Raw genomic sequence first — 144,179 nt, 5'->3', positions numbered from 1 at the left:
CCTCTCCCGTTCCCAGCGCAGGTCCGGTGCAGTCAGCGTCTCTCCGGCTCTGCGACGCTCAGGACAGAGAGGCAGAGCGGCGCGCACAGTAGTGACGTCATCGCGCCCTCTGCTCTGAGACGTCGCAGAGTCAGAGGACGCTGCAGCTGCCGGCGCCGCAGGAACCAGGAGAGGTGAGTATAGAGCGGGGGGCGGGGGCGGGGGCGGGACCCGGGGGTGGGGGGAGCTGGCCCTGGTCGTGGCGGCGGACGGCGCCGCCCGAAGATTTAAAGGGGCGTCTTTTTTTTTTTTTTTTTTTTTTTTTTTATCTTCTTCTCCTGCAGCGCCGGCCGCCCCCAGCATTGTGCCGCCCGGGGCGGACCGCCCCCCCGCACTCCCCTTCCTACGCCACTGGCTATATCATCTCCGCCCAGGGATTGGCTATGGATCCTGCCAAACTACAGGCTGTGATGGACTGGCAAGAGCCCCATTCTCTTAAAGCGGTGCAGCGCTTTATGGGGTTCATTAACTATTACCGCCAGTTCAATCCCCACTTCTCAACTCTGGTAGCTCCCTTGGTAGCCCTCACCAAGAAGGGAGCGAATCCCAAATTGTGGTCGGAAGAGGTCTCCAAGGCCTTCACTTCTATTAAGTCCCACTTTGCTAGCGCTCCCATCTTACATCGTCCCGATGTGGATAAGCCATTCCTAATGGAGGTGGATGCCTCATCCGTTGGTGCTGGAGCAGTCCTCTATCAAAAGGATGCTCAAGGTCGGAAGCATCCATGCTTCTTCTTCTCTAAGACCTTCTCGCCAGCGGAGAGAAACTACTCCATCGGGGATAGGGAGTTGCTAGCAATGAAGTTGGCCTTTTCAGAGTGGAGACACCTTCTGGAAGGTGCGCAGTTTCCCTTCCAAGTTTACACGGACCACAAATATTTGGTCTACTTGCAAACAGCCCAGCGGCTAAATTCTCGCCAAGCCAGATGGTCCTTGTTCTTTTCCCGGTTCCACTTTTCTCTTCATTTTCTCGCCGGGGAGAAAAATATTCGTGCTGACGCTCTCTCTCGCTCCCTTATGTCAACTGAAGAGGAGGAAGAGGAGCCTCGGCTTATTGTCCCTTCTGAGAGCCTGAGAACCGTAGCGCCGGTTTCGCTGGAGTCTGTGCCACCGGGCAAGACTTTTGTGCCCATTAATTTGCGACCGGAGGTTCTCTCTTGGGCTCATTCGTCCAGGGTGGGTGGACACTTTGGGACAAAGAGGACATCTGAGCTACTGGCGAGGACGTACTGGTGGCCGCCTATGGTCCGGGATGTCAGGGATTATATTCTGGCGTGTGTCTCCTGCGCCAAAAATAAATCTCCGCGTCAAAGGCCAGCTGGGTTGCTCTATCCCTTGCCGGTGGCAGATAGGCCCTGGGAGATGGTCGGGATGGACTTTGTCGTGGGTTTACCCAAATCTCGCGGCTGTACCATCATTTGGGTCATCACCGATCATTTCTCAAAAATGGTGCATTTGGTGCCGCTACCACGGTTACCTTCTGCACGGGCCTTGGCAGCGTTGTTCATTAAACACATCTTCCGCCTACATGGTATGCCTGACAAAATTGTCAGTGACCGGGGTCCCCAGTTTGCGTCTCTTTTCTGGAGAGAGCTTTGTCGTCTTCTCAGTATTGAGTTGAATCTCTCTTCCGCTTATCATCCCGAGACGAATGGGTTGGTAGAGAGGGCCAACCAGACCTTGGTCACATACCTGCGACATTTTGTTTCAGCCAGGCAGGATGACTGGGCATCCTTGCTATCATGGGCAGAGTTTGCGCTGAACAACGCCGTAGCCGACTCCACTGGACAAACCCCATTCCTCCTCAACTATGGTCAGCATCCACGGGTACCTGTGCCTATGCCCATGTCTTCCGCAGACTCCAGGGTGGCAGACTGGGCTGTGGAGGCACGGGATATTTGGGACCGCACTCAGGATGCCATTCGGGCCTCTAAGGAGAGAATGAGGTCCTCCGCTGATGCTCATCGGCACCCCGCTCCGACCTTTGCTCCTGGCGACTTAATGTGGCTCTCTGCCCGTAACATCAGGCTGCGTGTTGAGTCCACTAAGTTTGCTCCTCGCTACTTGGGTCCCTTCAAGGTCCTCGAACAGGTTAATCCTGTGGTCTACCGTCTGGCCCTTCCTCCACGCCTTGGTATCACCGACACCTTTCATGTGTCCCTTCTTAAGCCCGTATACATGTCCCGGTTTTCTGAGTCATCTTCCGAGACATCGGGTTCGTCTACAGACGATTTCGAGGTGAACGCTATCTTGGGGTACAAGGTGGTACGTGGCAAAAAAATTTTTTGGTGGACTGGAAGGGTTACGGTCCTGAGGATAGGTCCTGGGAGCCTGCTGAGCACATTCGGGCTCCGCAGCTTATTGCTGCCTTCGAACGTAGCGAGGCCCTAGGAGGGGGGGTAATGTTAGGAGTCGAGTTTCCTCTGCTGCACAGGGGGAATCTCGATCCGTGTCTGCTGCGGTCTCCCATTCTGCTTCGGCCGCAGTGGGCTCTGCTCAGCGGAGGCGTCGCTCCCAGCGTCTTGCTGGGACTGATTCTGTGCAAAGGGTTACTGCTGCCTTTTCTGGCTCTCCTGTTGTACCCTGCACTGATCTGCGGCGAGCGGGCTTCTCTGGGACTAAGTCCTTATTTGCACACACTGAGCATGCCCAGGGCAAGATCTCCCGTTGGAGATCGAGGGTCACATGCTCAGGTACTGCAGCACATCCCATTGGTCCTCTTGGCAGGTCCTGAAAGGGCAAAACTTCTGTAGCTGCTTCCTGTGCTGCAACTATATAAACTGCGCATGACCGCATGGCCATGCGCTAGTATTGCCTTGATATAATGTGTGTGTGTAGATGGATGTATGTCGATGGATGAAAGCTCCTAAGTATCCCTCCCTAGTGTTGTTGACTGCTCGCGGATGATGGTAGCTATCTAGCGCCCAACTAGCCATCTGCACGTAACACACATCACAGCGTCCAGTTGCTGTGTCCACCAGTACGGCGACCTTGCGCTTCCTCTGCGCTTTCCTTACCCAAGCCTGGGTGGTTAGTGGCGTCCGTCAGTGCGGCACCGCATGCACTCTCGTGCCTTTATACACTATTTTTATAGTTTCCTTACACACCCAGTTGCGGTGTTGTGCCAGCAAGTGGTCTAATCGGACTTCAATCCTGTGTTGGGGTTGTGTTCGCTGACTTCTTGCTCGCGCTCTATGTGCGGTACCGCGGTCCTGTGACGCAACAGGATCGCTTCCTTCACGCAGGGTGAAGTTAACCCGTGCGTGTATACTTATAGTACCGCCATATAGTCCGTCTTACTAGCAGCAGGGTTTTTACCTGCACGGTGGACCTCGGACTGCGAACGCACTTTGTTTCATATCATCTATACTTGGTGCGTTCCGCCAGTCCTTAACAACCAATAATACCACAAACAAGGAACTAATATCATCATACCATGACCAGATCACATAATACCACCACCAGATCACATAATACCACCACATAGTAACCAAATAATACCACGTACAAGAAACAACTACCACCACACCATGACCAGATCACATATTACCACCTTGTAGTGGCCAAATACTACAATACTGATCATTAATTTAAAAAAACCCACAATACTAATATTACCATAAAAGCCATTATACCCAGTAGCTTTGTATATAGTATACAGTGTCAGCGTACAGGTAATACAGTGATCACCAGTGACATTAAACATTGGAGCTCTGTATATAGTATCAGTGTACAGATAATACAGTGATCACCAGTGACATTATCCACAGGAGCTCGGTATACAGTGTCAGTGTATAGGTAACACAGTAATCACCAGTGACATTATACACAGGGGCTCTTTATATAGTGTCAGTGTACAAGTAATACAGGGATCATTGGTGACTTTATACACAGGAGCTCTGTATATAATATACAGTGTATAGTGTTAGTGTACATGTAATACACTGACTCACCGGTGACATCTCTAGTTGAAGTCATACAACTCTGCCCTTCACCTCTCCAAACAAACCTATTTTAACACCCCTATCACCTCCCTGTCCAATAACCCTAAACGTCTCTTTCCACTTTCCAGTCCCTACTCAACCCAAGAGTGCAACCCCAACCACACGCGCTGATGATCTGGCCAATTACTTCAAAGAAAAAATTGACCACATCAGACAGGAAATTATCTCCCAATCCCTTCATACCATGCACTATCCTCCCTCCCCCACCGTATCTAGTTCACTCTCTGACTTTGAACCAGTTACAGAAGAAAAAGTAATCAGGCTCCTTGCATCTTCTCGCCCGACCACTTGCACCAATGACCCCATTCCGTCACATCTCCTACAGTCCCTTTCCCCGGCTGTCACCTCTCATATAACAAAAATATTCAACCTTTCTCTCTCTTCCGGTATCTTTCCCTCCTCATTTAAGAATACCATCATACATCCACTACTTAAAAAACCATCCCTCGATCACATCTGTGCCGCTAATTATAGACCTGTCTCTAATCTTCCCTCCTGGTCCACTCCCGTCTTACCCACTGTCTCTCAGATAACTCTCTTCTCGACCCTCTTCAATCTAATTTCCGCTGTTTACACTCTACTAAAACTGCCCTCACTAAAGTCTCTAATGATCTACTAACAGCTAAATCTATTGGTCGCTACTCCATGCTAATTCTCTTGGATCTCTCCGCAGCATTCGATACTGTGGATCATCAGCTCCTCCTCACTATGCTCCACTCCATCGGCCTCAAGGACACCATTCTCTCCTGTTTCTCCTCCTATCTCTCTGATCGCTCCTTCGCCGTATCTTTTGGTTTCCAGTACCATCTCTATGCTGATGACACCCAATTATACACTTCTTCTCCTGATCTCACGCCTGCCTTTTTAGAAAACACCAGTGATTGTCTTACCACTGTCTCCAACATCATGTCCTCCCTCTATCTGAAACTGAACCTGTCAAAGACTGAACACCTTGTGTTTGCTCCCTCTACTAACCTATCTTTGCCTGACATTACCATCTCCGTGTGTAGTTCCACCATTACTCCCAAGCGTCATGCCTGCTGCCTTGGGGTCATACTTGATCCCGAGCTTTCCTTCACCCCCCACATCCGATCATTGGCTCGCTCTTCTTATCTGCATCTCAAAAACATTTCTAGAATTCGCCCTTTTTTTACTTTCAACTCTGCAAAAACTCTTACTGTTTCACTCATTCATTCTCGTCTGGACTATTGTAACTCTCTTCTAATCGGCCTCCCTCTTACCAAACTCTCCCCCTCCAATCTGTCCTGAATGCTGCTGCCAGGATTATATTCCTCACCAACTGTTACACCAATGCCTCTACCCTGTGCCAGTCATTACACTGGTTACCTATCTGTAATGACCAGAGGTCCGAATAAGATCCAGTGAGTCACAAACCAAGACCAAGGCAGAAATCTCCAACGGTATTTACTCAAAGGCAAAATAATCAAGGTAATATGGAGAATATTAAGACAGATGCACCCCAAAGATACACTAATTCAGCAGCAGCTGAAATCACTGTGCCACTCCAAGGTCTCCTGAGAACTGTGTACTACAACAGACTAGTAAGAAATTTACCTAACAGGCAACTAAAAGCAGGAACAAGTGTAAATTGAATGTAGTGTTATTAAGGGAGCCCCTGGAATGGCACACTGAGTATAACTTACACAACTCTAATATAAGATACACCTCTAAAGTAACAATTTAACACTCTGAGCAGAGATACCCGGGTATCTATAACTATGGTACCGTATCCTGAGATGGATTTCCTCTCAGGCAGGAATCCGCACAGGCTGCAGCCATTTCATATCTTCAGCGCCAATAAGTTACAGCAAGCTCCTCTTGTCTTGTCGGCCGATGCCGAGCCCAAACGCCGGGGACTTAGTTAGTGGTCTCACGATGTAGTCTCTGCTTCTGTAGCTCCTAGGAATGCTTCCACGACAATCCGTCCGTCTCTGTATCAGCCGTCTGTCCAGACTTGGTTCTCCACTCAATGCACAGGGAATCCACAGACTTCCAAATACGTACTGGGTTCTTAGTAAAGTCTCAGTCTTTTGTTAAATAAAGGGTTAACTCCTCTCCAGGAAACGTTAGCCACACAAGTCTCTCACAGAGTTAAACAAAAGGTTAATTCTTCTCCAGGGGAACGTTAGCAACAAAAAGTCTCTCAAAAGCTTCTTTTCCTCCAAAAACACTTGCAGTAAATCCACACAGTCTCTCTTTAAGATATCACAGCAGCTTCTGCCTTTGCTTCCCGCCTTTTTCTCTCTCAGCTCTCACTTCCAAGTTTCACTTTACACCCGAGACACTAGACCCCACCCAGCAGCACACATTGTCTCTGGGAGTTTTGCACGGTCTGTTCTCTTCTGCAATAGGCAAAAACCACAGGGTCCTAGTGCCCTCTCAGTGGGACTACAGTTCACCCTCTTACATATCCACTAGAGAATCCAGTACAAAACTATTACCCTCATTCACAAAGCGCTCCATGGCTCAGCACCATCCTAGATCTCCTCCCTGGTCTCAGCCTACCACCCTACCCGTGCTCTCCGTTCTGCTAATAACCTGAGGTTAGCATCCTCAATAATCAGAACTTCCCACTCCCGTCTCCAAGACTTTTCACGTGCTTCGCCAATTCTTTGGAATGCACTACCCAGGTTAATACGATTAATCCCCAATCCCCACAGTTTTAAGCGTGCCCTAAAAACGCATTTGTTCAGACTAGCCTACCGCCTCAACGCATTAACCTAATTATCCCTATGTGGCCCATTCATATAAGTTAAACCAAAATCATGTTCTCATTCAATTTATGCAGTTAATAGCCCTCTGTGTCTGTTCTGCTACATATTTAGGCTGTTAACTGATTCATGCAGCTTTACATGAACACTCAATCCTTACACTATAGCTGGTCCAAACAACGAAAGCAATTGTTACCTTACACCTCTCGTGTCTCCCCTTTTTCCTCATAGTTTGTAAGCTTTCCAGCAGGGCCCTCACTCCTCTTGGTATGTATTTTGAACTGTGATTTTTGTTATGCTGTAATGTCTATTGTCTGTACAAAGCCCCTCTATAATTGTAAAGAGCTGCGGAATATGTTGGCGCTATATAAAGAAAATTATTATTATTATTATTATTATTATTATTAAAGGGACTCTGTCACCTGAATTTGGCGGGACTGGTTTTGGGTCATATGGGCGGAGTTTTCGGGTGTTTGATTCACCCTTTCCTTACCCGCTGGCTGCATGCTGGCTGCAATATTGGATTGAAGTTCATTCTCTGTCCTCCATAGTACACACCTGCACAAAGCAATCTTGCCTTGTGCAGGCGTGTACTATGGAGGACAGAGAATGAACTTCAATCCAATATTGCAGCCAGCATGCAGCCAGCGGGTAAGGAAAGGGTGAATCAAACACCCGAAAACTCCGCCCATATGACCCAAAACCAGTCCCGCCAAATTCAGGTGACAGGTTCCCTTTAAGTCCTACATCTTCGCTTTTCTTCTTCATCCAGCACACACCGCCATTACTTCTTCCAGCCATGACTCGTCTCTGCAGAAATTAACACAGTTATCTAGAGCATCGCTTGCAGAGCACACTACTTCATTTTTTACAAACTTCTACACTACACCAGATGAAGAAAAAAAGGCAATAATACCAGCACCCCACATTGAAAACAGTATCATCAAAAATAAAATACATCACTGCAGTAATAATATCCCTTAATTATACCCTACAGGGCCCATCATGGCCCTCTTGTGCTTCATTCCTGGCTCCAGCAATATGTTCTCCCAATCCTGGACCCATATGTTCTCCCATCCTGCCCTCATCTGTCTCCATTCTGCCCCCATGTGATGTCCAATCCTGCCCTATATGATCTCCCATCCTGCCCCTATGATCTCCCCATCCTGCCCCATCTGTCTCCTTCCTGCCCTATCTGCTCCATGATCCTGCCCCATCTGTCCCATGATCCTACCTCATCTGTCTCCATGAACCTGCCTCATGTGTCTCCATGATCCTGCCCCATGCGTCCCTTCATCCTGCTCCATGTGTCCCATGATCCTGCCCTATGTGTCTCCATCCTGCCCCATGCTCCTACACCATCTGTCTCCATCCTCCCTCATGATCCTGCACCATGTGTCTCCATCCTGCCCCATGGTCCTGCCCCATCTGTCTCCATGCAGTGCCATGTGCCTTCATCCTGCCCCATGTTCTTGCCCCATGATCCTGCACCATGTGTCTCCATCTTGCTCTATGTTCCTGCCCCATCTGTCTCCATCCTGCACCATGTGTCTCCATCCTGACACATGTTCCTGCCCCATCTGTCTCCATCCTGCCCCCTGTGTCCCCATCATTCCCCATGTTCCTGTAATGTTTATACCACAGCCCCATGTCTCCTGTGATGTCTATACCAGAGCCCAATGTCTCCAGTGATGTCTATACCGCAGCCCCATGTCTCCAGTGATGTCTATACCACAGCCCAATGTCTCCAGTGATGTCTATACCGCAGCCACATGTCTCCTGTGATGTCTATACCACAGCCCAATGTCTCCAGTGATGTCTATACCGCAGCCCATTGTCTCCAGTGATGTCTGTACCACAGCCCAATGTCTCCAGTGATGTCTATACCGCAGCCCCATGTCTCCTGTGATGTCTATACCAGAGCTCAATGTCTCCAGTGATGTCTATACCGCAGCCCCATGTCTCCAGTGATGTCTATACCACAGCCCAATGTCTCCAGTGATGTCTATACCGCAGCCCCATGTCTCCTGTGATGTCTATACCACAGCCCAATGTCTCCAGTGATGTCTATACCGCAGCCCATTGTCTCCAGTGATGTCTGTACCACAGCCCAATGTCTCCAGTGATGTCTATACCACAGCCCCATGTCTCCTGTGATGTCTATACCGCAGCCCAATGTCTCCAGTGATGTCTATACCACAGCCCAATGTCTCCAGTGATGTCTATACCACAGCCCAATGTCTCCAGTGATGTCTATACCGCAGCCCCATGTCTCCTGTGATGTCTATACCACAGCCCAATGTCTCCAGTGATGTCTATACCGCAGCCCCATGTCTCCTGTGATGTCTATACCGCAGCCCATTGTCTCCAGTGATGTCTGTACCACAGCCCAATGTCTCCAGTGATGTCTATACCGCAGCCCAATGTCTCCAGTGATGTCTATACCGCAGCCCATTGTCTCCAGTGATGTCTGTACCACAGCTCAATGTCTCCAGTGATGTCTATACCACAGCCCAATGTCTCCTGTGATGTCTATACCGCAGCCCAATGTCTCCAGTGATGTCTATACCACAGCCCAATGTCTCCAGTGATGTCTATACCACAGCCCAATGTCTCCAGTGATGTCTATACCGCAGCCCCATGTCTCCTGTGATGTCTATACCACAGCCCAATGTCTCCAGTGATGTCTATACCGCAGCCCCATGTCTCCTGTGATGTCTATACCACAGCCTAATGTCTCCAGTGATGTCTATACCGCAGCCCCATGTCTCCAGTGATGTCTATACCACAGCCCAATGTCTCCAGTGATGTCTATACCACAGCCCCATGTCTCCTGTGATGTCTATACCACAGCCCAATGTCTCCAGTGATGTCTATACCGCAGCCCCATGTCTCCAGTGATGTCTATACCGCAGCCCCATGTCTCCTGTGATGTCTATACCACAGCCCAATGTCTCCAGTGATGTCTATACCGCAGCCCCATGTCTCCTGTGATGTCTATACCACAGCCTAATGTCTCCAGTGATGTCTATACCGCAGCCCCATGTCTCCAGTGATGTCTATACCGCAGCCCCATGTCTCCAGTGATGTCTATACCGCAGCCCCATGTCTCCAGTGATGTCTATACCACAGCCCAATGTCTCCAGTGATGTCTATACCGCACCCCCATGTCTCCTGTGATGTCTGTACCACAGCCCAATGTCTCCAGTGATGTCTGTACCACAGCCCAATGTCTCCTGTGATGTCTATACCACAGCCCAATGTCTCCAGTGATGTCTATACCACAGCCCAATGTCTCCAGTGATGTCTATACCGCAGCCCCATGTCTCCTGTGATGTCTAGAATAGTTAATTTTGTAATGAGTCTGACACAGTCTCTTTTAACCCCTTTCTGCCATTAGACGTACTATTCCGTCCATGTGGGGTGGGCTTTACTTCCCAAGGACGGAATAGTACGTCATAGGCGATCGGCCGCGCTCACGGGGGGAGTGCGGCCGATCGCGGCCGGGTGTCAGCTGCTTATCGCAGCTGACATCCGGCACTATGTGCCAGGAGCGGTCACGGACCGTCCCCGGCACATTAACCCCCGGCACACCGCGATCAAACATGATCGCGATGTGCCGGCGGTGCAGGGAAGCATCGCGCAGGGAGAGGGCTCCCTGCGGGCTTCCCTGAGACCCCCGCAGCAACGCGATGTGATCGCGTTGCTCCGGGGGTCTCTCACCTCCTCCCTGCAGCAAGTCCCGGATCCAAGATGGCCGCGGATCCGGGTCCTGCAGGGAGGGAGATGGCTTACCAAGTGCCTGCTCAGAGCAGGCACTTGGTAACGCTGCAGCGCTGTTTGACAGATCGGTGATCTGTCAGAGTGCTGTGCAAACTGGCAGATCATCGATCTGTATTGTCCCCCCCTGGGACAAAGTAAAAAAGTAAAAAAAATTTTTTTACAAGTGTGTAAAAAAAAAAAAAAATCCTAAATAACGAAAAAAAAAATATATATATTATTCCCATAAATACATTTCTTTATCTAAATAAAAAAAACAAAACAATAAAAGTACACATATTTAGTATCGCCGCGTCCGTAATGACCCGACCTATAAAACTGGCCCACTAGTTAACCCCTTCAGTAAACACCGTAAGAAAAAAAAAAAAAAAACGAGGCAAAAAACAACGCTTTATTATCATACCGCCAAACAAAAAGTGGAATAACACGTGATCAAGAAGACAGATATAAATAACCATGGTACCGCTGAAAGCGTCATCTTGTCCCGCAAAAAACGAGCCGCCATACAGCAACATCAGCAAAAAAATAAAAAAGTTATAGTCTTCAGAATAAAGCGATGCAAAAATAATTATTTTTTCTATAAAATAGTTTTTATCGTATAAAAGCGCCAAAACATAAAAAAATGATATAAATGAGGTATCGCTGTAATCGTACTGACCCGAAGAATAAAACTGCTTTATCAATTTTACCAAATGCGGAACGGTATAAACGCCTCCCCCAAAAGAAATTCATGATTCATGAATAGCTGGTTTTTGCTAATTCTGCCTCACAAAAATCGGAATAAAAAGCGATCAAAAAATGTCACGTGCCCGAAAGTGTTACCAATAAAAATGTCAACTTGTCCCGCAAAAAACAAGACCTCACATGACTCTGTGGATTCAAATATGGAAAAATTATAGCTCTCAAAATGTGGTAACGCAAAAAATATTTTTTGCAATAAAAAGCGTCTTTCAGTGAGTGACGGCTGCCAATCATAAAAATCCGCTAAAAAACCCACTATAAAAGTAAATCAAACCCCCCTTCATTACCCCCTTAGTTAGGGAAAAATAAAAAAAAATTAAAAAATGTATTTATTTCCATTTTCCCATTAGGGTTAGGGCTAGGGTTAGGGTTAGGGCTAGGGTTAGGGTTAGGGCTAGGGTTAGGGCTAGGGTTAGGGTTAGGACTAGGGCTAGGGTTAGGGCTAGGGTTAGGGCTAGGGTTAGGGCTAGGGTTAGGACTAGGGTTATGGTGAGGGCTAGGGTTAGGGCTAGGGTTAAGGCTACAGTTAGGGTAAAGGCTACAGTTAGGGTTAAGGCTACAGTTAGGGTTAAGGCTACAGTTAGGGTTAAGGCTACAGTTAGGGTTAAGGCTACAGTTAGGGATGGGGCTAAAGTTAGGGTTAGGGTTTGGATTACATTTGCGGTTGGGAATAGGGTTGGGATTAGGGTTAGGGGTGTGTCTGGGTTAGAGGTGTGGTTAGGGTTACCGTTGGAATTAGGGTTAGGGGTGTGTTTGGATTAGGGTTTCAGTTATAATTGGGGGGTTTCCACTGTTTAGACACATCAGGGGCTCTCCAAACGCGACATGGCGTCCGATCTCAATTCCAGCCAATTCTGCGTTGAAAAAGTAAAACAGTGCTCCTTCCCTTCCGAGCTCTCCCGTGTGCCCAAACAGGAGTTTACCCCAACATATGGGGTATCAGCGTACTCAGGACAAATTGGAAAACAACGTTTGGGGTCCAATTTCTCCTGCTATTCTTGGGAAAATACAAAACTGGGGGCTAAAAAATAAGTTTTGTGGGAAAAAAAAGATTTTTTAATTTTCACGGCTCTGCGTTATAAACTGTAGTGAAACACTTGGGGGCTCAAAGTTCTCACAACACATCTAGATAAGTTCCTTTGGGGGTCTAGTTTCCAATATGGGGTCACTTGTGGGGGGTTTCTACTGTTTAGGTACATTAGGGGCTCTGCAAACGCAATGTGACGCCTGCAGACCATTCCATCTAAGTCTGTATTTCAAATGGCGCTCCTTCCCTTCCGAGCCTTCCCATGCGCCCAAACGGTGGTTCCCCCCCACATATGGGGCATCAGCGCACTCAGGACAAATTGGACAACAAATTTTGGGGTCCAATTTCTCCTGTTACCCTCGAGAAAATACAAAACTGGGGGCTAAAAAATAATTTTGGGGGGAATTTTTTTTTTTTTCACGGCTCTGCGTTAGAAACTGTAGTGAAACACTTGGGGGCTCAAAGTTCTAACAACACATCTAGATAAGTTCCTTTGGTGATCTAGTTTCCAATATGGGGTCACTTGTGGGGGGTTTCTACTGTTTAGGTACATTAGGGGCTCTGCAAACGCAATGTGACGCCTGCAGACCATTCCATCTAAGTCTGTATTTCAAATGGCGCTCCTTCCCTTCCGAGCCTTCCCATGCGCCCAAACGGTGGTTCCCCCCACATAAGGGGTATCAGCGCACTCAGGACAAATTGCACAACAAATTTTGGGGTCCAATTTCTCCTGTTACCCTTGGGAAAATACAAAACTGGGGGCTAAAAAATAATATTTGTGGGAAAAATAATTTGTTTTATTTTTACGGCTCTGCATTATAAACTTCTGTGAAGCTCTTGGTGGGTCAAAGTGCTCACCACACATCTAGATAAGTTCCTTAGGGGGTCTACTTTCCAAAATGGTGTCACTTGTGGGGGATTTCAATATTTAGGCACATCAGTGGCTCTCCAAACGCAACATGGCGTCTCATCTCAATTTCTGTGAATTTTGCATTGTAAAGTCAAACGGCGCTCCTTCCCTTCCGAACTCTCCCATGAGCCCAAACAGTGGTTTATCCTCACATATGGGGTATCAGCGTACTCAGGACAAATTGTACAACAACTTTTTGGTTCCAATTTCTTCTCTTACCATTGGGAAAATAAAAATTTGGGGGCGAAAAGATCATTTTTTTTCACAAAAATTATTTTTTATTTTTACGGTTCTGCATTATAATCTTCTCTTAAGCACTTGGTGGGTCAAAGTGCTCACCACAACTCTAGATAAGTTCCTTAGGGGGTCTACTTTCCAAAATGGTGTCACTTGTGGGGGGTTTCAATGTTTAGGCACATCAGAGGCTCTTCAAACGCAACATGGCGTCCCATCTCAATTCCTATCAATTTTGCATTGAAAGGTCAAACGGCGCTCCTTCCCTTCCGAGGTCTCCCATGCGCCCAAACAGTGGTTTACCCCCACATATGGGGTATCAGAGTACTCAGGACAAATTATGCAACAACTTTTTGGTTCCAATTTCTTCTCTTACCATTGGGAAAATAAACAATTGGGAGCGAAAAGATAATTTTTGTGAAAAAAAAAATATTTTTTATTTTTACGGTTCTGCATTATAAACTTCTGTGAAGCACTTGGTGGGTCAAAGTGCTCACCACACCTCTAGATAAGTTCCTTAGGGGGTCTACTTTCCAAAATGGTGTCACTTGTGGGGGGTTTCAATGTTTAGGCACATCAGTGGCTCTCCAAACGCAACATGGCGTCCCATCTCAATTCCAGTCAATTTTGCATTAAAAAGTCAAATGGCGCTCCTTCGCTTCCAAGCTCTGTCATGCGCCCAAACAGTGGTTTACCTCCACTTATGGGGTATCGGCGTATGCAGGACAAATTGTACAACAAGGTTTGGGGTCCATTTTCTCCTGTAACTCTTGGCAAAATAAAACAAATTGGAGCTGAAGTAAATTTTTTGTGAAAAAAAGTTAAATGTTAATTTTTATTTAAACATTCCAAAAAATCCTGTGAAACACCTGAAGGGTTAATAAACTTCTTGAATGTGGTTTTGAGCACCTTGAGGGGTGTAGTTTTTAGAATGGTGTCACACTTGGGTATTTTCTATCATATAGACCCCTCAAAATGACTTCAAATGAGATGTGGTCCCTAAAATAAAATGGTGTTGTAAAAATGAGAAATTGCTGGTCAACTTTTAACCCTTATAACTCCCTAACAAAAAAAAATTTTGGTTCCAAAATTGTGCTGATGTAAAGTAGACATGTGGGTAATGTTACTTATTAAGTATTTTGTGTGACATATCTCTGTGATTTAATTGCATAAAAATTCAAAGTTGGAAAATTGCGAAATTTTCAAAATTTTCGCCATGTTTCCGTTTTTTTCACAAATAAACGCAGGTAATATCAAAGAAATTTTACCACTATCATGAAGTACAATATGTCACGAGAAAACAATGTCAGAATCACCGGGATCCGTTGAAGCGTTCCAGAGTTATAACCTCATAAAGGGACAGTGGTCAGAATTGTAAAAATTGGCCCGGTCATTAACGTGCAAACCACCCTTGGGGATAAAGGGGTTAAAGGAGGTGATCACTAAGTATAGGAGTGGGGACAATCTAGGGAATGCTTGCTTTGTTTTTTATAATCAAATTGCACTATACTACTACACACATATGAGTATGAGAAAAAAATGAAGAATTGTGTTCTGTATTTAATATGGATCTGTATAAAAAATATTTCTATGTGACCGAACATTCATCTATTGTATCACAAAGGCATTCTGCCCTAGATCTGTGGCTTCTTTAGAAACATAATTCTGCAAAACGTCTGCACATGGAATGTCAATGGCTCCATAGTATGGCTCTGTAAGGACGACCATGCGTTCCTTTGTTGCGTTGTGTGCCGGTATTGTCCTGACTGTTGACAGCTTCCAAGTAATGGTGAACCTAAACCTACATTAGGAATTTCATAGTCAATGTTAAAGATGAAGTCTAATTTTAACCATTAATATACTGTATATAATAATATTACAGATCACAGCTCTTGCCAGCCCATGAAGAAGACTTATGGCCAGGGGGGTTGTTGTGATGAAAGCATGTAATGTAATGCTCCATTTTCTACTGATAGAGATTTAGAAGCCATTTTCTGATTTATTTCCCTCCCTGCATCATATTACATTACAATAGTTAGGAAAATATGGATTCCTGTCCTCCTTCCCTCATAAAGGGGTCGGTTAAAAGTTTCCATCCGTGGAGCGATCACTACTCCTATGTGAAATTGTTTGCGCAGTTTTAATGTAACTTTATAATATTTCTTAGTATTACCGTCCCGGCGATTTACATAGAACATTTTTTAATTGCAGTCATTAATCATTAATCACGTTTTGCCATGTTGCATTTATTAATTGATTGTTACATATCACCATGGGTTGTTTTTTGTGTATTAGCTTTTCCCCCCATACTATTTCATTTTTTTACCACCGCTCTTCAAAAAATATATGATACCCAGGAGGATTATTTGGACGATAGAATTTAATTTCATTGAAAAATGTACGGACAATTATTGAGAATTTACAATGGAGTTATAGCTAAAATTACTTCACCAGTAAAAAAGATGGACAAAGCTGCCAGAGGTGAATCTTAGGTCCTAATGAGACATACATAGCGTCTGTCATTTACAAAACTGTTGTCTTTTAATGTGCCAAAGAGGCATCTGGTGACATTAAAAAAACAGAATGCACAAATATAATATCCTATAGGTCCCACAAAAATGAAAGGTTCCTTATCTCATGCCTACCTACCAATTATGGACCTCAGGGACCCCAAGTTTCAATCTACACCCCTACTGAGAATTAAAAATTATCGTAAGTCTAGGCTCAGTCCAAAATATCTTCTTGGTTCCAAATGCAAAATTCTCTACATTTTCTATTATTATGTACCACTTCTAGAGATGCCTTCCTCTAATGTGGTGATGGGGTCTTTTGACCCCCTGACTATCTGGAGACTCACTCTTTTTTTCTGCTAGGACTGAGAATTCAGATGGCTGGATATCCAGCTGGTGGCAATGCCACGACAACCTCCTTAAAGGAAAACAATTTACAGGAATCTAAGCCTGCAAACTAGACTTTAAGTTGGCTTTTAATAACAGCTTGTGGGTCGTATCGGCTGAATCATAATTAGCCATTGGGAAAAGATTCAAGTCGCTGAGAGGCAGTGGCCATGATGCAAAAAATCACAACAGTTATCAAAAAATCCTAATTGATATGAGAGTATTTAACTTGACAACATTTTCCTAGGAAAAATATATTAAAAAGACACTTGATTGCTTTTGAACATTGGTTTGTTAGAAGGTGAAGGTTAAGGATGCATGCTATTTCACAGTGCGCCTCTATTGTGAGACGTATCGCACGTCTAGTTGGCACTAGAATCAAAGCATGGAATTACATACTTACAGTCATGTGACCACCCACTCTCATGGGTAACAGCGGAGAATCCTAACAGCAAGCACACTGCACAATGTCAGGATTCAGAAGTCTGCAGTCACATAAATTCGACTGCAGATATTCATCCTAAGCCTGGACAACAAGCCCTTTATCATCTCTTATCTAGGGGACAGAGAGTGAAAGACAGAGCTTATTGAAAGGCTGATTTCCCTCCATCTTTAGTCAGTGATAGGGGGCCTGCTTTGGTTGTAAAGGTGCAGAGTCAGTTGCAGAGATGGTTGCAATGGTGCAGAGTCAGTTGCAGAGAGCCTAGTCAGTATCAGAGGGCCTTGGTCAGTTGCAGAGGTGCAGAGTTAGCTCCAGAAAGCCAAAGTCAGTTGCAGAGGTCCAGAGTCAGTTCCAGAGATCTAGTCAGCTCCAGAGGTCCGGAATCAGTTGCAGCAGTGTACAGTCAGTTGCGCTGTGGCTTGTGTAGTCAGCAGGAGCCATGAGTGGTGACTAGCAGATTAGTAGTGGAAACTACTTGAACTTTGTGATTGTCCTGGGCATAGGAGACGGGCTAGTTTTAATTGAAAGGAGAAATAGACCACCCCCAGAACAGAGTCTGCCACTGAGCAGAGATAGGAGAAGAGATAGGAGCCAGGTAAGAAGCGCTATTGCATGCTGCCTGAAGTAACTGGAGCCATATGTGTTTTTTTTCCCCAAAGCATTGTGAATAGGGATGGGCGAACCTGAACTGTAAAGTTTGGAACCCATACTGAACACATAGTGTTCAGTCACAAGGTCCCGAACATGGGTTTCCATAGGTAACCCGTGTTACAGTTACAGTCCAGTTCGGGTCCAGGGTCTGTAAAAGAAAGAATAAAATTAATAATAAAGATAATAAATATTATCCTTACCTGTCCAGCGATGCGTCCTTCCGTCCCGCTGTCTCCCGGCCACACAAACACTGCTGGAAAATGCCAAAGACTTCCGAGTGCAGTGAATACAGCCAGAGGGTAATGAACGACCGTGGAAGCAGATGTGGCCGGGAGACAGTGGAATGGGAGGACGCGTCGCTCTACAGGTAAGTATAAATAGAACTAGATGTTGGCCCGATATTAACGCATCGGGTATTCTAGAATATGTATGTAGTTTATTTATGAAGATCTCAGAATAATGCAATGAATACACAGGATTCGGCCGGCCAGGCGCGACCAATTAGCAAAGCGTGGTTTAAATTCTGCGCCAATTCGCGGCCGGACTGCGCCTGTTGCTGATTGTTCGCAGCCGGCCACGTAGTATATAGCCAAGCCACGTAGTATATAGCACAGCCATGTAGTATATAGCACAACCCACATAGTATATAGCACAGTCCACGCAGTATATAACACAGCCCACATAGTATAGAGCACAGCCCACATAGTATATAGCACAGCCCACGCAGTATATATCACAGCTACGTAGTATATAGCACAGCCACATAGTATATAGCACAGCCCACATATTATATAGCACAGCTACATAGTATATAGCACAGCCACATAGTATATAGCACAGCCATATAGTATATAGCACAGCCCACGTAGTATATAGCACAGCCCACACAGTATATAACACAGCCCATGTAGTATAGAGCACAACCCACGTAGTATATAGCACAGCCCACGTAGTATATAGCACAACCACATAGTATATAGCACAGCCACGTAGTATATTGCGCAGCCCATGCAGTATATAACACAGCCCACATAGTATATAGCACAGCCCACAAAGTACATAACACAGCCACATAGTATATTGCACAGCCACATAGTATATAGCACATCCCACGTAGTATATAGCACAGTGAGGTAGTATATAACACAGCCCACGCAGTATATAACACAGCCCATGCAGTTTAAAACACAGCCCACACAGTATATAACACAGCCCACGTAGTATATAGCAATGTGGGCACCATATCCCTGTTAAAAAAAGAATTTAAATAAAAATTAGTTATATACTCACCTTCCGGCGGCCCCCGGATCCAGCCCAGGCCTTTAGCGATGCTCCTCACGACACTCCATTCCCAGTAATGCCTTACGGCAATAACCCGTGATGATCTAGCTGTCTCGCGAGACCATTACGTCATCTGGGGTCATTGCCGCAATGCATTCTTGGGACCGGAGCATCAAAAGGAGCGGGAAAGGCTGCCTCGGAAACCTGAAGGTGAGAATATAAAGTTTTTTGTTTTTTTTAATTATTTTTAATATTATACGTTTTTACTATTGATGCTGCATAGGCAGCATCAATAGTAAAACGTTGGTCACACTTACAGGGTTAATGGCAGCATCAATGGACTGCGTTACACCGTGTTATGCCAGGGTGTAACGCAGTCCATTTAACGGACTTCTGAAATGCTATGCGGGCGCTGACTGGAGGGAGTAGGGAGGGGCCAATTCACGGCCGGACTGTGCCTGTCACTGATTGGTCGTGCCCAGCCGGCCGCGACCAATCAGCGACATGGGATTTCCGTGACAGACAAACAGACAAACAGACGGAAGTGGACCTTAGACAATTATATATAGACTAGATGGTGGCCCGATTCTAACGCATCGGGTATTCTAGAATATGCATGTCCACGTAGTATATTGCCCAGCGACGTAGTATATTGCCCAGCCACGTAGTATATTGGCCAGTCACGTAGTAGATTGGCCAGTCACGTAGTATATTGGCCAGTCACATAGTATATTGGCCAGTCACGTAGTATATTGCCCAGCCACGTAGTATATTGCCCAGCGACGTAGTATATTGCCCAGTCACGTAGTATATTGCCCAGCTGCGTAGTATATTACCCAGTCACGTAGTATATTGCCCAATCACGTAGTATATTGCCCAGCCACGTAGTATATTGCCCAGCCACGTAGTATATTGACCAGCCACGTAATATATTGGCCAGTCACATAGTATATCGCCCAGCTACGTAGTATATTGCCCAGTCACGTAGTATATTGCCCAGCCACATAGTATATTGCCCAGCCACGTAGTATATTGCCCAGTCACGTAGTATATTGGCCAGTCACGTAGTATATTGCCCAGCCCACGTAATATATTGCCCAGTGATGTAGTATATTGCCCAGTCACGTAGTATATTGCACAGCCCACATAGTATATTTCCCAGCCACGTAGTATATTGCCCAGCCACGTAGAATATTGCCCAGTCACGTAGTATATTGCACAGCGACGGAGTATATTGTCCAGCCACATAGTATATTGCCCAGTCACGTAGTATATTGCCCAGCGACGTAGTATATTGCCCAGTCACATACTATATTACCCAGCCACATAGTATATTGCCCAGTCATGTAGTATATTGCACAGTCACATAGTATATTGCCCAGCCACGTAGTATATTGCCCAGCCACGTAGTATATTGCCCAGCCACGTAGTATATTGCCCAGCCATGTAGTATATTGCCCAGCCACATAGTATGTTGCCCAGTCACATAGTATATTGCCCAGCCACATAGTATATAGCAGAGCCGTGTAGTATGGTATATTGCCCAGTCACGTAGTATATTGCCCAGCCACATAGTATATAGCAGAGCCACGTAGTATATTGCCCAGTCATGTAGTATATAGCAGAGCCACATAGTATATTGCCCAGTGACGTAGTATATTGCCCAGTCATGTAGTATATAGCAGAGCCACGTAGTACGGTATATTGCCCAGCCACATAGTATATAGCAGAGCCACATAGTATATTGCCCAGGCACGTAGTATATTGCCCAGCACAGAGCCACGTAGTATAGAGACTTAAAAAAAAATAAACATATACTCACCTTCCGAAGGCCCGTGGAAGTCCTGCTATACTCACCATCCGCCGCCTTTGCCGCTCCTCGCCACGCTCCCAGGACCGCTCCATTGCAAGCGGCAGCTTCCGGTGGTCTCAGGGCTGGTGTGAGCAGGACCTATGATGACGTCGCGGTCACATGACCGTGACGTCACAGCAGGTCCTTGTCGCACACCAGCCCTGGGACGGGACCGGAAGCTGCCGCTTGCAATGGAGCGGTCCCTGGAGCGTGGAGAGGAGCGAGAAAGGCGGCGGATGGTGAGTATAGCAGATTTTTTTTTTTTTGTATTTTTAACATGACATATTTTTACTATTGATGCTGCATGGGCAGCATCAATAGTAAATAGTTGGGGACACACAGGGTTAATAGCAGCGGTAATGGAGTGCGTTACACTGCGGGCCATTACCGCTGCCATTAACCCTGTGTGAGCGGTGAGTGGAGGGGATTATGGAGCCGGCGCCGGGCAGTGAGTGCAGGGGAGTAGGGGAGGGACTAATCGGACTGTGCCCGTTGCTGATTGGTCCCGGCAGCCAGCACAGGCAGCTACCGAGACCAATCAGCGAATGAATAACCGTGACAGAAGGACAGACAGAAGTACGCCTTAGACAATTATATAGTAGATGTTTATTATTCATTTTATTCTTTCTTTTACAGCTCCCCCCTCCCCATCCCATATCTGTAAAGTCCAAGTTCGAGGTTCGGAGACAAGTTCATCTTCTCTGGCCCGAACTCGAACTTTACAAAAAAACTCGGGTGAACCCGCCGATCCCAAACATCGGGGGTTCACACATCACTAATCGTGATTTATTCACTATGGTGTATGAGCGCCACATGCAGAAATCCCAAAACTTACATCCTTGGCTGCTATCAATGAGGTTATTTTTAAGTGTTTTGGGGTACAGAGGGAAGATGGATGTAGCACATAAGTACACAGTCTGTTATAGTCAATTACTGTGGAGATACAAACGGCATGTCTGAACAGAAGCTGAGGGTACAAAATGGTAGAATATTTCTAACCAAGACGTTTAAAGTGGCTTTTTTTTTATAGTGCATTGAAAAAATAAAAAAATAAGAAAAAAAGGTTAAATATATCAAAATGCTAAAGCAAGAAAATTAATATGTAACAGCATTGTAAAATATTCTATTATTCTGCACATACTTGATGTCTTTGCATGAGTTTATAAATGTTTCAGTATCTGAGTCTATTAACTACAAAACACCACTTGTCTAGTGACAGCCAGGGAGAGGTGAGGTGTAGAGAGGACAGAAGGATAAATATACATTCCTCATAGAGATTCTATTTGCAAATTATGAAGGCATTGCTACATATTACTTTTAAACCAACCCTATGCATTGGCATTGGAAAAATGGTGTAGCAGCTCGGTTATATTTCATCTTTGGACTATCCCATATTCTTATTTTCTCTCTATTCCATCTTCTAACAAAAATTCAGTTTTTGAAAGAGTTTTCTACACTGCTCAAAAAAATAAAGGGAACACTAAAATCCCACATCCTAGATATCACTGAATGAAATATTCCAGTTGTAAATCTTTATTCATTACATAGTGGAATGTGTTGAGAGCACCAAAACCTAAAAATTATCAACATAAATCACTAATATCTAACTAATATCCCACAGAGGTCTGGAGTTGGAATGATGCTCAAAATCAAAGTGGAAAAAGAAGTTACAGGCTGATCCAACTTCAGTGGAAATGCCTCAGACAAGGAAATGATGCTCAGTAGTGTGTTTGGCCTCCATGTGCCTGTATGACCTCCCTACAAAGCCTGGGCATGTTCCTGATGAGGCTGTGGGTGGTCTCCTGATGGATCTCCTCCCAGACCTGGACTAAAGCATCTGCCAACTCCTGGACAGTCTGTGGTGCAACGTGACATTGGTGGATGGTGTGAGACATGATGTCCCAGATGTGTTCAATCAAATTCAGGTCTGGGGAACGGGCGGGCCAGTCTATAGCTTCAATGCCTTCATCTTGCAGGAACTTCTGACACACTCCTGCCACATGAGGTCTGGCATTGTCCTGCATTATGAGGAACCCAGGGCCAACTGCACCAGCATATGGTCTCACAAGGGGTCTGAAGATCTCATCTCGGTACCTAATGGCAGTCAGGCTACCTCTGGTGAGCACATGGATTGCTGTGCGGTCCTCCAAAGAAATGCCACCCCCACCTAATGGCAGTCAGAGTACCTCTAGCTAGCACAAGGAGGGCTGTACAGCCCTCCAAAGAAATGCCTCCCCACACCATTACTGACCCACTGCCAAACCGGTCATGCTGAAGGATGTTGCAGGCAGCAGATCGCTCTCCACTGCGTCTCCAGTCTCTGTCACGCTTGTCACATGTGCTCAGTGTGAACCTGCTTTCATCCGTGAAGAGCACAGGGCACCAGTGGTGAATTTGCCATTTCTGGTGTTCTGTGGCAAATGCCAAGCGTAATGCATGGTGTTGGGCTGTGAGCACAACCCCCATCTGTGGTAGTCGGGCACTCAGACCATCCTCATGGAGTCGGTTGCTAACCGTTTGTGCAGACACATGCACATTTGTGGCCTGCTTGAGGTCATTTTGCAGGGTTCTGGCAATGCTCCTCCTGTTCCTCCTTGCACAAAGGCTGAGGTAGCGGTCCTGCTACTGGGTTGCTGCCCCCTACGGCCCCCTCCACATCTCCTGGTGTACTGGCCTGCCTCCTGGTAGCACCTCCAGCCTCTGGACACTACGCTGACCGACACAGCAAACCTTCTTGCCACAGCTCGCATTGATGTGCCATCCTGGATGAGCTGCACCACCTGAGTCACTTGTGTGGGTTGTAAAGTCCATCTCATGCTACTGCAGCGCCCCTGGTCATTGCAGCAATATCATTCTCCTCTAGGGGGGAGTGATGTTACGTTTGGAGGCAGTGAAGGAGGTCTCTTTATCAGGTAATACAATGCATGCAACATGTTCACACTCCAGACCAGAAGGGGAAGCTCTAAGCCTGTTTAAGGTGAACTCCCCTATAAGAACATCCTGATCTGGAGGGAAAAGGTGGAGTTCCTGTCAGGAATACAGAGGAAGAGGAGCTCTGTGGCATGAAGTGCTACAGCTCCTGGGAAGAGACATGGAAAGCAGAACATATTGCAGAGAGTGTACAGGAAAGCAAAGCACAGGAGAGGAATATCAGAGGAAGATCACCAGGAGCAGGCTGCTTCCTTCTGAGGCGCAGACATTCGGTAGCCAGAATGCCGAGGGAGTAAGGATCTCAACGCTTTACTTCAGAGACTGTCAGGACAGCTAATTGCAAGTTACCTGTCTGCACCTACACCCAGGAGGCACAGTGGCACCTCTCAGAGGCCGGGGCGTGCTAGAGTCCCTACAAACAGCCTCAAGCCACCAGTCATACGGGTTTTTCCTATCCATCTGGGGGACAGAGTGAGAGAGACATAACATCTACAACAGTTGTGAGGACCTTATGAAAAGCTTAGCAGTAAGGGACTACAACACTGCAGCACAAGGGAAGGCTACTGATTTCCACCTGGATAAGGGGACTCTGGATTTGCCTCCAAACCGGCCAGACTCTGCCTGCCCTGTGATCTGTGCTCTGGACTGTGGATGCTGAAGTCTTCAGTAAAGTTAAAGAGACTGCAATCTTGTGTCCTCATTCTTCACTGCACCTTACACCATTCACCATCCACCATCTACATCATACTGGGAAGCCCTGGGGACACACTTCACCTGTGGGAAGGGGGAAGGTATACCATCTAGCTGCCATAACATCACCCCAGCGGACCCCTAAGCTGGTTCGGTCACCCTGACCGAATACCACAGTTGGAGTCACGAACATTTCCCCTTTAAAGACCTTTCCCTTATTTCAACGGACCTCCCGAGGGCCACGGACCGGGTCAGCCACGGTGACATCCCCCTGAGAACTGAAGGACCCGATACCGAGTACCCCTAGCCCTACGAGGGCGCTCCACCTTCACGAGTGCGAAAGCACAACCAACATTCAAAAATGACCAAAACATAAACAAGAAAGCATTGGTACTGAGATGTGGTCTGTGGTCCCCACCTGCAGAACCACTCCTTTATTGAGTGTGTCTTGATAATTGCCAATACTTTCCATCTGTTTTTTATTCCATTTGCACAACAGCATGTGAAATTGATCGTCAAACATTGTTGCTTCCTAAGTGGACAGTTTGATTTCACAGAAGTTTGATTTACTTGGAGTTATATTCTGTTGTTTCAATGTTCCCTTTATTTTTTTGAGCAGTGTATGATTTTAATATTCACTGCTTAAACTTATTAGCCATTCATTTTTTATCAGTTTGAGGCCCGACTATCCTTTGATGAAAAAACTGATGGCTTAGCCTAAAATTAAATCTGTTAAAAAAAGAGGACTAGTCAGTAGGTGCAAAAGTGGTCAACTATTGCTCTTTATTTCTCCTTTATTCTGTTTTCTTTTCTTCAAAATTCAACATACGGTCTCAGATATATGAGCCTTTTTATTTAGTGATAATTTTTATGTTTTTTTTTTACAAGGGGGCGTTGCTTACAAGATAATCAAAGTAGCCTAAAAACACGCCCCAGATTATCCTGTGAGCACCGCACCCCTCATACAGAACATAAAAATTGGCATTATGTAAAAAGGGCCATATATCTGGAACCGTATGGCCGATTTAACAAATAATAAAATCAAACAAAAAAGCAGAATACTCAGCGGAGCAGTGGGAATTGAAAATGAGCAAAAAACTGGTCCCTCTTTTTACCTGAAAATGGAAATTGTGTACAGTAGCTAATATTGACATAGATTACAGTGTGCACTAAGTACACCAAATGTCAGAAAACTAAAAGAGTAAAAATAATTGTATAAATTTTTCAAATTTCAAATATTTATTTTCGACTACAGAATATTTCAAGGTTGATTTAGCTTTTCCTTTTTTTTTTTGTTTTTATCTGAGTCATATCCACAGCAGGTATAGTAACAATAGAGTCATTCAGACATGGGCTGCATATTAGATAGCTCTTCCAGAAGTCATGGAAAGGTAAACTGTAGGTGCACGTCAAAAAGAAAGGCTCAAAATGTTTGTCGGTAATCATCTCTTCTACTTCTATGCACTTCATTTCTGTCCACTTGTCTGTTTATTCGAGGCAGACAAAAGTGGAAAGAAATGAAGTGCATAGAAAAATGCAAAAAAACAGCTGATCTTAAACAAAGGCCTCGTACAACATTTCCATGATGAGAGAAATTGTATTACAGCAATGTCTCCGCTATGTCTAACCACTTTCATCATCAGCAACAAACAAAAAGATTTTGTTCTATTGTAACTGAGTAAAGCAGGCTTGAAGGTCCAATTATACAGAAAGTTTGAGTACTTTCATATATATATATATATATATATATATATATATATATATATATATACATACTTTACATATACATATATACTATATATATATTTATATAAATTTATAAACCTCTTAGGAACCAAACATTTTTAATAATTTTTTTTAATTGTTCTAGCTTTTTTGTTGTTTCATGGCTGCATTTTAAGAGTTATAACTTTTTTTTGTTAGCTTAGTTATCAGTGTTAGGCTTGGTTTTTATATTGTTGATTAAAGAATTCTGGATTACATAGTACTATTTATTTTGAACTTTTATTTTTTGCGGAAGAAGTAAAAAAAATTAGGACTTCAGCTATGTTTTTTTTTAGCACTTTCAATTTACTACGCAAATAAACCCTTCATTTTTATTATTTTATTTGGCATGATTACAACAATGCAATTATTTTTATTCTTTTGCATATTAATATTTAATTGAAAGGAAAAAAATAGATTTTACGTTTCTAAATTCCAAGAGCCATATCTTTTTTTTTTTTGCATCGATTTTGCAGCATTTGGTCAATTTCTTTTAGCCGGGGGGGTGAGTCATATTGTTTAAAAAAAAACATTTTGGGTAACATACATATTAGAATGTCATTCACATTTTGTATGTTTTTTGAATATCCACAGGAGCAACCATAAAGATATGCTGCATATATAGCTTGAGAACCGGCCCTGTTGTGCTTTGCTATTTCGAGGAGATGGTTGTACGTATTAAGTTCTTTTTCATTTCTTTTTATTAGAGGTTCAAAAATGTTGCATATTTTCGCATTGTAAAAGGTGGTGCTTGGCCTAGGCATGTGAGTTGGGCCAGATGAACAGAAAGGGGCTATAACTTTTTTATGCTAGGGTCACACAACTTTTTTCCCAAGAAAAATTATTATGCTAATCAGACTCCGATAAGAGATTGATGAGAGTGTCATTCGAACGTTTCTCCACCTACTCATTTCTTTCAATTCATGAAAATAGGACCGCCCTCAGATGTCATCGAAGTGCACTGTGATTTTTTTCACAAACCCGTAGACTTGAATGGGTGAGTGCCATCCAATTCTCGTAAGCAAATCGTGGATGCTGTGATTTTTTTCCACTTTGTCTGAGAAAAATATCTGACATGTTCACAGCCCAATAAATAATTTTAAAAAATGGAGTGCCCCCGCCCCCCATTTTTGACAGCCAGCCAAGCTAAAGCAGACAGCTGGGGGTTGGCATTCTCAAGCTGGTAAGGGGCCATGGATATTGCCCCCACAGCCTAAAAATAGCAGCCTGCAGCTGCCCAGAAAAGGCACATCTATTAGGTAAATAGCAAAATCCAGCTTCTTAAGATTGCTGAGAATTTATTTGAAAAAATAAAATTTACATTAGTTGAGAACACATATGCAGCTTTGCGAGTTGTTTCATCAGTGAAATCAGTCATGGTGAAAAATACACTAGCAAAACCACGCAGTCAATGAGCCACAATCCACAACATGGAAAAATTTCAAGTGCAAAAAAGGGCCTGCACGGAAAAAAAGAGTCCAATAAGTATGAGCAAAGAAGGGGGTTAACCAGCTCGACCAGGCTCTAAGTGTGTAGAAGCATGGAATCCAATGATCTACTTGCAATACGAAAAATAGCAAAAACCAGCTTCTTAGAATTGCAGAGAATTTATTGGAAAAAATCAATTAAAAAATTGTATTGTACATGCATGTTGAGTAATGCATTTTGAACGTACACAGCGTTCTTATTCAGAGCTACAGACAGACTGAATGCAGGACATTTAAGTGGTGCGGCACCAATGAAGGAGGTCCATTGGATTCCCTGCTTCTACAAGCCTAAAGTCTGAGTGAGCTGGTTAACCCCCTTCTTTGCATCTATTAGATACTGGTGTACATAAATCGCTTAATTTTAGTCCTCCATGCAGGCGGGAATGATCTCTGTTTTTTCCGCCTAGCCGAACTCCTCACTATGATGCGTTTGGATGTTGATAAATTCCATGGCTTCTTTACAGAACTAACCCTGGTCTAGTCAGAGGTCATTTCCTGTGTAGCATGGCAGGATGTGAGAGATGCGGCAACTGTAGAGCGCTCTCGGCACACACTTAATGCGTTCATGTCCCTCTTTTTTCATTTTAAAGCTGGAATGGACACCAGACATCGTCAGCCAGAGGGAGACGATGCCAATCTGATGTCGCCTGATGGTTTTCATCTCACATAGATAGGACTGGATATTTATCTCTCTGATATCCAGGATAGGATTGAGCAGGCCTTGTACCAAATGGGTGGGGGTGGGGGTCGGAGCGCGGTATGAATACTTTGCTCCTATTGGCGGTCAATTGTTATACCGGAGTTGGACTTGCGTCGGGAGTATGGTAGGGCTTAACAATTTCTACGTGTTCAGCTGGGCAATCGTGCCTTATTTGAGCTTTCTTGTCTGTGACTGACCTTCACTCATTAAAAGAAAAGAGCTTGGATAAAATTGTGTCTTGTCTGAATTACATGGGACATCTTTGGATAACTATGGTTAGTGGGTCTCAGTATTCAATGTTCTCCCTGTGCAGTCATATCACTTCTTCCATCTCGGATATAGACCCTCAACCTGGCCACAGATATTAGCTTCCAAAAAGTCTCTTCAGAAGGTCTCACCACACAACCGCAGTCTGTCAGGCAAGAGAACAAAAGGATGAGACGTTTGAATTCAAACTTTGTGATCCTTATTGTTTAAATGCCTCCATATACATTAGCGCCAGCTGCTGCAACATCATTTGACTTCAAAGACCACTACATTACTGTAAACTCATAGCGTACTTATTCTTATGGACCATTTGCATGTGATAATTTTCTATTTTACCCCATTCTACATAAAGCGCTGATTGCTTTAACAAATGTCAAGCCTGACTTGAAGTAAAATATTTGGTTGAAATATGTTCTTATTAGGACTCTTCAACTTATCATCTTGGCAGAATTATGTTTTTCAATGCCATGTGTCATACTGCTGACCTTCAGGTCACAATGCAATATTTAAAAAAAAATGCAAAAGCAAAAAAAAAGATTACAGGATTGTTGTAAAGGTTACAGAACTCATTAAAAGAACTGGAAAATGAAATCATTTATTTAATATCTGGTAAGACCTTTCAGGGGTCTGCAGCAAGTGACAAAGAAATCTGGATTAGCCAACATCTTCTGGAGCTTGTTTTTAAGAAGAGAAAGAAAGTTCTTTAACTGCTTAAAAAATGAAAACTGAATTTTCACAGCACAATTTCCCCCTTTGAAATGCCATATTCTAAGGGTGAATTCCTTGTGCAATGAGCAGGAAATTTTATAGTAAGAGATTGAATATTATATCTACATTTCTATTACATTATAAAGGAATTAGCTTTCCATGGACGTATGTTGGCTTGCGAAAGTATTCACCCTCTTGGCAGTTTTCGGGTTTTGCTACCGCACAACCTGGAATGTCACTGTTTTTTTAGGGTTTGCTTTGGTTCATGTAAAGAACATTCCTACAACTGTGAACATTTGGTTTTCCTTTATTAAACAAACAACAAATAAGACGAAATAGCTGAAAACTTCAGTGTCCATAGCTAGTCACCCCCTAAAGTCAATACTTTGTAGAGCCTACTTTTGTGGCAATTACAGCTGCAAGTCTCTTTGTATAAGTGTCTATGAGCTTTCCATTGGGATTTTTGCCCATTCCCCAAGGCAAAACTGCACCAGCTCCTTCAAGTTATATGGTTTCTTCTGATGAACAGCAATCTTCAAGTCTGGCCACAGATTCTCAATTGGATTACGGTCTGGGCTTTGACTAGGCTACTCCAAAACATTTACATATTTCCCCTTAAATCACTCGAGTTTTGCTTTAGCAGTATGGTTTGGGACATTGTCTTGTTGGAAGGATAACCTCCGTTTCAGTCTCAAATCACTGACAGACTGAAACAGATTTTGCTCAAGAATATCAGTGTATTTTGCACCATCCATCTGCCCCTCGACTCAGACCATTTCCCATGTCCCTAATGCATAAAAGCATTCCCACATCATGATGCTGCCACCACCATACTTCACTGTAGGAATGGTGTTCTTGGGATGATGAGTTGTGTTGGTTTGGTGCCAGATATGGCGTTTACCATGATGGTCAAAAAGTTCAATTTTGGTCTCATCTGACCACTGAACCTTTCTCCATAAATTTGGGGGGTCTCCTACATGTGTTTTGGCAAAATCAAAACGAGCCTTAGAATTTTTGTATGTAAGTAAAGGCTTTTTTCTAGCACACAGAAGTGAGGATATAAATAGGCAACAGTCTTATAAATTCAGACTATGACAGTTGCTGAAGAGACTTATTTTTTTATGGTGGTGCAGTAGCCAACAATGCAGTAAATATCCAGTAAAGAAAATATGAAAGGCAGCACTCACCAGTCTCTTCTGTGAATTAAAAGTCCTTTAATTCAATATAATCCAGACATCCATCTAGCGGGGTAGACACACAGGGGAATGCATCAGGAAAAATTGGCATTTAATAAAAAATGACCCTGACATACAAGATATAGCATTTAATAAACCTCTCTTCTCTTATAGAAGAAGCAAAAATATAGGAGACATTCTAAAGCATAATAGATTCCTATCAGAGAAAAAAAGCACATGGCTTGATAAATATAATTTAGTAGGAAATTAAATGCGGAAATTGCTCTTTTTGCAATTCACATATCACTGGAAAATCCATAAAAGTGGATCCTATACACCGTAATGCACAAGACTTTATTTCATGTTGCACATTTCAATGTTGTATAAACATGGTGTATATTATTTTTTGTGACTGTAATCTTGTTTTTAAATAGGGAAAACTATTCATCCACTATTTATTAAGTTCATAGAACACTTTAAATCTATTACTTCAGGCAAAGGATAACCCAGATTGATTAGACACATGCAGCAGCATCCTGCCAATCCACATTTATTGCGATTTGAAGGTCCAGAAAACGTCAAATACCCTATGCAAGGAGGAGACATGTCCATTTTTTTTTATAAATTGCATTCTTGTTGTTATATATGTAAATATATGCTAATGTTGGTGTTTCTACCTCCCATAAGAGGAAGTGATGACACCTGTGTGTAGATTGTACCCGCGAAACAGCCGCTGTCAACCTGCTCTCCTACATGTCTCCCCCTGCACGCCGCACTACCGCTAGATGAATGTCCGGATTCTATTGAAATAAAGGACTTTTAATTCCCAGAATAATCTGGTGAGTGCTGCCTTTCATATTCTCTTTTCTGGATATTTAAAGCTTTTTTCCGCTCACTCTTCCATAAAGGTCACCTCTAAGGAGTGTATTGTGGTCGTATGGACAGACAATCCAGTCTCTGCTTGGGATCTCTGCAGCTCCTTCAGGGTTACCTTTGGTCTCTGTGCTGCTGATCTGGTTAATGCCCTCCATGCTTTTGTTGCGAGTTTTGGTGGGCGACCTCTCTTGGCAGGTTTGTTGCGGTACCATGTTCTTTCCATTTGATGATAATGGATTTGATAGTGTGCTGGGGAATCATAAGAGATTGGGATTTTTTTTATAGACCCAACTATGACTTGTACTTCTCAACAACCTTGACCCTGACTTGCTCGGAGATCTCTTTGGTCTCATGGTATGGTTTGGTTAGTGGTGCCTCTTGCATCATGGTGTTGTTTGGTTAGTGGTTCCTCTTGCTTCATGGTGTTGTTTGGCTAGTGGTTCCTCTTGCTTCATGGTGCTGTTTGGCTAGTGGTTCCTCTTGCTTCATGGTGTTGTTTGGTTAGTGGTTCCTCTTGCTTAATGATGTTGAAGCCTTTGTGGCCTTTGAGGAAAGGTAAAGTGTATATACTGACAGACTACATGACACAAGTGGACTTCCTTTCACTAAGCATGTGACTTACAAAGGTAATTGCTTGCACCAGAAATTTTCATAACAAAAGGGGTGAATACCAATTATTAGTTATTTGTAGAGTTGAGCGACCTTGACCTTTTTAGAGTCGAGCCGGGTTTCGCGAAACCCGACTATCTCAAAAGTCGGGTCGAGTGAAATCGGCCGATTATGACATAAAGTCGGGATCGACCGAAACACGAAACCCAATGCAAGTCAATGGGGCAGCATAGTCGGCAGTGAGTGGGGGCCAGGAAAACACCTAGAGTGCCCATTTTAATGTCAAAACCATCCATTCTTCTTAATGAAGCTTGTCAAGCGTAATTTACCTTATAATAATTGGAAGGCATTTGAAATTGGGGGTCATTTGGCTAAAGTTGTGGTGGGTAGGGCTGGTTCAAGTAATTAGTGGGCCCAGGAAATCTGGACCACGTCACAGCAGTGGAGCAGGGAGAGGTAAGTATTTCAACTTTGCAAGTGCTGTGAACCTGAGCAAGCAGGGGGGGCCCACTCGTTGGCATTGGCACTGGCACAGGGCCCCTCAAAGTACAGCGGTGTGTTTGCACGGCGGGGGCGCCTCCCACCGGCAGCAACACTTTTGCGTACCATGAGAGGCCCTGTGCCAGTGACGTCGCCAACTAGTATTCCTCCCCCCACCTGATGAAGGAACCTGCACTTTCATCTGCACCTTCCTGTTTGTCCCCGTGTAAGGTGGTATGGTATGCGGGAAGGGGGACCTGACTTTCAGCAGGGTCACAATCTTGCAGTGTAGCGTGCACGGGAAATGTTGCGTTATGGGTCAATGTACCAGCAGACTCATCTATCACTGGCTGGGCAATGGGCAGGATGAGGAGGAAACACAGATATAGGCCCAAAGAATAAAGTGGGCTAAATGCAGTTCAAAATTGGTAACACAGGACTAATCAGGGGGCATTGCAGTGGAGGACAACTGGAATGAGAGGCTGACACAGAGAGTAGGCCCAAATCAGTAAGTAGTCGAAATGCAGTTCAAAATTGGCAACAGTAGTAAACAGGCGGCACAGCTTTGTTCAGTGGAGGAGAACAGCAAGGAGTGGCAGACACCGATAGTAGGCCCCAACCCAACTAGTAGGCCAAATGCAGTCTAACATTAACAACTACTTAACGAGCGCCTGAAAACGGAATTTCAGGACAGGAAACCAGGAGAACAGCAAGGAGCGGCAGACACCGATAGTAGGCCCCAAACCAACTAGTACGCCAAATGCAGTTGTTCCGTTTAACCACAATTTAATGAGAGCCTGAAGATAGAAGTTCAGGAAAGGCAACCTGGAGAACACCTTGGAGTGGAACACACCATCTCTCTACACCCCATACCCAATTTGTAGGTCTAATGCAGCGTAGTTTCCAACAACTACTAAACGAGAGCATGATGATCGAAGCATTGGCGAGGAAACCTGGGGAACACCTTGGAGTGGAACACACCATCTCTCTACACCCCATACCCAATTTGTAGGCCTAATGCAGCGTAGTTTCCAACAACTACTAAACGAGAGCATGATGATCGAAGCATTGGCGAGGAAACCTGGGGAACACCTTGGAGTGGAACACACCATCTCTCTACAGTGGAACACACCATCTCTCTACACCCCATACCCAATTTGTAGGTCTAATGCAGCGTAGTTTCCAACAACTACTAAACGAGAGCCGGAAGATCGAAGCAATGGAGAGGAAACCTGGGGAACACCTTGGAGTGTAACACACCATCTCTCTACACCCCATACCCAATTTGTAGGCCTAATGCAGCGTAGTTTCCAACAACTACTAAACGAGAGCCGGAAGATCGAAGCTCAGGAAAGGCAACCTGGAGAACACCTTGGAGTGGAACACACCATCTCACTACACCCCATACCCAATTTGTAGGCCCAATGCAGCGTAGTTTCCAACAACTACTAAACGAGAGCCGGAAGATCGAAGCAATGGAGAGGAAACCTGGGGAACACCTTGGAGTGTAACACACCATCTCTCTACACCCCATACCCAATTTGTAGGCCTAATGCAGCGTAGTTTCCAACAACTACTAAAAGAGAGCATGAAGATCGAAGCTCAGGAAAGGCAACCTGGGGAACACCTTGGAGTGGAACACACCATCTCTCTACACCCCATACCCAATTTGTAGGCCTAATGCAGCGTAGTTTCCAACAACTACTAAACGAGAGCCGGAAGATCGAAGCAATGGAGAGGAAACCTGGGGAACACCTTGGAGTGTAACACACCATCTCTCTACACCCCATACCCAATTTGTAGGCCTAATGCAGCGTAGTTTCCAACAACTACTAAACGAGAGCCGGAAGATCAAAGCAATGGAGAGGAAACCTGGGGAACACCTTGGAGTGTAACACACCATCTCTCTACACCCCATACCCAATTTGTAGGCCTAATGCAGCGTAGTTTCCAACAACTACTAAACGAGAGCCGGAAGATCGAAGCAATGGAGAGGAAACCTGGGGAACACCTTGGAGTGTAACACACCATCTCTCTACACCCCATACCCAATTTGTAGGCCTAATGCAGCGTAGTTTCCAACAACTACTAAACGAGAGCATGAAGATCGAAGCAATGGAGAGGAAACCTGGGGAACACCTTGGAGTGGAACACACCATCTCTCTACACCCCATACCCAATTTGTAGGCCTAATGCAGCGTAGTTTCCAACAACTACTAAACGAGAGCATGATGATCGAAGCATTGGCGATGAAACCTGGGGAACACCTTGGAGTGGAACACACCATCTCTCTACAGTGGAACACACCATCTCTCTACACCCCATACCCAATTTGTAGGCCTAATGCAGCGTAGTTTCCAACAACTACTAAACGAGAGCCGGAAGATCGAAGCTCAGGAAAGGCAACCTGGGGAACACCTTGGAGTGTAACACACCATCTCTCTACACCCCATACCCAATTTGTAGGCCTAATGCAGCGTAGTTTCCAACAACTACTAAACGAGAGAAGGAAGATCGAAGCAATGGAGAGGAAACCTGGGGAACACCTTGGAGTGTAACACACCATCTCTCTACACCCCATACCCAATTTGTAGGCCTAATGCAGCGTAGTTTCCAACAACTACTAAACGAGAGCCGGAAGATCGAAGCTCAGGAAAGGCAACCTGGGGAACACCTTGGAGTGGAACACACCATCTCTCTACACCCCATACCCAATTTGTAGGCCTAATGCAGCGTAGTTTCCAACAACTACTAAACGAGAGCCGGAAGATCGAAGCAATGGAGAGGAAACCTGGGGAACACCTTGGAGTGTAACACACCATCTCTCTACACCCCATACCCAATTTGTAGGCCTAATGCAGCGTAGTTTCCAACAACTACTAAACGAGAGCATGAAGATCGAAGCAATGGAGAGGAAACCTGGGGAACACCTTGGAGTGTAACACACCATCTCTCTACACCCCATACCCAATTTGTAGGCCTAATGCAGCGTAGTTTCCAACAACTACTAAACGAGAGCATGATGATCGAAGCATTGGCGAGGAAACCTGGGGAACACCTTGGAGTGGAACACACCATCTCTCTACAGTGGAACACACCATCTCTCTACACCCCATACCCAATTTGTAGGCCTAATGCAGCGTAGTTTCCAACAACTACTAAACGAGAGCCGGAAGATCGAAGCTCAGGAAAGGCAACCTGGGGAACACCTTGGAGTGGAACACACCATCTCTCTACACCCCATACCCAATTTGTAGGCCTAATGCAGCGTAGTTTCCAACAACTACTAAACGAGAGCATGATGATCGAAGCATTGGCGATGAAACCTGGGGAACACCTTGGAGTGGAACACACCATCTCTCTACAGTGGAACACACCATCTCTCTACACCCCATACCCAATTTGTAGGCCTAATGCAGCGTAGTTTCCAACAACTACTAAACGAGAGCCGGAAGATCGAAGCTCAGGAAAGGCAACCTGGGGAACACCTTGGAGTGTAACACACCATCTCTCTACACCCCATACCCAATTTGTAGGCCTAATGCAGCGTAGTTTCCAACAACTACTAAACGAGAGAAGGAAGATCGAAGCAATGGAGAGGAAACCTGGGGAACACCTTGGAGTGGAACACACCATCTCTCTACACCCCATACCCAATTTGTAGGCCTAATGCAGCGTAGTTTCCAACAACTACTAAACGAGAGCCGGAAGATCGAAGCTCAGGAAAGGCAACCTGGGGAACACCTTGGAGTGGAACACACCATCTCTCTACACCCCATACCCAATTTGTAGGCCTAATGCAGCGTAGTTTCCAACAACTACTAAACGAGAGCCGGAAGATCGAAGCAATGGAGAGGAAACCTGGGGAACACCTTGGAGTGTAACACACCATCTCTCTACACCCCATACCCAATTTGTAGGCCTAATGCAGCGTAGTTTCCAACAACTACTAAACGAGAGCCGGAAGATCGAAGCAATGGAGAGGAAACCTGGGGAACGCCTTGGAGTGGAACACACCATCTCTCTACAGTGGAACACACCATCTCTCTACACCCCATACCCAATTTGTAGGCCTAATGCAGCGTAGTTTCCAACAACTACTAAACGAGAGCCGGAAGATCGAAGCTCAGGAAAGGCAACCTGGGGAACACCTTGGAGTGGAACACACCATCTCTCTACACCCCATACCCAATTTGTAGGCCCAATGCAGCGTAGTTTCCAACAACTACTAAACGAGAGCCAGAAGATCGAAGCTCAGGAAAGGCAACCTGGGGAACACCTTGGAGTGTAACAAACCCTCTCTCTACACCACGGAAGGGCTGATTCTTAGGAAGGAAGGCTGTCGGAAAGAAGCAGGGCGCGTCCGAGGGTGATTATATTCTTATTAGGTATATACTCACCCTCGGACGCGCCCTGCTTCTTTATTTGTAATGAATGTTTATTTGCAATGTGGTTTTGACTTACTCTATTTTTTTGGTAAATAATGATTTTATTATTTTCATTGTTTTGCATCTTCTTGGCAATAATATAAAGAAGACGCGACAGGACAACACTCGGTGGATGCCATATCTGTGTTTAAAATTGAAAAAACCTTTCAGTTAACTACTTGCAGGAGAAAGTTATTGTAGCTGGTGGCCATTTTTAGTACTGTACCAGATTTTTGTTGTATGTGTTTGTTTTTAATGTTAAAATGTCTGCATTTGATATCTCTCCAGTATTTTCTTTTTTATAAGCAAAATACTTATTTTTATATTTTCTGATGTTGGTTCCAGGGGTACACGGGCAACAGTGGTGTGGTCAGTGGAGGCCTAGTGGAAGGAGTGACCGCAGACAGGCATCGAAGGCCTAAAATAATAACACATGGCTGTAGGCAATTTTAAATTGGTTCCAGGGGTACACGGGCAGCAGTGGTGTGGTCAGTGGAGGCCTAGTGGAAGGAGTCACCGCAGACAGGCATCGAAGGCCTAAAATAATAACACATGGCTGTAGGCAATTTTAAATTGGTTCCAGGGGTACACGGGCAGCAGTGGTGTGGTCAGTGGAGGCCTAGTGGAAGGAGTCACCGCAGACAGGCATCGAAGGCCTAAAATAATAACACATGGCTGTAGGCAATTTTAAATTGGTTCCAGGGGTACACGGGCATCAGTGGTGTGGTCAGTGGAGGCCTAGTGGAAGGAGTGACCGCAGACAGGCATCGAAGGCCTAAAATAATAACACATGGCTGTAGGCAATTTTAAATTGGTTCTAGGGGTACACGGGCAGCAGTGGTGTGGTCAGTGGAGGCCTAGTGGAAGGAGTGACCGCAGACAGGCATCGAAGGCCTAAAATAATAACACATGGCTGTAGGCAATTTTAAATTGGTTCCAGGGGTACACGGGCAGCAGTGGTGTGGTCAGTGGAGGCCTAGTGGAAGGAGTCACCGCAGACAGGCATCGAAGGCCTAAAATAATAACACATGGCTGTAGGCAATTTTAAATTGGTTCCAGGGGTACACGGGCAGCAGTGGTGTGGTCAGTGGAGGCCTAGTGGAAGGAGTGACCGCAGACAGGCATCGAAGGCCTAAAATAATAACACATGGCTGTAGGCAATTTTAAATTGGTTCCAGGGGTACACGGGCAGCAGTGGTGTGGTCAGTGGAGGCCTAGTGGAAGGAGTCACCGCAGACAGGCATCGAAGGCCTAAAATAATAACACATGGCTGTAGGCAATTTTAAATTGGTTACAGGGGTACACGGGCAGCAGTGGTGTGGTCAGTGGAGGCCTAGTGGAAGGAGTCACCGCAGACAGGCATCGAAGGCCTAAAATAATAACACATGGCTGTAGGCAATTTTAAATTGGTTACAGGGGTACACGGGCAGCAGTGGTGTGGTCAGTGGAGGCCTAGTGGAAGGAGTAACCGCAGACAGGCATCGAAGGCCTAAAATAATAACACATGGCTGTAGGCAATTTTAAATTGGTTCCAGGGGTACACGGGCAGCAGTGGTGTGGTCAGTGGAGGCCTAGTGGAAGGAGTCACCGCAGACAGGCATCGAAGGCCTAAAATAATAACACATGGCTGTAGGCAATTTTAAATTGGTTCCAGGGGTACACGGGCAGCAGTGGTGTGGTCAGTGGAGGCCTAGTGGAAGGAGTGACCGCAGACAGGCATCGAAGGCCTAAAATAATAACACATGGCTGTAGGCAATTTTAAATTGGTTCCAGGGGTACACGGGCAGCAGTGGTGTGGTCAGTGGAGGCCTAGTGGAACGAGTCACCGCAGACAGGCATCGAAGGCCTAAAATAATAACACATGGCTATAGGCAATTTTAAATTGGTTCCAGGGCTACACGGGCAGCAGTGGTGTGGTCAGTGGAGGCCTAGTGGAAGGAGTCACCGCAGACAGGCATCGAAGGCCTAAAATAATAACACATGGCTGTAGGCAATTTTAAATTGGTTACAGGGGTACACGGGCAGCAGTGGTGTGGTCAGTGGAGGCCTAGTGGAAGGAGTAACCGCAGACAGGCATCGAAGGCCTAAAATAATAACACATGGCTGTAGGCAATTTTAAATTGGTTACAGGGGTACACGGGCAGCAGTGGTGTGGTCAGTGGAGGCCTAGTGGAAGGAGTGACCACAGACAGGCATCGAAGGCCTAACATAACAAAAATGTCAATACAATGGTATTGTCAGTGGCAGGCATTGAAGGATGTCAGCGCATAGACTAAACATTGGTGGAGCTGTGAGATAATTTTGCAAGTGGTAGAGCACTGTTTGAGCTGGGGTGGGGGGAAACTGTCTTGTGGCCGGCGGTACAGGCCCAGGGCCCCTCATATTACAACGGTGTGTCTGACGTTGGGTGCGCACCACCACCGCCAGAGACACTTTATTGTACTAGGAGGGACCCAGTGGCAGTGCCGTCGACCAAAAGCGGGCTCACCCACCTCTTCAGACAAACTGCACTCTCACGGGTGCTGTCGCCAAGTGTCGATACCACGGCCCCGTGTGGGGAGTTTGGCCATTTAGTGAGGTGTAAACATGTCGTATGCTGGACAATCAGGTGCAGAAAATTACGAGATTGGAAAAGGCATTCAGAATAGTCCACAGGCAAGACCTTTTCATAGGAAAGCTAGGTGTCAGCCGGGCAAGGTGGGGCAAAAGATTTCGAAATCCAGTTGTGGTTCATTTTAATGAAGGTTAGATCATCTACATTTTGGGTAGCCAGACGAGTCCTTTTTTCTGTTAGTATTGAACCTGCAGCACTGAATACTCTTTCTGATAGGACACTAGCTGCCGGGCAAGCAAGCTCCTGCAATGCATATTCTGCCAATTCTGGCCAGGTGTCTAATTTTGATGCCCAGTAATCAAATGGGAATGACGGTTGAGGGAGAACATCGATAAGGGATGAAAAATAGTTTGTAACCATACTGGACAAATGTTGTCTCCTGTCACTTTGAATTGATGCTGCAGTACCTGTCCTGTCTGCGGTCATAGCAAAATCACTCCACAACCTGGTCAGAAAACCCCTCTGGCCAACGCCACTTCTGATTTCTGCCCCTCTAACTCCTCTGGTCTGCTGGCCCCTGCAGCTCGTGTGAGAACGATCACGGGCGCTGTGTGCAGGGAATGCCAGAAGCAAACGGTCAACAAGAGTTGATTGTTTGGTTGCTAATATTAGTTCCAAGTTCTCATGTGGCATTATATTTTGCAATTTGCCTTTATAGCGAGGATCAAGGAGGCAGGCCAACCAGTAATCGTCATCGTTCATCATTTTAGTTATGCGTGTGTCCCTTTTGAGGATACGTAAGGCATAATCCGCCATGTGGGCCAAAGTTCCAGTTCTCAAATCTGCGGTTGTGCTTGGTTGAGGGGCAGTTTCAGGCAAATCAACGTCACTTGTGTCCCTCAAAAAACCAGAACCCGGCCTTGCCGCGCCACCAATTTCCAGTGGCCCCGGAAAAGCTTCCTCATTAAAAATATAATCATCCCCATCATCCTCCTCGTCCTCCTCCTCCTCTTCGCCCGCTACCTCGTCCTGTACACTGCCCTGGCCAGACAATGGCTGACTGTCATCAAGGCTTTCCTCTTCCTCAGCTGCAGACGCCTGATCCTTTATGTGCGTCAAACTTTGCATCAGCAGACGCATTAGGGGGATGCTCATGCTTATTATGGCGTTGTCTGCACTAACCAGCCGTGTGCATTCCTCAAAACACTGAAGGACTTGACACATGTCTTGAATCTTCGACCACTGCACACCTGACAACTCCATGTCTGCCATCCTACTGCCTGCCCGTGTATGTGTATCCTCCCACAAAAACATAACAGCCCGCCTCTGTTCACACAGTCTCTGAAGCATGTGCAGTGTTGAGTTCCACCTTGTTGCAACGTCTATGATTAGGCGATGCTGGGGAAGGTTCAAAGAACGCTGATAGGTCTGCATACGGCTGGAGTGTACGGGCGAACGGCGGATATGTGAACAAAGTCCACGCACTTTGAGGAGCAGGTCGGATAACCCCGGATAACTTTTCAGGAAGCACTGCACCACCAGGTTTAAGGTGTGAGCCAGGCAAGGAATGTGTTTCAGTTGGGAAAGGGAGATGGCAGCCATGAAATTCCTTCCGTTATCACTCACTACCTTGCCTGCCTCAAGATCTACAGTGCCCAGCCACGACTGCGTTTCTTTCTGCAAGAACTCGGACAGAACTTCAGCGGTGTGTCTGTTGTCGCCCAAACACTTCATAGCCAATACAGCCTGCTGACGTTTGCCAGTAGCTGCCCCATAATGGGAGACCTGGTGTGCAACAGTGGCAGCTGCGGATGGAGTGGTTGTGCGACTGCGGTCTGTGGACGAGCTCTCGCTTCTGCAGGAGGACGAAGAGGAGGAGGAGGGGGTGCGAACGGCTACAGCCAATTGTTTCCTAGACCGTGGGCTAGGCAGAACTGTCCCAAACTTGCTGTCCCCTGTGGACCCTGCATCCACCACATTTACCCAGTGTGCCGTGATGGACACGTAACGTCCCTGGCCATGCCTACTGGTCCATGCATCTGTTGTCAGGTGCACCTTTGTGCTCACAGATTGCCTGAGTGCATGGACGATGCGCTCTTTAACATGCTGGTGGAGGGCTGGGATGGCTTTTCTGGAAAAAAAGTGTCGACTGGGTAGCTCGTAGTGTGGTACAGCGTAGTCCATCAGGGCTTTGAAAGCTTCGCTTTCAACTAACCGGTAGGGCATCATCTCTAACGAGATTAGTCTAGCTATGTGTGCGTTCAAACCCTGTGTACGCGGATGCGAGGCTAAGTACTTCCTTTTTCTAACCATAGTCTCATGTAGGGTGAGCTGGACTGGAGAGCTGGAGATCGTGGAACTAGCGGGGGTGCCGGTGGACATGGCAGACTGAGAGACGGTGGGAGATGGTATTGTTGCCACCGGTGCCCTAGATGCAGTGTTTCCTACTACGAAACTGGTGATTCCCTGACCCTGACTGCTTTGTCCTGGCAAAGAAACCTGCACAGATACTGCAGGTGGTGCGGAAAATGGTGGCCCTACACTGCCGGAAGGGATGTTGCGTTGCTGACTAGCTTCATTGGCCGAGGGTGCTACAACCTTAAGGGACGTTTGGTAGTTAGTCCAGGCTTGCAAATGCATGGTGGTTAAATGTCTATGCATGCAACTTGTATTGAGACTTTTCAGATTCTGTCCTCTGCTTAAGGTAGTTGAACATTTTTGACAGATGACTTTGCGCTGATCAATTGGATGTTGTTTAAAAAAATGCCAGACTGCACTCTTTCTAGCATCGGATACCTTTTCAGGCATTGCAGACTGAGCTTTAACCGGATGGCCACGCTGTCCTCCAACAGGTTTTGGCTTTGCCACGCGTTTTGGGCAAGATACGGGCCCGGCAGATGGAACCTGTTGCGATGTTGATGCCTGCTGCGGCCCCTCCTCCTCCGCTTCAGAACTGCTGCCGCCTGCACCCTGTTCCCCCAATGGCTGCCAATCGGGGTCAAGAACTGGGTCATCTAATAACTCTTCTTGTACCTCCTGCGCAACTTCGTCTGTGTCACCGTGTCGGTCGGTGGTATAGCGTTCGTGATGGGGCAACATAGTCTCATCAGGGTCTGATTCTTGATCAGCACCCTGCGAGGGCAATGTTGTGGTCTGAGTCAAAGGACCAGCATAGTAGTCTGGCTGTGGCTGTGCATCAGTGCACTCCATGTCAGATTCAACTTGTAATGGGCATGGACTGTTAACTGCTTCACTTTCTAAGCCAGGGACGGTATGTGTAAAGAGCTCCATGGAGTAACCCGTTGTGTCGCCTGCTGCATTCTTCTCTGTTGTTGTTTTTGCTGAAGAGGACAAGGAAGCGACTTGTCCCTGACCGTGAACATCCACTAACGACGCGCTGCTTTGACATTTACCAGTTTCACGAGAGGAGGCAAAAGAGCTAGAGGCTGAGTCAGCAAGATAAGCCAAAACTTGCTCTTGCTGCTCCGGCTTTAAAAGCGGTTTTCCTACTCCCAGAAAAGGGAGCGTTCGAGGCCTTGTGTAGCCAGACGACGAACCTGGCTCCACAGCTCCAGACTTAGGTGCAATATTTTTTTTCCCACGACCAGCTGATGCTCCACCACTACCACTACCCTCATTACCAGCTGACAATGAACGCCCCCGGCCACGACCTCTACCACCATACTTCCTCATTGTTTTAAAAACGTAAACAAACTAACGGTATTTGTTGCTGTCACACAAATTACACGGTGAGCAATAACTTCAGTATGATTTAGCTACCCCTTTACAGGTGAGTGAGACCACAACGAAAATCAGGCACAATGTTACACACTCTGTTGTTGGTGGCAACAAATGAGAGAGATGCCACACACGCAGGACTGTCACTGAAGCACAAATGTAAATATTAATCTCCCACTGATTTGATTTTTTTTTTTTTTAAGGGAGACTTTAGGAAAAAAAATAATAGAATAAAATGATTTTTTCAGGAAGAATTTAGAAACCAAATAAAATAAAATGATTTTTTCAGGGAGAATTTAGAAAACAAATAAAACAAAAAAAGGCTTTCTATGGCCCACTGAGTGAGAGATGACGCACACAGGAGTCAGGAGTGGCACACAAGCCCAGAGGCCAATATTTATCTCCCACTGATTGATGTAGTGATTTTTTCAGGTAGATTTTGGAACCCAAATCAAGCTAAAAAAAATAATAGGCTTTCTATGGCCCACAATTGGAGAGAGAGAGAGATGGCACACCCAGGAGTCAAGACTGGCACACAAGCAGAAAGGGCAATATTAATCTCCCACTGATTTGTTTTTTTTGTGTTTTTTTCAGGGAGACTTTAGGAAAAAAAAAATAGAATAAAATGATTTTTTCAGGAAGAATTTAGAAACCAAATAAAATAAAATGATTTTTTCAGGGAGAATTTAGAAAACAAATAAAACAAAAAAAGGGCTTTCTATGGCCCACTGAGTGAGTGATGATGCACACAGGAGTCAGGAGTGGCACACAAGCCCAGAGGCCAATATTTTTCTCCCACTGATTGATGTAGTGATTTTTTCAGGTAGATTTTAGAACCCAAATCAAGCAAAAAAATAAATAGGCTTTCTATGGCCCACTGAGTGAGAGATGGCACACACAGGGATGGCACTCTAGCAGAAATGTCAATCTTAATCTCCCACAAAAAAAAAAAAAAAAAAAAACAGGGAGTGTCCTTCAATTACTCTCTCCCTGCAGTAATCTCAGCCAGGTATGGCAGGCAGCAATAAGGAGTGGACTGATGCACAAATTAAATAAAAAGTGTGGACAAACAAAAAAGATAGCTGTGCAGAAAGGAAGGAACAAGAGGATTTGTGCTTTGAAAAAAGCAGTTGGTTTGCACAGCGGCGTACACACAGCAATGCAGCTATCAGGGAGCCTTCTAGGGCAGCCCAATGAGCTACAGCGCTGAGGGGGAAAAAAAAAATGTAGCTTCCACTGTCCCTGCACACCGAAGGTGGTGTTGGGCAGTGGAAATCGCTACAGCACAAGCGGTTTGGTGGTTAATGGACCCTGCCTAACGCTATCCCTGCTTCTGACGAAGCGGCAGCAACCTCTCCCTAAGCTCAGATCAGCAGCAGTAACATGGCGGTCGGCGGGAACGCCCCTTTATAGCCCCTGTGATGCCGCAGACAGCAAGCCAATCACTGCAATGCCCTTCTCTAAGATGGTGGGGACCAGGACCTATGTCATCACGCTGCCCACACTCTGCGTTTACCTTCATTGGCTGAGAAATGGCGCTTTTCGCGTCATTGAAACGCGACTTTGGCGCGAAAGTCGCGTACCGCATGGCCGACCCCGCACAGGGGTCGGATCGGGTTTCATGAAACCCGACTTTGCCAAAAGTCGGCGACTTTTGAAAATGAACGACCCGTTTCGCTCAACCCTAGTGATCGGATTTGGTAAGTGAAGGAAAGATCTGAATCAAACAAGACACCAAGACAGTGGGCATGTTGCTGGGATTAACGGTAGAGCCACACACAGTAATGGCAATATCGGGCATAGGTAGGTTAGTGGGGGGAGGAAACACTAGGAGTTCAGTTTTTGACAGATTCAATTTTAGATAGAGGGAGGACATGATGTTAAGGTACCTTCACACTAATCGATATCGCTAGCGATCCGTGACGTTGCAGCGTCCTCGCTAGCGATATCGTTCAGTTTGACACGCAGCAGCGATCAGAATCCTGCTGTGATGTCGTTGGTCGGGGCTAGAGGGCCAGCACTTTCTTTGGTCGCTGGATCTCCCGCTGACATCGCTGAATCGGCGTGTGTGACACCGATTCAGCGATGTCTTCGCTGGTAACCAGGGTAAAGATCGGGTTACTAAGCGCAGGGCCGCGCTTAGTAACCCGATGTTTACCCTGGATACCATCCTAAAAGTTAAAAAAAATAAACGCTACATACTTACCTTCGGCTGTCTGTCCCTGGCGCTGTGCTTTCCTGCCCTCACTGTGAGCACAGCAGCCGGAAAGCAGAGCGGTGACGTCACCGCTCTGCTTTCCGGCCGCTGTGCTCACAGCCAGTACAGAGAGGCACAGCGCCGGGGACAGACAGCGGTAGGTAAGTATGCAGCGTTTGTTTTTTTTACTTTTAGGATGGTATCCAGGGTAAACATCGGGTTACTAAGCGCGGTCCTGCGCTTAGTAACCCGATGTTTACCCTGGTAACCGGCATCGTTGGTCGCTGGAGAGCGGTCTGTGTGACAGCTCTCCAGCGACCAAACAGCGACGCTGCAGCGATCCGGATCATTGTCTGGATCGCTGCAGCGTCGTTTAGTGTGAAGGTACCTTAAGAGACAGAGGAAAGACAATCACTGGTATTTTGTAGTAATACAAGGTTAATGTCAGGAGACAAAGTATCTAATTTGGTGTCATCAGGATAGAGATGGCACTGAAAACCGAATCTACGGATTGTCCAATAGGGGTGCTGCACAAGGAGAAAAGGAGGGGGTCTAGTACTTATCCTTGAGGAACCCCAACAGTAAGGGGAAGGTGAGAGGAGGAGGAACCAGCAAAAGATACAGTGAAGGAGCGGTCAGAGAGGTAGGAGTAGAACCCGGAGAGAACGGTGTCCTTGAGCTCGATAGAGTGGAGCATATTGAAGAGGAGCTGATGATCAACAGTGTCGTATGTTGCAGGAGAATCAGCAGGGAACATTGACCATTAGATTTAGCTGTTAATAGATCATTAGAGACTTTAGTGTGGGCAGTTCCAATAGAATGAAAAGGAGAGGAGACCAAATTGTATTGGGTCAAGAAGAGAGTTTTCTGAGAGATGGCAGATTAAATGGGAGTGGACCAAGCATTCCAGAAGTTTAGAGATGAAGGAAAGATTGGAGACAAGTCTGTAGTTAGCAGTGCAGTTCAAGGGATTTTATTTAAGTAATGGATGTATGCTGGCATGTTTAAATGATGAGGGTAAAATACCAGAAGAGAGGGAGAGGTTAAATATTTTAGTAAGGTGAGTGGTGACAGCAGGGGAAAGGGACTGGAGGAGTTGTGAGGGAATAGGGTCACTGGTTCAGGTAGGGTGAGAAGATGCAAAGACCTCGGTCACTTCTTCTTGCGAGACTGATTCAAAGACCAAAAGTGAGCAAGATGCAGGGGGAGAAGAATACATAACATTAGGGGATTTTGATAAAATTTCCTTTCAGATATGGTCAATTTTCTCTTTGAAAGACTTGGTCAGTTCATCAGCATTGAGATCGATAGTGGGGGGCCAGTACTGTTTGATTGAGGAGAAAGTGAAAAGTGTCATTTAGGTTTATTGAATAATGCGATTATGAGGTTGTTGAAGTAGGCTTGTTTGGAGAGGTGAAGGGCGAAGCGACAGGAGGCAGAAGCCGGATGCTGCTGCTAACACCTGTGGGGGCTATGAGGGGGCTGCATTATACCCTACCCTATGAGGGGGGCTGCAATATACTCTATGAGGGGGGCTGCATTATACTCTATGAGGGGGCCTGCATTATACCCTATGAGGGATGCTGCATTATAAAGAAGGAATATAAACCAGCTCACGTGTGATGCATAAACCAATCTTCGGGAGCACGGACCCGCTGTGTCCAAGCGTATAAAGTCCAAAAAAGAAGAGAATGTCCAGCTTCACCGAATCCGTTAAAAAAGAGTTTTCTTTATTCACAAACTTTAAACATAGAGGATACAGACTTCAGCACGAACCATATGGGTAAGAATCTCAATGCATTTCTGGCGACTAAGCTCCCTTAGACATGATTAAGGGAGCTTAGTCTCCAGAAACGCGTTGAGATTCTTACCCATATGGTTCGTGCTGAAGTCTGTATCCTCTATGTTTAAAGTTTGTGAATAAAGAAAACTCTTTTTTATGGATTCGGTGAAGCTGGACATTCTTTTCTTTTTTAGGCTGCATTATACCCTATGAGGAAGGCAGCATTATACCCTATGAGGGGGGCAACATTATACCATATGGGGGCTGCATTATACCCTATGAGGGGGGCTGCATTAAACCCTATGAGGGAGTGCATTATACCCTATGAGGGGGTTGCATTATACCCTATGAGAGGGCAGCATTATACCCTATGAGGGGGCAACATTGTACCATATGGGGGCTGCATTATACCCTATGAGGGGAGTGCATTATACCCTATGAGGGGGCTTCATTATACCCTATGAGGGGGCAGCATTATACCCTATAGGTTGCTGCATTATACTATATGGGGGGCTACATTATATTCTATGGGGTGACTGCATTATACCCTATGAGGGGGCTACATTATATTCTATTGGGGCTACATTATATTCTATGGGGGGCTGCATTATATTCTATGAGGGGGAGGCTGCATTATATTCTATGAGAAGGGCTACAATATATTCTATGAGGGGCTACATTATATTCTTTGAGGGAGCTGCATTATACTATATGACGGATACATTATATTCTATGAGGGGCTACATTATATTCTATGAGGGGGCTGCATTATACTATATGAGGGAGCTACATTATATTCTATGAGGGGGCTACATTATATTCTATGGTGGGTTGCATTATATTCTATGAGAGGCGCTACATTATATTCTATGAAGGGGCTACATTATATTCTATGAGGGGCTACATTATATGCTATGTGGGGGCTGCATTATACTATATGAGGGGGATACATTATATTCTATGAAGGGGCTACCCCAACTCCTGCCACATAATTAAGAAGTGTACTACTTTATATTATACCTGGATATTAGCGCATTTTACCACACAATTGGTGGTCTTGTGTTTATTTCTATGTAGCTACATAGTGGGCCCCAAGAATGATTTTCTCTGGTGGGTCCAAGGTGCTCCAGTCCGACGTTATGCGCATCTACAGCTGCTAAACTGTGTGGACAGTGTTAACAGCAAAAGAATCAAAAGCCGCCGTAAATGCTTCATTTCCATTAATTAGGTCACACAAATTGGAAAACCAGCAATTCATGTAAATCTCAGTGTCAGTTTGGTGAATTAAACTAGGAATAAACATAACATTAAAGCTATAGACAAGCCTAATGATTCCCACTGGAGACCTTGACCTGTAATTTATTCTACATATCAATGGTAAAATAGACAAATCAGACATTTCCCTTAGGGTTTGTTATTATGAAATGGCCATGAAGAAATGACTGCTCAGAATTTGGTATTTTACCTTGTAGACATTGATAAAAAAGCATACATAAATCAGTCATGTTCCAAGTAACATGCCACATACTGTATAGCAGGTTATTGGATCCTGTTGATAATTAATTAATAAGTAGAGCAATATTTCAGTGTATTTCTGAGTTCAGACCACATTAGAGCTCTCGTTCCTGACTCTTGGAACCTAGAACATCGGGACTTACATGTTCTCCTGTTGGAGACATGGACATAGGTTTGGTAAACGGAGATGAACACATGCAACTTTTTACATCTGAGGGTTCAGAGGGAATCCCCCGATGGATCCAGGAATGGGACAATGATGTGAGACTGAAGCAATCTAATGAAAACATTTTGATTCGCAATGGAAAACATGGACCTTAAAGGGAACGTGACAGCTGATACATGCTGCCTGATCCACGATAAACATGTACCAGACACTGGTTGTATGATTTCAGTCACATATGTTTAAATCTGAAACACAATGGGGTTAAAAAACTGCTGGAGACTGAGCCACACGGGAGACTAGTCGGACAGGCAGGTTCCTGGCGGCTTCTCCCCACCCACTCCCCTGAAGTGCCAGGACTCACGCTATACATGCAGGGAGACACCCGTCACTCCATGGCAGCAATCAGGGTGAAGCCGCCAGGAACCTTCGGGCCGCATGCATCTAATGCTAAGTTCCCTTTAAGCTTGTAACCAATAGTTGGTGCTGTTTTAACAAAACATAATGCCATCTGGTGCCACTCTTCTGATGAGTTGCCAGCAGAAATATTAGGTGCCATCTAAGTGCTAATTTAGTGTTATGCTGTGCATTCTTTTTTGCAGCTTTTTTACCCAGTGTTTGATGCATAAAATACGCAGCGTTTTTCTGAAATCTTGTGCACTCGCTATTTTTTTTTTATTACGTATTTTGAGCCATGCTGCGTTTTTGCAGAATGTCCAATGTTTCAGCATCACCCAAATGAATGGGTAAAAATAAAAGTAAAAACACCATGTGTTAACATACTCTTACCTCTGAAAAGTACAGGTTGGTACATAAATAGAATAATATACCATATAAAGTACAGACCAAAAGTTTGGACATACCTTCTCATTTAAAGATTCTTCTGTATTTTCATGACTATTAAAATTGTAAATTCACAATGAAGGCATCAAAACTATAAATTAACACATGCGGAATTATATACTTAACAAAAAAGTGTGAAACAACTGAAATTATGTCTTATATTCTAGGTTCTTCAAAGTAGCCACCTTTTGCTTTGATGACTGCTTTGCTCACTCTTGGCATTCTCTTGATGAGCTTCAAGAGGTAGTCACCGGGAATGGTTTTCACTTCACAGGTGTGCCCTGTCAGGTTTAATAAGTGGGATTTATTGCCTTATAAATGGGGTTGGGACCATCAGTTGTGTTGTGCAGAAGTCTGGTGGATACACAGCTGATAGTCCTACTGAATAGACTGTTAAAATTTGTATTATGGCAAGAAAAAAGCAGCAAGTAAAGAAAAAGGAGTGGCCATGGCCATCATTACTTTAAGAAGTCAGTCCGAAAAATTGGGAAAACTTTGAAAGTGTCCCCAAGTACACTGGTAAAAGCCATCAAGCGCTACAAAGAAACTGGCTCACATGAGGACCGCCCCAGGAAAGGAAGACCAAGAGTCACCTCTGCTTCTGAGGATAAGCTTATCCGAGTCACCAGCCTCAGAAATCACAGCTTAACAGCAGCTCAGATTAGAGACCAGGTCAATGCCACACAGAGTTCAAGCAGCAGAGACATCTCTAAAACAACTGTTAAGAGGAGACTTTGTGCAGCAGGCCTTCATGGTAAAATAGCTGCTAGGAAACCACTGCTAAGGACAGGAAACAAGCAGAAGAGACTTGTTTGGGCTAAAGAACACAAGGAATGGACATTAGACCATTGGAAGTCTGTGCTTTGGCCTCATGAGTCTTTGGTTCCAACCACCGTGTCTTTGTGCGATGCAGAAAAGGTGAACGGATGGACTCTACATGCCTGGTTCCCACTGTGAAGCATGGAGGAGAAGGTGTGATGGTGTGGGGGTGCTTTGCTGGTGACACTGTTGGGGATTTATTCAAAATTGAAGGCATACTGAACCAGCATGGCTTCCACAGCATCTTGCAGCGGCATTCTATTCCATACGGTTTGCGTTTAGTTGGACCATCGTTTATTTTTCAACAAGACAATGACCCCAAACACACCTCCAGGCTGTGTAAGAGCAATTTAACCAAGAAGGAGAGTGATAGGGTGCTATGCCAGATGACCTGGCCTCCAAAGTCACCAGACCTGAACCCAATCGAGATGGTTTGGGGTGAGCTGGACCGCAGAGTGAAGGGCCAACAAGTGCTAAGTATCTCTGTGAACTCATTCAAGATTGTTGGAAGACCATTCCCAGTGACTATAATAATCTTTATTTTATATAGCGCTAACATATTCCGCAGCGCTTTACATTTTGCACACATTATCATCACTGTCCCCGATGGGGCTCACAATCTAAATTTCCTATCAGCATGTCTTTGGAATGTGGGAGGAAACCGGAGTACCCGGAGGAAACCCACACAAACACGGAGAGAACATACAAACTCTTTGCAGATGTTTTCCTTGGTGGGGTTTGAACCCAGGACTCCAGCGCTGCAAGGCTGCAGTGCTAACCACTGAGCCACCGTGACTACCTCTTGAAGCTCATGAAGAGAATGCCAAGAGAGTGCAAAGCAGTCATCAAAGCAAAGGGTAGCTAGTTTGAACAACCTAGAATATAAGACATATTTTCAGTTGTTTCACACTTTTTTCTTAAGTACCTATATAATTCCACATGTGTTAATTCATAGTTTTGATGCCTTCAGTGTGAATGTACAATTTTCATAGTCATGAAAATACAGAAAAATCTTTAAATGAGAAGGTGTGTCCAAACTTTTGGTCTGTACTGTATATGTATATATATATATATATATATACAGTCATGGCCAAAAGTATTCACACCCCTGCAATTCTGTCAGATAATACTCAGTTTCTTCCTGAAAATGATTGCAATCACAAATTCTTTGGTATTATTATCTTCATTTAATTTGTCTTAAATGAAAAAGCACAAAAGAGAATGAAGCAAAAAGCAAAACATTGATCATTTCACACAAAACTCCAAAAATGGGCCAGACAAAAGTATTGGCACCCTCAGCCTAATACTTGGTTGCACAACCTTTAGCCAAAATAACTGAGACCAACCGCTTCCGGTAACCATCAATGAGTTTCTTACAATGCTCTGCTGGAATTTTAGACCATTCTTCTTTGGCAAACTGCTCCAGGTCCCTGATATTTGAAGGGTGCCTTCTCCAAACTGCCATTTTTAGATCTCTCCACAGGTGTTCTATGGCATTCAGGTCTGGACTTATTGCTGGCCACCTTAGAAGTCTCCAGTGCTTTCTCTCAAACCATTTTCTAGTGCTTTTTGAAGTGTGTTTTGGGTCATTGTCCTGCTGGAAGACCCATGACCTCTGAGGGAGACCCAGCTTTCTCACACTGGGCCCTACATTATGCTACAAAATTTGTTGGTAGTCTTCAGACTTCATAATGCCATGCACACGGTCAAGCAGTCCAGTGCCAGAGGCAGCAAAGCAACCCCAAAACATCAGGGAACCTCTGCCATGTTTGACTGTAGGGACCGTGTTCTTTTCTTTGAATGCCTCTTTTTTTCTCCTGTAAACTCTATGTTGATGCCTTTGCCCAAAAAGCTCTACTTTTGTCTCATCTGACCAGAGAACATTCTTCCAAAATGTTTTAGGCTTTTTCAGGTAAGTTTTGGCAAACTCCAGCCTGGCTTTTTTATGTCTCGGGGTAAAAAGTGGGGTCTTCCTGGGTCTCCTACCACACAGTCCCTTTTCATTCAGATGCCGAAGGATAGTACGGGTTGACACTGTTGTACCCTCGGACTGCAGGGAAGCTTGAACTTGTTTGGATGTTAGTCGAGGTTCTTTATTCAACATCCGCACAATCTTGCGTTGAAATCTCTTGTTCATTTTTCTTTTCCGTCCACATCTAGGGAGGTTAGCCACAGTGCCATGGGCTTTAAACTTCTTGATGACACTGCGCACGGTAGACACAGGAACATTCAGGTCTTTGGAGATGGACCTGTAGCCTTGAGGTTGCTCATGCTTCCTCACAATTTGGTTTCTCAAGTCCTCAGACAGTTCTTTGGTCTTCTTTCTTTTCTCCATGCTCAATGTGGTACACACAAGGACACAGGACAGAGGTTGAGTCAACTTTAATCCATGTCAACTGGCTGCAAGTGTGATTTAGTTATTGCCAACACCTGTTAGGTGCCACAGGTAAGTTACAGGTGCTGTTAATTACACAAATTAGAGAAGCATCACATGATTTTTCAAAGGGTGCCAATACCTTTGTCCACCCCCTTTTTTATGTTTGGTGTAATATTATATCCAATTTGGCGTTAGGACAATTCTTTTTGTGTTTTTTTCATTTAAGACAAATGAAATGAAGATAATAATACCAAATAATTTGTGTTTGCACTCATTTTCAGGAAGACACTGAGATTTATCTGACAGAATTGCAGGGGTGTGAATACTTTTGGCCATGACTGTATATATATATGTTCACAAAGTTAATTACAATGCAACTCTGCAAGTTAGATATATAGAAATTTGGTGCAATCTATTGCAGAAAGGATAAAATCAATAGTGAGAAAATAAAGGTACGTTATGTAAAAGGACAGGGTTTTCCCCCACAAAATATCAAACCTTATGGTTATCAAAGGGGGGAATCTCCTTGCACCTCTAATGAGGTCTGATATCAACTATTAACGCCAAAATTGACTACTAATAATTAATATCCACTTAATACCACAACGTTATCTTTACCTTATACTATACATTAACTGTTATCTATTCCTTATACTATATACTATCTGAGACAAAACCGTGTATCAATAAAGGGTCTTTATTACACACACACACACAATTCTGCAGTCTATAACGTACATATATATTTATACCCAAGCTGGCGACTATAAATATAAATATTTATCACTATCACTGGGGATAGGGGCGGGCCGCTTGGGGGTTTGACTGACAGGGCTCTTGTATAAATCATCTGAGCACCCAGGGACCGGTAACCCTGACGAAGGAGGACGGAGTTCCTCTGAAACGCGTTGGTTAAGTTTGGTCCCAGTGCCGCTCCGTAGCTGTGACGTCACACGCTGAGTCTTTTGTCGGCCATCTTCCCCCCGCTCGTATCCAGGGACGCCACCGGCCGGGGCTTTCCCTGGCTCTACGCAGCTACTGCACAGCGTTCCTGTGCCTGCTCCCCTGCAGGTTCGCCCGTATATCTCCTCGGGGCTTCCCTGCGCAGCACCCACGTGGACTTATCCATTCATCCTTTGGCACCTATCTCTCGGTGCTCCACTGTGCTGCAGCCCCTTCCAGGTCCGTTTGCCCTCACGCCTTCTACCTTCCCGGTGCTGGGCTCTTCACCACAGAACCCCAAGTGCGTCCACCTTGCCGACACCACTGCACCTGTGTTCTGGTAAGTCCATCTTTTCACCATTTGTGTTTATCGGGACACTCTATTTGATATCTTATATTTGGTAGGGGGCCCGCCACATCATTATTGCAGGTTATTGGGTCACTCCTCAGCAGTGGTTACGGGTGGACCCTGGTGGTTCTTTCTGCATTTTGGTTGGTATTGTCCAGCCCCCAGAAGCCCCCCAGGTACCATTCCATTGTTTGCACGTGTGTCTACATATTTCCATACGTGTTTCTGGTCCCTTTATGCGCGGTTTCAGTTGCAATTTTTATTTTCTAGTACTTCTATAGCAGGATTGGCACTTACCTGCCCTGACTCCAGCTGCTAGGGACTTTGTGTTTAGGATCAGCGCTTGTGTGTTTCCCCTTTTCATATATATATATATATATATATATATATATATATATATATATATATATACACAATATACGGATATTACAACTCTATTACAGTAATATCACTACAGTATACAGTGATATTCCAACAATATCACACAGTAATAACCCACAATACCCAGTAATATCACAACAATCAATTAAATGCCAGATTACCCAAATCACACATACAATATCAGCCCTTCCACCTATGGCTAGCTAACCCTAATGAATAGTACTGGGCCTATTAAGAAAAGGGGATACAGAGTATACTTAAGCCATGTGGGTCCATCATCATTCTAGCATGCAGGCACAGCAAAAGAGGCAGAACCACCTGGTCTTGTCCCTTATAAGTGACCAGCTAAAACAGATGTGTCCAGCCCCTGTTGTGTGAGATGAGGTCACGACTCATGAGTCTATTGTCCACTAAGATACACCCCCTCAGTCCTAAATGAAACTTGTTTTTCCAGCTCATGGCAGCTTTGTTTTACAGGAGGCTGGAGGGGGGGCTTTGCTCCATGTGGTATACATGTGGGGGATATACCCAAAATATGCACTAAACACATCTCTATGTAAAGATATACATTTTGGGGCACTTCCTCTTCTACATTCCCCCTGTTGTCGAGAACACGGCAATGATATTTGAGGGACGTTTTGTGCTGGGATTTATTTGCCTACTCAACCCCATATATAACTAGTGACAGTTCAGGATGGAATGAAGCATAATTCTGCACTTAGGTACCTAGACATCATCCACACGGCCATCAGCTCTTCCCTGCCGTTCACCGTAACCCACATCTCTATCTACAGAGTACACTTTCTTCTTTCTTAGAGTATTATTGCAGTCTTCAGTCTCTGTTCTGGTCTTTAATTGTCAATCTTCAGGTATCGGCCCACCGCAAAGCCATCTTTCTCCAGTTGTGACTGGTCAGACTCTGGATCGGCTTCTCCCTCACAGTCCATAGTCAGTCAACATCATCCTGTGTGCTCCCGTCACCTTGCCAGACTTCACGTTCCTGTCCTATAGCTTGATTCAGCAGGAAATTGAATATGTCTGGCATGATGAGACTGCTGGATGTCACAGGTTTTTTTTTTTTTCTGGTCCTCGTGGACTCAGGCACTGGAAACGACTTGACTCTGGCACTGGAAACGAATGGACTCAGGCACTGGAAGAGATTTTCATCAGACATGCATCAGACACGACTTCCATCAGGCAATTCTCCTGTAATCTTGATTGAAGATCATTGATGAGGTTCCTTCATAGATAGATACGCAGATCTTTACTAGGCAGGTCAGAATTTCTGGAGTAGGGAGTGATGTCACAGTACCTAAGTAGACTGCGCGAAGAACACCGTCTAATTCTAATCGACATTCAATCCATCCCTTACGGACTTCACCATTGCTAGGGTTAAAGTGGCAAATAACTTAGAAGCTGTGGGGACCTGTCCCTAGAGAACCTCTCTCTTTTTCCCCATTCACACAAAACACATATTACAATTCCATAATGCATATAGAGACTTAAGCTAAAATAGCATGGCTGCTACTGATCCATAATGCACATGAAGATTATTGATCCACATACAGTTAGAGTTATCTACTGGCTGTAAATGCATGAACACCTTCACATGAACACACTTTCTGAGTATGTCAATGTACAGGTAGTCCTGGACTTACACCTAAAGTGTCTATATGCACCCGTATGGAATTATTACACAGTAACACGACAATGAATATAACATCTTTATTATATACAATGTATATATTGCATTTGGGGTAAAGGACTGGATTTTCCTTATGTCCTTAACCCCCTTCACCGGCTGAGTATAATGGTGCTCAGCCTGACTTCCGTGCAGTTGGGTGTCCAGTCTTTTTGTCCTCCTGCAGATCATAAACAGTGCAATGTATATAAAATAATGACCAGGAGGAAAATGACAGGACGAAGTGGCATTGGGTTTTATTACAGTCTCCTCCTCATGACTAAAATCTGAGAGATGTTCCAGCTCGGCACCAAACGTAAGAGGGGTGTTCTGGAGTCTCTCAGGGGCATCTGGGCAAAGGTCAAGACTTCTTCTCTTGAGTCATAGGTGCTGTTCTACATAGATACCTAAAATGGGACAAAAGGAACAATACGCTCTGGGAGATCTCCCAGTGCAGTTAATAAACATCCTTATTTGATTCTTCCCTGTCCCCTCAAACTCACTCATTCTTTATACTTTTACTTCAGGGTGACTTCCCCCTGTTAACCTTTCTGGAGCTGCCCAGTAATTAGCTAATGCCTCAACTCTCCCGAACCCCACAAAATGAATGCAATTTTCTTATAGTTTGATCCTAGTCAATTGCCTCTGTTTCCTATACAGACACCCCTACCAGTTTTCCACATTTCAAAAGAGTAACATACAACCCTCTCAGCTACTTAACAACACCCTAGGAAAACTAAAAGTTAAACTAAGGTACACTGACTTTAGTTGTATCCTGCATCAGGTCTTAAACAAAACCATGTTATCCATCCAAACTTCAAGGTCTTAGCAGCACAAAGTATAACATGACACTCCATCGTGTGCATCCGTTATCTGTCCAAGCTTCTTCGCCTATCTTAAGGTACCTTCACACTGAACAACTTCCCATCGAGAACGACAGCGATCCGTGACGTTGCAGCGTCCTGGATAGCGATCTCGTTGTGTTTGACATGCAGCAGCGATTAGGATCCTGCTGTGACATCGCTGGTCGGAGCTAGAAGGCCAGAACTTTATTTGGTCGTCAGGTCGGCGTGATTCGTCATGTTTGACAGTGTGACGCCCAGGAGACCGGGATACCCAGCACCGGACCAATGGAGTCTGTCTCTTGAGGGGGATGTCACGGGTGGCTTGACCCGGTGCTGTGGCCTCAGGCAATGCACAGTGTAAGGGGTATCGTGAGGGGACAGGCACTTACTTGATCAGCAGCAGGTTCTCCCAGCGGTGACGATCTCGATCCTGGATAGATGGCTATTGTCCAGATGAAAGACTAAGGCACTGAAACGTTTAACCAGTTTACTTTAACATAAAAGGATTTACAACCAGTCCTGTCACCGGAGTCTGTATGGGAACTCTGAGTTACTTTGACCCTGCCGGGGTCTTCGCCTCTTATTGTGCGCAATTTCTGTGTGGCCCTGCTGCTGTATGTGAACTGGCTGCCGGCCCAATCTGTCCCCTCCGGGTCCTGGTTCGACGGGCAACCCGAGTCCTTTTATCGGTTTACCCCCTCTGGGAGTACCGCTGAACTCTGTGTCTGTTGCTGCATCCGACCCTAGTGAAGCTGATATCACCTCACGTTTTTCCGGTTGCTGTATTATATATCATGAATAAAGCCACGGATCCGGTATCCGTCTTTGCGCCTGTTCTGGGTAGTGATTAATGCTACCCGGTTCTCACAATGTCCTTTTTCTCTATCCCTCTTCTCCTCAGGCCGGTGATTTAGGCCTGGTAACAGTCACAGGGCTGTTAGAAATTCAACTGTATGACCTCTCACTTTCAGCTCCTTGGCCCAACTGCCATTTCTTCTCTCAGACCAGAATGGATCAAGGGGAGTCTCTGGAGCTCCCCCTTCTGGCCGGAGGTGGTAGTGCAGTCTTGCTAATTTAGTATTTGTATTTACTGTCAGTAACTATTTTTGTGGCAAATACCCCTAGGGGTGCCACATTAGCAAAAGCAATGATGCCTGCAATGGTTTTTCAATGGAGCGAACAACCAGCGAGAACGATAAGTACGTCACTGGATCGCTCCTGCATCGCTCAGCTGTTGCCGGTGTTTGACGTCTCCTAGCGACCTAAACAGCGACGCTGCAGCGATCGGCTCGTTGTCTATATCGCTGCAGCGTTGCTAAATGTGACGTAACAACAACCGTTATCCAATCTAAGATGCACAGGAAAACAAACAAACAAAGTCAATTTTACAGCTGAACTTCAAGGCCTTAGTGAACACACACCTCCCTACCTGTCTTAGTTCAAGCAAAAAATCAGAGCATCCTTGGATGTGACTCTATTTTTAAAGGAACCATAGAAACATTAACACCCTTAGGAAAACTGAAAGTAAAACTAAGGTACACTGACTTAAAGGGAACCTGTCACCCCGAAAATCGCGGGTGAGGTAAGCCCACCGGCATCAGGGGCTTATCTACAGCATTCTGTAATGCTGTAGATAAGCCCCCGATGTTACCTGAAAGAGGAGAAAAAGACGTTATATTATACTCACCCAGGAGCGGTCCCGCTGCTAGTCAGGTCAGATGGGTGTCTCCGGTCCGCTGCGGCACCTCCCATCTTTATTACAAGACGTCCTCTTCTGATCTTCAGCCACGGCTCCGGCGCAGGCGTACTTTGCTCTGCCCTGTTGAGGGCAGACAAAGTACTGCAGTGCGCAGGCGCCGGGCCTCTGACCTTTCCGGCGCCTGCGCACTGCAGTACTATCCTCTGCCCTTAAGAGGGCAGAGCAAAGTACGCCTGCGCCGCAGCCGTGGCTGAAGATCAGAAGAGGACGTCTTGTAATGAAGATGGGAGGCGCCGGAGCGAACCTAAGACACCCATCTGACCTGACCAGCAGCGGGACCGCCCCTGGGTGAGTATAATATTTTGAGTAGTCTGCCCATGGCTGGGCACAGACTGAGAGAAAATGCCATTATGTCTGTGAAAATGCCTGTGCTCCTTGACAATAGGCCCCTCACAATTACTTGTGCAGTAACAGTTCCTTGCAATATGTCCAAAGTGACCACATTTAAAACATTTTATAGAATGATATTTCCTCTCCCTCATCGTACCTGACCATTTGCAGTACCTGGCAATATGGTCGGAGCCAGCACAGGCATAACATCTAACACATGCCATGCCTGATTTAGGGGCCCTGACAGAACATACTTCCTTCTGTCTGGAACTTTTAAACTCTTCCATTAGTAAGGATGCACTCTTAACAATGTTGCTTTTGAGCTTTCTTTGTAATTTAGACAGCACATATCTGTCATTACTTTTCGTTATTGGATCAAAATTTGATAAAATATTTGATCCCTCACCTGTTCCATCACTCCCCCCTTTTTGCCCTGCACAGGGCACAATTGGCTGGGGATCTGACCTTGTTTTCAGAGATAAAGAGAAGGCCGGCACCACATTTGAAAAATCATTGATGATATTTTTCAGACTAGTAATCAGTTGGGAACTAATATCCAGCTCCACACTGCACTGATTAATAATGGCATCACTAGCTGCAGCCATTTCCTTCACAGCTTTGATCTCAGCCCCAGACTGAGTCAGCTGTGTGTTATGGCTAGCGGAACGCACCAAATAATAAGACAGATAGAGTATGGTGCGTTCGCAGCCCGGGGTCCACCGTGCAGAGATGGAACCTGCTGCCAAGTAATGACGGACTATATGGCGGTACTCATAAGTATACACACGTGGGTTAAACTTCACCCAGCGTGAAGGAAGCGATCCTGTTGCGTAACAGGACCGCGGTACCGCACATAGAGCGCGAGCAAGTAGTCAGCGAACTCAACCCCAACTAGGATTGAAGTCCGATTAGACCCTTGCTGGCACAACACCGCAACTGGGTGTGTAAGGAAACTCAATAACAATTTTAAGGCACAAGAGTGCATGCGGTGCCGCACTGACGAACGCCACTAACCACCCAGGCTTGGGTAAGGAAAGCACAGAGGAAGTGCACGGCGCCGTACTGGCGGTCACAGCAACAGGCCGCTGTAATGTGTGATTAGTGCTGTAGGCTAAGTCGGGCGCTAGATAGCAACCATACACCTTCCGCGAACAGACATTCAATAGGGTAGGGATATCCAAGGACGACTTGCACTCACAACATACACACATTAACAATTGTACACTAGCGCATGGCCGTGCGGTCATGCGCAGTTTATATAGTTGCAGCACAGGAAGTTGCCACAGAAACTTTGCCCTTCCAAGACCTGCCAAGAGGACCAATGGAATGTGCTGCAGAGCCTGAGCACATGACCCTCGATCTCCAACGGGAGATCTTGCCCTGGGCATGCTCAGTGTGTGCAGACAAGGACTTAGTCAAAGAGAAGTCCGCTCGCTGCTGACCAGCACTGGCTTTAATGGCAGAAGCTGAAGAAGCAGCAGTAACTCTCTGTACAGAGTGAGACTGAGCAAGACGCTGGGACCGACGTCCTTGCTGAGCAGACTCCACTGCGGCTGGATGAGAATGGGAGACCGCAGCGGAGATGGCTCGAGATTCCCCCTGTGCAGAAGCGGGAACTCGAGACCTAACATTACCCCCCCTCCTAGGGCCCCTCCTTGGGCCTCGCTACGCTCGAAGGCAGCAATGAGCTGTGGGGCCCGAATGTTTTCAGCAGGCTCCCATGACCTGTCCTCCGGGCCATAACCTTTCCAATCCACCAGATAGAACTTTTTGCCGCGTACCACCTTGCACCCCAAAATAGCGTTCACCTCGTAATCGTCCGTAGATGAACCCGATGTCCCGGCAGATGACTCGGAAAACCGGGACATGTATACGGGTTTCAAGAGGGACACATGAAAGGTGTCGGTGATACCCAAGCATGGAGGAAGAGCCAAACGGTAGACCACAGGATTAACCCGTTCGAGAACCTTGAAGGGGCCCAAGTAGCGAGGAGCAAACTTAGTGGACTCAACTCGCAGCCTGATGTTACGGGCAGAGAGCCACACCAAGTCGCCAGGAGCAAAGGTCGGAGCGGGGCGCCGATGAACATCGGCGGAGGACCTCATTCTCTCCTTGGAGGCCCAAATGGCATCCTGCGTGCGGTCCCAAATGTCCCGTGCCTCCACAGCCCAGTCTGCCACCCTGGAGTCAGCAGAAGACACAGGCATGGGCACAGGAACACGCGGATGCTGGCCGTAATTTAGGAGGAATGGAGTCTGACCGGTGGAGTCGGCTACGGCATTGTTAAGTGCAAACTCTGCCCACGGTAGCAAGGATGCCCAGTCATCCTGCCTGGCAGAAACAAAATGTCGTAAATATGTGACCAAGGTCTGGTTGGCCCTCTCTACCAACCCATTCGTCTCGGGATGATATGCCGAAGAGAGATTTAACTCAATACTGAGTAGACGACAAAGCTCTCTCCAGAATCGAGTCGCAAACTGGGGACCCCGGTCACTAACAATTTTGTCTGGCATACCGTGTAGGCGAAAGATATGCTTGACGAACAAGACAGCCAACGCCCGTGCAGAAGGTAGCCGTGGAAGAGGCACCAAGTGCACCATTTTGGAAAAATGGTCGGTGATCACTCAGATAATGGTGCAGTTACGAGACTTGGGTAACCCCACCACAAAGTCCATCCCGACCATCTCCCAGGGCCTGTCCGCCACCGGCAGAGGATATAGCAAACAGCTGGCCGTTGCCGAGGAGTCTTGTTCTTGGCGCAAGAGACACACGCCCGAACATACTCTGCGACATCACGAGCCATATGCGGCCACCAATATGTCCTCGCCAGTAACTCAGATGTCCTTTTGGTACCAAAATGTCCACCCACCCTGGACGAGTGTGCCCAAGAGAGAACCTCCGGTCGCAAACTGGATGGAACAAAAGTCTTGCCCGGGGGCACAGACTCTAGCGAAACCGGGGCCACAGTTCTCAAGCTCTCGGTGGGGACAATAAGCCGAGGCTCCTCCTCCTCCTCTGCAGATGACACCACGGAGCGAGAGAGAGCGTCGGCCCGAATGTTCTTCTCCCCAGAAAGAAAATGGAGTGTGAAATGAAACCGGGAGAAGAATAAGGACCATCTGGCCTGGCGAGAATTCAACCGCTGGGCTGTCTGCAGGTACACCAAATTTTTATGGTCTGTGAAGACTTGGAAGGGAAAACGTGCTCCCTCCAAGAGATGTCTCCACTCCGAGAAAGCCAACTTCATGGCTAGCAACTCCCTGTCCCCGATGGAATAATTCCTCTCTGCTGGTGAGAAGGTCTTGGAGAAAAAGAAGCAAGGATGCTTCCGACCTTGAGCATCCTTTTGGAAGAGGACTGCTCCAGCACCAACAGAAGAGGCATCCACCTCCATGATAAATGGCTTATCAACATCGGGGCGATGTAGGATGGGAGCGCTAGCGAAGTGTGACTTTATAGAGTTAAAGGCCTTGGAGACCTCCTCAGACCACAATTTGGGATTTGCCCCCTTCTTGGTGAGGGCAACCAAGGGAGCTACCAAAGTTGAGAAGTGCGGAATGAACTGGCGATAATAATTAATGAACCCCATAAAGCGCTGCACCGCTTTAAGAGAATGGGGTTCCTGCCAGTCCATCACAGCCTGTAGTTTAGCAGGATCCATAGCCAATCCCTGGGCAGAGATGATGTAGCCTAGGAAAGGTAAGGACTCCTGCTCAAACATACACTTCTCCAACTTGGCATAGAGGGAGTTTGCCCGTAGGAGGTCGAAGACTTTGCAAACATCTCTCCGGTGGGAGTCAATATCTGGAGAGTAGATGAGAATATCATCCAGATAGACTACGACCGAGGTGGAAAGCATATCCCGGAAGATATCGTTCACAAAGTCTTGGAAAACGGCCGGGGCATTACAGAGCCCGAAAGGCATCACCAGATATTCATAGTGCCCATCCCTGGTGTTAAAAGCCGTCTTCCATTCGTCCCCCTCACGGATGCGAATCAGGTTGTAAGCACCCCGCAGATCTAGTTTAGTAAATACCCTTGCTCTCCGAAGCCTATCGAAGAGCTCAGATATCAAGGGCAAAGGATACTTATTTTTAACGGTGATGGCGTTAAGACCCCTGTAGTCTATGCATGGACGTAGTTCCCCATTCTTCTTCTGCACGAAGAAGAACCCTGCCCCAGCAGGTGACACTGACTTCCTAATGAATCCTCTTGCCAGATTTTCCTGGATGTACTGTGACATTGCCTCCGTCTCCGGGAGAGATAGCGGATACACTCGACCCCGGGGAGGCTCAGCACCAGGCAAGAGATCAATAGGACAGTCATAGGGGCGATGGGGCGAAAGGATCTCCGCCGCCTTTTTGGAGAACACGTCTGCATAAGACCAATACTGCTTGGGGAGAGAGGAAAGATCTGCGGGTACCTCAGTAGTAGCAACCTGAACGCACTCCCTCTGACACCTACCCCCACAAGATTCGCCCCATCCCAGGATTCTGCCAGAGGACCACTCGATATGAGGAGAGTGGTACCGTAGCCAAGGTACTCCCAACAGGACCTCATCAATTCCCTCGGGAATGACGAGCAGAGATATATTCTCCTGATGAGATGGCGACATGGACAGAGTAAAAGGGATGGTCTGGTGTGTTATCTGTGAGGGCAGTGTCGACCCTTTCACCACTCGTACCATTACTGCTTGAGCTAGCATAACCAGGGGTATTGCGTGACGTTGGGCGAAGGCAGAAGACATAAAATTGCCCTCCGCCCCAGAATCCACGCAGAGCTCTACCGAGTGGGAGAATGAGCCTATAGTAATTGTCCCCTTAAAGGACAATTTAGAGGCAAACGTCGCCGTGTCTAGTGCACCTCCACCTACTACCACTAGACGCTGACGTTTCCTCGACCGCTGAGAACATCTGGTGGCTAGATGTCCCGACTGCTGGCATACATGACAGACCTTGAGTGCACCTGCGGTCCGGGACTTAGATCCCGCTTGTGACACTTCCCTGGCCTCATGTGACTCAGGAACCAGAACCGGAGATTCCAGAGGTTTGGCGAAGGTAGGAGCCAGCCGAAACCTCTGCCTACACTGGGCTCGCTCTAACCTCCGCTCGTTAAAACGGAGGTCAATTCGAGTGGAGACAGTTATTAACTCCTCCAGTGTGGCAGGAATCTCCCTAGTGGCCAGAGCGTCCTTAACGTGGTCAGCCAGGCCCCTCCAAAATATGGGGATAAGAGCTTTATCCGACCAATCCAGCTCAGAAGCTAAAGTGCGGAATTGGACGGCAAAATGACTGACCAAGGACTCACCCTGAGTTAATGCCAGCAGTTGGAGCGCAGTGTCATGGGTGACTTGAGGTCCTAAAAAGACCCGTTTCAGAGTGCTCAGAAACAGCGGAGCACTCTGCACCACATGATCGCCACGCTCCCACAGCGGCGTAGCCCATTCCAACGCCCTGTCCGACAAGAGAGACACTATAAATCCCACCTTAGCCCGCTCTGTGGGAAAACGTGCAGCCAGGAGCTCGAGCTGAATAGAGCACTGACTCACAAATCCCCTACAAAATTTGCTATCACCAGAAAATTTTTCTGGCAGCGGGAGGCGAGAAAATGTTGGAGCAGGGGTGGCAATGGACAGGGTTGCTGCAGCCACGCTAGCAGCCTGTACAGCAACTGCGGTAACATCCACAGCTGAGGTTGCGCTCTCAAGAGCCGCCAACCTACCCTCCAGCTGCTGGATATACCGCAAGGATTGCTGTTTGTCCGTCATTACTAGCCAGACCCTGGCGCTAGTGTAATGTTAGGGCTAGCGGAACGCACCAAATAATAAGACAGATAGAGTATGGTGCGTTCGCAGCCCGGGGTCCACCGTGCAGAGATGGAACCTGCTGCCAAGTAATGACGGACTATATGGCGGTACTCATAAGTATACACACGTGGGTTAAACTTCACCCAGCGTGAAGGAAGCGATCCTGTTGCGTAACAGGACCGCGGTACCGCACATAGAGCGTGAGCAAGTAGTCAGCGAACTCAACCCCAACTAGGATTGAAGTCCGATTAGACCCTTGCTGGCACAACACCGCAACTGGGTGTGTAAGGAAACTCAATAACAATTTTAAGGCACAAGAGTGCATGCGGTGCCGCACTGACGAACGCCACTAACCACCCAGGCTTGGGTAAGGAAAGCACAGAGGAAGTGCACGGCGCCGTACTGGCGGTCACAGCAACAGGCCGCTGTAATGTGTGATTAGTGCTGTAGGCTAAGTCGGGCGCTAGATAGCAACCATACACCTTCCGCGAACAGACATTCAATAGGGTAGGGATATCCAAGGACGACTTGCACTCACAACATACACACATTAACAATTGTACACTAGCGCATGGCCGTGCGGTCATGCGCAGTTTATATAGTTGCAGCACAGGAAGTGGCCACAGAAACTTTGCCTTTCCAAGACCTGCCAAGAGGACCAATGGAATGTGCTGCAGAGCCTGAGCACATGACCCTCGATCTCCAACGGGAGATCTTGCCCTGGGCATGCTCAGTGTGTGCAGACAAGGACTTGGTCCCAGAGAAGTCCGCTCGCTGCTGACCAGCACTGGCTTTAATGGCAGAAGCTGAAGAAGCAGCAGTAACTCTCTGTACAGAGTGAGACTGAGCAAGACGCTGGGACCGACGTCCCTGCTGAGCAGACTCCACTGCGGCTGGATAAGAATGGGAGACCGCAGCAGAGATGGCTCGAGATTCCCCCTGTGCAGAAGCGGGAACTCGAGACCTAACACTGTGCTTCCATATCAACACAATGATTTTTCATTTTCAGCAGTTGTGATTCAAGACTGGCAATCTGCTTTTCTCTGTCCACATTATATTGTTCATTCTCTGCCAGTTGTGCCTGTAGGCACACACTCTCTGCACATTAGTCACACAACACTGGCAGTGGGAATATGCATTACACAGAGATTCCTCATGCACACAGATCAGTTTGGCTAATATTTGTAGTCGTTTACTTGGTTTATTCAAGACCGACCCTCTCTCTATGTACATGCTGTCATACTCACATGCTTGTTCCAATAGGGCAGATCACAGCAATTCTGCAGATTTGGGTATAGTGGGGGTTACTAGGTGAAATTTACTGTGCTTTGCTAATCTTTTAAGGGTCGATAAGTCCATACTCACTCTTCCTGAAGCCATCTTGGTCATCCTCCTTGTCCCTTCTCTGCTGCTTGAAAAGCTCCTTTTACCTCTGGAACGCCTTTTCCTGACCAGCTGGACTTTACCTTGAGAACGACTATGACTCTTTGGAAGATTCAACTGGTAAAGATCACCCCAAACTCTCAAAGATTACCAAGCAAAGGAAAAAAGAAAAAACGTTAAAAAATAAGAAGACTGGGTTCTCTGTTATTGATTTTGTTCCATGTATAGCTTGTATTAAAAATCTGCGTCACCCGTCTGAACTATCAGCGCTCTGGACACACAGGATTACACAACAGTTCACTCTGTATCAATGTAATCTGTACATGTTCCTTCGGCCTGATCAGTTCACAGACGATGACCAGAAATTCATACAGCAAAACATGGAAAACAAAATTTAAACAGTGGGCCTGTAGCTCGCCATTGTAAAAGGGTAGGGTTACCCCCTAATAATATACCAAAAGAGGAACCCTTCCCTACACCTCTAATGAGGTCCGATATTAATGAATAGTAGTCAATATTGGCGATAATAGTTAATATTGGACCTCATTAGAGGTGTAGGGAGGGGTTCCTCTTTTGGTATATTATTAGGGGGTAACCCTACCCTTTTACACGTTATAATCACACATAGCCAAAAGAATAATAGATCTCCATTGATTATTGTACTACTTCCAGCGATCAGCTGCACACTGCAAGGAAACTGGATAGAGTTCAATTTCCCTGCAGTACTGCCACTGGGGTAATTAAGCATTATACAGTGGCATTCACATCAATAGATTATCTGTTTAGCCCAAAACAGGATAAGGCTACGTTCACATTTGCGTTGTGCGGTGCAGCGTCGGCAATGCAACGCACAATGCATGCAAAACGCATGCACAACGCACTGTTTTGTGACGCATGTGTTCATTTTTTGGATGATTTTTGGCGCAGAAAAAACTGCATCATGCAGCGTCCTCTGCGACCTGACAGCTGCGCCAAAATGACGCATGCGTCACAAAACGCAAGACAACACATGTCCATGCGCCCCCCATGTTAAATATAGGGGAGCATGATGCATGCGTCGCCGCGGCTGCGCCCGACGCTGCACCGGCCCCGCACAACGCTAATGTGAACTTAGCCTAAGTAATCCAGAGCTTTCTCCACTCTGAGTCAGATCCCCATCACCTAGACAGAGAGACTCCCTTTAGTAAAGACAAATCTACAAATTCTAATGCTGTCACTTACTGCTTGTGTCAGTTTTATAAAATGGCAATTTTATCTGCTGCAGCTCTGCTAGTCCTCTCAGTGATGGGCTTCTGCTATGTAGTCATTAATATTTATGAGCTGCAGCTATTCCTGCCACTTACCAATGATTGCTATATTTCAGCTTATGTATAGATAGGGTTAGGGGGAGCTCACCAGAGAGGACTAGCACAGTTGCAGCAGATAAATCTGTGAATTTATCAAAACTATGGTAAGAAGCCTTGTAAGTGGCACAGTGCTAGAAATAGGGTCTCCGCCCTGGTATTATGCTGCCCTCAGAGTTGGAAGCAGAAAGTTCATAACAGTTTCCCTTTGACGGATTTTATAAATAAGACAAGCCCTGTAATGAATTACCATATTTTGATAAAATCTGTGTATAATGGTGCACTGTAACAAACAGATATACTCAGATCTGCACTTGAATGTTCCTCTGGCTGCACAGGGGTTGGTCTAATCATTTTGATGGAATGAGAAAAGTGATCCAGCACATCCGAGGTGCAAAAAATGCAAATCTTCTTTATTTCGTGAGTGCAGCAATAAAAAAAAGATAAAGACATAAAATCCGCAGTCGCTTGCACTCACTGACCAGGCAACTAGCTTAAAACAGTATTTTTTGTCCAGCCTATATTTGCACTGAAGGTGAACGCCTGGCAGCTCATAATAGGGCATCCATAGACAGGCTTTGCACAAGTCATTCTATTTAGCAGGTCACAGGAGAGCCATGGCCTCCACAATTTAATCCATATGCAGAGATTTGGACTTATGCAGGGCCCCCTGAGTTACATCCAGAGAGTAGCTTCTGGCCGGTGGAGTGGGCTGGCAGGGTCATCATCAAGCCGGGATGTTACTAGGAAGTCAAAGTCAGAGAGAGAGACAATTGCGAGAGTCGGGTAATCTGAAAGAGAGATGAAGTCAGAAAATGAACATCAAGAGCTTCAGGACACAAGGGCTAGACAAAGCAACAGACCAGGGTAGTAACAAATTATGGCTGGCAGCTAAGAGTGAGCTGCTGGGGATTTAAATAGGCAGGGGTGCTGCCCAAGGCTCACAGCAGAGATCTGAGTACATCTAATCACTGGGAACAATTTTGAACATACCTTATTTTGCAGACTATAAGCATCGGACCATAAGATGCACCCCATATTTTTGGAAGAAAATAGGAAAAAAATGTTTTGTAAATAAAATGGTGGTGCATCTTAGGCTATGTGCCCACGTTCAGGATTTTTAGCTTTTTTTAGCGTTTTTGCTGCGGTTTTCCGCTGCGGAAAAGCTAAAAAAAGCTTACATTAAGCATTCCATTATTTTAATGCATTCTGCAATTTTTGTGCCCATGCTGCACTTATTTTCGCAGTGGAAAAGCACTGCAGAAAAAAATGCAGCATGTTCATTATTTTTGCGGAAACTCCGCGGTTTTCCCACAATAGAATTGTATTGGACAATTGGGAAAAAAAGCTAAAAATACGTGAAAAAAACGCAAGCGTATTTCCTGTGAAGGGAATCCAGATTTTGTCAGGAAAATTCTGCATACTTTCTGCACGTGGGCACATAACCTTATAGTCCCATTTTAAGGTAGCCTACCGGGGAAGGGGTCGGCGACGGTTGAGCGGAATCACAGGAAGCATGGTCGCTGCTTCAGGAGGCTGGCGGCAGCATGACTGGGGCGATGCTGTGGGGTCCGGGCTGGGAAGAAATGTTGTCCTGGCGCTGTAAGGCCGCGGGCCCTTGGCTCTCCTAAGATGTTGGTGTTGAGCGGAATCCTCCTTCACATTGATTTCCCTGTGGTGGGCTTTGGGAAAATGGCTGCCGGAGATGGCGCATGTGCAGATTGAGATCTCGGGAGATAAGATCTCTTGAAGCAGCAACCCTGCCTCCTGTGACCCCGCTTCCCTGCAGCACCCCTCATACCGGTAAGCTACCTTCGGATTGTAACATGTACCCCCATTTTCCTTGGGGAAAAAAACTGCATCTTACAATCCTTCTTATAATATAATTGTGTGTAATTTTTGTGGAGTTCGATTTTTCTGCTAATTTAAACTAAACTAGGCATACTGACTTCCAAACTTCGGTTAGTTTTCTTCTATCATGTCAGGTTTTTTTCTCTACAGCTTATCGTAATGCGATTACTCTAGACTGGAACGAGGGTAGTACTAGTGCTCTCCTAGCGGTGGAGGACAACCTTGGTGACCGGCAACAGGTTGATATTTGTCTTGGCTATTCAGTTACAGTACATGAGAGACAGTGCGGCGAGAGGTTGCATGCCATGCTATATAGTGAAATGTATTTGGAAGTCTGTATACAAAGGGTTAGCAGAATTTATTTACACATTTCTTTCCTTTCTTTTAGAATGTCTATCTCTGCTATTTTTTGTCGCAATTGCCTAAACAGACCTGATTCCTTTTGTTATATGTGGTAGTTAGACAATTCCTAGTGAAAGTATGAACATCAGCACATTTGTCAATCAGCCTATTTCAAAGTAAAACTTGGTGATCAAGATAAGTCTTCGGCCCCTCACAAGATGCGCAAGCAGTGGGACTAGAGTTTACGGATGTGGACGAGGGAACACGTGATAAGATGTCACTTGGCATACCTATTGTTTGGCTTGAGCCAAGACATCATTCCATTGACTGTTATCTGAAATTCCCGTGCTAGGTTTCCATGAACTACCCTATTTCCAAGAACGACAATATGGTGAAGAACAAAGTGACATCAATGTTGAAGATTTTGAAATTGAAGATGTCTCAGTTCATAAAGGATTTGATCAGCATGAGTTGAACGATTTACCATAAGATTTGTGCTCCAGAACTCATAGCATCAAGACTGAATGAGAAAAACTTGCTTGAAAACGGAGTAAAGGTATCCCATTTTCCATCCAGAGAAAGCGCATTTCTGCAATACTATAGAAGTGACAGTGGCTATGTGCACTGCCATAACATACATGGCTTAATTGACAAATTGGGAATTCCAATCTATAATTCAAATAAATGGCGACTATTCATCGATAGCTCAAAACAGAGCTTCAAGTGTGTCCTCCTCCACAATGGCAATTTATTTGGTGCAGTCCCAATTTTCTATTCAGTTTCTCTTTGTGAAGAATACAGAGACATAAATACCGTAGAGTCACTGGGTTGCTGAATATCACAAACACAGTTGGATCATCTATGTTGACCTTAAAATGGTATGCTTACTTCTTGGACACCAAGTGCATATTGGATATCAGAAGTTGCGAGAATCATTGGGTGGAGAGGAATTGGCCTCCAAGATCTGACCTCAAACCTTGTGAAATAAAGATGAGCCACTTGTTGACAGAAAGAACATTATTTTCCCATCTCTGCCTATGAAACTGAATCTCATGAAGCAATTTGTTACAGCTTTGGCAACTGAAGGAGACCCCTGTTTCAAGTACCTCATTTTGGCATTTCTTAGCCTGTTGTTTGAAAAAATAATAGACGGTGTGTTTGATGGTCCACAGATTTGGCAGCTCATCAAAGATGAACATTTTATTGCGACAATCTCAGAAGTGAAAAACAATACTTGGTTATCATTCAAAGATATTGTTATGGACTTTCTTGGAAACACAAGTAAACAATTACATCAAAAATGTCCCGAAACTCTTGGAGAGCTACAAGATGCTTGGTTGCAACATGAGCATCAAGGTGAATTTTCTGCAAAGCCATTTTGCTAACATCTCAACCATCACTGCAGTCCTCCACCAGTCAGGCCTTTAAGGCAGAGTGGCTTGATGGAAGCGTCTCCTCAGTGCAAGACATATGAAAGCCCACATAGAATTTGCTAAAAAACATATGAATGACTCCCAGACTATGAGAAATAAGATTCTCTGGTCTGATGAGATGAATATAGACCTTTTTGGAGATAATTCTAAGCGGTATGTGGGGAGAAAACCAGGCGCTGCTCATCCCCTGCCCAATATAATCCCAACAGTGAAACATGTTGGTGGCAGCATCATGCTATGGGGGTGTTTTTCAGTTGCAGGGACAGGGCGACTGGTTGTCATTGAAGGAAACGTGAATGCGGCCAAGTACAGAGGTATCTTGGATGAAAATCTCTTCCAGAGTGCTCTGGACATCAGACTTGACCGAAGGTTCACCTTCCAACAAGACAATGACCTTAAGCACACAGGTAAAATAACAAAGGAGTGGCTTCAGAACATCTCTGAGACTATTCTTGACAGGCCCAGCCAGAGCCCTGACCTAAACCCAATTAAGCATCTCTGGAGAGACCTGAAAATAGCTGTCCACCAACGTTCACCATCCAACCTGACGGAACTGGAGAGGATCTGCAAGAAAGAATGCCAGAGGATCCCCGAATCCAGGTATGAAAAACTTGTTGCATCATTCCCAAGGAGACTGATGGCTGTACTAGCTCAAAAGGTGCTTCTACTTAATACTGAGCAAAGGGTCTGAATACTTATGACCATGTGATATTTGTTTTTCTTTTTTAATAAATTTGCAAAAATTACTATATTTCAGGGTTTTTTTCAGTCAAGATGGAGTGCAGAATGTACATTAATGAGAAAAAATTAACTTTTTTGAATTTACCAAAAGGCTGCTATGAAACAAAGAGTGAAAAATTTAAAAAGGTCTGAATACTATCCATACTCTCTGTACATATACTGTATGGATGATTATTGTTGGAGCATCAAGCAAGATTGTCCACAGATTGAATACTCCAGGAAAAGGTGTAAGAGGGTGAACTGTAGTCCCACTGAGAGGGCACTAGGACCCTGTGGTTTTTGCCTGTTGCAGCAGAGGACAGACCTCCCAGAGACAATGTGTGCTGCGGGGTGGGGTCTAGTGTCTCGAGTGTAAAGTGAAAGTAGGAAGTGAGAGCTGAGAGAGAAAAGGCGGGAAGAAAAGGAGAAGCTGCTGTGAGATCTTAAAAAGAGACTGTGTGGATTTACTGCAAGTGTTTTTGGAGGAAAAGAAGCTTTTGAGAGACTTTTTGTTGCTAACGTTCCCCTGGAGAAGAGCTAACCTTTTGTTTAACTCTGTGAGAGACTTGTGTTGCTAACGTTTCCTGGAGAGGAGCTAACCCTTTATCTAAGAAAAGACGGAGACTTTGCTAAGAACCCAGTACGAATTTGGAAGTCTGTGGATTCCCTGTGCATTGAGTGGAGGAACAAGTCTGGACAGACTGCTGATACAGAGACGGACGGATTGTCGTGGAACCATTCCTAGGAGCTACAGAAGCAGAGACTACATCGTGAGACCACTAACTAAGTCCCCGGCGTTTGGGCTCGGCATCGGCCGACAAGACAAGAGGAGCTTGCTGTAACTTATTGGCGCTGAAGATATGAACTGGCTACAGCCTCTGCGGATTCCTGCCTGAGAGGAAATCCATCTCAGGATACGGTACCATAGTTATAGATACCCGGGTATCTCTGCTCAGAGTGTTAAATTGTTACTTTAGAGGTGTATCTTATATTAGAGTTGTGTAAGTTATACTCAATGTGCCATTCCAGGGGCTCCCTTAATAACACTACATTCAATTTACACTTGTTCCTGTTTTTAGTTGCCTGTTAGGTAAATTTCTTACTAGTCTGTTGTAGTACACAGTTCTCAGGAGACCTTTGAGTGGCACAGTGATTTCAGCTGCTGCTGAATTAGTGTATCTTTGGGGTGCATCTGCCTTAATATTCTCCATATTACCTTGATTAATTTGCCTTTGAGTAAATACCGTTGGAGATTTCTGCCTTGGTCTTGGTTTGTGACTCACTGGATCTTATTCGGACCTCTGGTCATTACAAAGGCATACATTGTTACCGTAACTGCTACCTATCTTTACAACTTACGGTAACAATATACTGTATCCTTTGTATGAACCTAATAAATTTAAAAAAAATACATGAAGGTTCTTTTTTGCATTATTTTTTATTATGTATATATATATACTAGATGGCAGCCCGATTCTAAAGAATCGGGAGTCTAGAATCCATATATACTTTATTTATTCAAATGTAAGAATAATACAATTAATAAATAATAGTAAGAAAGAACAAAAATAATAGGCAGTATATGGAGAAAACACCAAACAAAAGTTCAAAATTGGTGTGAAAATGTCACTGAACCACTTCACAACTAAATATATATAGTTTTGGTAAATGGTATTATCATTTTTTTGACGAAATTCGTCAGGAGCTTGAAGAGCAACGTCACTGGGCCCGCCTCCACGCAGTAGAAACTTGCTGTGAGGTAAAAATTCAAAAATCACACCAAAATGGCGGGCGGAGTGTGTCACAGTACGGCACGTTTCTGATTGGTCGCTCGCAGCAGGCGGCAACCAATCAGACACTGGACACTGTTGACGTCACTTATCTCCGGACATTAGCTCCGGACATTAGCTCTGGACATTAGCTCCGGACATTAGCTCCGGACATTAGCTCCGGACAAAGCCACGGAAGTTGGCACAAATTGCAGGAAGTAGTATTCTAGGCAATTATATATTATATATATATATATATATATATATATATATATATATATATATATATATGATGGTTTTTAAGACAAAGAAAGCTTACAAATTTGTTGCAATCGAGAAAACCTGGCATCACTTTTGGATCCAGAAGCCAAAAATTAGACAAAAACAAGTGTCAGATCGAACTCAACAAAACATGTGCAATATCCTTGACCGCCTCTATGCATTTATAATGCATAGAGCAAAAAAATAAAACATTTTCTTTAGGTTGAAATGAAAAATCACGAGAAACAACAGAATAAAGGGTCCTATTATACAGAGCATTCATTTTCCATGTTTAATAGCGAGCATCATCTCCACTGCTCCCCAGCACTGCAAAATCCTTAATTACAGAGCATTTTCCTTTGGTCACCCTTGTGCGCTGTGTAAAATGTGACATTTACATTAATTGACTTAATGTGTAGATTATAAGTAACAGGTAATTATCATGTACACAGGCGATGCATCAGGGCTTTTCATCTTATGTGGCATATTGAATGTGAGGAGATAGTCCATTATGGTGTTCAATACATATAACCAGGAATATTTTTTCTTTTCTGTTAAGTCTCTTTTTATTAATAAAATGTGTAAAAAGAAAAATTCTGTAGCGAGACAAGGACAGCTAAGACAGGTAAAATAAAGTTCATATAAAAATGTCTCATGTGATGCGCCTTTCTTCTGGAATACTTTACCTCTCTTAAACAAGTCATTCCCATATGTCCAAAATTAGTAAGCTTTAGACAGTACACAATATATAAATCAATGTTAAAACAATTATTTTTATTAAATCTCAACAAAATAGATTGATAGTGTAAAGGTACCGTCACATTTAGCGACGCTCCAGCGATATAGACAACGATCCGACCTAAACTAGATCGCTGGAGCGTCGCTGTTTAGGTCGCTGTAGAGATGTCAAACACAGCAACTCCAGAACGATGCAGGAGCGATCCAGTGACGTAACGGCGACTCACTTATCGTTCTCGCTGGTTGTTAGCTCCGTGAAAAAACATTGCAGGCATCGTTGCTTTTGCTGTCAAACATGACGAATCACGCCGACCTGACGACCAAATAAAGTTCTGGACTTTCTGCTCCGACCAGCGATGTCACAGCAGGATCCTGATCGCTGCTGCGTGTCAAACACAACGAGATCGCTATCCAGGACGCTGCAACGTCACGGATCGTTGTCGTTCTCGTTGTAAAGTTGCTCAGTGTGAAGGTACCTTAAGTCGAAAAGGTAGAGGGATGGGATAAAGGTGGGACTAGCTGGTGAAGATGTACACCAATATCAGCGAGATTAATCTCTCCAGCAGATAATGACAACAGAACCCCAGTAAGCACAAGGTCAGTGTGTGAGTGCTGTAGGGCTCTGCACTATACCACACTAGTTAGAAACACCCCAGGGAAGAAAATCCCCTCCCCTTGAACCACACATCCATAATGAACAATTTCATGGCCAAGTAATATAAGTTATTGCGTATTGGAGAGTGGTACAGGGTCAGTGAGACTGTGAGGCTGTCTGCGTTCCCCTCACACCTGAAGAGCGGCGTTTCGCAAAATGCTTCTTCCGGGGTTTGGCAGGTCTAGGGTGCCAGTGCATATTAACCCCTTCAAGACCCAGCCTATTTTGACCTTAAAGACCTTGCCGTTTTTTGCAATTCTGACCAGTGTCCCTTTATGAGGTAATAACTCAGGAACGCTTCAACGGATCCTAGCGGTTCTGAGATTGTTTTTTCGTGACATATTGGGCTTCATGTTAGTGGTAAATTTAGGTCAATAAATTCTGCATTTATTTGTGATAAACACGGAAATTTGGCGAAAATTTTGAAAATTTCGCAATTTTCACATTTTGAATTTTTATTCTGTTAAACCAGAGAGATATGTGACACAAAATAGTTAATAAATAACATTTCCCACATGTTTACTTTACATCAGCACAATTTTGGAAACAAAATTTTTTTTTGTTAGGAAGTTATAAGGGTTAAAATTCGACCAGCGATTTGTCATTTTTACAACGAAATTTACAAAACCATTTTTTTTAGGGACCACCTCACATTTGAAGTCAGTTTGAGGGGTCTATATGGCTGAAAATACCCAAAAGTGACACCATTCTAAAAACTGCACCCCTCAAGGTACTCAAAACCACATTCAAGAAGTTTATTAACCCTTCAGGTGCTTCACAGAAGCAGAAGCAACATGGAAGGAAAAAATGAACATTTAACTTTTTAGTCACAAAAATTATCTTTTAGCAACAATTTTTTTATTTTCCCAATGGTAAAAGGAGAAACTGAACCACGAAAGTTGTTGTCCAATTTGTCCTGAGTACGCTGATACCTCATATGTGGGGGTAAACCACTGTTTTGGCGCACGGCAGGGCTTGGAAGGGAAGGAGCGCCATTTGACTTTTTGAATCAAAAATTGGCTCCACTCTTTAGCGGACACCATGTCACGTTTGGAGAGCCCCCGTGTGCCTAAAAATTGGAGCTCCCCCACAAGTGACCCCATTTTGGAAACTAGACGCCCCAAGGAACTTATCTAGATGCATAGTGAGCACTTTGAACCCCCAGGTGCTTCACAAATTGATCCGTAAAAATGAAAAAGTACTTTTTTTTCGCAAAAAAATTCTTTTAGCCTCAATTTTTTCATTTTCACATGGGCAACAGGAGAAATTGCCCAACACATTTTAGGATCCATTTTACCCTGAGTACACCAATACCTCACATGTGGAGGTAAACCACTGTTTGGGCACATGGTAAGGCTCGGAAGGGAAGGAGCGCCATTTGACTTTTTGAATGAAAAATTATTTCCATCGTTAGCGGACACCATGTCGCGTTTGGATAGCTCCTGTGTGCCTAAACATTGGCGCTCCCCCACAAGTGACCCCATTTTGGAAACTAGACCCCCCAAGGAACTAATTTAGATGCCTAGTGAGCACTTTAAACCCTCAGGTGCTTCACAAATTGATCTGTAAAAATGAAAAAGTAATTTTTTTTCACAAAAAAATTCTTTTCGCCTCAATTTTTTCATTTTCACATGGGCAGTAGGATAAAATGGATCATAAAATTTGTTGGGCAATTTCTCCCGAGTACGCCGATACCTCATATGTGGGGGTAAACCACTGTTTGGGCACTCGGCAGGGCTCGGAAGAGAAGGCGCGCCGAAAATTAGCTCCAATTGTTAGCGGACACCATGTCGCGTTTGGAGAGCCCCTGTGTGCCTAAACATTGGAGCTCCCCCACAAGTGACCCCATTTTGGAAACTAGACCCCCCAAGGAACTTATCTAGATGCATATTGAGCACTTTAAACCCCCAGGTGCTTCACAGAAGTTTATAACGCAGAGCCATGAAAATAAAAAATAATTTTTCTTTCCTCAAAAATGATTTTTTAGCCTGGAATTTCCTATTTTGCCAAGGATAATAGGAGAAATTGGACCCCAAATATTGTTGTCCAGTTTGTCCTGAGTACGCTGATACCCCATATGTGGGGGTAAACCACTGTTTGGGCGCACGGCAGGGCTCGGAAGGGATGGCACGCCATTTGGCTTTTTAAATGGAAAATTAGCTCCAATCATTAGCGGACACCATGTCACGTTTGGAGAGCCCCTGTGTGCCTAAACATTGGAGATCCCCCAGAAATGACACCATTTTAGAAACTAGACCCCCAAAGGAACTAATCTAGATGTGTGGTGAGGACTTTGAACCCCCAAGTGCTTCACAGAAGTTTATAACGCAGAGCCATGAAAATAAAAAAAAAAATTATTTTCTCAAAAATGATCTTTTAGCCTGCAATTTTTTATTTTCCCAAGGGTAACAGGAGAAATTTGACCCCAAAAGTTGTTGTCCAGTTTCTCCTGAGTACGCTGATACCCCATATGTGGGGGTAAATCACTGTTTGGGCACATGCCGGGGCTCGGAAGTGAAGTAGTGACGTTTTGAAATGCAGACTTTGATGGAATGCTCTGTGGGCGTCACGTTGCATTTGCAGAGCCCCTGATGTGGCTTAACAGTAGAAACCCCCCACAAGTGACCCCATTTTGGAAACTAGACCCCCAAAGGAACTTATCTAGATGTGTGGTGAGCACTTTGAACCCCCAAGTGCTTCATAGAAGTTTATAATGCAGAGCCGTGAAAATAATAAATACGTTTTCTTTCCTCAAAAATAATTATTTAGCCCAGAATTTTTTAATTTTCCCAAGGGTAACAGGAGAAATTTGACCCCAATATTTGTTGTCCAGTTTCTCCTGAGTACGGTGATACCCCATATGTGGGGGTAAACTACTGTTTGGGCACATGCCGGGGCTTGGAATTGAAGTAGTGACGTTTTGAAATGCAGACTTTGATGGAATGCTCTGCGGGCGTCACGTTGCGTTTGCAGAGCCCCTGATGTGCCTAAACAGTAGAAACCCCCCACAAGTGACCCCATTTTGGAAACTAGACCCTGAAAGGAACTTATCTAGATGTGTGGTGAGCACTTTGAACCCCCAAGTGCTTCATAGAAGTTTATAATGCAGAGCCGTGAAAATAATAAATACGTTTTCTTTCCTCAAAAATAATTATTTAGCCCAGAATTTTTTATTTTCCCAAGGGTTACAGGAGAAATTGGACCCCAAAAGTTGTTGTCCAGTTTCTCCTGAGTACGCTGATACCCCATATGTGGGGGTAAACCACTGTTTGGGCACACGTCGGGGCTCAGAAGGGAAGTAGTGACTTTTGAAATGCAGACTTTGATGGAATGGTCTGCGGGTGTCACGTTGCGTTTGCAGAGCCCCTGGTGTGCCTAAACAGTAGAAACCCCCCACAAGTGACCCCATTTTAGAAACTAGACCCCCCAAGGAACTTATCTAGATATGTGGTGAGCACTTTGAACCCCCAAGTGCTTCACAGACGTTTACAACGCAGAGCCGTGAAAATAAAAAATCATTTTTCTTTCCTAAAAAATTATGTTTTAGCAAGCATTTTTTTAGATTCACAAGGGTAACAGGAGAAATTGGACCCCAGTAATTGTTGCGCAGTTTGTCCTGAGTATGCTGGTACCCCATATGTGGGGGTAAACCACTGTTTGGGCACACGTCAGGGCTCGGAAGTGAGGGAGCACCATTTGACTTTTTGAATACGAGATTGGCTGGAATCAATGGTGGCGCCATGTTGCGTTTGGAGACCCCTGATGTGCCTAAACAGTGGAAACCCCTCAATTCTAACTCCAACACTAACCCCAACACACCCCTAACCCTAATCCCAACTGTAGCCATAATCCTAATCACAACCCTAACCCCAACACACCCCTAACCACAACACTAACCCCAACACACCCCTAACCCTAACCACAACCCTAATTCCAACCCTAACCCTAAGGCTATGTGCCCACGTTGCGGATTCGTGTGAGATATTTCCGCACCATTTTTGAAAAATCTGCGGGTAAAAGGCACTGTGTTTTACCTGCGGATTTTCCGCGGATTTCCAGTGTTTTTTGTGCGGATTTCACCTGCGGATTCCTATTGAGGAACAGGTGTAAAACGCTGCGGAATCCGCACAAAGAATTGACATGCTGCGGAAAATACAACGCAGCGTTTCCGCGCGGTATTTTCCGCACCATGGGCACAGCGGATTTGGTTTTTCATAGGTTTACATGGTACTGTAAACCTGATGGAACACTGCTGCGAATCCGCAGCCAAATCCGCACCGTGTGCACATGGCCTAATTCTAAAGGTATGTGCACACGCTGCGGAAAACGCTGCGGATCCGCAGCAGTTTCCCATGAGTGTACAGTTCAATGTAAACCTATGGGAAACAAAAATCGCTGTGCACATGCTGCGGAAAAACTGCACGGAAACGCAGCGGTTTACATTCCGCAGCATGTCACTTCTTTGTGCGGATTCCGCAGCGGTTTTACAACTGCTCCAATAGAAAATCGCAATTGTAAAACCGCAGTGAAATGCGCAGAAAAAAACGCGGTAAATCCGCCATAAATCCGCAGCGGTTTAGCACTGCGGATTTATCAAATCCGCAGCGGAAAAATCCGCAGAGGACCAGAATACGTGTGCACATTCCTAACCCTAACCCTAGCCCTAACCCTAGCCCTAACCCTACCCCTACCCCTAACCCTAACCCTACCCCTAGCCCTACCCCTAACCCTAACCCTAACCCTACCCCTAACCCTACCCCTACCCCTAACCTTAACCCTAACCCTAACCCTAACCCTATTCTAACATTAGTGGAAAAAAAAAAATTCTTTATTTTTTTATTGTCCCTACCTATGGGGGTGACAAAGGGGGGGGTCATTTATTATTTTTTTTATTTTGATCACTGAGATTGCATTTTGATCACTGAGATAGATTATATCTCAGTGATCAAAATGCACTTTGGAACGAATCTGCCGGCCGGCAGATTCGGCGGGCGCACTGCGCATGCGCCCGCCATTTTGGAAGATGGCGGCGCCCGGGAGAAGACGGACGGGACCACGGCCGGATCGGTAAGTATGATAGGGTGGGGGGGGACCACGGGGGGGGGATCGGAGCACGGGGGGGGAATCGGAGCGCGGGAGGGGTGGAACGGAGCGCGGGGGGCGTGGAACGGAGCACGGAGGGGCTGGAATGGAGCACGGGGGGGGTGGAACGGAGCACGGGGGGGGGGTGGATCGGAGTGCAGGGGGGGTGATTGGAGCACGGGGGGGGTGATTGGAGCACGGGGGGAGCGGACACGAGCACGGGGGGGAGCGGAGCACAGGGCGGAGGGGAGCCGGAGCAGTGTACCGGCCAGATCGGGGGGGTGGGGGGGCGATCGGAGGGGTGGGGTGGGGGCACACTAGTATTTCCAGCCATGGCCGATGATATTTCAGCATCGGCCATGGCTGGATTGTAATATTTCACCCGTTATAATGGGTGAAATATTACAAATCGCTCTGATTGGCAGTTTCACTTTCAACAGCCAATCAGAGCGATCGTAGCCACGAGGGGGTGAAGCCACCCCCCCTGGGCTAAACTACCACTCCCCCTGTCCCTGCAGATCGGGTGAAATGGGAGTTAACCCTTTCACCCGATCTGCAGGGACGCGATCTTTCCATGACGCCGCATAGGCGTCATGGGTCGGAATGGCACCGACTTTCATGACGCCTACGTGGCGTCATGGGTCGGGAAGGGGTTAAGTACCATTTTGCTAATGACCTTGATGGCTTCAGTGGATATTTCCAAGACATACCATTCGCTCTGTCCCCTATGGTTAGGGGGACTGTTATGACCTGGTGGTTAGGACAATAATGGACCTGGTGGTTAAGAGCACACGGAAAGACATGATAGTAACTAATAATACAGGACAAGCTCTGGGACGTGGGAACTCTGCTGACCGCAATCCCTAATCCCATCACACACACCAGAAATAGCCGTGGATTGCTCTCAACGCTCCCTATGCAACTCGTCACAGCCTAAGGAACTAGCTAGCCCCAAAGATAGAAAAATAAGCCTACCTTGCCTCAGAGAAATTCCCCAAAGGAAAAGGCAGACCCCCACATACAATGACTGTGAGTTAAGATGAAAATTACAAACACAGAGATGAAATAGATACAGCAAAGAGAGTCCCGACTTACTGAACAGACAGAGGATAGGAAAGGTAACTTTGCGGTCAGCACAAAAACTACAAAAAGACCAAGCAGAGGGCGCAAAAAGACCCTCCGCACCGACTCACGGTGCGGAGGCGCCCCTCTGCATCCCAGAGCTTCCAGCAAGCAAGACAAAAATCAAAATAGCAAGCTGGACAGAAAAATAGCAAACAAGAGAAAAACAAGCAGGAACTTAGCTTCTGCTGGGAAGACAGGTCACAAGAACGATCCAGGAGCAAACTAGACCAATACTGGAACATTGACAGGTGGCATAGAGCAATGATCTAAGTGGAGTTAAATAGAGCAGCCAGCTAACAAATTAACCTCGTCACCTGTGGAAGGAAACTCAGAAGCCGCAGCCCCACTCACAACCACCAGAGGAAGCCCATGGACAGAACCAGCCGAAGTACCATTCATGACCACAGGAGGGAGCTTGACAACAGAATTCACAACAGTACCCCCCCCTTGAGGAGGGGTCACCGAACCCTCACCAGAGCCCCCAGGACGAGCCAAATGAAAGGCACGAACCAGATCGGCAGCATGAACATCAGAGGCAAAGAATCCAAAATCTTCTCCACCACATACTCCAACTCCCCCTCAACCAACACCGGGGCAGGAGGATCAACGGATGGAACCACAGGCGCCACGTATCTCCGCAACAACGACCTATGGAATACATTATGGATGGCAAAAGAAGCTGGAAGGGTCAAACGAAATGACACAGGATTGAGAACCTCAGAAATCGTATACGGACCAATGAAACGAGGCTTAAACTTAGGAGAGGAAACCTTCATAGGAACATAACGAGACGACAACCAAACCAAATCCCCAACATGAAGTCGGGGACCCACACAGCGCCGGCGGTTAGCGAAACGTTGAGCCTTCTCCTGGGACAATGTCAAATTGTCCACCACATGAGTCCAAATCTGCTGCAACCTATCCACCACAGTATCTACACCAGGACAGTCCGAAGACTCAACCTGCCCTGAAGAGAAACGAGGATGGAAACCAGAATTGCAGAAAAACGGCGAAACCAAAGTAGCCGAGCTGGCCCAATTATTAAGGGCGAACTCAGCCAACGGCAAAAAGGACACCCAATCATCCTGATCAGCAGAAACAAAGCATCTCAGATATGTTTCCAAAGTCTGATTAGTTCGTTCGGTTTGGCCATTTGTCTGAGGATGGAAAGCCGAGGAAAAAGACAAATCAATGCCCATCCTAGCACAAAAGGATCGCCAAAACCTCGAAACAAACTGGGAACCTCTGTCCGAAACGATGTTCTCCGAAATGCCATGTAAACGAACCACATGCTGGAAAAACAATGGCACCAAATCAGAGGAGGAAGGCAATTTAGACAAGGGTACCAAATGGACCATCTTAGAGAAGCGATCACAAACCACCCAAATGACCGACATCTTTTGAGAGACAGGGAGATCCGAAATAAAATCCATAGAAATATGCGTCCAGGGCCTCTTCGGGACCGGCAAGGGCAAAAGCAACCCACTGGCACGAGAACAGCAGGGCTTAGCCCGAGCACAAGTCCCACAGGACTGCACAAACGAACGCACATCCCGTGACAAAGACGGCCACCAAAAGGATCTAGCCACTAACTCTCTGGTACCAAAGATTCCAGGATGACCAGCCAACACCGAACAATGAACCTCAGAGATAACTCTACCAGTCCATTTATCAGGGACAAACAGTTTCTCCGCTGGGCAACGGTCAGGTCTATCAGCCTGAAATTTTTGCAGCACCCGCCGCAAATCAGGGGAGATGGCAGACAAAATTATCCCCTCTTTGAGAATACCCGCCGGCTCAGGAACACCCGGAGAGTCGGGCACAAAACTCCTTGACAGGGCATCAGCCTTCACATTCTTAGAGCCCGGAAGGTACGAAACCACAAAATCAAAACGGGAGAAAAATAGCGACCATCGAGCCTGTCTAGGATTCAACCGTTTAGCAGACTCGAGATAAGTCAAATTCTTGTGATCCGTCAAGACCACCACGCGATGCTTGGCTCCTTCAAGCCAATGACCCCACTCCCCGAATGCCCACTTCATGGCCAACAACTCTCGATTGCCAACATCATAATTGCGCTCAGCAGGCGAAAACTTTCTAGAAAAGAAGGCACATGGTTTCATCACCAAGCCATCAGAACTTCTTTGCGACAAAACAGCCCCTGCTCCAATCTCAGAAGCATCAACCTCAACCTGAAATGGGAGCGAAACATCTGGCTGGCACAACACAGGGGCAGAAGAAAAACGACGCTTCAACTCCTGAAAAGCTTCCACAGCCGCAGAAGACCAATTGACCACATCAGCAGCCTTCTTGGTCAAATCAGTCAACGGTTTAGCAACACTAGAAAAATTACTGATGAAGCGACGATAAAAATTAGCAAAGCCCAGGAACTTTTGCAGACTCTTCACAGATGTCGGCTGAGTCCAATCATAAATGGCCTGGACTTTAACAGGGTCCATCTCGATAGTAGAAGGGGAAAAAAATGAAACCCAAAAATGAAACCTTCTGAACTCCAAAGAGACACTTTGACCCCTTCACAAACAAAGAATTTGCACGAAGGACCTGGAACACCATTCTGACCTGCTTCACGTGAGACTCCCAATCATCCGAGAAGACCAAAATATCATCCAAATATACAATCAGGAATTTATCCAGGTACTCTCGGAAGATGTCATGCATAAAGGACTGAAATACTGATGGAGCATTGGAAAGCCCAAATGGCATAACCAGGTACTCAAAAAGGCCCTCGGGCGTATTAAATGCTGTTTTCCATTCATCGCCCTGTTTAATACGCACAAGATTATACGCACCACGAAGATCTATCTTGGTGAACCAACTAGCCCCCTTAATCCGAGCAAATAAATCAGACAGCAGCGGCAAAGGGTACTAAAATTTGACTGTGATCTTATTAAGAAGGCGGTAATCAATACAAGGTCTCAAAGAACCATCCTTCTTGGCCACAAAAAAGAACCCTGTTCCCAATGGTGACGACGACGGGCGAATATGACCCTTCTCCAAGGATTCCTTTATATAACTCCGCATAGCGGCGTGTTCTGGCACAGATAAATTGAACAGTCGGCCCTTAGGAAACTTACTACCAGGAATCAAATTAATTGCACAATCGCAATCCCTATGAGAAGGTAGGGCACTGGATTTGGGCTCATCAAATACATCCCAGTAATCCGACAAAAACTCCGGGACTTCAGAAGGGGTGGATGACGAAATAGACAAAAATGGAACATCACCATGTACCCCCTGACAACCCCAGCGTGACACAGACGTAGATTTCCAATCCAATACTGGATTATGGACCTGTAGCCATGGCAACCCCAAAACGACCACATCATGCAGATTATGCAACACCAAAAAGCGAATATCCTCCTGATGTGCAGGAGCCATGCACATGGTCAATTGGGTCCAGTACTGAGGCTTATTCTTGGCCAAAGGCGTAGCATCAATTCCTCTCAATGGAATAGGATACTGCAAGGGCTCCAAGAAAAAAACACAGCGCCTAGCAAACTCCAAGTCCATCAAATTCAGGGCAGCGCCTGAATCCACAAATGCCATAACAGAATAGGATGACAAAGAGCAAATCAGAGTAACGGACAAAAGAAATTTCGACTGTACCGTACCAATGGTGGCAGACCTAGCGAAACACTTAGTGCGCTTAGGACAATCGGAGATAGCATGAGTGGAATCACCACAGTAAAAACACAGCCCATTCCGACATCTGTTTTCTTGCCGTTCAGCTCTGGTCAAAGTCCTATCACATTGCATAGGCTCAGGTCTATGCTCAGATAATACCGCCAAATGGTGCACAGCTTTACGCTCACGCAAGCGTCGATCGATCTGAATGGCCAAAGACATAGATTCATTCAGACCAGCAGGCATGGGAAATCCCACCATGACATCCTTAAGGGCTTCAGAGAGACCCTTTCTGAAAATTGCTGCCAGGGCACATTGATTCCACTGAGTGAGTACAGACCACTTCCTAAACTTCTGACAATATATCTCTACCTCATCCTGACCCTGACACAGAGCCAGCAAGATTTTCTCTGCCTGATCCACTGAATTTGGTTCATCATAAAGCAATCCGAGCGCCAGAAAAAACGCATCAACATCACGCAATGCCGGATCTCCTGGCGCAAGGGAAAATGCCCAGTCTTGAGGGTCGCCACGTAACAAAGAAATAATGATTTTCACTTGTTGAACAGGGTCACCTGAGGAGCGAGGTTTCAAAGCAAGAAACAATTTACAATTATTTTTGAAATTCAGAAACTTAGATCTATCCCCAAAAAACAAATCAGGAATTGGAATCCTAGGCTCTGACATCGGATTCTGAACCACAAAATCTTGAATGTTTTGTACCCTTGCAGTGAGATTATCCATACAAGAGGACAGACCTTGAATGTCCATGTTTACACCTGTGTCCTGAACCACCCAGAGGTAAAGGGGAAAAGAGAGACAAAACACACTGCAAAGAAAAAAAAATGGTCTCAGAACTTCTCTTATCCCTCTATTGAGATGCATTAATACTTTGGGCCACCTGTACTGTTATGACCTGGTGGTTAGGACAATAATGGACCTGGTGGTTAAGAGCACACGGAAAGACCTGATAGTTACTAATAATACAGGACAAGCTCTGGGACGTGGGAACTCTGCTGACCGCAATCCCTAATCCCATCACACACACCAGAAATAGCCGTGGATTGCTCCCAACGCTCCCTATGCAACTCGTCACAGCCTAAGGAACTAGCTAGCCCCAAAGATAGAAAATAAGCCTACCTTGCCTCAGAGAAATTCCCCAAAGGAAAAGGCAGACCCCCACATACAATGACTGTGAGTTAAGATGAAAATTACAAACACAGAGATGAAATAGATATAGCAAAGAGAGGCCCGACTTACTGAACAGACAGAGGATAGGAAAGGTAACTTTGCGGTCAGCACAAAAACTACAAAAAGACCACGCAGAGGGCGCAAAAAGACCCTCCGCACTGACTCACGGTGCGGAGGCGCCCCTCTGCATCCTAGATCTTCCAGCAAGCAAGACAAAAATCAAAATAGCAAGCTGGACAGAAAAATAGCAAACAAGAGAAAAACAAGCAGGAACTTAGCTTCTGCTGGGAAGACAGGTCACAAGAACGATCCAGGAGCAAACTAGACCAATACTGGAACATTGACAGGTGGCATGGAGCAATGATCTAAGTGGAGTTAAATAGAGCAGCCAGCTAACGAATTAACCTCGTCACCTGTGGAAGGAAACTCAGAAGCCGCAGCCCCACTCACAACCACCAGAGGAAGCCCATGGACAGAACCAGCCGAAGTACCATTCATGACCACAGGAGGGAGCTTGACAACAGAATTCACAACAGGGGACATCCAGAAATATGCTTTGTGAACCACAGTGAGACGCATAGCGGTCACTTGTAAGAGCGCTTCCGGAGGTTGGAGGGGAGACCGGACCCGGCGCACATGCAGGACGTCGAGGAAAGAACAAAGATGACCGGTCTGGCCAGGAGTTGGGAGTCAGGAGAAGGTGGATTTGAGGGTGTAAGAAGTGATAGGCTGTCCTACTGATGACAATGGTGAGAGGAGGGAACAGGGATAAGGTGTAAATAATTCATAGTGAATGAATAGGAAACCATGAGAAGGTATCTCCGAATGTGTGAAGAGTAATGGGCTGCCATATTAATGGCAGGGATGTGAGGAGAGGGGGGAAAGGGGACAATAAGTAATCAGTTCATGGCAGATCAATAAATAAAGTACACAGATAATTTAAACTTTATACAAGCAATGTCCAGTACATCACGATAAATAAAATAAAGGTGAATTCATGGGAGAGGGATGCAAGGTACTTATAACCACCCTGGGTGTATATGAGAGTGGAGTTTGTGAGTAAGGATTACTTATTGATCCTAGAACATCTATTATCATCCATTAATATCAAGAGTAGCACTCCCATGTTCAAGTGAAGGGGAAATGTATGAGAACTACAATTATGGGGGTAATACATGAGCAACTATGGGAAGAGAGGGGTAGGGGGAAGGGAAATAGAAATTGTCACAATAGAAGGGGCCAAAAAAGTAACTAAAATATAATTGGTGAGGACGGCAAAAGGCCGAAACACACTCCAATGTTGGTGAAAATAGAGGAGCCAATACGTATATGAAAAACTTTTTGATGACCTAAGAGGAAGTCCTCATCTGAGTCCAAAATGCGTGACAATCAACTCGTAGGGAGAAAATGTAAATCAGCGCATAAACAGTGGAGAGATTATTCATATTATGCTATTATTCCTTTTCTGGTTTCTCCATTCATAAAAGAGTAATGATGGTTTCATATTCCTCCATTCTAAGGGCTGATGGGTGCAGCCAGATCTCCGGGTGATTCCCGAATGTTGTTAATGACGATGGTCCGACCCAGAAAATATTGTCAAAGAAAAAAACTTGACCCCAGTATACAGCTACAGGAAGGAATTAAAACCAAAGCTTTAATTTAGACCGAGTGGTGTCAAGGTGCCCAGCTGAAATATCCATCTGCTTTCATACTGGGCTAAAAGTCTGCTTATATCGCCCCCTCTTATACCTAATTCAACCTGATCAATACCAATAAAGGTGAGGCCTTTAGGATTAATTGTGGCATTCTTTACAATGGCAAGGTAGTGTTTTGAGAAGTGACCAACGATCTATGGTTTGTGCTTTCTCAATATCCTTGATGTGTTCCCTCACTTTTGCCTTTAACTCATGGGTTGTGAGTCCAATGTAGATCAGGTTACAGGGGGATGTGGTGTGATAGATAACCCCCTGGGATGAGCAGGTTGGATGTTTCCTTATAACAAATTTTATTCTAGATCCGTCAGTATTTAAGAAGCAACATGCCTTTTTCAGATTCAAACAAGCGCTACATAGGCCACATGGAAAGAATAATGCTGTAATGGTTTTATTGGACTAGAAAGTCTTTTAGGTTACTGCTTCTTCTAGCCACCATGGATGGAAAAGTTGGGATAATTTTACAGAGAACGGGATCAGTTATAAGAGTACACAAAAAAAATGTAGTGTCTGCTCACCCCCTCCTAAAGCGCGCGGATCCTGCTGTGCAGCAAGTGTTTCAGAACTTGAAAGGAATAAGTCCAGCGCGGTAAGTCCATAGAATCCATTTTCTTTTAATCCATAGCTTCAAATAACATTAAAACAATTAAGTCATAGTCCAGAAATTAAAATCATACGTGTTTCAACGCAAAAGGGTGCGTCTTAACCAATGATTAAGACACACGTTTTTGCATTGAAACGCAAATGTTTGTCCAGAATCTTTTTCAGGTCATCCCACTGATTGTTGAAAGTAGAGATGAATCTTACCTGTCCATCTGTTTCTCCGGGGTTTTCCTTAGGGGTTGGGTAAACCAGATTCTCCCTAGAGGCTTTCTTGGCCCTTGTCATGATCTATACTTTTTTCCCTGTCCTGTATTTTGTATAATATGTCATGATGTGATGCGACTTCTCTTTCGTTGTATTTACTGTACATTTTACAATGTCATGGGGTGTATGTAACTAACCTGTCTCCTTCCCCCAATACTTGCAGCCCTGAGCTATAATGTAATTAAGCTTTGTCCACACCACTAGGGAAGGAATAGCCATTCTTCCTCACAGCAGGTGGCTAGTCAAATGCACATAATGAATAGACTAAGTGGAGCCAACCAGTCTAGAATCTTCTGCTGGACCCAACCATTGAATAGAAGGTGTGACCCCTACCCCCCCTTCATGGGCGGATCCCAGGAGCTCAGACAATCCATTCTTATTTTGAGATCAGATGTGAGTTGATCCTTGAAGGAGAAGGAGTGGGGATTCTTAGCTGAGGCAAGACCCCATGTCCATCTGTGACTGCGGAAGCGAATGGGGCGAGACTTGAGCTGAGGACATATCTCGTCGCTCGTGGGATTGTTTTAGGATCCCTTGGACTTGTGTGGACTATTGCTTTGTTAGCTGGCACAAGGATTATCGGGAGGTGCCCCCGAACCTGTTCTGTTGGACTAATTGTGGACTCTGTAGATCTACCTGCATGTGTTGTTCCTGTGTTCTTGATAATAAATCTGTTGAATCATTCCTCGGCCTGTTGTCCCTTCTTGCTCTGCCGTACACCCCGTCACAAACTGGTGGCAAGCAGTGGGATCAGAGCAGAAGGAATGGAGGACAATGGCCCAACATCGGGAACCAACACCGCAGAGTACAAGAACTGGACTTTGGGGAGCCTACAATCAAAGGCCCGTGAAGTAGGAGTCCGTTTTAAAGGACTCTCCAAGGAGCAGCTAATTGAGGCTTTGGAAGGAGTTCGCCTACAAGATGACGCTGAGGAAGGATCCTCACAGCAAATGGAGGAAAGAAGGCAGCCGGAGGTAAATACCCAAAAAAGTCAGTGGGTTGTGTGGTACGAGGAGGAGTTGGCATTGCTGGGAGAAGAGGCCACCATAGACGATAAGAGTGAGGCCATTCACAGAGCTCAGGAGAGGGAGGCCATTTACAGAGCCGAGGAGAGGGAGGCCATTCACAGAGCCGAGGACAGAGCTCAGGAGATGGCATTGCTGGAGAGGCAGATCGCTTTGGAAGCAGCTAGAAGCTCCAGACAGACTCTAACCCCAGCACCCACCATGAGGGAACTCCCCAGAGTGTCCCGCAAAGACTTCAAGCCCTTTAATGAGGCTGCAGGCGACATTGAGGGCTTCTTCCAGGACTTTGAGCATCAGTGTCGATTAATGGAAGTCCCGGAAAGGGAGCGAGTCCGACATCTGGTGGGGCTCTTAGAGGGTGGAGCTGCCGCAGCCTATAGAGCTATGGACCCTCGGGGGAACTGTGAGTATGCGGAGATTAAACGGACTATTCTAGAACATTATGCTGTTACCCCAGACACTTACAGGACTCAGTTCCGTACTTTAGCCTGTGATGAGGAAGTGTCTTTCAAGATGTATGCCCACAGACTCAGACAAATATGTCATTGCTGGCTGGAGGCAGAGGAAGCCTTAACCTGGGAGACCTTCCTCCAGGTTATCCTAAAAGAGCAGTTTTACTTCAAGTGCCCTGCTGAGATCTGGGAATGGGTGCGTGAGAGGAGACCAGCCACTGTGGAGGAAGCTGCAGCTCTAGCTGATGAGGCTCTCACCATCAAGCCTCAGTGGAGGGTTCTGTTGGAGGATGGAGAGAGGCCTACCAGCTCCACAACACCGATGGCCCCCTGTTCTTCTGTCCCCATTGTTCCACGTTCCTCTAAGCCACCACCTCATGCTGATACCCGTGTAAATGTGCCTCCAGTTGCTTCTACTGCGTTTTCTGGAATACGACGAGGAGAGGAAGTAGCAGAGCGCAGGTGTTATGGTTGTGGGCATCTGGGGCATCTGCAGGCCTCATGCCCAGCCAGCTCATGGAGAAGTCGTCCTCAAACCCCTACAGCACCTTCAGGTGGGAGCCGGCCTCCAGGTTCCCTTACCCCTCGCCCAAGAGGACGCCTTGGATGGAGTGAGACCCAGCAGAGATGCTATTGATGTGGACAGCCGGGGCATCTGCAAGCCTCCTGCCCAGCTGTTCAAATGAGGATTAATCCTGTACCCAGTCGTATTATTAATTATGTACACCCAAGTGCCATGGAGGACGACGTGTCACCACTACGTGAGGACTGGCCTAGTGCCTCACCCACCCATGTTGCACCACTAGGAGTTTATGGTGTGCAACCCGCAGCTATGACGAATTCTGCTCATCGAGATAAGCACTTGCAGGAGGTCGTGCTGGATGGACAGAGACTTATTGGATTTTGTGACTCAGGGGCTTTCCTCACACTGGCTGATCCCCGAGTGGTTCGGCCTGAGGCAATCCATCGAGGACCTGGGATTGTCATTGAACTGGCTGGTGGACAATGGAGGACTATTCCCACAGCCACTGTGGATCTGAACTTTGGTTTTGGGGTCAGGCGATGTGTGGTTGGGGTGATGGGTGGTCTGCCTGCAGATGTTCTCCTGGGCAATGATGTGGGAGAGCTACTATGCCAATTCGTGGCTGCATGAAGCCACATGTAAGTTACGCTCTGCCTGTGTGTACTTAACCAGCGACCTGTAGAGGTCCCTAGTACGTACACAAATTGGGAGGGGAAGGGATCTATACTTTTTTCCCTGTCCTGTATTTTGTATAATATGTCATGATGTGATGCGACTTCTCTTTCGTTGTATTTACTGTACATTTTGCAATGTCATGGGGTGTATGTAACTAACCTGTCTCCTTCCCCCAATACTTGCAGCCCTGAGCTATAATGTAATTAAGCTTTGTCCACACCACTAGGGAAGGAATAGCCATTCTTCCTCACAGCAGGTGACTAGTCAAATGCACATAATGAATAGACTAAGTGGAGCCAACCAGTCTAGAATCTTCTGCTGGACCCAACCATTGAATAGAAGGTGTGACCCCTACCCCCCCTTCATGGGCGGATCCCAGGAGCTCAGACAATCCATTCTTATTTTGAGATCAGATGTGAGTTGATCCTTGAAGGAGAAGGAGTGGGGATTCTTAGCTGAGGCAAGACCCCATGTCCATCTGTGACTGCGGAAACGAATGGGGCGAGACTTGAGCTGAGGACATATCTCGTCGCTCGTGGGATTGTTTTGGGATCCCTTGGACTCGTGTGGACTATTGCTTTGTTAGCTGGCACAAGGATTATCGGGAGGTGCCCCCGAACCTGTTATGTTGGACTAACTGTGGACTCTGTAGATCTACCTGCATGTGTTGTTCCAGTGTTCTTGATAATAAATCTGTTGAATCATCCCTCGGCCTGTTGTCCCTTCTTGCTCTGCCGTACACCCCGTCACAGCCCTCCTATATCCCTGTCTGATGCATTGTTTGCTATGGTCTCTTCTGGAGAATCTGTGCTAGATTTGCTGATTGATCTTCAAAGGAAACATCCTCCAAGCAGATTCTCCTTGCCCTCAAAAATTGACCAGTGAGGATAACTTTGATGGTAGCAAGAGGGTGCAATGATGTGGCATGAAGGAGGGAATTAGTTGCCACAGGTTTTCTATATAAATCGGCAGTGATCATGCCATCCGAGAAGACTCCTATTTGGAGATCTAGAAAGTCCAGATCCCTTCAAAATTTGTAGGTCAGTTAATATGTAAAGAGTTCTTGTTAAGACTGCCCTTCAGAATGTGCATCAACTGTTCTCTCCCACACAAACCAAACATCGATGTATCGCATCCACCCCTGTACCCACTGTATTTCGTTTATACTGTCCCTCCCATGCCCCCCCAAAAGATTAGCATATAAGGGGGTACAGGAGGCCCCTATAGCTGTTCCCTGTATCTGGAGGTAGGTTTATTTGTTAAGCGTAAAGATGTCGTGATAAAAAACAAATTCCAGAAGGATAAGGATCAAGTCAATAAGAGCTGGCTTCAAGCCCTAAGACCATTCTTGTGTCTGATGGAAGTGTACAGTGCTTCCAAATCTGCTGTGACCATAACCATGTGGTCTTCCAGGCAGATGTGATTCAGTCTTTGTAGGGCGGCAGAGTTATCTTGTATCTAACAGGGAAGTGATGATACTAGAGATTTTAAATAGTTATCAACGAAACTAGAAAGCAATTCGCAAAGGCTCCCATTTCCTGATACAATTGGCCTGCCGCGGGGATCCAGAGGATTGTTATGGAGCTTAGTAGTCAAATAGAAGGTGGATAATTCTGGATGTAGATTCCAGATGGCATCAACACAATTTTTTTGGAATAATACCTTGGTCGAAAGCTCTTTCAACTATCTGTAGCAGTTGAGACTGGGAGTTTGAGAGGGGTTTATAGGATAGTTTTTTTTATAGGAGTGGTACATTAAGAAGTTTGTATGCTCATCTCTCATACTGTTTTATGGGCCAAATCACCAGGTTCCCCCTTTATCAGCCAGCTTGAAATCTACGTCCGTGAGGAACTGCAGTTCAACCAATGCTTTCCTCTCAGCCCTGCTCAAATTAGACATCCAGGAGGGTTTGTGTGACAGGGTTCATTTTCCGAGGTAATTATTGAAGATTATTGAAGACCTCAATGGCTGAGCACGTGCTTAAGGGTGGAAATTTTTTGACTTGTTAAATAGTTTGTAGGGTAAGTAACTAACCTCCAGTGTAGTATTCAACTCTAATAAAGCTTTCAAATTTCTAAGCGCCTCTTTTTCCTCAACTTTTTCCTTTTGTTTTTCCTCTCCTTCTTCCCATAGCCATCACTCTTTTATTTTTCTGTCCACATGTGGCAAGTGGCTTATTTTTCATAAGACAAGGTGTACTTTTGAATGACCACATTCATTTTACCACATAGTGTATGGGAAAACGAGAAAAAACTTTTAAATTCCTATTTTGCATATGTGTTCCCCAAGAAAGCATTTGAAACATCAACTGGTCTTCATGGAGCTATTGAAGGAATAAAAGAATCCACACCATCTTTAAACAGAGAAGTGGTGAGTGAACACTTAGCTAATGTAAATGAATTTAAATCTCCTGGTAAAAATGAATTACATCCTAGGGTACTGAAAGAGTTAGCAGAGAAAATTGCAGAGCCACTAGCCTCAATTTTTGAAAAATCCTGGAGAGCAGGAGAAGTCCCAGAAGATTGGAGAAGAGCAAATGTTGTTCCTACCTTCAAAAAAAGGAAATATGATGAAGCCAGGAAATTACAGGCTAGTGATCCTTACTTATATACCAGGAAAGATCTTTGAACAAATTATTAAACGTTATTTATGTAAGTACTTGGATAAGAATACAGTAATTAACCAGAGCCAGCATGGGTTTGTAGCAAACAGGTCATACTAGACTAATCTAATTTCCTTCTATGATGGAATCACTGACTGTGTGGATTAGGAAAATGCGGTAGATATAGTATATCTCAACTTCAGCAAAGCATTTGATAAAGTATCGAATACGATCCTTAATGAAGAAATTACCTAGTATGGGATTGGCAAGGCTACGGTTAGGTGGATTCATAACTGGCTCAGTGATGGTACTCAAAGAGTGGTAATAAATGGATGCACATCCAATTGGATGGGTATTTCAAGTGGGGTATCACAAGGCTCTGTCCTGGCCCTAGTGTTGTTCAACATTTTTATAAATGATCTAGACAAGGTAACTAAAAGGTAAACTTATCAAATTTGCAGACGATGCAAAACTAGGACGGATAGCTAACACTGGAGAAGACAGAGAAAGGATTCAGAAGGATCTAGATAATCTTGAACAATGGGCAGCGACTAATAGAATGGTATTTGACAGGGAGACATGCATTACTAAGCCATGGGCTTGATGTCACCAGACAATACAAAGATGACATTAACCCCACAAATATGAACCTCACTTGCTACATCCACAGTGCAAGTAGAAAGAGCCGGTCAAAGCACCGGAATTAGTGCAACTAATAGATGCACCTTTTCTGGGCAGTTGTGGGCTGCTATTTTTAGGTTGGGGGTCAATTTCCATGGCCCCTTACCAGCCTGAGAATACCAGCCCCCAGTTGTCTGCTTTAGCAAAGCTGGTTGTCAAAAATGAGGGGGATGCTGTTTTTTTCAATTATTTGTTTAAATAATTTAATAAAACAGCATGGAGACCCCTTTATTCTTGATAACCAACCTTGCTGACACTGACAGCTGAGAGTTGCAGCCCACAGTTGTCAAGTTTTTCCTGGCTGGTTATCAAAAATACAGGGGAACCTATGCCACTTTGTTTATTAATAGCGCAGGTGGCGGTTGATGAATGCTCGCATGAGCCGCCACCTGCTCTCTCTGTTATTAGTGGCAGCAGGTGTAGGATGATGGAAATAATAGTCCCATCATCCGACGCCTGCTGTCATTGCTCTCACTTGAATACAACTCTAATCATTCTTCCCTGCTCGTGCTGACTGCCGGCAGAGCAGTGGAGAATGATGAGAGCTATCTTCAGCACCCAGTGCCGGGGAACAGCACTAACTGTACCGCTTATTCCCAGGCATGTATATACTATTCTGAAAGAGTTTTCACAGAAGGGAAAAATATCACTGTCCAATTGTGCACTTTACTTCAGCAATGTCTTTGGTTCTTATTCAGGTAAGGTACAGGTAAGCTCCAGTCCATGAATGTCCGTACTGCAGGAGCTGCAGCCCCCACTCCTCCAACGCTGAAGTCCTACTACTCCTAACATACACATAATGCACCCATACATTTACCTACTTTGCATTTAGACAATATACCTGACAATTTCTGTTGACTATAACAGAAGGACTTCACTGGAGGAGGTCAAGGGGGTTGAGGGCGCTGTAGCTCTTGCAGGATGGGCATTCATCGTGTTGAGCAGACCTTTGCAGACATTATCTCCTCTTCCGTGACTGCCCATTCTAGACAACACTACCTACCAGCTTTACAGGTCGCTAACTCCACTACTCACAGCCAGACTAGGTGTCGACATTCCATGCCAGCAGTGTTGAGCTGATGAGAGCTCAGGCTTCCTTCTGCGTGACAAAATCTGCTAAGGTCCCACCTCATCCTTCCCAGCTGCCGCCAGATAGTAAAACAGTTATCTGGCGGCATGCTTAAAAAGGAAAATAAATTATTTATTACCTATAAGGTGCTGCCCTGTCCTCCTGGCCGCTCTAGGCACGTGCCCACCTGTCCCTAGTTGTAAATATGACCCTGCGTGTATGGGGCCAAAACTGTAGACTCTGCATTGTAGGCTAGCCAGCACCAACTCAATAAAAGTCTCTAGAAACTTTATCTTCTCCAGTTGTCAGGTTTCTCCTGCTCTAAATCTGTCAACTTTCCACCCTCCACTTACCGTCCAATTTAGTAACTCATCGTTACTGCTCTGAAGTTGTCACGACTGTTGCATTAGAGTTATCTGTCATCGTAATCCTGCCGTTTATAATAATGATATGACTGCGGATTAAGTCATCACCAGTTACAAAGCTCAAGAGAAGTGACGGGAAGCGTTAGTCTATTTTCAGATCTCATTGACCACTGCGCAAATTACTTTATTCCAGGACTTATTTTTATATTGCGACATGAAAAATTTTAAAAATACATAAAAATTGTTTAACATAAGAATTCATCACTGGGTATGGGTAATGATTCTGTCATAGCTTTTTTATATATCCCCACCCTCTTTTCTCATAAAATTTTCACTCAGTTCCAAAAATGACTGTTTTAGCAAATATGTGTATTCTTCGCAAAATTCCAACTCTGAAGCGTTTTTTCTTAGGCTTGGTTCCCATTGCGTTAATGGGAACACGCTAACGGACAGCGTTGCACGGCGAAATTAACGCCGTGCAACGCGTCCGTTAGCGCGCCCATTCACGGCAATGGGAACGCGCAGCACCAGCGCGTGCCATGTTCGGCACGCGCTAGCGACGCGCCGGTGTTTTGTGGTGCGCCGCGGACGCTGCTTGCAGCGTCCGAGGCGCGCCCGCGGTCCGTTCCCCGCTCTCGCAGATCAGGGATCTGCGAGAGTGGGGACGTTACCGCGACCCCGGAACGCGGCCCCGGTAAAAACATTGCGTTAGCGCAATCTGCTAGCGCTAAACGGATTGCCCTAACGCAATGTGACCCTAGCCTTAGCGCTCTGTGTTGTACTGTTCCTCTAATATTCCCATTAGAAATTTAGGAATACTTCGACAACTGGGGGGTGTACCTGACCACTCTGACACTGTCCCATCTATGCTACCAGTATCAAACTGTGCGAAGACACACCTCTTTGACAAGGGGGTGGCAACGCCTAGTTGTCATTTTTTTTCCCCAGAAATTTCCAGGAGGCTTAACAGAAGAATGGCACATCACAGAGGTAAAAAAAAGATGCTTCAGAATTATTTCATGTGGAATTCAAGCACTTGATTAAATCATGTCAGGAGTGATTACAGTGCACCAGTGCCCAGTACACATCCCATACGTCCTTGCAGGCAGGCACTATTGTAGCTGAGGTTTAATCTGGTACATGATGGACCCCATTGACTAAAATGGGACTTGTGTTATTGGTTTATTTACCTAAGAACTGTAGCTGCATGGATGGAGAAGTTGAAGTTGCATCTGGATCCTAGTGCAAAAATTGAATATATGAAATGTAAATTGCATTACTGCTGTATAGACTGGACTTATAAAAATGAAGGTACCACACAAATTAACCAATTCATAAGAGCACCGCTGTGCACTGCTTTACGGCCGGCCGGCGCTGACACAGTGCAGGGAAGCTGACGCCGGAGGACAGACACCGGAATGTAAGTATGTAGTGTTTGTTTTTTTTAACTTTTACAATGGTAACCAGGGTAAACATCGGGTTACTAAGCGCGGCCCTGCGCTTAGTAACCCGATATTTACCCTGGTTACCAGTGAACACATCGCTGGATCCGCGTCACACACGCCGATTCAGCGATGACAGCGGGTGATCAGCGACCAAATAAAGGTCCTGATCATTCCCCAACGACCAACGATCTCCTAGCAGGGGCCTGATCGTTGGTCGCTGTCACACATAACGATTTTGTTAACGATATTGTTGCTACGTCACAAAAAGCAACGATATCGTTATGTGTGAAGGTACCATTAAAACATTGGACAATTATTCAGACAGTAATGTGTTTATCATACATGCTCTTAGCATGTTTGATAAATATTAGGTTTAGAGTTCTACCAGAGAGAGGTCGCCATGTCGTGGCTGGTGAGCTCTCATGAATTGACCAGTTTATGCGCTAAGTTCCTTCATTCTATTATCAAGTACAATAATCTTGAACAAAACAGGTCACCGACTGGTACAGGAGGAGAGAGGACCCTGCCCGCGAGGGCTCACAGTCTACAAAGGATGGGTGAGGGTAGAGCGGGTCGTGTAGCAGTATGGTGGAGCAAGGATTACTGCAGGTTATAGGCTTATCGGAAGAGGTGGGTCTTCAGGTTGCTTTCGATGGTTTCCATGGTAGGCGAGAGTCTGGTTTGTTGGGGTAGAGAGTTCCAGAGTAGGGGGGATGTACAGGAGAAATCTTGTATGTGATTGTGGGAAGAGGAGATAAGAGGGGAGTAGAGAAGGAGGTCTTGTGAGGATCAGTGGTTGCGTGCAGGAAAGTACCGGGAGACGAGGTCACAGATGTATGGTGGACACACGCTGTGGATGGCTTTGTATGTCATGGTTAGGGTTTTGAACTGGAGTTTATGGGCAATGGGGAGCCAATAAAGAGGTTGACAGGGAGGACAGACCGGGGAATAGGTGGATTAGTTGGGCAGCAGAGTTTAGGATAGATTCGAAGGATGCAAGAGCGTTAGAGGGGAGGCCGCAAGACAGGAGGTTGCAGTAGTCAAGGCGGGAGATGATGAGGGCATGGACTAGTGTTTTTGCAGATTCTTGGTTAAGGAATATGTGGATTTGGGAAATACTTTTGAGTTGGAGTCGGCAGGAAGTGGAAGGGGCTTGGATGTCTGGTTTGAAGGAGAGATCAGAGTCAAGGCTTCTATAAGTATATTCTATAGTAAGGCATTTTAAATTTGATGTATTCAGTGTTTGCATTCATCTTGGCTCTTACAGACGCTGCTCTATCCTTTTGTTTGCAGGTCCATGTCTCTCAATTGTAAAGCCCTGCAGAATATTTGCAGTTGCACAAATAAACACTAATAATAAAGCTGTATATAGCTGAGCTAGATTAACCTTTAACCTGCACTACATTTATATGCCAACCGTGCCATCCTAAAACGCATTCCAATGTTTTTGTTAAGTCTGCTCAAGGCTGTTCATGTTATTATCTGCAATTAGAAAAATAGTGTTTTCTGCCTCTTCTATTCATATTTCAGTGTTAGGGATAAATCTTAAAGGGGTTGTGCAGGTTTTTCATGAAGTCTGCAGTCACTCTATGTGACTCCAGACTTGCGATGTGCACTGTGGCGAAACAGAGCGGTCATGTGACTGCAAGTAGGCGATACGCATAGTCCCAGCCACAATCCAACTAAACGTGCTCCTACTGTTGTGAAAAACCTGGACAACCCCTTTAAAAATAGCCAAAATCAACAAGAAAAAGAAAGCAGCAAATAGTCCGAAGTAATGAAAAATATAAGAGGAACTTTATTAATAGTAATGCCAGATAAAAACATAACAGAGGGATACAGCAATCCCCGTGCTACACAAAGCATGCACAAAAATGGGCAGGTGATAGGTGTCTACAGTATAAAGGTATAAATACTACTACCCTATGAATGCAGCTCATATGGAGTTAAAGGATATGCAGGACTGACCTAATATAGCCAAATGTACTAAGAACCATAAGGTACAGGATTGTATAGTAACACCCATGCATAACATATAATATATACATACCGGGTAAAGTATAAGGATCACACGTATAAGCAGGCACCACACCCCTGTCCTTCCCGACGTGCGTTTTGGCTACTGCCTTTCTCAAGGGGTATGCTAGTGACAGGCTGGGTGAAGTATATAAAGGGAGGGGGCACACAGTGATAGGGCAGAATCTAACTATCCGACCAATAACAGCAGAGTACCTGATAGCAGCGAAGTACCTAATGGATCTGCTCCCAGAACACCTGGGCGCCGCACAGCAGAAGCCGCATGGGGCCCCATGTGCTCCCGCAGCGATGGCGCCATGATGCTAGGGCAGAAACAGCACTTCCGGACTGCTGAGAAATCACAGAGCGTCCGCGCATGCGCATATCGCACTAATCGGCCATTTTAAAGAAGACCATAGAAGAACACACTGTGTGGCCATTTTAGTGAAGACAGTATTGCAGCTAACAGTGCGGCCATGTTATTGAAGCCTGCAGCATAGGTATTGAAGGGAAACCTATTCAGTAGTGACCAAAGGAACAGGTAACATAGTAACATAGTAACATAGTTAGTAAGGCCGAAAAAAGACATTTGTCCATCCAGTTCAGCCTATATTCCATCATAATAAATCCCCAGATCTACGTCCTTCTACAGAACCTAATTGTATGATACAATATTGTTCTGCTCCAGGAAGACATCCAGGCCTCTCTTGAACCCCTCGACTGAGTTCGCCATCACCACCTCCTCAGGCAAGCAATTCCAGATTCTCACTGCCCTAACAGTAAAGAATCCTCTTCTATGTTGGTGGAAAAACCTTCTCTCCTCCAGACGCAAAGAATGCCCCCTTGTGCCCGTCACCTTCCTTGGTATAAACAGATCCTCAGCGAGATATTTGTATTGTCCCCTTATATACTTATACATGGTTATTACATCGCCCCTCAGTCGTCTTTTTTCTAGACTAAATAATCCTAATTTCGCTAATCTATCTGGGTATTGTAGTTCTCCCATCCCCTTTATTAATTTTGTTGCCCTCCTTTGTACTCTCTCTAGTTCCATTATATCCTTCCTGAGCACCGGTGCCCAAAACTGGACACAGTACTCCATGTGCGGTCTAACTAGGGATTTGTACAGAGGCAGTATAATGCTCTCATCATGGTAATATCTATTGTATAGAAGAAATCTCCTAGCAACTTATATAGTCCTTAACACATAAGGAAACCCAACTTAGTGCATCTAAATGGGGTGCAACTTAAATAGCGCTGTAGCCACACAGTATGTCAATATAAAATAGCCAGATTTATATAGTGCGGTATAATGTTAGAACAATCAGATAAAAATAAAATTTGATCTATGTAAAGCCATTGAAGGCCGCATTAGATAAGCCCAAGTGCAAAAAACAGAAACACAAAACAAAAATATATAGCTAACAGAATAACAATGAGGATAATACACAAAACAGGTGTATCGGTTAGTTACGGAGCCGACCAGTCACATTCCTTATGGACCAAATCACTAAAAAACAAAAAAGTAGTCTATTGTAAAAATAGCAGTGAATGTCAGTAAATTCTCTTATCAGGGCGGCAGCAAAGACAGATGAAAAATCATTTTTAGGTAAGAAAACTACACTGATTTGTAACTTATCTACGGCACTTTACTATATGGCATAGACGATGTAATTCTTTATCCACTCACTTAAAATCTACAGATAGTTTTGGAGGGGACGCTCAGAGGTAATGAGGAGACCATTGCACCACCTCCACCGATTTTGGAACAGTATTTGTTTTTCTTCTGTGACCCTCTGTTCCAAAGTTATGCCGAAATCAAAAATAAAGATGTAAATATTCCCTTTAACAAGTAGGCGTGTAGCACAGAACTTCTCTGTGGGCGTGGGCGTGTTTTGATTGGCCAGTGTCAGAGGAGAGAAAGCAAACGCCCACTGAGATGTTCCCAGTTGGTTAAAGGGTGTGGGTTTAACTTTATTTCCGCGGGGCATAAGTTTCAAAGGAGAGATCAAAGCAGAAAAAAAGCAGTGGCAATTGGAGGAGATGCTCAACTTAATAAAAATATGCAGTCAAAGGTCAAACGATTACTGCACATGAGGTCGTAAAATGAATCTGTCAGCAGGTTTTTGCCATGTAATCTGAGAGTAGGGACAGAGACCTTGATTCCAGTAACGTGTCACTTATTAGGCTGTATGTTGCTGTTTCAATTAAAATAATTGTTTTATCTGCAGGAGATTATCATAACAGGACTAGGTGTCTCATGCCTACTAGTCCAACCACGCCCTCACCACTCAGCTGATTGGCAGCTTTCTGCCTACGCACAGTGTACAGAGAAAGCTGTCAAGCAGTGGTGTGGTTGGGGTTCCCCAGAGCTCAACATTCAGAGAACTTTTAGAGAAAATAGTATCAAAATGACAGCATGCAGACCAGCAAGTGATACATCGCTGGAATCAGGGTCTCTGTCCCTACATCATGCTGCTCATGGACTACATGAAAAAAAACCTGGTGACAGATTCCCTTTAAGAAACTTCATATTTTGTGCACTAACTTACTTATAGATACAATGTCAAATTCGATCCACAGGTACCAACCTGCGGAAAGCGGAGGATTGTTTACGTACCTAAGCTCATCCATACTGCCGTAGTGCATTAGGTATGCTCTGTCAGTTACGTCTTAATGGCACAAAGATATGATCATCGTCTCTGGTGTCTCCGCAAAGCTTTTTCCTTCCAAGTACACATTAACTTTAATCTAATTAGTCCTAAAAGTACAAGACGTCCCAAGAACTGAAGGGAATATAAATGTATTCACTGCAGTAAACTGAACATAGACAAGGTGCCTTTTTTTTTTTAAAGAAATTGGCACCAATTTTTTTTTTTTTTATTTTCACAATTTTTCTTTGAATTTTTATAACAATTAAATAATTTGTGATGGTAATTTGCAGATGTAATTAAAGATATTTAGAAATAAGATGGGATGGAATTCTTTGATCTTTCCATTTTTGGTTTATGTAAGTGCTTTTCCATTAAGAAAAAAAGAGAGAAAAAAAATAAAAGAAAAGGCAGTGCGTTATTAGAAAAGACAGTTATAGATGAACAATTTGTGCAAATGAATCTTTCTGCGTGCTTAGACCGCTACGGAGAAACGTCTTAGTCTGGGAACACTTAGTGCTCGCTGCGAACTTCGCAGAATATTGAAGATAATAGGTTTCATTTGTTTGTCGTAATATGACAGTTTACCGTTCTGTAATGATTATTAAAAGGGAAAAAAATGATGAGGAGCTGAGCTAAAGTTCTCGGCAATGGCCGGTACACAGCGTATGGCGCCGAACGTTTCCCGCCCTACTCACTGTTTTCATGCGGCTGCTGTCGGAGCTGGAAAGAGCCGCTCGTTGGGTTGTACAGGACCGGAACCGATCGAATATTGACGACCGATCCTCAAAGTAAGGCATCAAGGTGGACACAAACAGAAGAGGGCAAGAACAGTACATGGAGCCCATTCTGTCCAATTACTCGCCATAATGCACCATGCCACCTTCTTTGGGACTAAAAGCGGGCACTAGGCTTGAGCGAAACGGATCGGACAAATTCAAAAGTCGCCGACTTTTGGCAAAGTCGGGTTTCATGAAACCCGACCCGATCCTAGTGTGGGATCGGCCATGCGGTCGGCGATCTTCGCGCCAAAGTCGCATTTCATATGACGCATTTGGCGCCATTTTTTCAGCCAATGAAGGAGCGTGGGCAGAGTGATGACATAGGTCTTAGGGGCGTGGACGCCTATCGCCATCTTGTCGCTTGTGCGCTGTAGCGATTTGCAATGTGTAACACCAGCTTTTCTGTTCAGGGACGGAGGAGAGAGAGAGAGAAAAAAAATAGATTTCCCATCGACTTTGCATTGGGTTTCGTGTTTCGGTCGATCCCCGACTTTTCGCCATAATCGGCCGATTTCACTCGACTCGCCTTTTGAGATAGTCGGGTTTCGCGAAACCCGACTTGACCCTAAAGAAGTAAAAGTCGCTCAACCCTAGCGGGCACCATTACCTCTTGGGCCCCTTGGTGGCATCAATGGCATGCCCACCTTGGAAAGCATCATAGTTTTTAATGTTAAAGGTAGATCATGGAGTTCAACCCATACCTCACCCAAAATAGTGATCCAGAAGAAGACAAAAACCCCATGAGAGATACTGATTGCGCCATATTAGAGGAAAAAATTCCTTCTCAACTCCACAGACTGTTTGCTCGGATCACCAATATCATAAGCTAGGACAATCGCTTTCATTTTATTGAATTTTCTAATGAATTTTTTGAACGAAAGGACCAATGACCAATTGTACAAAAGGGTGGGCACCGCGCAGTACTAAAGACAGTCAGTCACATAGCCGGGTGCAGCTAATGCATTATGTACAGAGACCAAAGAGATAAAGAGCGCAAATAATAGTGCACACACAGCACGTCTCATATGCCAGAAGGACCATCACACATTTAAAAACAATTAAAACCATACAAAAGAGAAACATACAAAAAGGATGATGAGCAGGCAAGTGAAGAGGAGTAATCCTATTATAAGCGTATACTCACACAATACATATCCTCAATAATAAACATCCCAAAGGGTTAGAATAATATATATTAATAAGATGAGCAACCCTATTCCTCATGAAGGTCATCTCACAAATGAGTGATGCATATGGTCATAGTTCCCCAGTGGAGTGTCACAGTGCCCGTTCTTCCCAACGCGTTTCGCTGCCTAGAGCAGCTTCGTCAGGGGAAGTCACCACAGTCCTTGTCAAGCCCCTATAAATACCCAGTAAGTGCACTTACGTACTACCCAGTAAACGCCGACACCTGTGAGCGGCGTTCACTGTATAAAATCTGAGACAGTCAGGAATTGCACTGCGCATGCGCAGTTGGTATTCATGCGTTCCACACGACAGGAAGTGACATACCTGCATTCCTATAACCGTAAGTAGAATATTTTACTGCGGTCAGATAACGCGAGGACTACACTGCGCATGCACTGACAAAATCTATGCGTGTCATGGGTCCAGAACCCACAGAATTGCGTTCCATCCCTCAGTTGAGGTCAATTTTTATTATGTAGAAGAAATGCCAGCAATTAGTTAATGCATTAGTTTGAGCCCAGAAAAATGACAGCCGCGTTGCACCTATTAAAGGAGCCCATTTTCACAAATGGACCTTTTGTCACGCCTTATAAAATACCCAAAAATACAAAAAGCAATCGTAGTAAAGGTTAAAGAAAAACATATTGACAAAGGACCAATCATAGAAATTTAACTTTGCCTATCAGTGCTCCACAAAGAATTACGAACCACCCAGGGCCGGCGTCAGCACCCGGCGTACCGGGGCAAATGCCGGGGCCCTGAACAAATGGAGGGGCCCACTCGCGGCCGGGATACCAGGGGCCCGGGCCGTTCCCCAGCAGCTTCGCCACTACTTGAGCTCAGCCGTCCCTTAAATAAACATGGCCGCGCACAGTGCACTCTGCAGCGATGTCTCTGCTTCTGCTAGTAATGACGCGGCCGGGCGGACACAAAAGCAAAGTTAAATGCACAGTGTTGGCCTGACCGCATCATTAGTAACAGACACAGCTGCAGCGTGCACTGTGTGCGGCCATGTCTGTTTAAGTGACGGCCATCGATCAAGCAGCACTCCCTCCTTATCCACATGCCAGAGGAGCCTGATGGGTGACAAGCCTGGGGGAGGTGAGTGAGGCTTGTGTCTGTCTGTATGTCTGTGTATGCCTGTATGATGTGCATATCTGTGTATATCAGTGTGTTTGACTGTACATATTTATGTATTTTTGTGAATTTGTCTTCAAATATATGTATGTCAATATCTGCGTATTGTATGTGTATATCTGTGTATTGTATTTGTGTGCATGTCTGCCTGCGTATTGCATGTGTATGTCTGCGTATTGTGTGTGTGTGCATGTCTGCGTATTGTGTGTGTGTGCATGTCTGCGTATTGTGTGTGTGTGCATGTCTGAGTACTGTATGTGTGTGCAGCATGTCTGCGTACTGTATGTGTATGTCTGCGTATTGTGTGTGTGTGTATGTCTGCGTATTGTGTGTGTGTGTATGTCTGCGTATTGTGTGTGTGCATGTCTGAGTACTGTATGTGTATGTCTGCGTATTGTGTGTGTGCATGTCTGCGTATTGTGTGTGCAGCATGTCTGCGTACTGTATGTGTATGTCTGCGTATTGTGTGTGTGCATGTCTGCGTATTGTGTGTGTGCATGTCTGTGTATTGTGTGTGTGCATGTCTGCGTATTTGTGTGTGTGTGTGTGAGTGCGCATGTCTGCGTACTGTAGATGTGTGTGTATGTCTGCGTATTGTGTGTGCCCATATCTGCCTATGTGAAGGATGAGGGGGAAGGCTAGGCCCTATGTAGTATATCTATATTTCTCCTCCGTATCTGTGCATCATGAATCGTGGTATGTGGGCACACTGAGACTCTTTTGCCCGGGGCCCACAAAATCCTGGAGCCGGCCCTGGAACCACCATCATCTCAATGGATAATATGTCCAATAAGGCCATGATGTTTTTTTTGCCATTGAAACAAAACCTAAAACACAGTGGCGGAATTGCATTTTTTCATCATAATATCCCATTTGGAATTTTTTTGCATGCTTTTCAGTACATCTAGAACAAAATGAATGGTGTCATTCTAAACTACAGCTTGTCCAACAAGAAAAACAAGCCCTCATATATCTATTGCGATGGAGAGACGAAAAAGTTATGGCTCTTTAAAAATGATGAGGAAAAATTATAACGCAAAAATGAAAAATTCTCTCTCCGTAAGGGGTTAGAGAGGTCCTGTCACTTGCCGTAAATAAATATGTAATTTTTAACCTGTTGTAAATGCTCTTGTTCGTCTGAATCTGGTGTTGTTTTGTTTTACTCCTGAAATATTGTCGTGTCGACCATATACAGCTCTGGCAAAAATTAAGAGACCACTGCAAAATGTTCAGTTTGTCTGATTTTTCTCTTTATAGGTATATTTTTTATATTTTTGAGTAAAATGTAAATTGTTCTTTTATTCTATAAATTTCTGACAACATGTCTCCGAAGTTTCTAAGAAATAATTTTTGTATTTTTGTTCTGACAAAGAAAAATGGTCAAAATTAAAGAAAACCCCCCAGTGCTTTCAGACCCTAAATACTGTAAAGAAAACAAGTTTATATAATTACTGAGAAACAACAATACTAATGTTTTAACTCAGGAAGAGTTCAGAAATCAATATTTTGTGGAATAACCATGATTTTTAATCACAGCTTTCATGCGTCTTGGCAGCTTTCCACCAGTCTTTCACACTGCTTATGGCGCAAAAATGTAAGCAGTTCTTTGTTTGATGGCTTGTGACTATCCATCATCCTCTTCATTACATTCCAGAGGGTTTTAATGGGGTTCAGGTCTGGAAATTGGGCTGCCCATGACAGGGTTTTGGAGATTGGGCTGCCCATTACAGGGTTTTGATGTGGTGGTCTCTTAATTTTTGCCAGAGCTGTATGTAAATCAAGACTTCTTAGTCAACTGGGTGTGTTCCTCACCTCTTCCCTATTAGAGTTCTTGAAGATCGTACCTTGTTGGCTAAAAAGACTAGAATTCTATATAGGGAAGAGGCGGCCATATCTCAGGAATAGACAGAATCAGATTTAGGAGAAAAGCAGTATTTTCACCAAGTTAAAAAATTACATATTTATAGTAAGAGACAGGTACTCTTTAAACTTGTTTATTCCCTTATAGGAGTTGTCCACTACTCAAACAAACTTTTCTCAATCAACAAATTTCCCCCATACAAAATAATACCAGCTATACTCTTCTCCACTGCGCGCACTGTTTTAGCGATGTCAGTGCTTGCCTCCCCAGGGCTTGTGTGACGTTATGTCAGGCAAGCCCTGCAGCCAATCAGTGGCTGCTTCACTCTCACCTTCTTCGAACGTAACTGACATCTGGGGAAAGTCTGAGAGCAGCAGACTGTTCTATGGAGATGGGTCAATCGTTAGCATCCAAATATGCTTCATTGATTGTAAACAAACATACAGCATTGTTTCCTTTGCCTTGAAGGGGTTGTCCGGGACTATTTAATATTCTTTACTACAAGCCTAAGAAGTAACAGGCAGGTAGTTGCTACCAACCTGCCCGTTGTGCATGACGCCGATCTCTGCCAACACAGGGAGGTCAAAGACCGCTCCTGCCGGCAATTCATTGGTTTCTGCTGACGTCACGCTTCTCTTTTGTGCTGCTCTGCCAACTGGGCGAGACTGCTGATTGACAGCCAGCTCCCCGCTGCATAACTGCAGGCAGCCGGCTGTCAATCAACATGATGTCAGCAGTCATACCCCATAAACAGAGCAGCCCAGAAGAAGAAGAAGAGTTCCTCTTTTGACGTGAAACAGCTGAATCGCCAGCAGAAGCAGTTGGTGACCGTTCGGAACCGGCAAGAAGCTAGAACAGGTAGGCAGTTGCCTCTGTTAGCAATTATCTATCTGTAAGTTTTTATGCTCATAGTAAAAAAAAATAGTCTTGGACAACCAGTTTAAGTCATACAGCATAGAGGCTTTCAGTCAAGCAAGTGCAGGCAGTACTAGATAGGGAATAGACCTGGAGTGATAGAGGCTTCAGATCTCTTATAGTTCTTCAGCATAATTTGCATATCAATTCAGACTCTGATTTCTCAGTAAGGGAGGAACAGACTGATCATGTAAAGGTTATTGTTGAATTTGTCTTTGAAAGAGCTAAATGTATGGTAACTAGTGTTGAGCGATACCTTCCGATATCGGAAAGTATCGGTATCGGATAGGATCGGCCGATATTCAAAAAATATCGGATATCGCCGATACCGATACCCGATCCCAATGCAAGTCAATGGGACCAAAATATCGGAATTAAAATAAACCCTTTCTTTTCTTGTAGGTTCATTCTACTTGAAGGAAAACAACTAAGAATAATGCAGGATGTATTTGGGGAGGTGGCGGAGACATTAAAGTCATAGAGGTTTAGCCCAATCAAATAGAATAGCATGTTTTTGTTTTTTTTGAAAGACGTTCGGAGTGACAAAGATATTGACTATGTAAATTTTTTTTTTATTTTGTCAGATATTGATGTTTCACTATTCCACGCCCTTCCCCTTCTTTTTTTTTTACTTTTCCCACACTTTCATCTTCATCATCATCAGCATCTTTGACATCAACTTCTTCTTCACCTTATTCATCTTCTTCTTCATCCTTTACCTTTTTTTTTTTTTATTACATTCTTCATATTCATTTTATTCAACTATTATTATTCTTCCTATTCTACATATTCATTTTATTCAACTGTTATTATTCTTCCTATTCTACTTCTTTATCATATTCTCATTTGTGACAGGCATTCCCGTAGTTGTTATCTATAAAAGTTGGAAGATTACACCTTCCGTTCTGCCAGTCACAAAAGTTACATTTGTCCGCGTTCAGTTTGGCCTGCAGCATCAGGCTTTATCCAGGGGCACCACGAGGAGGAACGGACTCACCCCCATACACTGCTTAGTCTTCTTCTGCATATAATTTAGATAATATCTTTTGCTCTGATATTAAGTGTTATGCTTAATGTTCTTCTGCTCTTTGTTCTGCAGCCTCTTGTTCTTCTGCTTCTCGGTCTTCCATCTCGTCGTCTCCAGGGTCGTCGTCTCCAGTGTCGTCGTCTCCGCCGTCGTCGTCTCCGCCGTCGTCGTCTCCGCTGTCGTCGTCGTCAGGGTGGTCTTTCTGGTTGTCGACGTTAGGGTCTTCAACTTGGAAATGTAGCAGAAGGTACAAGAAGGCTGAGAAAATGCCAAGAACCAGCTGATGGAACTGGAACTCGGATGGCTACCCGAAGGTTCAAGAGCCTATGGAACTACCGAGGACCAGCTGACGTTACTGGAACCCGGTTACTAAGCAGGAGGTACCCGTGCTAAAAAGCACTACCAAGGACCGCCTGACGTTGGCGGAACTCGGATACCCAGAAGGAGGCACCTAAGCCAAAGGCTCTGCCCGGAACCAGCTGACAGTACTGGAACCAGGATGGGGAGCAGAAGGTACAAGAGCAAAAGACACTGCCGAGAACCAGCTGACGGTGCTGGAACCAGGTGGTGGACCCGAAGGCCCACAGGAGAGGAGAGAACAGCTAGGCCGCGAGGCAGCCGCAGTTACCGAACCCCAACAGTCCTACAGGGGGAGCTGGGCCTACTGGCACTACAGAACCAGCCTTGACTACCAATTCATGCAGCCCACATAGGAAGCTCCTAAACTGGAGGCACCCTGGAGTTGGCTAACCCGACCGCAACACGACGGGGCAAGCATAGGCGTCTCAGCGAGTTTTACACAACCCGGAAACAGCTGACGGTGCTGAAACCAGGTTTGGCACGAGGGAGTACCTGTGACAAAAACACTGCCGAGAACCAGCTGGCGGTGCTGGAACCCGGATGCGTTGCCCCAGTGTGCAAGAGCCAATGGCACGACCGAGGACCAGCTGACGGTGCTGGAAACCGGTTACTAAGCTGTAGGTGCCCGCGCTTAAAAGCACTACCGAGGACCGCCAGGCGTTGGCGGAACTCGGATACCCAGGAGAAGGCACCTAAGCCAAAGGCTCGGCCCGGAACCAGCTGACGGTGCTGGAACCAGGTGGTGGACCTGAAGGCCCACAGGAGAGGAGAGAACAGCTAGGCCGCGAGGCAGCCGCAGTTACCGAACCCCAACAGTCCTACAGGGGGAGCTGGGCCTACTGGCACTACAGAACCAGCCTTGACTACCAATTCATGCAGCCCACATAGGAAGCTCCTAAACTGGAGGCACCCTGGAGTTGGCTAACCCGACCGCAACACGACGGGGCAAGCATAGGCGTCTCAGCGAGTTTTACACAACCCGGAAACAGCTGACGGTGCTGAAACGAGGTTTGGCATGAGGGAGTACCTGTGACAAAAACACTGCCGAGAACCAGCTGGCGGTGCTGGAACCCGGATGCGTTGCCCCAGTGTGCAAGAGCCAATGGCACGACCGAGGACCAGCTGACGGTGCTGGAACCCGGTTACTAAGCTGTAGGTGCCCGCGCTTAAAAGCACTACCGAGGACCGCCAGGCGTTGGCGGAACTCGGATACCCAGGAGGAGGCACCTAAGCCAAAGGCTCGGCCCGGAACCAGCTGACGGTGCTGGAACCAGGTAGTGGACCCGAAGGCCCACAGGAGAGGAGAGAACAGCTAGGCCGCAAGGCAGCCGCAGTTACCGAACCCCAACAGTCCTACAGGGGGAGCTGGGCCTACTGGCACTACAGAACCAGCCTTGACTACCAATTCATGCAGCCCACATAGGAAGCTCCTAAACTGGAGGCACCCTGGAGTTGGCTAACCCGACCGCAACACGACGGGGCAAGCATAGGCGTCTCAGCGAGTTTGACACAACCCGGAAACAGCTGACGGTGCTGGAACCAGGCTGGGCATGAGGGAGTACGCGTGACAAAAACACTGCCGAGAACCAGCTGGCGGTGCTGGAACCCGGATGCGTTGCCTATGAAAGATTGTCTTCCTAGAGCCCCAACTAGCGGTGCTGGAGCAAAGGGTAAGCCGGGGGAGCAGAGTGTAGGCCGAAGCCTGCACTGGAGGCAGCTTTGTGTCTGCGTTGCGTTTGCAGGACACTTTGCCGGCTACACAGTGGGGGAACAGCTGGCGTTGCTGAACCCCACTAACACAATGGCGGGTGTTTTTCTCTGTGCAGCTAGCACTTGCGGGCAAAAACTAGCGATGTTAGAGCCCGTGGTGAAGCAGGAGGAGGAGGAGAGGAGCAGAGTGTAGGCCGAAGCCTAGTTGAACCAATTTCAAAGGAAACCTTTAACCCCCCCTCAGGTGTTACAAAGTACAAGAGACACACCTTGTGCAGTATTAATGCTGCACAAGTGAAAGGTTGCTCTATTAATTTGTCTACTTGCACACGCTGAATGAAAGACGTACACAATTTAGCCCATTCTACAGTCAAACTGTAGTGGATGCGTGACTTGGCTTTTTAAGGAGACGCAGCACAGGTGTCCCAAATAACGCCTTGGTGCTTGGCGTAGCTTCCTGAGCGTTGTTATTTGCTGTACAGGAGTCTGCGCTCTTGTGTTATCCCTTGGCAATGCCCTGTTAGCGCTGCCCGTCTTATGACCTCATTTCATGTTGGCCGATGCGGTTAACGATGGCCATAAATCCCAGACCCACAGTGCCTTTTCATAAAGTCACACTGCGGTGCTGGGATTCGTGGCCTTGAGCAGTAAATATTTTGGCCGCTCACACACGTCCTTACACCTGCTTCAGACTGGGCGGCCTCTGCTGATCCCTTCTCGCATGCCGCGGCCATGAGGCTGCACAGTCTGAAGAAGGCGGAAGGAGATGAGTGATGACAGGCGAACATATGCACTGCGCTCTTGTGTTATCCGTTGGCAATACCCTGTTAGTGCAGGCCGTCTTATGAACTCATTTCATGTTGGCCGGTTGGCCGGTGCGGTTAACGATGGCCATAAATCCCAGACCCACAGTGCGATTTCATAAAGTCACACTGCGGTGCTGGGATTCGTGGCCTTGTGCAGCAAATATGTTCGCCGCTCACACATGTCCTTACACCTGCTTCAGACTGGGCGGCCTCAGCTGATCACTTATCGCCTGCCACGGCCATGAGGCCGCACAGTCTGAAGAAGGCGGAAGGAGGGGAGTGAAGACAGGCGAACATATGCACTGCTCGTGCCCATCAATCACACCCTCGCAGTCAAAATATATGAGACAACGAGGGGCGTTGTGTCGGGCAGGGCAGACGCACAGGCACAGCCAGCCAACCAATGGTGTCAGAAGACGGGCAGCGCTAACAATGGGGGGGCTGCGTGTCATTAAAAAGGAAAGTCACACCTCAGGGACATTGTAATGGTCTCTAATGAGACACATTTTGTACGTGTTGAGTTCCACGTGGGCAAGGAGAAAAAGTCAGCCACCTTGTACAAATGCAGCAGTACTGCTGTACAAGGTGGCTGTTATACATAGAAACACCTGGGGGTGGGGGGCAGGCTCCCTTCAATTTCAGTTCATGTGCCTGCGTGGCGTTTGCAGGACACGTTGCCGGCTACACAGCAGGGGAACAGCTGGCGGTGCTGAACCCCACTAACACTTTTTCTGGTAATTTTCTCTGTGCAGCTAGCACTTCCGGGCCAAAACTAGCGGTGTTTGAGCCCAGGGTCAGCAGGAGGAGGAGAGGAGCAAAGTGTAGGCCGAAGCCTGCACTGGTGGCAGCTTTTGGTCGGTTGTGCCAGCGTGGCTTGTGCTGGACACGATGCCGGCTACACAGCAGGGGAACAGCTGGCGGTGCTGAACCCCACTAACACTTTTTCTGGTGTTTTTCTCTGTGCAGCGCGCATTTCCGGGCAAAAACTAGCGGCGTTTGAGCCCAGGGGCAGCAGGAGGAGGAGAGGAGCAGAGTGTAGGCCGAAGCCTGCACTGGTGGCAGCTTTTGGTCGGTTGTGCCAGCGTGGCTTGTGCTGGACACGATGCCGGATACACAGCAGGGGAACAGCTGGCGGTGCTGAACCCCACTAACACATTGGCGGGTGTTTTTCTCTGTGCAGCGCGCATTTCCGGGCAAAAACTAGCGGTGTTAGAGCCCAGGGTCAGCAGGAGGAGCAGAGGAGCAGAGTGTAGGCCGAAGCCTAGTTGAACCAATTTCAAAGGTAACCTTTAACCCCCCCTCAGGTGTTGCAAGGTACAAGAGCCACACCTTGTGCAGCATTAATGCTGCACAAGTAAAAGGTTGCTCTATTTATTTTGCTCCTTGCACACGCTGAATAAAACACATACACTATTTAGCCCATTATACTGTCAAACAGTAGTGGAGGCGTGACTTGTCTTTTAAGGAGACGCAGCACAGGTGTCCAAAATAACACCTTGGTGCATGGGCGCAGCTTCCTGAGCGTTGTTATTTGCTGTACAGGAGTCTGCGCTCTTGTTATCCCTTGGCCATGCGCTGTGAGCGCTGCCTGTCTTCTGACCTCATTTCATGTTGGCCGGTGCGGTTAGCGATGGCCATGAAACCCAGACCCGCAGTGTCTTTTCTTTAAGTCACACTACGGGGCTGGGATTCGTGACCTTGCGCAGTAAATTTTTTCACCTGTCACTCATGTCCTTACACCTGCATCAGACTGAGCGGCCTCAGCTGATCCCTTCTCGCTTGCCGCGGCCATGAGGCCGGACAGTCTGAAGAAGGCGGAAGGAGATGAGTTAAGACAGGCGAAGATATGCACTGCTCGTGCCCATCAATCACACCCTCGCAGTCAAAATAAGTAAGAACACGAGGAGCATTGTTTCAGGCAGGGCGGACGCACAGGCGCAACAAGCCAACCAATGATGTCAGAAGACGGGAAGCGCTACCAAGGGGGGTGCTGCGTATCATTAGAAAGGAAAGTCACACCTCAGGGACAGTGGAATGGTCGCAATGAGACACATTTTGTACGTGTTGAGTTCCACGTGGGCAAGTAGAAAAAGTCAGCCACCTTGTACAAATGCAGCATTACTGCTGTACAAGGTGGCTGTTATACATAGAAACACCTGGGGGTGGGGGGCAGGCTCTGTTGTGAGTTCTGTTTTTGGGCTCCCTCTGGTGGTTACTGATGGTACTGGGTGATTTGTGTTCTGCTGTCTCTGGTGTCCACCTGTTCTATTAGCATTTGGGAGTTTCCTATTTAACCGGGCTTTCTTGTCATTTCCCCGCCGGCTATCAAGGTTATCTGAGTGTTTTGTTTCCTCAGCTTCTGGCTTCAGTAATCTTCAGGACAAGCTAAGTTTTTGATTTTCTTGTTCCACGTTTTGCTTTATTTTTGTCTTGTCCAGCTTGCATATAATTGTTTCTTTGCTGCTGGTTGCTCTAGTGGGCTGTAATTGCTCCTCATGTTCCATGAGTTGGAACATGAGTTCAAGTAATTACAGGATGGTTTTTTGAAGGGTTTTTTGCTGACCGCGCAGTTTACTTTTGTATCCTCTGCTATCTAGTTTTAGCGGGCCTCATTTTGCTGAATCTGTTTTCATACTGTGTATGTGCCTTCCTCTCATTTCACCGTCATTATATGTGGGGTGCTGCTATTTCTGTGGGGTATTTCTCTGGAGGCAAGAGAGGTCTGTGTTTCTTCTAATAGGGGAAGTTAGATCTTCGGCTGGTGCGAGACGTCTAGGATCAACGTAGGCACGTTCCCCGGCTATTGTTATTTGTGTGTTCAGGTTTAGGGTCGCGGTCAGCTCAGGTTCCATCACCCTAGAGCTCGTTGGTGCTTGTCCTTTTGTGATTCCCTGCCATTGGAATCATGACAAGGCTCCCTTCAATTTCAGTTCATGTGCCTGTGTAGCGTTTGCAGGTCACGTTGCCGGCTACACAGCAGGGGAACAGCTGGCGGTGCTGAACCCCACTAACACATTGGCTGGTGTTTTTCTCTGTGCAGCTAGCACTTCCGGGCAAAAACTAGCGGTGTTTGAGCCCAGGGGCAGCAGGAGGAGGAGAGGAGCAGAGTGTAGGCCGAAGCCTGCACTGGTGTCAGCTTTTGGTCAGTTGTGCCAGCGTGGCTTGTGCTGGACACGATGACGGCTACACAGCAGGGGAACAGCTGGCGGTGCTGAACCCAACTAACATATTGGCGGGTGTTTTTCTCTGTGCAGCTAGCACTTCCAGGCTACAACTGGCGGTGTTATAGCCCAGGGTCAGCAGGAGGAGGAGAGGAGCAGAGTGTAGGCCGAAGCCTAGTTGAACCAATTTCAAAGGTAACCTTTAACCCCCCCTCAGGTGTTGCAAGGTACAAGAGCCACACCTTGTGCAGCATATATGCTGCACAAGTAAAAGGTTGCTCTATTACTTTTGCTCCTTGCACACGCTGAATAAAACATGTACACTATTTAGCCCATTATACTGTAAAACAGTAGTGGAGGCGTGACTTTTCTTTTTAAGGAGACGCAGCACAGGTGTCAAAATTTACACCTAGGTGCTGGGCGCAGTTTCCTGAGCGTTGTTATTTGCTGTACAGGAGTCTGCGCTCTTGTTATCCCTTGGCCATGCGCTGTGAGCGCTTCCTGTCTTCTGACCTCATTTCATGTCGGCCGTTGCGGTTAGCGATGGACATGAATCCCAGACCCACAGTGTGTTTTCAAAAAATCACACTGCGTGGCTGGGATTCGTGGCCTTGTGCAGTAAATATGTTTGCCGCTCACACATGTCCTTACACCTGCTTCAGACTGGGCGGCCTCATCTGATCCCTTATCGCATGCCGCGGCCATGAGGCCACCCAGTCTGAAGAAGGCGGAAGGAGATGAGTGAACACAGGCAATCATATGCACTGCACATGCCCATCAATCACACCCTCGCTGTCCTAAAAAATAAGTCACCGAGGGGCGTTGTTTCGAGCAGGGCAGATGCACAGGCGCAGCCAGCTAACCAATGATGTCAAAAGACGGGCAGCGCTACCAAGGGTGGTGCTGCGTATCATTAGAAAGGAAAGTCACACCTCAGGGACAGTGGAATGGTCTCAATGAGACACATTTAGTACGTGTTTATTTAAACGTGGGCAAGGAGAAAAAGTCAGCCACCTTGTACAAATGCAGCAGTACTGCTGTACAAGGTGGCTGTTATACATAGAAACACCTGGGGGGTGGGGGCTGGTTCCCTTTAATTTCAGTTCAGGTGCCTGCATGGCGTTTGCAGGACAGGTGTTATGTTTGAAAATGACAAGTGTTATGAAGGCAATCCAGAAACACAGTGTGCTTAGCGATCAGAGCGCACACAGTGATCTGACAAATACCCAAAAATACAAGAACGAGCTCTGAGACGTGGAAACTCTGTAGACCTGATCCTATCCTAAACACAACTAAAAGCGGCTGTGGATTGCGCCTAACAACTACCTAGGCAACTCGGCACAGCCTAAGAAACTAGCTAGCCTGAAGATAGAAAAATAGGCCTGACTTGCCCCAGAGAAATTCCCCAAAGGAAAAGGCAGCCCCCCACATATAATGACTGTGAGTAAGATGAAAAGACAAAATGTAGGGATGAAATAGATTCAGCAAAGTGGGGCCCGATATTCTAGGACAGAGCGAGGACAGTAAAGCGAACTTTGCAGTCTACAAAAAACCCTAAAGCAAAACCACGCAAAGGGGGCAAAAAAAACCCACCGTGCCGAACTAACGGCACGGCGGTACACCCTTTGCGTCTCAGAGCTTCCAGCAAAACAAAAGACAAGCTGGACAGAAAAAAAAACAACAAAAAAAGCAAAAAGCACTTAGCTATACAGAGCAGCAGGTCACAGGAACAATCAGGAGAAGCTCAGATCCAACACTGAAACATTGACAAGGAGCAAGGATAGCAGCATCAGGCGGAGTTAAGTAATGAAGCAGTTAACGAGCTCACCAGAACACCTGAGGGAGGAAGCTCAGAAGCTGCAGTACCACTTGTGACCACAGGAGTGAATTCAGCCACAGAATTCACAACAGTACCCCCCCCTTGAGGAGGGGTCACCGAACCCTCACCAGAGCCCCCAGGCCGACCAGGATGAGCCGCATGAAAGGCACGAACAAGATCGGAAGCATGAACATCAGAGGCAAAAACCCAGGAATTATCTTCCTGAGCATAACCCTTCCATTTAACCAGATACTGGAGTTTCCGTCTAGAAACACGAGAATCCAAAATCTTCTCCACAATATACTCCAATTCCCCCTCCACCAAAACCGGGGCAGGAGGCTCAACAGATGGAACCATAGGTGCCACGTATCTCCGCAACAACGACCTATGGAATACATTATGTATGGAAAAGGAGTCTGGGAGGGTCAAACGAAAAGACACAGGATTGAGAACCTCAGAAATCCTATACGGACCAATAAAACGAGGTTTAAATTTAGGAGAGGAAACCTTCATAGGAATATGACGAGAAGATAACCAAACCAGATCCCCAACACGAAGTCGGGGACCCACACGGCGTCTGCGATTAGCGAAAAGTTGAGCTTTCTCCTGGGACAAGATCAAATTGTCCACTACCTGAGTCCAGATCTGCTGCAACCTATCCACCACAGAATCCACACCAGGACAGTCCGAAGACTCAACCTGTCCTGAAGAGAAACGAGGATGGAACCCAGAATTGCAAAAAAATGGAGAAACCAAGGTAGCCGAGCTGGCCCGATTATTAAGGGCGAACTCAGCCAACGGCAAAAAGGACACCCAATCATCCTGGTCTGCAGAAACAAAACATCTCAGATATGTTTCCAAGGTCTGATTGGTTCGTTCGGTCTGGCCATTAGTCTGAGGATGGAAAGCCGAGGAAAAGGATAGGTCAATGCCCATCCTACCACAAAAGGCTCGCCAAAACCTTGAAACAAACTGGGAACCTCTGTCAGAAACAATATTCTCAGGAATGCCATGCAACCGAACCACATGCTGAAAGAACAAAGGTACCAAATCAGAGGAGGAAGGTAATTTAGCCAAGGGCACCAGATGGACCATTTTAGAAAAGCGATCACAGACCACCCAAATGACTGACATCTTTTGAGAAACGGGAAGGTCAGAAATGAAATCCATCGAAATATGTGTCCAAGGCCTCCTTGGGACCGGCAAGGGCAAAAGCAACCCACTGGCACGAGAACAGCAGGGCTTAGCCCTAGCACAAATCCCACAGGACTGCACAAAAGTACGTACATCCCGTGACAGAGATGGCCACCAGAAGGATCTAGCCACTAACTCTCTGGTACCAAAGATTCCAGGGTGACCAGCCAACACCGAACAATGAAGTTCAGAGATAAGTTTATTAGTCCACCTATCAGGGACGAACAGTTTCTCTGCTGGACAACGATCAGGTTTATTCGCCTGAAATTTTTGCAGCACCCGCCGCAAATCAGGGGAGATGGCAGACACAATGACTCCTTCCTTGAGGATACCCGCTGGCTCAGATAAACCCGGAGAGTCGGGCACAAAACTCCTAGACAGAGCATCCGCCTTCACATTTTTAGAGCCCGGAAGGTACGAAATCACAAAGTCGAAGCGGGCAAAAAATAACGACCAACGGGCCTGTCTAGGATTCAAGCGCTTGGCAGACTCGAGATAAGTCAAGTTCTTATGATCAGTCAATACCACCACGCGATACTTAGCTCCTTCAAGCCAATGACGCCACTCCTCGAATGCCCACTTCATGGCCAGCAACTCTCGATTGCCCACATCATAATTACGCTCAGCGGGCGAAAACTTCCTGGAAAAGAAAGCACATGGTTTCATCACTGAGCAATCAGAACCTCTCTGTGACAAAACCGCCCCTGCTCCAATCTCAGAAGCATCAACCTCGACCTGGAACGGAAGAGAAACATCTGGCTGACACAACACAGGGGCAGAACAAAAACGACGCTTCAACTCCTGAAAAGCTTCCACAGCAGCAGAAGACCAATTAACCAAATCAGCACCCTTCTTGGTCAAATCGGTCAATGGTTTGGCAATGCTAGAAAAATTACAGATGAAGCGACGATAAAAATTAGCAAAGCCCAGGAACTTTTGCAGACTTTTCAGAGATGTCGGCTGAATCCAATCCTGGATGGCTTGGACCTTAACTGGATCCATCTCGATAGTAGAAGGGGTAAAGATGAACCCCAAAAATGAAACTTTCTGCACACCGAAGAGACACTTTGATCCCTTCACAAACAAAGAGTTAGTACGCAGGACCTGAAAAACCATTCTGACCTGCTTCACATGAGACTCCCAATCATCTGAGAAGATCAAAATGTCATCCAAGTAAACAATCAGGAATTTATCCAGATACTCACGGAAGATGTCATGCATAAAAGACTGAAACACAGATGGAGCATTGGCAAGTCCGAACGGCATCACTAGATACTCAAAATGACCCTCGGGCGTATTAAATGCAGTTTTCCATTCATCTCCTTGCCTGATTCTCACCAGATTATACGCACCACGAAGATCTATCTTAGTGAACCAACTAGCCCCCTTAATCCGAGCAAACAAGTCAGATAACAATGGCAAGGGATACTGAAATTTAACAGTGATCTTATTAAGAAGGCGGTAATCAATACACGGTCTCAGCGAACCATCCTTCTTGGCTACAAAGAAGAACCCTGCTCCCAGTGGTGATGACGATGGGCGAATATGTCCCTTCTCCAGGGATTCCTTCACATAACTGCGCATAGCGGCGTGTTCGGGCACGGATAAATTAAATAATCGACCTTTAGGGAATTTACTACCAGGAATCAAATTGATAGCACAATCACAATCCCTATGCGGAGGTAGAGCATCGGACTTGGGCTCTTCAAATACATCCTGATAATCAGACAAGAACTCTGGGACCTCAGAAGGGGTGGATGACGAAATCGACAAAAATGGAACATCACCATGTACCCCCTGACAACCCCAGCTGGATACCGACATGGAATTCCAATCCAATACTGGATTATGGGTTTGTAGCCATGGCAACCCCAACACGACCACATCATGCAGATTATGCAACACCAGAAAGCGAATAACTTCCTGATGTGCAGGAGCCATGCACATGGTCAGCTGGGCCCAGTATTGAGGTTTATTCTTGGCCAAAGGTGTAGCATCAATTCCTCTCAATGGAATAGGACACCGCAAAGGCTCCAAGAAAAACCCACAACGTTTAGCATAATCCAAATCCATCAGATTCAGGGCAGCGCCCGAATCCACAAACGCCATGACAGAAAACGACGACAAAGAGCATATCAAGGTAATGGACAGAAGGAATTTGGACTGTACAGTACCAATGACGGCAGACCTAGCGGACCGCTTAGTGCGCTTAGGACAATCAGAAATAGCATGAGTGGAATCACCACAGTAGAAACACAGACCATTCAGACGTCTGTATTCCTGCCGTTCAACTCTAGTCATAGTCCTATCGCACTGCATAGGCTCAGGTTTAACCTCAGGCAGTACCGCCAAATGGTGCACAGATTTACGCTCGCGCAAGCGTCGACCGATCTGAATGGCCAAAGACAAAGACTCATTCAAATCAGCAGGCATAGGAAATCCCACCATGACATCCTTAAGAGCCTCAGAGAGACCCTTTCTGAACAAAGCTGCCAGCGCAGATTCATTCCACTGAGTGAGTACTGACCATTTCCTAAATTTCTGACAATATACTTCTATATCATCCTGACCCTGGCACAAAGCCAGCAAATTTTTCTCAGCCTGATCCACTGAATTAGGCTCATCGTACAGTAATCCGAGCGCCAGGAAAAACGCATCGACACTACTCAATGCAGGGTCTCCTGGCGCAAGAGAAAATGCCCAGTCTTGAGGGTCGCCGCGCAAAAAAGAAATAATAATCAAAACCTGTTGACTAGGATTACCAGAAGAATGAGGTTTCAAGGCCAGAAATAGCTTACAATTATTTTTGAAACTTAGAAACTTAGTTCTATCTCCAAAAAACAAATCAGGAATAGGAATTCTTGGTTCTAACATAGATTTCTGATCAATAGTATCTTGAATTTTTTGTACATTTATAACGAGATTATCCATTGAAGAGCACAGACCCTGAATATCCATGTCCACACCTGTGTCCAGAATCACCCAAATGTCTAGGGGAAAAAAAAAAAGTGAACACAGAGCAAAAAAAAAAAAAAAAAAATGATGTCAGAACTTTTTCTTTCCCTCTATTGAGAATCATTAGTTTGGCTCCTTGTACTGTTATGTTTGAAAATGACAGGTGTTATGAAGGCAATCCAGAAACACAGTGTGCTTAGCGATCAGAGCGCACACAGTGATCTGACAAATACCCAAAAATACAAGAACGAGCTCTGAGACGTGGAAACTCTGTAGACTGCACACCTGATCCTATCCTAAACACAACTAAAAGCGGCTGTGGATTGCGCCTAACAACTACCTAGGCAACTCGGCACAGCCTAAGAAACTAGCTAGCCTGAAGATAGAAAAATAGGCCTGACTTGCCCCAGAGAAATTCCCCAAAGGAAAAGGCAGCCCCCCACATATAATGACTGTGAGTAAGATGAAAAGACAAAACGTAGGGATGAAATAGATTCAGCAAAGTGGGGCCCGATATTCTAGGACAGAGCGAGGACAGTAAAGCGAACTTTGCAGTCTACAAAAAACCCTAAAGCAAAACCACGCAAAGGGGGCAAAAAAAACCCACCGTGCCGAACTAACGGCACGGCGGTACACCCTTTGCGTCTCAGAGCTTCCAGCAAAACAAAAGACAAGCTGGACAGAAAAAAAAACAACAAAAAAAGCAAAAAGCACTTAGCTATACAGAGCAGCAGGTCACAGGAACAATCAGGAGAAGCTCAGATCCAACACTGAAACATTGACAAGGAGCAAGGATAGCAGCATCAGGCGGAGTTAAGTAATGAAGCAGTTAACGAGCTCACCAGAACACCTGAGGGAGGAAGCTCAGAAGCTGCAGTACCACTTGTGACCACAGGAGTGAATTCAGCCACAGAATTCACAACAGACACGTTGACAGCTACACAGCAGGGGAACAGCTGGCTGTGCTGAACCCCACTGACACATTGACTGGTGTTTTTCTCTGTGCAGCTAGCATGTCCGGGCAAAAACTGGTGGTGTTAGAGCCCAGGGTCAGCAGGAGGAGGAGAGGAGCAGAGTGTAGGCCGAAGCCTGCACTGGTGGCAGCTTTTGGTCGGTTGTGCCAGCGTGGCTTGTGCTGGACACGATGCCGGCTACACAGCAGGGGAACAGCTGGCGGTGCTGAACCCCACTAACACATTGGCTGTTGTTTTTCTCTGTGCAGCTAGCACTTCCGGGCAAAAACTAGCGGTGTTTGAGCCCAGGGGCAGCAGTAGGAGGAGAAGAGGAGCAGAGTGTAGGCCGAAGCCTGCACTGGTGGCAGCTTTTGGTCGGTTGTGCCAGCGTGGCTTGTGCTGGACACGATGCCGGCTACACAGCAGGGGAACAGCTGGCGGTGCTGAACCCCACTAACACATTGGCTGTTGTTTTTCTCTGTGCAGCTAGCACTTCCGGGCAAAAACTAGCGGTGTTTGAGCCCAGGGGCAGCAGTAGGAGGAGAAGAGGAGCAGAGTGTAGGCCGAAGCCTAGTTGAACCAATTTCAAAGGTAACCTTTAACCCCCCCTCAGGTGTTGCAAGGTACAAGAGCCACACCTTGTGCAGCATTAATGCTGCACAAGTAAAAGGTTGCTCTCTTAATTTTGCTCATTGCACACGCTGAATAAAACACGTACACTATTTAGCCCATTATACTGTCAAACAGTAGTGGAGGCGTGACTTGTCTTTTTAAGGAGACGCAGCACAGGTGTCAAAATTTACAACTAGGTGCTGGGCGCAGATTCCTGAGCGTTGTTATTTGCTGTACAGGAGTCTGCGCTATTGTGATCCCTTGGCCATGCGCTGTGAGCGCTGCCTGTCTTCTCACCTCATTTCATGTTGGCCGGTGTGGTTAGCAATGGCCATGAATCCCAGACCCGCAGTGTGTTTTCAAAAAACCACACTGCGTGGCTGGGATTCGTGCCCTTGTGCAGTAAATATGTTTGCCACTCACACATGTCCTTACACCTGGTTCAGACTGGGCGGCCTCAGCTGATCCCTTATCGCCTACCATGGCCATGAGGCCGCACAGTCTGAAGAAGGCGGAAGGAGATGAGTTAAGACAGGCGAACATATGCACTGCACATGCCCATCAATCACACCCTCGCAGCCAAAATATATGAGACAACGAGGGGGGTTGTGTCGGGCAGGGCGGACGCACAGGCACAGGCAGCCAACCAATGATGTCAGAAGACGGGCAGCGCTACCAAGGGTGGTGCTGCGTACCATTAGAAAGGAAAGTCACACCTCAGGGACAGTGGAATGGTCTCAATGAGACACATTTTGTACGTGTTAAGTTCCACGTTGGCAATGAGAAAAAGTCAGCCACCTTGTACAAATACAGCATTACTGCTGTACAAGGTAGCTGTTACACACAGAAACACCTTGGGGTGGGTGGCAGGGTCCCTTTAATTTCAGTTCATGTGCCTGCGTGGCGTTTGCAGGTCACGTTGCCGGCTACACAGCAGGGGAACAGCTGGCGGTGCTGAACCCCACTAACACATTGGCTGGTGTTTTTCTCTGTGCAGCTAGCACTTCCGGGCAAAAACTAGCGGTGTTTGAGCCCAGGGGCAGCAGGAGGAGGAGAGGAGCAGAGTGTAGGCCGAAGCCTGCACTGGTGGCAGCTTTTGTTCTGTTGTGTCAGCGTGGCTTGTGCTGGACACGTTGCCGACTACACAGCAGGGGAACAGCTGGCGGTGCTGAACCCCACTGACACATCAGCTAGTGTTTTTTCTGTGTAGACAACACTTCCAGGTGGCAACTGACAGTGTTGAAACCCAGGGAATCAAAGAGGAGCAGAGTGTAGGCCGAAGCCTGCAGTGGAGCAAGTTGAAAGGGAACCTTTAACCCCCCCCCCAGGCATTTGTTGTTGAAAGAGCCATCTTGTACAGCAGTAATACTGCACATGGAAAATGGTGGCTCCGAAAAATATGCTCCTTGCAAACGCTGAAGTACACACTCATATAATGTGTCCCCTCACACCGTCAAACCGTCCCGGAAGTGGGACTTTCCTTTGTAATGTGACACAGCACAGCCGTCATTCCAACCCCCTTGGTGCCGTGCGCCACCTCCTCAACGTTGTTTGGTTCTGTCATGGAGCCCGCGCTGTAATGTTATCCCTTGGCCATGCACAGTTAGCGGTGCCCGTCTTCTGACATCAATTAGGTGTCAGGCTGGCAGTGCCTGTGCGTCCAAGCTGCCCGAGATCCAACCTCGCAGTGTCATCTAATGTAGTCCCACTGCGGGCCAGGGATCCATGGGCATGCGCAGTGCATATCATCGCCTCTCACTCACCTCCTTCCTGCTTCTTCAGACTGTGCGGCGTCACGGCCGTGGCATGCTATTAGGGATCAGCTGACGCCGCCTAGTCTGAAGAAGCGTGAAGAAGGGGAGTGAGAGGCTAGTATATGCACTGCGCATGGCCATGGATACCAGGCCCACTGTGGGTTCACATTAGACGACACTGCGAGGTGGGATTTCGGGCAGCGTGGACGCACAGGTGCAGCCAGGACGACAACAAATGATGTCAGAGGACGGGCAGCGCAAACTGTGCATGGCCAAGGGATAACATAACAGCGCAGGGTCCAGGACGGAATCAAACAACGCTAAGGAGGCAGCGCACGGTGCCAAGGGGGTAGCAATGACGGCTGTGCTGCGTCACATTACAAAGGAAAGTCCCACCTCAGGGACAGTTTGACGGTGTGAGGGGACACATTACATGAGTGTGTAGTTCAGCGTTTGCAAGGAGCATAATTTCAAGAGCGACCTTTCCCTTGTGCTGCACATGGTGGCTCTTTCAGTAACAAACGCCTAGGGGGAGGGGGGGACAGGTCCCCTTACATTTTAGTTGTGCCAGCGTGGCGGTCGCATGACACGTTGCCGGATACACAGCTGGGGATCAGCTGACGTTACTGAACCCCAATAACAGAGGAGCGACTGTTGACTGTGCAGACAGCACTTCCAGGCACCAACTGGCGGTGTTAGAGCCCAGGGACAGCAGGAGGAGCAGATTGGAGGTATTGCCGCACACACAGCTGGGGATCAGCTGACGTTACTGAACCCCAATAACAGAGGAGCGACTGTTGACTGTGCAGACAGCACTTCCAGGCACCAACTGGCGGTGTTAGAGCCCAGGGACAGCAGGAGGAGCAGATTGGAGGTATTGCCGCACACACAGCTGGGGATCAGCTGACGTTACTGAACCCCAATAACAGAGGAGCGACTGTTGACTGTGCAGACAGCACTTCCAGGCACCAACTGGCGGTGTTAGAGCCCAGGGACAGCAGGAGGAGCAGATTGGAGGTATTGCCGCACACACAGCTGGGGATCAGCTGACGTTACTGAACCCCAATAACAGAGGAGCGACTGTTGACTGTGCAGACAGCACTTCCAGGCACCAACTGGCGGTGTTAGAGCCCAGGGACAGCAGGAGGAGCAGAGGAACAGAGTGTAGGCCAAAGCCTGATTGGAGCAAGTTGAAAGGGAACCTTTAACCCCCCCCCTCAAGACGTTTGTAGCTGAAAGAGCCATCTTGTGCAGCACTAAGGATGCAAAAGGAAAAGGTTGCTCTTTTAATTATGCTCCTTGCAAACACAGAAGTAAACACTAAAAATGTGTCCCCTTATACCGTAAAACCGTCACGGAGGTGCGAATTTCCTTCGTAATGGGACACAGCACAGCTGTCATTCCTATCCCCTTGGTGCCGTGCGCTGCCTCCTCAGCGTTGTTTTAAGCTGTCACGGACCCTGCGCTGTTCTGTTATCCCTTGGCCATGCCCAATTAGCGCTGCCTGTCTTCTGACATAATTTGGTGTCAGGCTGTCAGTGCCTGTGCGTCCACGCTGCTCCAGATCCCACCTCGCAGTGTCGTCTAACGTAATCCCACTGCGGGCCTTGGATCCATGGGCATGCACAGTGCATATCCTCGACTCTCACTCCCCTCCTTCCCTCTTCTTCAGACTGTGCGGTGTCACGGCCGTGGCATGCTATTAGGGATCAGCTGACGGCGCACAGTCTAAAGAAGGCGGAGGGAGATGAGCGAGAGCCCGAGGGGAAGATATGCACTGCGCATGCCCATGGATCCAAGGCCCGCAGTGTGATTCAATCAGAAGACACTGCGAGGCGGGATCTCGGGCAGCGCGGCCGCACAGGCGCAGCCAGCCTGACACCAAATTATGTCAGAAGACAGGCAGCGCAAATAGGGCATGGCCAAGGGATAACAGAACAGCGCATGTTCCGTGACAGCTTAAAACAACGTTGAGGAGGCAGCGCATAGCACCAAGGGGGTAGGAATGACGGCTGTGCTGCGTCACATTACGAAGGAAAGTCCCAGCTCCGGGACGGTATAACGGTATCAGTGAACACATTTTATAAGTGTTAAGTTCTGCGTGTGCAAGGAGCTAAAATAAAAGAGCTACCTTTTCCTTGTGCAGCATTACTGCTGCACAAGATGGCTCTTTCAGTAACAAACGCCGGGGGGGGGGGGGGACAGGTTCCCTTACATTTAGGTTGTTGTGCCAGCGTGGCGGTCGCAGGACACATTGCCGGCTACACAGCTGGGGATCAGCAGACGTTACTGAAACCCAATAACACTGGGTCGTATGTTTTTACTGTGCAGCCTGCACTTCTGAGCCGCAACTGGCGGTGTTGGAGCCCAGGAATAGCAGTTCAGGTGGTAGAAAGATGAACACATCAGGAGACCTGGATGACACCCAATTACTTAATCAGGCAGAGGAGTGGCAAATTCCTGCGAGATCCAGGCCTGGTTCATTTTCAGGAAAGTAAGCCGGTCAACGTTATCGGAGGATAGTCGCATACGACGGTCTGTTAGTACAGCACCTGCGGCACTAAAGACACGTTCCGATAAGACACTAGCCGCAGGGCAAGCCAGCACCTCCAATGCATACTGGCTTAGCTCTGGCCATGTATCCAGCTTAGAGACCCAAAACTTGAACGGGGAAGAGCCGTCTGGGAGTACAGTAAGAGGGCAAGCCATGTAGTCTGTCACCATCTGACGGAACCGTTGCCTCCTGCTGACTGGAGCCGCCGGTGATGGTGTAGACATTTGGGGCGGGCACACAAAAGTGTGCCAGAGTTGTGCCATACTGGGCTTGCCTTGGGCAGAGGCACTGCTTCTGCTCCCTCTTTGGGCAGAGCCTCCCCCACTGCCTCGACGCACTGAGCTGCTTTGTAAAGCACTAGCAGCACTCCTCTCAGTTGGACTGGAGAAGATGATGGAATTCACCAGTGTGTCGTGGTACTCCCGCAATTTACGCTCCCGGGTCAACGCTGGGATGAGGTTTTGGACGTTGTCCCGGTAGCGAGGATCGAGGAGGGTGAACACCCAATAATCAGGCATGTTGAGAATGTGGTCGATGCGGCGGTCGTTTCTCAGGCACTGCAGCATGAAATCCACCATGTGCTGCAGACTGCCAACTGGCCCAGAAACGCTGTCCCCTGCTTGAGACATGATCTCTGCCCGCTCGTCATCACCCCACCCTAGCTGTACACACTGACCACTGGACAATTGTGTCGCTCCCTCCTCTGGACGGAGCTCTTCCTCCTCCATTGACTCCTCCTCATCCTCCTCACAAAGTGGCCCCTGCGTACCCCTTTGTGAGGAACCACGTGGCGCTGACTCTCCAGAAGCTGATGGAAAAGGTGACTCCTTATCCTCCACCTCTTCCACAACATCATCCCTTAACCCTTGCAAAGTTTGCTGAAGCAGGCAGATAAGGGGGACAGTCATGCTGACTAGTGCATCATCTGCACTTGCCATCCGCGTGGAATAATCAAAAGGACGCAAAACCTGGCAGACGTCCTTCATAGTGGCCCACTCTGTGGTTGTGAAGTCTGATCGGCGCTGACTGCGACTTCTTTGCGCCTGATGCAGCTGGTACTCCATAACTGCTTGCTGCTGCTCACACAACCGCTCCAACATATGTAACGTGGAATTCCACCGGGTAGGTAGGTCACATATGATGCGGTGTTCCGGAAGGCGGAATCGGCGCTGCAGAGCAGCAATGCGGGATCTTGCCAAGCTGGAACGCCGCAAGTGAGCACACTCTAGGCGGACCTTGTGCAGCAGGGCATCAAGATCCGGATAGTCCCTCAGAAAACTCTGCACAACCAAATTGAGCACATGTGCCAGACATGGGATGTGAGTGAGGTTGCCAAGGGCCAAAGCTGCCACCAGATTTCGGCCATTGTCACACACTACCATGCCTGGCTGGAGATTCGCTGGCAGTAACCACACATCGCTCTCCTGCTTGATGGCATTCCAGAGCTCCTGCGCTGTGTGGCTTCGATTCCCCAATGAAATTAGTTTCAAGACATCCTGCTGACGTTTGGCCACGGCTGTGCTCATGTCGGTCATAGGTAAACGTTCACGGGTCCATGTGGAGGTGGACTGTGACGGCTCCTGCAGAGATGATTCTGAGGAACTTGTGTAAGAGGAGGAGTCAATGCGTACAGACTGGATTCCTTCAATCCTTGGAGTGGGCAGGACACGTCCTGCGCCACTCGCACGATCTGTACCTGGCTCAACAACATTAACCCAATGGGCAGTGAGGGAAACGTATCGCCCCTGTCCATGCTGACTGGTCCACGCATCGGTGGTGAGGTGGACCTTGCTACTGACGGCGTTCAGTAGCCATGTTTTATGTTTCCCTCAACATGCCTGTGCAGGGCAGGGACAGCTTGCCTGCTGAAGTAAAAGCGGCTGGGCACCTTGTACTGTGGGACTGCCAATGCCATCAAGTCACGGAAGCTGTCAGTCTCCACCAGCCTGAACGAGAGCATTTCCAGGGACAACAGTTTGGCAATGCCTGCATTCAGAGCCTGTGCTCGGGGGTGGTTGGCCGAGAATGCCCGCCTTTTCTCCCATGCCTGTACTACCGATGGCTGTAGAGTAGACTGGGAGTGTGAGGATGACTGGGAAGGTGGTGCTGTGGGTGGAATTACACAAGGTCTCTGGACAACAGTGCCAGAGGTTCTTCCATGGCGATCCAGGGAGGAAGCCAAACCAGCTGTGCGTGAGCTGGAGGAAGAGGCAACACGAGCTGAAGAGGTGGTAGCTGCCGCTGTTGGTTGGCCTACATCTTCAGTGTGTTTCTGTAACTCCACCGCGTGCCTGGTCCGCACATGTTTCCACATATTTGTGGTATTGAGGTTGCTGACATTTTTCCCTCTTTTTACTTTCTGATGACACAGCTTGCATTTGACAAGACAAATGTTATCTGCAACTGTGTCAAAAAAGGACCAGGCACTGCAAGTCTTGGGAGCGCCCTTTTTGGCTTTGGAAAGAGACAGGCTCCTAACGGGTGCCAAAGTGGAGGCTACAGGCTCCGCAGTCTTCCCCCTCCCTCTCCCTCTTTGGCCCGTAAGGGGAATCTCTTCCTCAGAGCTGCTCCCACCTCCTTCCTGTTCCTCACGCCCCGATGGGTCAACGACCTCATCATCTCCACTACCCTCTGCCACCAACTGCTCCTCCTGGGTAGTCTCGGCAGCACAGTACGCACCAGAAAGCGGCACCTGAGTTTCATCATCAGATGCGTACTGCGCTGTGGTCACCGGAGGCACTGGCCCACCCGCCTCTTCAGAGTCAGAGAGACAAAGCTGTTGGGCATCACTGCACACTGCCTCTTCTTACCATTTCTCCAATGCTGCTTGACTGGCCCCCTGTTTCCAGGCCAAGAGATTCAGAGAACAGAAGTAGAGACGGCTCCTGTCCTGGGCTCTCTGACTGCCTGGCCAATTTGGCAGGTGGTGAAGAGACAGATGGCTGCTCTCCAGTGCTCTGTGCCTGAGAGGATGTGGCACTAACTGAAGTCGATGCCGAGGCGTTAGCTGCCATCCACCCGACAACGGCTTCAATTTGGTCTTCACGCAGCAGCGGTGCATGGCGCTCTCCGACAAAGCTGCGCATGAAGGACTGTTCCCTGCTGAAACTGAGTGACGACGAGTCACCGGTGCCCGCAGCAGGCACAGAATCACCACGTCCTCTCCCTGCTCCTCTCCCTGCTCCGCGCCCACGCCCACGTGCCTTACTCCCTGCCCTCTTCATCTTGGTTGACAGATAAAGATAAGCAGAAAAGTACTAAGGCCTTAGTGTGCTTATTCCTGAAATGCTCCTCCTAACAGGTGTAAGAAACACTAATGTTGTAAAGTGTGGACTAAACTTTATTATTTTTCAAATGTGGCCTACACAAGTGTTAAGTTGTGTTTGGTGAACTTTCCTTTTTTTTTTCTGCAGATCGGACTACAGAGCAAGTTTAACTCACACGGGGACCGTGCAGACAGCCGTAAACGGCGCTGCAAGGCCCAAAAACCCTCCTCTAGGTTATCCTATGTAGTGTTTTTCCACTATTTAGCTGGAGACGGGTGGAAAGACACTAATAGGAATTTTTTAAAAAAAATTTTAAACAGGCTGCACTATTTGAAAAAAAGGAAATTTTTTTTCAAGGTATGAGGCAGTAACGCACCCTGAGCTGAATCCAACCGGCTATGGCTGCACACAGACTACAGGGCGAGCTGCGCTCACACAGAGACCGTGCAGACAGCCGTAAACGGCGCTGCAAGGCCCAAAAAAACCCTCTAGGTTATCCTATGTAGTGTTTTTCCACAATTTAGCTGGAGACGGGTGGAAAAACACTAATAGGAATTTTTTTTTTTAAATTTTAAACAGGCTGCACTATTTGAAAAAAAGGAAATTTTTTTTCAAGGTATGAGGCAGTAACGCACCCTGAGCTGAATTCAACCGGCTATGGCTGCACACAGACTACAGGGCGAGCTGGGCTCACACGGAGACCGTGCAGACAGCCGTAAACGGCGCTGCAAGGCCCAAAAACCCCCCTCTAGGTTATCCTATGTAGTGTTTTTCCACAATTTAGCTGGAGACGGGTGGAAAAACACTAATAGGAATTTTTTTTTTTAAATTTTAAACAGGCTGCACTATTTGAAAAAAAGGGAAATTTTTTTCAAGGTATGAGGCAGTAACGAACCCTGAGCTGAATCCAACCGGCTATGGCTGCACACAGACTACAGGGCGAGCTGGGCTCACACAGAGACCGTGCAGACAGCCGTAAACGGCGCTGCAAGGCCCAAAAACCCCCATCTAGGTTATCCTATGTAGTGTTTTTCCACAATTTAGCTGGAGACGGGTGGAAAGACACTAATAGGAAATTTGAGAAAAAATGTGCAGCAGGCTGCACTATGAGCAAAAAAGGACAACTGTGTGAGGCAGTGTGAACCCCCCTGAGCTGAATACAACCGGGTATATGGCTGCACACAGACTACAGAGTGAGCTGCACACACACACACACACACACAGAGAGACCTTGCAGAACGCTGTTAAAACAGCGCTGCAAGGCAAGAGCAAGGTGAACAGTGAAGAACACACAGCGTTTTGCTAAATTAGCCTTGGGAAAGGAAAATAAAGCAATTAGCTATCTCAACTGGCCCTCAGTTAGAACACAGCGTCCTGTCCCTAACTGAAATCACAGCAGAGTGAGCGCAAAATGGCGGCAGCGTTTTTTATAGTGCAGAGTGACATCATTTCAGCAGCCAATCACAGCCTTGCCAGTACTTACATGCCCACCATGCTAAACAGGATGTGCCCACACTTCCATTCATTCCTCATTGGCTGCTGCGTTCAGTTTGAATTCTGGGAACTTCCGATTCCGGTATCCGATACGGGGGAAGTATCGGAATTCAGTATCGGAATTCCGATACCGCAAATATCGGCCGATACCCGATACTTGCGGTATCGGAATGCTCAACACTAAATTGGTAACCTTACTGGTGTACGGCAGAGGGTTGTGCTCCTGGTGATCTACAACGTACCTCACAGGGGCCCAGCTGTCACAATGAGCCTCCTTCCCGCCGCAATTAGACATACACAAAGTTCCACAATATATAAAAGGAAAGGGATATATATCTTAAGGGATATATATCTTAAAATAGAGGATAGTGGTGGTGATGGTGGTTGTGCGACTAATCTCCGATCATGAAGAAGCAGTGTTAATTCAAAAAGAACAGTCTCTTTACTAATGGTAACAGGGCAAGAATTATATACAGACAGTATGTAATTGGTGTTAGGTTTATGCTCACAGTTGATGATTGACTCATAAATGCGGACAGGCAGATCCCTGTGGGACACTTGTTTCATTAAATCAGTGTATTTCTTCCTCAGGCCTGGGCTATGCTTCTGCTCTGACAGATTTTCCTCCTTGAGATGCAATAAGAGTCTTCGCAAAATGAAGGCTGTCAGTCCCTTCCATACCCAGCAGTCAAAGGGGAGAAAACTCCTCCGGCAATCTGCCTTCCTCTTCCCATTCCTATCTCATAATGGCTGACCCCCTAGCCAACTCAATTCTTACTACCACTCAGATGTAACTCTTACAGCTGCAGTTATTGGCTGACTGCCCAGGGGAGTTTGTTCCAGCTCTTTTCAGAAGCTACTGCATACCAAGCAGAGCTGGGTCACAAGAACAAGTCTCTGTGGGGGAAGATTAACCTGCCTGTCAGCAGTTACCACAATATGTTACAACATACAGTTTACACAGAAATCAGAGTATTTGCATGGAACATGCTATACATCCGTTATCTCATCGAGATGGCCACTTTGTGGGATATAATAGTGTAGGGGTGGTGAATTCTTGTTAATCGTTACCCTTTGAAATGTTAGGAAACAAGCAGCAGGATGCATCTCTCCATATGGACTCACCTGTGAATCAAAGCCAAAAGACTGAAAGTCAATTGTCTATTTCCAAGAACTTCCCTTTTCTTTCAGTTATTCGGTCCTAATGCAATCAATGAACCATGAGATGAAATGGAATAAGACTGAAAATCCAGATCTGTCAGTAAGTAATTTGCTAGATTCCAAACTGTATTTGGTTGGTACTTGCTATTAAAAAAACAACAAAAAACAACAAAACAAACAAAAACAAAACAACTCTCATGGAGCTAAGTAGGAAGAATATGACACCGCTGTCTATAAAGCAGAAGGGGGTTATTACACTAAAATCCATTAATGGCAAATTGCTGTAATAGAAGGTACTTTGCACCTTCGGCTCTTGTCACGTCCGCTCGCCTTTCTTTAGAGGCCGACATGTCTATGGTCAACTCAAGAGCTAAATCAGAACAGCACTTTCCTAGCAGTGCGGTCGTTCCTTTCTAGCAATCAGCCGGGGTCACATACACTGAAACATTGCTAACATTACCTATCATTATGCCGTGTGTGGTGAGAAAATATCTTCAAAGGAAACCTCCAGTAAAGGTTGAAGAATGTTATGATTTGTTCTTTACAAACCGTATTTACTAGTAGAAGACAAAGGTTCCAAATGTATGCGAGCCCTTGTTGCACCAGAGTCTCCGTGGGCCCTTGTTTGGTTTAGTTTCTTCCTCTTCCTTTAACTCTTCCTCTTCTATAGTGTTCAATCACGGCTTGGTTTTTACAGTCTTTATAAGCTACAATTTGTAGATTACTTTTTTTTTTTGCTTCATGTGACTTTCTGATCCATCTTTTCTTGGGAAGTGAAGTGTCCAAAAACAGAGATTCTGACAATTTGATTTTTTGTTTTTTTGCATTCACAGTATGGGCTAAATATTATATACAACAATTATGTCTTTTTTTTTTTTGGCGATATTATTTCCAGAGAGATATTGTACCAACTCATAAAATATAAACATTTTTCTTAAAAAGTATCTTTTTTATTTGCACTTTATTTTTTGGTTCCTCAAGGAAACTTGAACCAAGTGTTAGGCGCCGGGATTCTCCTGCTGCACAGGGTAGATCTCAAGCCTTGTCAGCTTCTGCGGTCTCCCATTCAGCTTCGGCTGCTGCTGAGCATAGACATCGGTCCCAGTGTCTTGCTCAGGCTCATGCTGTTCGTTTGGTTACTGCTGGCTTTCCAGCCAAGTCTATGGTAACCAGCGATAGGCAGCGGAGAACGGACGCTCTGGAGGCAAAGTCCAGAAATCACCCTACTGAGCATGTTCATGAAGTGGCGATGTCTCATTAGTGTTCGGTCATCAGCTGCTCTGGTGATGCGGCAGCTCTGGATTGGTTCACAAGCAAGGTCCTGTCTGACTGAACATGACCTGAACGTATAAAAGGTCCTTTGAGGAGCACGCCGGTGCGCTAGTAGCAATCTCTTTAAGTGTGTGTATGGGACATTGCAACAGTGTGATCTTTGTCAGCATGTGCTCAGGGTCGGCGGTAAGCCATTAGAATTCCTGTTCTCCGGAGAGGAGTTTGTCTGTATGGATTTAGGGCTGGCATCTAGCCATTAGAATTCCAGCACTTCCGGAGAGGAGTTGCTTGAGTGCTATTGCTGACTGTGCGACCACTGTTTGCTTCTTTCCCCGTGAGCGGGCTTCGATCCCCTATGAGGTTAACAGGGATCGTATCTAGCGTCATTCCTATTCCGCTTCTAGCGTCATTCCTGTTCCGCGAGTGACACAGCTTCATATGCTGTTCACTGAGTGGTGTAGTGTACAAGCAATCGCTCGCTGTGTGTTCCATCATTGTTCACACTAGCTGCAGTTTTACATCTCTGCACGGTGGACCCCGGGTTGTGATTGCACTTCTCTATTAAATTTATTTAGTGAAATCCCCTAACCCTAACACCAAGGATTACTTTATTGATTCTACAATACACTGAAAAACTATATGGGGGGCCTCAGTAGGCTCAAAATTGCCATGACAATAGCATCGGTACCCCATAATCATGTTGCTGAAGGAGATGGATGATGGGGGTCAAAAAGAGTACCTCCCCCCATTTCCAACCTCTTAGATGCCACTTTTGGAACTTCAACTGGAATTAGCTTTCATTGCAAAAAGACCTGTGTGCCAACTGTATAACGTAGCTGGGACCCACGTCGTATTGAGCAGGCTCAGCTTCTGCACACGCACCTTACATAAAGTGCACACATCCACTTTACACGTGGGTGCCATATATTAAAATCTGGACATTGAAGGTCCGGTATAATTTTAGGTTCACCACGTGGTGGTAACAGCCTTGACAGAATGGCTTGTACTTTGCACTAACATGAAACTTTTTTCACACATCAGGAAATGTGTGAACCGTATGTTTACCTGTACATGCCATGGTGTAATAATGTGTGGCTATTACGAGAGGGCGCTCCATGTGAAAAATGTCACAACATATATGCTGTGGGGGACAAGGTATTCAATTCACCTCTGGTCGTTGTGCATGCCAGGCACAATGCTGATGTTAAGCTGTGAATGACGGCGCTCATTCCGCCCGCTCTTGGTGTCCTGCTCAGGAGTCGTAATGCAATGAAAAACGATGAAAGGTGGGCGCTGGAGATCCACCGGTCAGGAACCACCCAGGTCAGATAAGAAAAGTCGATTTATACAACACACAACGCGTTTCAGGGACGATCTGTCCCCTTCATCAGGTGAAACAAAATGTATACCCAACTCAGTGCTTTAAAGAGACAGGTACTGACGTGATTTCTTGATAATTAATTGTATGCAGCCTTTAAAGCCTTTCATCATTTTCACTATCTTATAAGAATCAGGGAGATAGGACAAACTAGAGCTGTGCTGTGTCCTTCCAAAATAGAGGGTGTCAATAAATTTTCTAGATGTGCTGCTCCTCTTGCCCTCCATGACGCTATCAGTGACAGCAACTTGCTGCAGCCACAAGTTACGGAGATTACTGTATGCAGAATTATGATTTTTAATAAAAATATATTTCTGATTACCTGTAACGACTATTAGCGAGAGCTAAGTTTAATAGTTGGAATGGTTGTCTTCTGTAAAAATGGCAGATTTGCCAATTGCAGAGTTCCTGCTAAATCTCTGTATTGTGTTAAAATTCAAAGAGGACAGAGAGGAGATGCCCCATGGAATGAAAAATTACTATAAATCCCAAACAGCCCAAACAATAACCTTATGTCAATATTATAAACCGTGAAGTTGACAGAAATAAAAGTGATGGCTGTACTTTTGTGCTCACCTGGTCTGCTCACATGGATGTCTCCTCTATGGTAAGCCCCCTGTTTTCTGTTGCACCCAACCCCAAGCTTTATTCCTGCACGATAGCTTAAGCCACATCTCAAGATGTGGACCATTCCATGTTCACCACCGTTCTTACCTTGAAGGTCATCAATTTATTCCCAATCTATATAGAATATTTATACATAAACATAATTAATGGTCGTACATGACTTCATTGGAAAAAAGCATGGACAGGAATCTGTCTTACAAGATCAGCAGGAAATGTGAACTCAGTTCTTGAAAATAGGTATAATGTGTCTCTTACAGAGCCTAAAGTTAGTCTTAGTCCTAGAAGTAAAATGCTCTCCAGATTACATAGATTTTTTCCTTAGGTATCTCTGAATTGTCTCTACAGATCCAGAGGGCTCCATTGACCACATTTGGTGGACATGTTCTGCGGTGGAGAGATTAGTGATGCCATGTATTTAATTTTTTTTCAGTTACTAAGGTCCAGTTTTTGGATTTAAGTTACTCTACTATAGTAGATACAGTGGAGGGAAAAAATATTTAGTCAGTCACCAATTGTGCAAGTTCTCCCACTTAAAAAGATGAGAGAGGCTATGAGCGTCAAAATGAGAAAACAAATCCAGAAAATCACCTTGTCTGGTTTGGCAAGATTTATTTTGCAAATTATGGTGGAAAATAAGTATTTGGTCATTAACAAAAGTTCATCTCAATATTTTGTTATATATCCTTTGTTGGCAATGACAGAAGTCAAACATTTTCTGTAAATCTTCACAAGGTTGGCACACACTGTTGGTGGTATGTTGGCCCATTCCTCCATGCAGATCTCCTCTAGAGCAGTGATGTTTTGGGCCTGTCACTGGGCAACACGGACTTTCAACTCACTCCAAAGGTTTTCTATGGGGTTGAGATCCGGAGACTGGCTAGGCCACTCCAGGACCTTCATGTGCTTCTTACAAAGCCACTTCTTCATTGCCATTGCAGTGTGCTTGGGATCATTATCATACTGAAAGACCCGTCCATATTTCATCTTCAATGCCCTTGCCGATGGAAAGAGGTTTACACTCAAAATCTCACGCTACATTGCCCCATTCATTCTTTCATGTACACGGATCAGTCGTCCTGGCATGATGTTGCCACCCCCATGCTTCACAGTAGGTATGGTGTTCTTTTGAAGCAACTCAGCATTCTGTCTCCTACAAACACGACAAGTTTTGTTTCTACCAAACTGTTCTACTTTGGTTTCATCAGACCATATGACATTCTCCCAATGCTTTTCTAAGTAATCCAAATGCTCTCTAGCAAACTTCAGACGGGCCTGGACATGTACTGGCTTAAGCAGGGGGACACGTCTGTTACTGCAGGATCTGAGTCCCTGGCAGCGTAGTGTGTTACTGATGGTAGCCTTTGTTACGGTGGTCCCAGCTCTATGCAGGTCATTCACTAGGTCCTCCCAAGTGGTTCTGGGATTTTTGCTTTGTTCTTGTGATCATTTTGACCCCACGGGGTGAGATCTTGCATGGAGCCCCAGATCGAAGGAGATTATCAGTAGTCTTGTATGTCTTCCATTTTTTTATTATTGCTCCCACAGTTGATTTCATCACACCAAGCTGCTTGCCTATTGCAGATTCAGCCTTTCCTACCAGGGTGCAGGGCGACAATTTTGTTTCTGGTGTCCTTCGACAGCTCTTTGGTCTTCACCATAGTGGAGTTTGGAGTGTTACTGTTTGAGGTTGTGGACAGGTGTCTTTTTATACTGATAACAAGTTTAAACAGGTGCCATTACTACAGGTAATGAGTGGAGGACAGGGAGCCTTTTAAAGAAGAAGTTACAGGTCTGTGAGAGCCAGAAATCTTGCATGTTTTTTAGGTGATCAAATACTTATTTTCCACCATGGTTTGCAAAATAAATCTTGCCAGATCAGAAAAGGTGATTTTCTGGATTTGTTTTCTCATTTTGACTCTCATAGTTGTGGTCTACCTATGATGTCAATTACAGGCCTCTCTCATCTTTTTAAGTGGGAGAACTTGCACAATTTGTGGCTGACTCAATACTTTTTCCCCCAATGTATTAGCTTTTAGTTATAGTCACAATATGGCAGTGGGATGATCTCACTCTGTAGTGATGCAGGGATGCAGGAGATGCTATATGTGCAGGTGAGAGACCTAATTTACTGGCTGAGTACAAAAAGTCACACTTAGGCCGGAGTCACACTTAACGTATAAAACAAAAAATCGATCCGATTTTGACGGCCAAGAATCGCACAAATGTTCTTCGTACGTTGAACCGTGTGTAATCCGTTTACAATGCGAGGATGCGATTTCCTCACAGTTAGTAACCGTATGATATCCGTATGCAATGCGATTTTAACATGAGCTTTTACATACAGCAGTTCTCTGTATGTAAAAGCTCATGTTAAAATCGCATTGTAATACACAACTGTACACATCATTTTAAAACCAAATATTCTTCAAAACATATATATAAATATATACAGTACAGACCAAACGTTTGGACACACCTTCTCATTTAGGCTGTGTGCACACGTTGTGTTTTTTTCATGTTTTTTCCGCGTCTTTTCACTATAAAAATGCGATAAAAACGCATAAAAACCACATTCATATGCATCTCATCAAGTATAATGCATTCTGCATTATAATGCATTATCCATCCACAGACAGCTGTTTCGGGGTTTTGCCCCTCATCAGTGTGGAGTAGGAAACTGGCTATCAGGAGCAGTGCCTAGTAGAAAGTCTATAAAGGCTGATGATTGACCTCGTGGAGACCAAAACATCCAACACCGCCGAGACACCATCACGTGTTTCTCAACGCAGTGATCCAGAACACTGCCCCCAAATATGCAAATGCATGTAGAGGAGCTGCGGAGACACCATCACGTGTTTCTCAACGCAGGCAGTGAATAGCCAGGCCCCCCCTGACGAAGGATCACCATCCGAAACGCGCGTCGGGGCGCGTTTGTAATAGGACTCGGCTGACCCCGCTGACCCAGTTCATTCATTAAGGTATAGTGCGCTCCCCCATTTACCACTTTTTATGCTAGATTTTCTGGCTGCTGCGGTGCTCTTAGCCATTTGTACTATCGCCCCACCTGTAAGAGAGAGTCAGCAGCATTGCTGCTGGTATAAAATCGATATCTTATTGGGCACTTTCTCTGCCTTATTGGCTATACTGCACTATGGCACTTGTACTACTTTATGTACTTACATTATGGTAGATAGTCAGACCGGATAGACCATTTTTATATGATTGTTATCACCTGTCTGTGGACAATTTTTGCACACTTTTTTGGCACCTTAGTATGTTCACTATATAATATATTAATATTTATCCCCATTTTGTGTTATATATTTTTGGCACGTTGCACTTTGGTCTGAGCAGTCTGGCGTATCCATACAGGAATTTTCTGTGCCGTCTATTCTACTCAGCACTTGTACTATCATCTACTTTTTTACTATAAAATATTGGTTTTTGTCTTTGCCATATACATTGTAGGGGAGCCACACCCTTGGTCTTATATGTGGATACTGTTGGGGTCAGCTAGTTTTTCTATTCCATAAATTCTTTTATATATATATATTTTTTATCTATATTTTTTATTGTATTTTTGGTTAATATAATTTTTGTCCTTATGCGCATCTTTTATGTTTATTTAAATATACATATATTTTGCCATTTGTATTTAATAAAGGCGTTTTTTATATATACTTCCTGTGTGGTGTCAGATCTTACTTCAATTCATTTACTGGCTATGGTTGTACCTATCCTTTGGTGAGTGGGTTCTCCATAAAATCTTCCACAGCGCACTGGTTATTTTTACAATATTATCTATTTCTATTATTGCCTATGTGGCATGTGTATGTATACATAATACCATTGTGCCCTGTGGATTTGTCTTAACCTTCCTGGGGAAAGGCCTGGCTATTCACTGCCTGCGTTGAGAAACACGTGATGGTGTCTCAGCAGCTCCTCTACATGCATTTGCATATTTGGGGGCAGTGTTCTGGATCACTGCGTTGAGAAACACGTGATGGTGTCTCCTCGGTGTTGGATGTTTTGGTCTCCACGAGGTCAATCATCCGTGCCTTTATAGGTTCCTGACAGGGACCCCCCTGTTTCTTCTCCGCGCAACACCCATTGCCACGGGATGTTGCCTGAATCCAACCCAGTCAGCTTCTGACTAAGTTCCTCCCCAGCCCCTAGTTTTACCAGTGTGAGGAGTGGCCCAATAAATAAAGCCTTTTTCTCCCCATAGTGGCCGGAGTGTGAAGTGTAATGTGTTCTGGTGATACCTGGTCAGGAGAATTCCTTCAGTGCCATCAGACGTACCATCACTCCCCTTAGTGGCAGAGTGTCATACTGCAATGACCAGATCTCTGGGGCGCTGCACTCCCCCCCGGTTAAATCCAGTACTCCTGGACTGGGAAGAAGAACAACAATATAATACAGCAAAAGACATACAAAATTTTTGAAATGCTTAGAACAAGTAAATAGAAAAGATGCTTCCCTTTATGGGAGGTAAGGACACTTGAACGTAACAAACAAAACAAATAAAAGTTAAAAATTTTTAAATAACACTTTGACTATAAATAACTCTCAGTACCCAGCCGGGTATTCTACCAAGTGCAAACTCTGAACAATAAGTTAACTTTTCCTTTAAGGGCGTATACGCTGAACCCACTAAAGGCCTACCATAAAATGCTATATAACTCAACTTTTCTTTCCGTTCTAACTTCCCCAATGCAGGACCGCCTAGCTCCTTGGCTGGGCCTACTGTCATTGTACCGACCATCTTTCTTCCGTTCTCAGGAGGACTCTCTCTCTAACCCCTACGGGCAGGGCCGGCGTCAGCACCCGGCGCACCCGGGCAAATGCCGGGGCCCTGGCAAGACGGGGGGGCCCATTTGGTAGTACACATGACGTCAGCCGCCAGCGCGCGTCACTCACTACATCCGTCCCCCGGCGGCGCCTTGGCTGCAGGGGGCACAGTCAGCTGTGTCTCTGAGGCCATTTAGCTGGCGCCTGACGCTGCGCAGCTGCAATAGCAGCAATACTCACCGCCGCCCGGCCCTCACCATGGATACAGAAGAGAGAAGACACTTCCGGGTCGCGACGCTGGGTCATCTCTCCTTACATCCAGTCGGCGGGCAGAGAGGACAGAGAGAGAGAGAGCTGCAGTTCGGAGTTGGACCGCGACGCCTGAAGCCTTCCCATTCCAGGCACTGGTTCAGAATCTATCTGTCCAGGCTGCGTCCACCATCCAGATGATCCAGCACAGGAGAGGACAGATCCGGACTGGCAGCGCCAAGCAGGAGGAGAAGAGGACGAGTAGCAGCTGCAGCCTGCAGTGTGGACGGTGCACACCCTCTCCTGCTGTGTCCACAACGAGGGGACCGGCGAAGCAGTGAGTAATGTCTCTCAGTGTGAGTCTGTCAGTGTCAGTGAATCATCTTCGGTGAGGGTCCGTCCCAACTCCCAACGCTGCACTTTGCGGGGGAAAGGGGGGGGGGGGACCGGCCGGGGGACTGTGGAAGTAAGCGCTGCCTATAACTACTGAGTCAGTGGTGGTAGTTATGACTAAGTAAATGTGAATCTAATGTATTCAGCCACCTGTGATACTCGTACAGTCTGCAGCTTTCATGTTTGTTTTTTTTTGTAACAGATTTAAATCGTGAACTGAAAGTCTGAAAGTCACATCTGTGCCCATATACATCATGGTTCGCTGACAGTGTAGACTCACGGGCTGTGCGTTATATACTGCGTGGGCTGTGTGTGTTATATACTGCGTGGGCTGTGTGTGTTATATACTGCGTGGGCTGTGTGTGTTATATACTGCGTGGGCTGTGCGTTATATACTGCGTGGGCTGTGCGTTATATACTGCGTGGGCTGTGCGTTATATACTGCGTGGGCTGTGCGTTATATACTGCGTGGGCTGTGTGTGTTATATACTGCGTGGGCTGTGTGTGTTATATACTGCGTGGGCTGTGTGTTATATACTGCGTGGGCTGTGTGTTATATACTGCGTCACAGACTCACGGGCTGTGCGTTATATCCTGCGTGGGCTGTGCGTTATATACTGAGTGGGCTGCGTGGGCTACGTGCATCATGAATCGTGGTATAAATGTGTTAAAGGGGGGTTTGGGGGGGCCCACTGAGACTCGTTCGCCCGGGGCCCTCAAAAACCTGGAGCCGGCCCTGCCTACGGGTTCACTTCAAGCTTTCCTGTCCTCAACCTTTATTAACATTATCAAACTTTATTAACCTTCAACATTATTAACGTTTCAACTTTTATTATAGCCATCATGTAATCATTCCCTTTAAGAGGGACCCAAGTCTCTAGTGCAGATTCTCTCTCTGTCTGCAAGTCCACTGGAAGCAAGACCTTCTGCGTCATGTCCAGAAGCATTATCTTTGCAAAGTCTTCTTTCACTTGTAAAACCAACAGGGAGCACCTTTAAGAAGGTGCAAACTATATACAAAAACAGTTTTGAATCATTCACCGTCCATGATCCGGCAGTCTTTTGGAAACAATGATGAACTTTGTGCAAAAGTAGAAAAAGAAATAGAAAACAATAGGGATCCCGGGTAAACAAAGGGATCCCTTTTAGAAATAACCCTGGTCGGGTTTAGAGTAGCAGCAACAGCAGGAAACAGTTAACTATATACATATTCGGTTCTTCGAGGTTTATTTCCTCGGCGTTAGTGGTCGTGACAACTCCACTGGCAGCAGTGGGCGGGGCCACCCCGCCGGGTACTCGCGGGCACTCGGTGTGGTCACAGGAGCTCCCGGGCTCCAGTCAGGGGTCTGTGTGGCGATTGTCCTGGACCTCGCAACAACCGAGGCGCCAACCACTCCCGAGGTCGAGCTCTCCGCTACCACCGTAGTAACAGTGTCCACCGTGCAAGTGGTGATTTTCACAACAGTACATGTAGGGGTCACCACCGGGGTCTTGGTGACGGTCATGGTCCGGTCACAAGGGGGCACCCTCGCTATGAGGGATGGCTTCTCCGCCGCTTTGATCGATGATGTCATGGGGACTGGCCACTTGCGCACATTCAGGACGAACCAACCCCTCTCCCCGAAGTGCCGGGTGTAGGTGACTTCATCCCCCTTGTATAGATCCCGGTCCGGGTGGCCTTCTTTGAGATGGGACTCCACATCCCTCCGGTTTACGAAAACCTCGGAATATAGGTCCGGTTCCTTGATGAAGCCCCATTCTCCACGGAGCCGGAACTCAACAATGGTTCCCTGCCTGCGCGGGGCCTGGTGTGTGGTACGATCCTTGCGGGCCCGGTCCTTCACTTCAAGGTCTCGCCGGTAGTGGGCTTCTTGCTGGGCCTGGTGCTGTCTCTCCGTCTCCACCCACCGCCGATCCAGCTGGGCCTGGTACTGCTCCCAGCTAAGGGCCTCCACCATCTCTCCCTCCTGTGTCTGCACCCCGGGGAACCCCAAGATGTTCGACCCCGGGTTCACCCAGTGGCACACCGTGCGCTCCGCGTAGACCTCGCCTGGCATGGTAAGCGGCGAGATCGGGGCCTTTAGGAAGTGCTCCATGCCCGTGGGTTGGTCCCATTGTTGAAGGCGCTGGAGTTTATGGGTCCCAGGGAGAGGGGGCGCCGCGACCGGGCCTATCAGCAGGTCCTCCGCGGCCGAGGTGGGATCGGCGGACTCACCAGTCAATGCGGCTTCTTCCGGTGCGACCGACGGTGGTGAAGGATCCAGAGTCGGGAGTTCCTCTGCAGGTACCTCTTTGCACGAGGCCTCGGTCTCAAGCCGCCACTGGAGAAGCTGCTCCACAAGGTCCTCCATGCA

This window comes from Ranitomeya imitator, chromosome 3 (genome assembly GCF_032444005.1).
Source record: "Ranitomeya imitator isolate aRanImi1 chromosome 3, aRanImi1.pri, whole genome shotgun sequence".
NCBI classification, from domain to species: domain Eukaryota; kingdom Metazoa; phylum Chordata; class Amphibia; order Anura; family Dendrobatidae; genus Ranitomeya; species Ranitomeya imitator.
This window is presented reverse-complemented; position numbering follows the sequence as displayed.